Source organism: Myotis daubentonii, chromosome 12 (assembly GCF_963259705.1).
Source record: "Myotis daubentonii chromosome 12, mMyoDau2.1, whole genome shotgun sequence".
Taxonomy (NCBI): Eukaryota; Metazoa; Chordata; class Mammalia; order Chiroptera; family Vespertilionidae; genus Myotis; species Myotis daubentonii.
The window spans coordinates 37984493-38103566 of NC_081851.1; the positions used below are offsets into that span (position 1 = coordinate 37984493).

Sequence of the window (119074 nt, forward strand, 5' to 3'; positions counted from 1 at the left end):
ATGATCACAAGTATCTTCTCCCAGTCTCAAGTCTTTCTTTTCATTCCGGTAATGATTGAACAAAAATTCTTAGTTTTAATGTAGTTTTACTTTCATGGCCCACATCACCATCTATACACTGCCAAAATGTCTCCATGCTCCAAACATATTAGCAGCTGCCTAGCAGACTTTCACCTAAGTGTTCTTGATCTCAGCCCCTTGATCTCAACATATCTATCAATGAATTCACAACTTCCTGGTTCCTCTCTAGGGTTTTCTGTCTCAGCAAGTGGCACCATCATCCTCTCGATGTGGCAACCAGATCAGGGGCTCATTCTTGACAACTCTTACTATAACAAGTCCCACCTATATCCTACAAGTCCCTAAACACTCTGGCCCCTTGTCCCCTCTCCAACTTCATCTGCAAAAACTCTCACTCTTCCTCACTCTTCTCCAATAACACTGGCTTCTTGCTGACCCTCAAACAAGTAAAGTATACTTCAGCTTCAGCCACTGTACCTGTGTCTTCACTCAGAATGTTCTTTCCTCATCTATCCATGCAGCCACTTGCTCACTGCCTTTACAACTTAACTCAAGTCACTTTTTTTATTGTTTTAAGAATTGCGTATCTCCTTTTTTCCCTGATTAACCGCCCCCCCACTCCACCCCCGAGGGCAAGCCCCTACCACCCAGTGTCTGGGTCCGTTGGCCATGCTAATATGCATGCATACAAGTCCTTTGGTTGCTCTCTAACCGCCCCTCCCCTTCCTTCTCCCCGAGGTTGGACGGTCTGCACAGTGCCACCTTGTCTCTGGGTCCATTTTTCTTCATCAGTTTATGTTGATTATTATATCCCACATATGAGTGAGGTCATGTGATAGTTATCTTTCTCCAACTGGCTGATTTCGCTTAGCATAATGCTCTCCAGTTTCATCCATGCTGTTGCAAATGGTAAAAGTTCCTTCTTTCTTATAGCAGCGTAGTGTTCCACTAATCCACTCATCTGCTGATGGGCATTTAGGCTATTTTAAAATCTTAGCTATTGTAAATTGTGCTGCTATAAACATAGGGGTGCATATATCCTTTCTGATTGGGGTTTCTGGTCAAGTCACTTTTTTAATACTCCTTCCCTTCCCACTCTAAGATTGCAACGCCCCACACTCATGCACACGTGAATACTTTCAATCCTCCTTCCATGATTTATTTTTCTTCTTAGCATTTATCACTTTCTAACATTCTACTGGTATATATATAAGGTGTCCCAAATTCACGCAAGATTTGCAATTGAATTGAATTGCAAATCTTGTGTGAATTTTGGGACACCCTATATTTCATATATATATATATATATATATGTTATTCTGTCTCCCTTATAGAAGATAAATTCCACAAGGATAGGGGTTTTTTGTCTGTTTTGCTCACTGTTGAATCCCCACTGTTGAACTTGAACAGTGCCTGGCATATAGTAGGTCTCTTTAAAAAAGGACTTGCCCTGCAGTCAACTCCTTATCTCTGCTGCAGAGAGCCACCCATCAAAGGCAACTCACATCCAAAGCCCTACCAAGACAGGAGTAGATTATATTTTTTAAAATTCAACCAAGTAAAAGTGGAGACCTAATTGGCTTTATATCCAGGGAACTGTACAAAATGAAAAACTTTTATAGAAATGAGGGTGAGACAAGGAAGTCATTAGCAAAAAACAAAAAAGTTCATGAAAGGAAAGTAAGAATTCAGGGTAACAACAGTTTTCATTGGCTGAGCTTTGTTGCTTGGCAAGAAGAAAATTGTCCTTCCTCCTGCAGAAGTCATAAAGTAAAAACACTTTTCTGTGGAAGCTGCAAGGTATGTCTCTTCCCGTTTGGGTAATTGATGACCGGTGGTAGGGCATGAGAACTCCTTCTGCAGGCCTTCCCAACTCCAGTGTCAGTTGAGGTTTCCTTTATTAATTTTCACTAAATGCCTGGTCATTTTGTGCTAATGAGGGACATCTGTCAGCCCAAATACACTCCAGAGCTTCCAGTAGGGTTGGCCATGGCTTTGTTGTGGCTGCATTGCAATGTGGTTTTTTCTCTGCCCAATCTTGCTTTCTCTCCTCCCTCCCCCAGGAAGGAATTGTACCCTGCCCACCAAACTCCAACCCAGCATCTGCTCCTGGGAACCCAAACTACAGCAACAAGCAACTACTCTCTCTCACCAGCTTATTCCATTAGTTTTCTAGCTGTTCTCCCCGATATCCTTTTTCCCTTCCTAATCCATCCCCCCACCGCAGCTGCAGACCAAGAGATCTTTTCAAAACCAAACTCAACCCCATGCTTAAAGCTTTCAGTAGTTTTCAGCTGCTCTTAGTACAAAACCCAAAACTTTTCATATAAACCAGAAGTTCTTGCATGATCCAGACCCTGCCTACCTCACCCGCCTCAAGTCCTGCCACTGTCCTGCTGCAGTGGCCCCTTGGCCCTCTACCCAGAAAAGCTGTTTTCTGATAGGTCGTGATCCTTTCTTCCTAGTTCTGGTTTTTACTCACGCTATTTACCCCTGCCTAGATCAGGGGTTCTCAACCCTGGAGGCACATTAAAATTCCATGGGGAGTTTGTTTGTTTTTTTAACCCTAACGCCCAGGACACATCCAGAATCTCTGTAGGTAGCACTCAGTCATCAGTATTTTTCAAACCTCCCAGATGATTTCAATAAGCAGCCAAGTTTAAGGTCATGGCGTAGAGCCTTGACACTCAAAATGAGGTTCCCTGACCAGGAGCTCTGCTTGTTAGAAATGCACTCTTAAGCCCCAAGTGACTGGAATGCACATTAAAGTGCTGGCATACAGCACTGTCCACTGCACCCATCTCACTTCATCTACCTCACTCATGCTCACCCTCTCTCTCTTACTTTCTCAATGAAACCTAACCATCCACCCAGACTCAGTCAAATCCCAGCTACTCTCCTGGCATGTTGTACTTTTCTTCGTGACTTTTATCACCACTGACCTTCAATCATTATGTATTGATTCTATTGATGTCTGAATCCCCTAGTAGAAGGCATTAAGGCTGGAATCAGTTCTGCCTTGTCCAATATTGTGCCTCCAGCACAAAGGGGCCTGACACATAGTAAGTCTTCAGTAAATATTTGTTAAACTTCGAAGTGACCTCTGGGTGGCCTCAAGTTCTCCTCAGTACTGCCCACCCCAGGGGCATCTAGGGCACTGGAGCAGGAGGTGAAAGGTAACGGGAATGAAAGCTTACTTGCTGTGAATAAAACGTTCTGGGAGTGTGTGAGAAGCTGCGTGGCAGCCCCTGGAAACTGAGGATCTCAATGATAAACAGGTTGGTGCCGGAGCCTGAAGGACACAATAGCTGTAAGAGATGTAATGTGCCATCTGGGCAGGGACCACCAGCAGGATAGAATCAGGTAAATGAGAAAAGAGATGAAATCTAGAATGATGAGAGCTCAGATGTGTTCAGTAACCAAAGGGGATGCAGCACAGACAGGTTCCAGGAGATTTTAGGCACGCTGGACACTCCTTCTCAGTAGATGTATTGATCTCTCTCTCTCTCTCTCTCTCTCTCTCTCTCTCTCTCTCTCACACACACACACACACACACACACACACACACACACACACACACTTGCACACATCCTCCTGCACTGATAGTCCAGAGAAAGCTCTGGTTTCAGCAAAACCTCAGTCCAATTGCAGAAACACAGAGCCCTGAGAAAGGGAAGGCACTTGAGTATAGTGGAGAACTGGAATGGGGCATGCTGCTGAGCTCCGGCCTGGATGGAGCACTGAGCTTCTAGCCTGAAGTCCCCAAAGCCCTTGGATGTCAGCAAAGTGGTGGGTGCAAGGGGTGAGCCAAGGGGGTCTCCCAAGTCTCTGGAAAGAGTAGGCTATCAGTGGGGGTCCTGAGCTGATAATAGGACTCCAAATGAATTTTCCTTCTCCAATGAGGATTATTCATTTGGAAAAGCTGAGGGGTTGGAAGAACTGTCTCCCATATCAAACAGGGCTTCCCAAAACTATAGCCACTGACTTGATCAGTTCATCCCACTCAAATTTCTAGGCAAGAGGCTAGAATCCCACAGCACAGGGGCCACTAATCTAGTCTCCTCTCTCCCAATCACCCTCAGCTTAATGAATCACTCATTCTTCATTCACTCATTCAGCAAATATTTGCCCAGTGTCTACTAGGCATCAGGCAGTCTGCTAAACTCTGGTGACACAGAGGTGAGATAAAGAATATTCCCGTGCTCTTGCCAGTGTGGCCCAGTGGGTTAGGTATCTTCCCATACACTGAAAGGTTGCCAGTTCAATTCCCAGTCAGGGAACATGCTGGGGTTTTGGACTCAATTTCCTGTAGGAGATGTGCAGAAGGCAGCGGATTAATGTTTCACTCTTGCTCGCCCTCTTCCTTGCTCTCCCTAAAAATCAATTTTAAAACTAAAAAATAAAGAATAAGGAATTGGGGGGGTAAAAAGAATATTCCCACCATCCCAGAACTGACTCTAGTGGAGATGGATTTTAGACATTACTGAGCCCTGCCAGCCTGGCTCAGTGGTTGAGCATCAACCTATGAACCAGGAGGTCACAGTTCTATTTTCAGGCAGGGCACATGCCAGGTTTGGGGGCTCAATCCCTAGTGTGAAGCATGCAGGAGGCAACGAATCAATGATTCCCTCTCATCATTGATGTTTCTATCTCTCTCCCTCTCCCTTCCTCTCTGAAATCAATAAAAATTATATTTTAAAATAGACATGACTGATAAGAACTGCCAATCACATAGCCAGGGCTCAAGAGGCCCAAGCTGTCCTCTTTCAAATAAAGTTTCTTGGTGTTTTTCCTTTACAAAAGCAATGTGAATTTATTTCATTTAAATACATATAAAATTTTATTTATATGCATAATTTTGGTTTGGTTTTATTTATATAGCTGTCATTATATTACATGAACAGATATAGTCTATTATTAATCTTAGTATTATTATCTATAATAATAAAAGCAGAATATGCTAATTAGACCAGACATCCTTCCGAACAACCTTCCGGACCAAGCTGCGGTGGCAGGGGCCAAGGCAGAGGTGGCCGCTGCAGCAGCAGGGGCTGAGTCCCTTGCATGAATTTTGTGCAGCAGGCCTCTAGTATCTTATAATATGCATTTCCCTTGTTATTTTAATTTTTTGTGAACATCACTTTAATGATACAATAAAATGTTCATGGAATGAATATCTTTGATTTAGCCATCCTTTGAGTACAGAACATTTTATTCATTTCAATTTATCAGTATTATTTATATAACTTGTAGAACATCTTTGTGCGTAAAACTTAGCTTTGAGTTCCAGAATTTGAGTTTGGGGATCAAAGGAGGAGGAAGGAAGAAGGGAACATTTTCTGGGAGCTCATGACAATCTAACTCATGCTAACATACTTTAGAACGCAGCACAATTCCTTGGATTTTAGGAGACCACACCTTTGTAGAAGGCACATTTCATTGCCTAACCTGCCCCTGGAGTTTCTGGGGGAACAGTCACACCCACAGACACGCGAAAGGACAAGCCTGTCTTCCACCTCAGACTAACAAGTTGATTGGATCAGGTTTGAACACATGAGCCAAAACCAGCCAGTCCATTGGCTGGCTTAGAAACCAATCATATTTTTAGCCTCTAAAAAATTGAACTAGGGGAAATAAATGGTGGGTACTTTTGGAGAAAAGACCTTAAATCAAAGTTGAGATGGCCAGTCTGGGCCACACACAAGATATATGAGCGGAAGCAGCTGTTCAGAAGGAAAAGGGAGAAAAGCAGAAGATGTGCCTAGAAGAGCAGAGAGGGAGAGAATGGCCTTTGTCTCTGCCAGCTTTCCAGTTCCTACCCAGCCCTGCTCTATTTTCTGCCCTGTATTCTGGGAGATACTTCCCAGGCTGCTTCCCCCACCTCCAAATAAATCCCACTTATCACTTGATCTAGCTTGAGTAGGTTCTTTTCAAGTAAAAGATCATTGATTAAATAAGCAACATGTCAGTACTTCATACACTCAAAAATATCAGAACTGGAAAGGGTTATTGCACAAAAAAACAAACCCCTTCTCTACTCAGTAGCGGCCATGAGGACTCTGGGATTGACCCTACCCCCTGTCGAGGAGTGGTTTGCAAGGCAGTCATGGGGATGCCTGTCATCTCCCCACAGTGACAGGTTTTCCTACCTCCTAATAGTGGCCAATTAGAGCAAACAACCCTCATCCATGTGCTTGTGTCTGTAACAACAACAACAAGGAAAAGGAGAAAACTTCTTTCAATATTATGAAAGTAGCATGTGTTTCCTGAGGAAACATTTAAATACAGGAAAGGGTGAAGAAAGAAATGAACATAGCCTCACTGGTAATCAGGGAAAAGCCAGAGGAAACCAATGAGATGTCACTTTTCGTTCACCAGACTGAAGTGTTGACAAAGTTGTGGAAAATGGATACTTTAATACTGCAGTGGAAATGTCAATTATTAATTATTACAGCCCCTCTGGAGGGCAGATTGCCAGTACCTATTTAAATTTAAAGTCTTAGAACCCAGTGTTCTATATCTGCCTTGAAGAAATCCCTGTACCTATGCCCAAGAAATTATGTTCAAGGATGTTGACTGAAACATTGTTTGCAATGATGAAAATTAAAAACAACCTAAATGTCCATGAAAAAGGAGTAGCTAAATCATAATAAAGTCATTCTATGGACTAGCATGCTGTAGTTTAATGAGTGAAGCAAGTTAATGTGTCGTAACACCCAACAAAACATGTTGCTGAGTGAAAAAAAATGCAATTTGCAGGAAGAAAGGTACAGGCCAGTGTCATTTATGTTTTTATGTTTTTTATGTCATTTATGTTTTTAAAAATGCCCTTCACACAAAACAATCTGATGTTCATCTGTGTGTTTCAATATGTGTGTGTGTGAATGCACAGAAAAGCCCCCAAAAGGAGCAAGGGCTAAAAGGGACTTAGTTTACTCTTTCCATAAAATAATAATTTTGCTCCAGAAGTATGCAGCAACATATTAATTGTGTGATTTTTACATTCATAAAATTGAGGTCTTAAATATATATATTTGAGAAAATGTGGGAAATACACAAAGAACAAAGATGTAAGTAAAATAATCTCCAGCCCCACCTTAACTGCTAACCCTTTGGAGCCCTTTTGGAACGGGTCAGGGGTCAGCTCAGGGCCGCTCAAAGCACACGCATCAGGTCCTCAGCTGCCCTTTTGCCCACAAGAGAGTTTGGCGCCATTCAATCCAGCAGACCTTCTGATCCAAATAGCACCCTAGACTTTTGCAAAGGTCATGGTGCCCACCCACCATTTGTGACTCAAAATACATAACTCTCAACAAAGTTCTGAATTTTCCCATGATTACTTCAATGCTTTCTTTTGAGCAGTGAATATCAAAATCTTTTCAAGCCAATGCTCCCCCTCCCTTTCTTTGTTTGGATATTTGTTTTGTTTTTGCTTTATTCTGTCAGGAGCTTTTGTATCCCTGCTTCTTGGTGCCTTAAACCCACGCACAGTCTGCCTGTGGACTAACCCTGCACTGCTCCTCTCCCCACCCCCAAGAAGGCCCTGTCTGCAAAGACACACCCAGTGTGCCGGCCCCCACCCCGCCCCACATCTATCCCTCCTGTTTCAGTCTTACCATTGTGTCCTAGGCAAGCTGCAGAGCGATGAATTCTTAGCAGATGATGTTGTTGCCCTGTCTTCACGTTCTGAGCCAGCCCCAGTTATGCCTGGCATCTGGAGTCAGCATTTCATAGGCTTCTGTGACATTTTAGAGTTTACATCCCACTTCTTCCAGCATTTGGAGAAGGGAAGGAAGGACAGAGGGCTGCTCTTCTCACCACCAATGCGTTCATCCTTCTCAGAGAGGCAGTAAGAAAACTAAATTTCAATTCATGAATCAGGAAGCCTGAACTCATGAAAAAACACACATTCCTCAGAGAGCTGACCTTTCTATAAGGAGGATAACTTAGACTGAGGTCTCCTCCCTAGAAATGAGATAACTGATTAAACAAAGAAAGACCTTTGTTAGTGGAACAAACCTTTTGTGCCATCGATCTGAGTCCTTTTATTTCCACATACCTGCCAATGTCACTCCCCCCCCCCCCCCCCCAAGCCTCTTGCAGTTTCTGGGAGCCTTTCCCAATTTCAACACTTGGGGCAGCATAACCATCACTCTGAGCTTCGGTCCTCGGTCTGCAAACTGGGATCACTAGCTCCTGTCTTTCTGCGTTGTTGAAAGGGTTCCCTTTGTGGTCCTAGGGCAAAATGCCCCTCAGCATTACTTCACTGTCTCAAAATAGTGGCTGCTCAATGAATGGCTAGTAAGTGGTGCCATGGGATTTGGTTTGACCCCTCGTCAAGATTCATGTCAGACTGAAGCCACTGAGTTGTCACCCTGTCTTACAGAACGGTGGCCTGGTTCTCCTCCCACGGGCTCCTCAGAAAGGAGAAGGCTCAGTGTTGTTAACCCTCTAGTTTTCTTTCAAAGCCAACTGACCATAGCAAGCTATGGAGCCAGTCTGCCCTGTTCTCTTCCTAAATTGTTGCTTTACATTCATTGTCACGCATATCTCTGATTTCCTTTCCTCGGTGGGAATTTTGAAGACTTTGGCATCGGAGTCTACAGGTTCTTCTTTCTCCCTTGGCCAGTATCCATGGTTCTCTCCTCTCTGAAAGACAGTTATCTTTCTACTCTTCAGTCTTTTGTGAGTTTGCCATAAAGATTATGTACTGATTCAGGGTCTGAGTTTGGTCCAGGCTTGGGGTTTACACCCCTGAGCCCAATAGCCTCTTTGCAGCTTTGTAATAAATGGTGTAAATGGCATTGGTACACATTAGTTCTAAATTAACCTCTAGCCCTTTTATGGGCTGGTGTTCATTATTCTAGATATCTTCTTTTATGGTACTAAAGTCACCAACGTTTAATGACTTTAGAGTAGTCAGGAGTAATAAAAAATGAAAAGAAAGCTTTTAGGTCCTTTCTCTGTGATTGCCTCATCTGTTGACTCAAAACCTCTGAAAGGAAAGATAAAACTATGGCACAATAAAAAGATCAGTGGTGCCCTAACCGGTTTGGCTCAGTGGATAGAGCGTCAGCCTGCGGACTGAAGGGTCCCAGGTTCGATTCCGGTCAAGGGCATGTACCTTGGTTGTGGGCACATCCCAAGTAGGAGGTGTGCAGGAGGCAGGTGATCGATGTTTCTCTCTCATCAATGTTTCTAACTCTCTTTTCTTCTCTGTAAAAAATCAATAAAATATATAAAATAAAATAAAAGATCAGTGGTTACCATGGAGGATGGGGGAGAGATGAGTAGGCAAAATGAGGATTTTCAGGACAGTGAAATTACTCTGTATGGCAATATGATGATGGGGATATGTCATTATACATTTGTCCAAACCCATAGAATGCACAACACCAAGAATAAACCCTAAAATATACTATGGGCTTTGGGTAATTATGATGTGTCAATATAGGCTTATCCTTGGTGGGGAAAAAAAAAAAAAACACGATACCATTCTGGTGAGTGATATTGAATATGGGGGAGGCTATGCATGAGTGAGGTAGAGGGTTTGTGGGAAATCTCCACATTCCTCTCAATTTTATTGTATACGGGTACGTAAAACTCCTCGAAAAAAATTTTTTTAAAAAAAACTCTGGAAGGGATATCTGTTGTCCTTCTTATTTGGCTAATGAGGTTTTAGGAGGCTGCTCAGAGCAGAAATTCCAAACTTCTAGGAGCCTGACCCCAGAGGCATTCTGTTTCATTCTCTATAAGGTATTCATCTTGTTTCTTCTTATCCTCCTTTCTCCCCACCGCCACCTCCACCACCCCTCCCCTTTTCTTCATCTGAGACCCAGTTTTCTCCTTTCTCTTTTTCCTTTTTCTGTCCTTGCTTGTCATGATCATTTTTGTCCTCAAAGAGGCTTAAGTCGTATCCTGACCTGAATACTAGGTTGGGGCAGACCCTAAGTCCAATGACTGGTGTCCTTATGAGAAGAGGAGAGGACACACAGACACGCCGAGGGAGGCCATGTGAACAGGGAGGAGATGCCACCACAAGCCTAGGAATGCCATGAACTGTTGGCAGCCACCAGAGGCTGGAGAGAGGTGTGAAACAGATTCTTCCTCGGGGCTTCCAGAAGCCACCGACCCTATCATCACCTTGATTTCTGAATTCTAACCTCTCTGTAAGAGAAAAAATTTCTGTTCTTTTAAGCTTTAAAAAAGAAAGTCTACAGGGATTGATTATGGTTACACTTGCACAACTCTGTGAATATACTAAAAACATTAAGTTATTTACTTCAAATGGATGAATTATATCATATGTGAATTATAGCCCAATAAAGCTATTCTTTTAAAACATTGTGTCCTGGCCTGCCAGTGGCCTCGTTTCATCCCATTTTCATGGCGCGCTTCGGAGGCTTTTGTAATGTTCCTCACAGAGCGTTGCCTTAAATGAGCTTCTTGTGCTTCCTGCCTATGTGGATCGCTGTCCTGGAGCCCGTTCGCCCCAGCCTTTATTTCTACGGTGTTATGATGTCTTAGTAACTTGAGGGCAAATAGCCTCATCATAGTCTTCTTCAAAATTCTTAGTACTTTTTTTAAAATATGTTTTTATTGATTTCAGAGAGAGGAATGAAGAAATAGAAATATCAATGATGAGAGTTTATAGGTCCATGCTCAACCACGGAGCCACGCCAGCTGGACTTGCCCAAGATTTTTAAAAAGCAACCTTTAAACTTGTCCCCCTCTCAAATCTCTACCCTTTACTTTTCTGTCCCATCACTACTGAACTCCTACAGTACCCTACCCACCTGGCTTCCTGCAAATGTCATCATAAAAGTCACCAAGGACCTCTTCGATGCCAAATCTAGTGGTCTATTTCTAGTCTCCATTTTGCTGCCACACTTGACCCTCAGGACCAACCCCCTGTTCCTGGAAACTCTGTCTGAGCCTGAGCTCCATTCTCCCCAGGTTCTCCTCCTGCACCCCGACCACCTCTCACCTTCTTAGTCTCCTTTGCCACTCTTCTTCTTCTCTTTAGATGCCGACGGCCCCCAGTTTTCTCTCCTTGGCCCCTTTTTCTTCTCACTTTACACACTCTTCCTGGAAAAGCTCATCCACTAACAGATCTTCAATATTCTTCCAAATCATCCTTTCCAACCCCTGAGCACTGGAGGCATGGAGCCAGCCACCCTTTATTGGGAACTGTGGGTTCTATGAGGGCACCAGGGGTGCCACTATCCCACCCAAAGTTTGGACTTCCGCCTGGTGACTCCCAAACACTTGATGCTTAGCTGTCAAGTGGATCCATGTGCAAGGCTTTCTGGGGGGGATGGGGCGGGAGACGGTATGGGTGTGGGGAATTCACATAGACTTAAAACCCTGCAAGTTGGTCACAGGCCCTCCTCCTCCTAGTGCCCTACGTGGGGCAAAGGTGGACTGGTAAACGTAATGAAAAAGTATCTTCAGGCCAAAAGGAAAAGCAGGCAATTCCATAGAATATAACAGAATTTATTATATGGCAATTCATTTGCAGGAAGATTTGGGCCTGAGTTGACAGATGGCCCAGCAGTTTTGTGCAAATTATTCTCCACTAACCGACCCCTGTTACTTTTTTAATAGGATAACAGGATACTAATGATTGGCCAGACAAAGGGACAAAGTATGCAGTAGCACCAGGGGCCATACCTCCTGGTGGTCTTGTGATGGATGATTGCTTATATGCAATAGTATTACCTGTTTGATTTTTTCTTGGCTGATGTGCCATTCTGGTTATTTCTAACAAAAATATTTATGGCTACATTTTAAGACACACAAATAAACACCAACTAGAAAGCTCTGATATGCTTGCCAAGGACGGCAGGGTTGGTCAAATGTCACAGCATAAAACTTAAAAAATGAAATGAAATCCAGAACACAGAGATGGAGTCAGTTTTGTTCACATCTACATCTATCCAGCGAGGCTACCCACTTGCCCACACACACCCACCCCTGCCATCACATGTCTATGCAACAGAAAGAATAATTCAAAACAGATGCGCTGCTCCACCTTTGCCAACACCAGATTCCTTTGTCTCTCTTCCCAACACCATGCCGGTCACCATCCCCTAAGCGCAAATGGATCTGATCTCACATGACAGCAGTGCCATCTAGAGGAGTATTTTTCAAATTGCAATGGTGCCCTTCGGGGCGTGTCAGATTGCATTCTCCAAAGATGACAAGGGAAATTATCTCCCATCCCCCCTGCTTTTGTTACAACGTGACTTTGTCACAGGGTACATCGAAAGGTGGAGTTTATGTTTTCTCTCCTCCGATGGGGCAAGCTTGGGATTATGAAGAAAGTGATGCTGTGTGACTTCCAAGGCTAGGCTACCTTCGCCCTGGTTCTCGGGGTTGGAGCCCTGGGCCACTTGTATGTAATCAGTTCAGCTGCCCTGAGACTGCCGTGCTGTAAGGAAACCAAACTAGCCCGTGCAGAGAGAACACATGGAGAAACTATTTGAGAGACCGCTGAAGCAGCCCCACACTACTCCAGCCCCGGCCATTAACTGACTATAACCACTTAGAGACTTAAGTCAAAACAGCCCTGCTGAGCCCTTCCCAGATTCCTGCACCACAGAAAACAAGGGAGATAATAAAATAATTAGTGCTGTTTCAAGACACTGAGTTTTGGGTTGATTTGTTATGCAACAATAGATAACTAGAATAGTGAATCATGAATTCAGTCTAGTATACCATGACCAGTATGTTTTTTTAAAACTAAGTAAAACAGCCTTAGCCGGATGGCTCGCTTGGTTGGAGTATCGTCGCATACACCAAAAGGTTGCAGATTTGATTCCCAGTCAGAATACTTTCCTAGGCTTCAGGTTTGATCCCTGTTCAGGGTGCTTACGTGAGGCAACCGATCGATGTTTCCGTCTCACATCAATGCTTCTCTCTCTCCCTTCCTTTCTCTCTAAAATCAATAAACATATCCTTAGCTGAAGATCAAGAAAAAAGGTAAACAGAACAGAACAGACTGAAAAACTTATGTTTGTATATGTTATGTGGATTAAGAAGTAAAATGCATTTGTTTCTGTGAATCATATGCCAATTTTAAAGTTTAGGGAGGCTAGATTATTACTGGGATCCCGGAAGTTATACAAAGCCCACTGAGGCTAATATCATTGCAGTGAGTCAAGGAGGCTGGGGATTCTAGTACCTTGCAAGCAGGTTACAGGTGGGCCCATTTAGCTTTATCATCTGAACCAAAGAAAGCAGAAATGCCTTCTGCTTGTGAGAGCAAGAAAAGAGGGTGATTCCTAGGAAAGGGGTGTGCTAGGTGGTTCTTGTATATTTTTACTGTAATACTTAGGACCTTGAGTCTCTCAGTAAATACCCTGTTGCATTGATGGGCTTTCTGAGACAGTTCGATGGCATGTTTCTCCATGAAACTCCTGCATCAGAAGCACTTGGGGGCTTATAAAATGCAGGCTCCTGAGTCTCTCCTTGGACCTACAGTATCAGAGGCATGGGGCCCAAGCCCCAGCTCCCTGGTCATGGCATACTAACGTTTGAGATCTACTGAGTCACAGCGAGGACTGTCAGCATGTTTTAAATTCTAATTTCCCTAGAAAAATAAAGGTTAACTCTATTGTTCAAAGGCCAGAATTCTGAGCGTTCTCACTGCACCATGAAGGTAACTGAAAATAGCCCTGATTTTTCAGGACTCCTTTAAAAGGAGAGTTTACTTAAGCATTTTCCACGAAAAAGCTTTGTGTTTATATAAAAACACAAGACCAGTATATGTCTGTGTCTGCATGTGTCTCTCTGTGTTGTCTGAGTGTGTCTGAGTATGTTCTATAATATATAATGTATTATAATGTAGTACTTTAATATATATAATATGTATTACAGAACACACTCAGATATATTATTATATTATTTCTGTATTTGATGATGTTTGACATCTTAAGTAACCTTTCTGTCTGAGGAAAGACTGCCCCTCCCTGGGCTAGCCAATTCTTAGAGATAGCAAAAGACCCAGCTAGTAGCACTCCCATGATGTGAAGCGAAGCAATTCAGAGCTAAGCCATACCTCCTCTATCTGGCCCCAAAGCACTATTCCTGTGCCTTAATCATCCCAGGGCCATGTAGCAAAAAAAAGAAAAATTAGGCCCCTTCCCACCTGATTAAGAGCAGATTTGGATTAATAAACAATATAGGAATCACTAAGGCAGCGCTTCTCAACCTTGGCTGCACATTAGAATCACCTGAGAATCTTTTTAAAATCCTGATTTCTGGGCCTCATCCTCCAGAAATTCTGTTTCTTTGTTATGGGGTGGGGCTGCAACATTAGTAACAAAGAAACAGAATTTCCGGAGGATGGGGCTCAGAAATCAGGATTTTAAAAAGATTCCCAGGTGATTCTAATGTGCAGCCAAGGTTGAGAACCACTGACCTAAGGCCTCACCTCTGGGCCTTGTAACAACTGGGCCTTGTGAGTTTTACCGGACTGCCCAGCCTGCTCCAGCAACTAGGGACCACCGCATAGCTAAGGGCCCCCTAAAACTATTCAAACTAGCCAATCCTAAATTGTTCCCTCTGCCCTGCCTTGCCTTTGCCAGGGAAACTCCAATAAAGGCTCTGGACTGAGCACTCCTCTCGTTCCTGCCTCCTGACCACCTGGTGCCTTTCCCGTGTGGCCCTGTGCGGTGTGCCTCAGGGGTGTCCCTGTGCGGTGTGCCTCAGGGGTGTCCCTGTGCGGTGTGCCTCAGGGGTGTCCCTGTGCGGTGTGCCTCAGGGGTGTCCCTGTGCGGTGTGCCTCAGGGGTGTCCCTGTGCGGTGTGCCTCAGGGGTGTCCCTGTGCGGTGTGCCTCAGGGGTGTCCCTGTGCGGTGTGCCTCAGGGGTGTCCCTGTGCGGTGTGCCTCAGGAGTGTCCCTAGGTCCTGTGAGTATAATGAAGTTTGTTTTCCTGAGCCCCTCTTCTGTTTCCTCTTGTGGCTGCACCTGACTGACCTTCTCATAAAAGAATACAAAACTGTGTCTCTGTGTCTGAGTGTGTCTGTGTTTGTGTGTGTCTGTCTAAGTGTCTCTGCCTTGTGTGTGTCTGGGTGTGTAGGTGGCCATAGAAGGAGTCCTGGGAAGGCCTTTAAATAAAATTCTTCCCAATAAGCTCCAGGAGCAGACCCTCGCTATTCATTTGAACACTCCTTGTACTTCAGTGTTTTATACATACACAAACACACACACACACACACACACACACACACAAACTACACACACACACACACTTTGCCTTGATTGGTAGACCCCTAAGTTCCTACTTGTTGGGGCCTCCTACCTTTGTTTCTTCTTTCAGTCCCAAAATGCCATTCATATTAATATAGTTTTCCCTTGAGCCCTGATTTCCCTTGAGCTCACACCCAGCTCCTAACCTCCATGGCCTAAGAGGAAATTTAGAGATCCTACAATCCAGTGCTTTCTTAGGAAATTTCACAGTTAAAAAATTTTTAATCATTATCCATGGATGGAATGTGAGTAGGATCGCTTAGATTCAACTAAGCAGCCAAAATTCACCAAAGGGTCCGCAGTTTATTCATGTTATTTTATCTCATCGTGGGCTGGAAAAAATTAGAGCAATTAAATCAGTAGTGTTGTACAAAGAACAAAAAGCACAAACTATGACAAAAGTGCATGATGAATACAAAACATGGGGTCTACTATAATGCAATGGTCATCAAGCTGACGATGGGCCTCAACCCCACCGTGGTTAGTAACCCCTGCCTGTCCATGCAGCACACCCTCTATCTCTTGTGCCTCGGCTTGGGCCATCATCACCCCTTAAAGACAGTTTATGACATAATAATCCCAATTTCTATCACATATTGGTGTGGGTTTCTATTTTATTACATGTTTTTAAATGCATTTAAGAAAAAATATTATCTGAACTATGTTGGGAGTTTGGTTTTGGTTGGTTTTAGGATTTTTAGGATCACCTCACAAAACAGAAATTTAGAAACGTTGATTTAACCTCACTTTCAGCTGGGAAAACTGAGTCCAAGAAGAGGAAAAATCAGCCCAAAAATGTAGGTTCTTTTTTGTTTCAGATTTTTCAGGAGGAAAAAAATATTTGGAGAAGATTCACATGCATCTAAGAACCTCCTGGTCTCAATCCTGAGGGAGCCCATGAGCCACGGATGGGCTGTTGGGAGTCATGGGGGAATGTAGGGAGCTGATATAGGGTTAAGCCTCGGACTGACCTGTGGGCAGTCACAAACAATTCCCAGCTTAGAGGGCACAGTCCTCTTAGCATAATTAGGCTTGACCTTGTAACACTCCCTAGATCTTATCTGGGAAGCTAATGGGCTGAGGAAGTGCAGGAAGTATAACCATGGTCAAAACAAGTGAAACTCACAAGAACTGTGTAACTAATGGAAACCACTACCTTGTTTACCTCTCACTATAAAATAAAGGCTCAGCTTGCCTTGGGATCTTTCTCTCTGGCCTCAGCCAGGCACAGGGAAGATCCACGGAGACTAAGGAAAGCTAGAGAGTTCTGAACGCTGTCTCCGTGTAAAACATTCTTCGCCGACTCCGTCCACACCTTTGGGAACCCCTGGACCTGCTGGGGCTGGACCCCAGCATATGGCGCTCGAACAGGATTCCCCTAGGTAAGCCCCCCGCACTCGGGACGGATAGGACTCCACCATAGGGTGCTGCAGACCCCCCCTATAGAGAATAAGTAGGGTAAGAAGGTGGATAGTACAGAACTTAGATTGAGAAGATTTGCCATACTTAGTCTAAAGGAAAAAGACTCTGTATTGATCTTTTAACACATATGCTTGCTAGCAGAGGAGTTAAGGTTACGCCCAGTCAGACGGAATGTTTTATACAAGTGTGTCCATGCTTTTCTGAGGAAGGAAAGGTGCCGGAAAGGTAAATGTAGAGGCATGGGAGAAGGCAGGCCCAAGGAGCCTTATCCTTAACCCCACTGCAGCCTTTCCACCCCGGGAAAGTGCAGGACTGGCAAGCTCTCCCTGGGGTGATAGATCAGGACTCAGGTAATAACGGAAAGTGCCAATCCTACTCTTAAAATGGATACAAGAGAGCATTTGGGGTTTTTCTTTTTAATGCCTGTTTTGGATTGAGTAAATGCATTTTACTTAGTTTTAAGATATCAAAGTTAGCTCTTGACACAAAAGGAAAAACTAACAGTTTGGCTCAAAATTGGGGTTTTGTTTTGAGGTGCTGAGGCTTGGGGGTGGAGTCAATTCACGGTAGAAATGTGAAGCTACAGCTTTTGGGGTTGAAGTGGGAAGTTGTGAATACAGAGGAGTATGTATGTTTATATATGGTCAGAATTCCATCAATGTAAACCTTTTCTATAAAAACAAAAAAGGGGGAGAATAATGTTATATGTTAGATTTTTTGGAAATACAATGCAGAGGGTTGTACAGCAGCCAAAAGGCATTGGGCCTCCTGTACAATAGCCTCTGCCGACTTAGCCCAGTGGAAGGATGCAAACCAGACAAGAGTTTTACAAGATCTAGTAATGATGTGGGGAAGAGGTTGTGTTTTGTATCTTTCCAGAAGGAGCAGCCTCTGCCTCCCTCCTGAGGACCGTCACACCTGGGAGGCTGAGTTAGCACACCTGACCAGTGCCCATCTGCAGCAGATATGCAGCCCTGAGCTGGAACCACCTGTCCATTGGAAGGATCACATGTGCCTCCTATTTGTCTGTCCTTATGTCCCAGCTTTGCCCCACATCTCCTTTCCTTTTTCCTTTTTTAAAAATCTGACTACTTGTTTGCTGGTTCTTTGGCCTTTCTCCTGCTCTCCTGAACACAGCCTTTTCTAGAATCTCCCTACCCTACTGTTCCAGGAAGGGCACCTCCCTTTTCTGCCGTGACTGGGAGTGTTTGGTATATGCCCCATACGTGGAGTTGTCTTGTACCAAGAGCCTGACATCCTGGGCTGAGAAAGCCCTGTCCCAGGCCCACAGCTGTTGCCTGAGTTCTCTGTTCTTGCTGAGGTCATGGTGGCTGGTACCATGGATCTGTCTCTCACCCAATGGTGTGAGCTGGGCCCTCCCTGGAGAAGAAACCTGGGTTCCCCAAGATATGTGACCAGAGCTGGGGCTCCACCAGCAGGCGAGGGGAACCCAAGGCAGGTGCTGGGCATGGAGGCTACAGGGGCATACTGAACCTCACATCACACTGCTTGGCCCCGGAGGATGGCTGGTTAGCCAAAGACGGGTAAGATTCCTCAGGGTGGAACAACCTAAGACAGGCACAGTCGCAGAGGGGCCAGCAGGAGAGAACTTGGGGGTCAACAGAGGTGGGGCACAGATCCTCACCCCCCCAATTGTGCAGGGACTTGAACACTCACCCCTTCTGAGGAAGGTCTCCTGCCCCCATGGCTGCTTCTCGTTTCCCATGTCCAGCCCAGATCAGGACCCAGATAACAGAAAGAGACTTGGCCCAGCTCAGATCGGGAACAGAAGGAGACTTGGCCCAGCTCAGATCGGGACCCAGGTAAAGACAGAGACTTGGCTGACAGCAGCTGCCCTCTCACTCCAACAGGACTTGTTTCCCATTTCTACCTTGGACCACAGGGAAAGGGGCAGCTGAAGGAAAGGGCTGTGTCAGGATGCTGCCTTCTTCCCTTTCTTCTTCCTCTTTTTTCTAAACACTTCCATGCCTTGTAGTTCTTTTGCTTTCTCTTCTTTTTCTCTCTACTACCTTCCATCTCCGCCTCCTCCTCCTCCTCCCCAGTATCATTAATTTCAGCTGACCCAGAGGTCACAGTTGACTCCTCCCCGGACACCAACACCACCACCAAACACGGCCCTGATGGACCCTTTGATCCAGCCATACAATGCACTGACACTTCAGGAAGCCCGTCGCCAGCGAAACCGCCTGCTAGCCAGATCAACAAGGACAACCCATCCACCGACTTGGAGTCAGCTGAAGAAGTTAATAACTGAGGCCCAGCAGATGGTAGAAAAGCAAGAAGTGGAAGCTACTCTCTCAACCAAGTCAGAGGACTCTGGAGTAAATCGGCAAAAGGAACTTTCATTTGGTAGAAAAATGTTACTGTGGTTTGATTTCTCACTTATTGCTGTTTTGCATTGCCATTGTTTTATTACTATTACTATTTTAAAAACGTTATGTTCAAGTTTTAAAATGTTTTGGGTTTTGCATTGGCATTATTTTGTTATTGCTTTAATAGCCAGAGTTTTGTTCTTGATGCTTAAGTTTTACTGTCATTATGGTATCTTAAAAACTCTCATTATAGTAGCTTAAAAAATAAAAGAAGGGTGAGATGTAGGGAGCTGATATAGGGTTAAGCCTCGGACTGACCTGTGGGCAGTCACAAACAATTCCCAGCTTAGAGGGCACAGTCCTCTTAGCATAATTAGGCTTGACCTTGTAACACTCCCTAGATCTTATCTGGGAAGCTAATGGGCTGAGGAAGTGCAGGAAGTATAACCATGGTCAAAACAAGTGAAACTCACAAGAACTGTGTAACTAATGGAAACCACTACCTTGTTTACCTCTCACTATAAAATAAAGGCTCAGCTTGCCTTGGGATCTTTCTCTCTGGCCTCAGCCAGGCACAGGGAAGATCCACGGAGACTAAGGAAAGCTAGAGAGTTCTGAACGCTGTCTCCGTGTAAAACATTCTTCGCCGACTCCGTCCACACCTTTGGGAACCCCTGGACCTGCTGGGGCTGGACCCCAGCAGGGGAAATCGGAAGAGCTAGAGCTATTGCTAGAATGTTCACAATGTTAAGTATTTAAGACACAGGTCTGGTCCTTGAGCCTTGTTTAGATATTTTATTACTTTATTAATATGTATAACCATCCAGAGAGTGTATACATAACTTACAGTCTAATTGGGTGGGTCTAATTTGTCTGTTCTTCCTCCCAGCAAGACTCTGGGAGAGGGCACACTCCCACTCACTGTGATAATAGAGGCAGAAGCCACTATAAAGTCAGGTCCATTCAGCTCTGCTATGCACACTGGCACAGATACGCAGACCTCATGGGATAAACAACTGGCTCCAAGCTGCCCTGATTTCCCTTGAGCTCACACCCAGAAGCTGGTGAAATGCTGCCACCTGGTTATAACCTTTGTTCAGTGTTTTGCTCAACTCTGTTCATCTATTTGGTGTCTTTTGTTAAAAGCCTTTCTGTCTCATCTGCTCCGTCCTAACTTGCTCCCAGGCCAATCAGCTCCTAACCTCATGGTTCACATTCAATTCATGGCCTGTCGTTGCACCTCTCCATCATGCCTTCAGCCATGATCTCTTCTTTTCTTTTTCAATATGTTTTTACTGATTTTTAGAGAGAGGGGAAGGGAGAGGAAGAGAGAGATACAAATATTGATTAGAGAGGAACATCATGCCCCCAACTGGAGATCAAGCCCACAACCCGTGCATGTGCCGTGACCAGGAATCGAATCATGACCTCTTGGTTCCTGGAACCACACTCAACCACTGTGCCACACTGGCCGGGCTGATCTCTACTTCTTTCCTCTACTAAGAGGCTGTCTCCATTCTGCTATTCTGCTATGACATCAAGCTTAAGCCATAAGGTTCCAGAGGCACCTTTGAGCTGTCTGGAGAAGCAGAAAGTAACTTTACACTGGTGTCTGGACATCAGAATGCAGAAGAGGGCTCCACCCTGAGCCTCACAAATTGAGCACTAGAGGCCAAGGCAGGGCCTGCCCCCAAGACCTACACTTCAGCCTCTTGGAAAACTAATGCCTTACATGAGATGTTCTCTAGGTGCCCAGCTCACCACTCAAATCGTCTTGGGACCTTATGAAGGTTCCTAGGCAGAGGTCTACTATCTTGGATAAGGCAAAGTACAATCACTTTGTTATTCGCAGAGTTATGTTCTGTCAATTTGCCGCTAACACTGAATTAGCAAATACTAATATTTCAATGCCTGTCCTTGATCTTTTTGTCCTCCACTTCATTCATGTGCTCAGAAGAATCAAATTGAAAAGTCTGCCAAAAACACCCCTAATAATAAAATAACTAACAGTTGTAGAGCATTTTATAGGTCTTAACATATTGGTGTGGGTGTGTACACGCGCATATATACGTGGAAAGGTTAACAGCAGATCCTCGTGATTAACTACTGTAAACAAGTTAGCAGGTGTCTCTCCTATCAGAAGTACTTTACATACTCTGGCAACCCATCAGAACAGCGGTCCAAGCTCCAGTGAGCCCCTATCTGCCCTGTAGACTCCTGCCAGCTCACCTGCTTTCCCAAAGTCAGAGAGGAAAAATAATCCTGTTAAATCTTAGAGTGATTTACCTGGGCAAGCCAGCAGAAGTGAGTAGGAGGTGTTTTCTTGAAGTTGAAGGAGGTAAGAAAAAAATCCCATTGTAGCAACCAGATTGCCAGTCCCAAAGAATGAGTGACTCCGGACAGGTCCTTGGTAAGCAGGCACTGAGCTAGGATAGGCCCACCCTCTGGAGAATCAGAATAGTACAGCGGGGCCTTGACTTACGAGTGTCCCGACTAAGAAGTTCTTTGAGATACCAGTTGTGTCTGGGAGGATTTTTTGCAATGAGTTGACAGAGTAATTTGAGTTAACGAGCTCCTTAACGAGCTCCGTCTCAGAACGAATTAAACTCGTAAGTCAGGGCCCCGCTGTATGATGTGACCCAATTGGGAAGGAATGCATCTGCTCAGGAAACCAGGCAAGGCAAGGCAGTCATTAAGGCAATCTGGGCAGAGCTATGATTAGAGATGGACCAACCTGTCAGGATGAAAACCAAATCCACACAGCCAGCTCCCCGACACGTGGCCGAGACTTTCCCATGCACCCCATGCTACCCCAACTAGTATATCTGGGTAGTGACATGGCCTAAGGCTTTGTGGGAAAAACACCTGACAGTAACAATAATAATAATTTAAAAGCGTTGTTGTTGAGTGAGCTGCAATCTTACATGAGCTGATCCATCCTCACTCTCTTGCTCATCAATTATGATAGTATGTTCCAACATGAGAGAGGTTTTATATAACCAAGAGAGACATATTTATTGGAGAAAATTAGAAATTCCATATAAACATTCAGAAGAAAATCATAATCATTTATAATCCCATCACCCATATGTAACAAACTTTAACATTTTATCCTGTAACTCTCTAAACTTCTATGCATATATACTTTTATTTCCTATGAAAAATAAAAAATCATGATGTATAGAACTCTTTTGTTGCCTGATTTCTTCACTCACTCAAATGTGACATACATCTTTCCATGTCAATAAAAAAATACTCCTATACAGTGTACCATCACTCTTTATGTACTCCATTATATGGTATCTGTAGTAGTTATTTAATCCGCTTCCTATTACACATTTCCATTGTTTCCAAATATGTACTATATATTCTTGTTCGCGGATTTTGCCAAACATGTTTGATTATCCCTTTAGGCTCCTCCTTTAAAATAAAAGGTTAAGCTAAGGAGTTTTCATGTATTTATGGCTTTTGATATATATTGCTAAATGGTCTTGCCCTACTGATAAGTCATACCATTTATATCTCCACCACCATTGTATAAATGTTCCAGTCTCCTCTCGTTTTCACATGCAATTTGTTTTATCTTGCTATCTAACAAGTTGAACAGTGACATAAGGGACAGTGATTTTATTTCTTAAATTTTTAGTGAAGCTGGATATTATTTCACACAAAGTGTGACAAACTGGGTAACTTAAAACAACAGAAATGTATTGTCTCAGTTCTGGAGGCCAGAAGTTCAACGTCAAGGTTTCGGGGGGCCTGGGCTGTGCGTGCCCCCTAAGGTTCTAGGGAATGCATTAGCTACTCTGGCCATCTATCTCCTCTTGTATTTTCATCACCAAATCACTCAGGGTTTTCACACCTTGACTCGACTTCTTTCTATTCCTCTTTCCCAAGCTTTTCCACTGTGCCCACCAGAACTTGTTCTGGGTATAAATCCCCCTATACTGTCAACCTCTCTGCTAAATGTTTCCTTCATTTCCTTGCCTTAACTGATATCTAGATTTCGCCCCTTGGGTCTCCTCTTCTAAAATATTTTTAAATTCTATGACACCACCACCCCCATTTCATTTCAAAGTACTTTTTTCTTGTTTCTTCTGCTTGCCTTTTTATTTATGTATTCATCAGTGAGCTTCATTTTTATTTGTCTAGGATCCCATTGTCTTATCTTTTTTTCCATTTTCTGGAAACCACATTTTATTAACTTTATCTAAAGAATCATGCAGATGTTATCTGAAACCTTCTTTTGTTTCCTGCTATAAATCATTTTTAAAGGCATTTTTTCCACCCCTTATTCTGTGTTATAGTCTCTTTCTTGCAGGGCACTGAATTTTTTATATGTCTCCTGAGTTGGGGGAGGGAGGATCCATCCATTTACTCATTTCTAAACTGTAAGGATTTTATCCAAGTCTGGTATTTCTCCTAGAAACTGGGTGCATGGGTTCTTTTTAGATCCTCTCACTCTCCATTAATAGGCATGATCTCTCGTACCTCAGGTCGAAGGATGCAATGCCCTTTCAGCGATGCAGGTATCCAAAGGAACCAAGGCCATGGGGAATCATGAAAAAGGAATTCTTTCTTTGCAACTGTTTGCGACATTCTTAATGAGGTTGTTGTACTATGTGACACCTGGTAGCTCTCACCCCTACTTAACATCTATAACAAATGTTGCAAATTCCACTGTGGCTGCTGCTACAGCCAGACTATGGACAGACAGCTCCCTGGCAACCCACCAGGTCTTCCCTTCCCCTCTGCCTCTCACGTGTAGCCCAATTTTACCAGGCCAACACCCTGTGTATCTATAAAGAACTTTGCTGACACTCTAAATGACTCACTCCTCAAAAACCACCAAAGGCTTGCTGCCTTATTACAGCCTCCTGAGTCTCAATGCCCAATTGCCACCACTGCCTTGAACCCCACTGATCCACAGGGACCACAGGACCCCTGTCAAGAGTCATGAAAGGCTGGTGGTTAAGTGCGTGGCCTTCGGAGCCAGTTAACCTGGATGTAAATCCTGGCTTTGCTACTTGCAAACACATGACCTTCCACAAGGTTCTTAAGTTCCTATTTCCTTGTCTGCTAAGGCGGGAAAAATAGTACTTACCCCCTAGGATTAGAATAAGGATTAAATGAACAGATATTTGCAATGTACCTAGAATAATGTCTGGCATGTAGTAGGTGATTGTGAATAAATAAATCAAACTTTCCCCCACCACCACACCTATTTCCTCTAGGCCCCAGGTTGATCATGGGGCCCATAGTTTTTTGCCGTTTATTTTTCTCTTCTTTTTGTTTTGTTTTTTTGTTTTTTTTTTTACTTGAACTATTACAAGAATACAGGAAAGGGCTGGAGGAAAGAGTAGCCAAACCTCACAACAGGTGGGAATGTTCTACTTCTCCAGAGAAGACAGGAATGGCTGAAGAATTATGTACCACACTATCCTATGTTCAAGTTCAAGTTGTTTGCTGCATGGTGATGCAGTATAACTTCTCCTGTGGCTTCAGACTTTTGGTCAACAACTGCCACCCACACATGCTCCACTGTGTCCATTGTACTGAGGGGGGTGTACAGGAATCAGGGCAGATTCTAGTGATGACAGGGTTCAGCACGCACAGGAGATGAGATGTGGCAGAAGGCGAGAACTCCACAGAGCAGGGAATCCCAACCAGGATTAAGTGAAAGAAATGGAAGCCCCTTACAATTCTCAGATAAACTAGGGGGATGCTCAGTCTCCCAGCAGATGTGGATGAGGGTTCAAGACAATCTTATTTAAATCTTAAAGGACAAGTGACCCCAGTATGGAGGATTTTGCCGACATTCAGCGGCCAATAGTAGCATTAGACATGTCAATGTACCAATGCCAAAGTGGTAAGAAATTACACCATGAGCCCCAATACATAGTCCTTCATCAGAAAATGAAAGATACCTTCATTTTTCCTCCTCAGTCTCTGCCTAGTTACTCTGACCATCTTAGTTCAGGCAACAGAGTCTGGCGATTGCCAGTGCAATATACTTAGTATACTCCGAATCCTTCACACACTAACTTGAGCCATCCTTTTCTTACCACAAGACTACCACTTCCTCATGCAGTTAGGCAAACCTACTAAGTGCAGGCCATTCCTGGGCTCTAAAGGAATTTAGAGCAAAAGTAAGATGTGATTTCTGCTCCCTGGTTCACAGTCAGGTGGCCACATAAAGCTTGGTGGGAGGAAGAGCTGGAAAAAATTATTCCCACACGTTACAGAAATTCAGAGAAGTAGGACAGTCATTGTGAGTGGGGCTGTTCCAGGAATTCTCTCTGGAGGGGTGGGTCTGAGCCTGGGCCTTGGGGGACAGGTAGGACCGAGTAGGAGGAAGGATGCTCCATGTTAACTTGTGCCACTGTCTCCTTGGCACAGTCATCTGTTAGCCTCACTTCCAGGAGCAAGAGTTTAGGAGTCTCATTTGAGATCGCCAAATGTTTAGCAGAACAAGAAAGTTCTTACCATTGTAGATCTTCAAAGCATAGATAACATTCCTTGTCCTCTAAAAAGTTTGAATAGGGCCCTGGCCAGTGCTGCTAAGTGGTTAGAGTTCAGCCCTACCACCACCACCACCAAAGGGTTGTGGGTTTGATTTCCAGTTGAGGACATGTACCTGGGTTGCAGGTTCATCCCCAGCCCAGGGTGCATGCAGGAGACAACCAATCAATGTGTCTCTCTCACATCAATGTTTCTCTCTCTTTTTCCTCTCTCTCTCTTTCTCCCCTCTCCCCCCTCCTACCCTTTCACTTTCTAAAAATCAATGAAAAAAATATCCTTAGGTGAGGATTAACAACAACAAAAGTTTGAATAGGGCCAACTAGGTTCTATTTTGCCATGCTCTTTTCTTCCAAGCAACCTTCCCAGGCTTCTTGACACCACACAAGCTGAGAAAAGGAGACTGTTGTCACCGTCCCAGAAAATCCAGCCACTTAGTTCTCCAAAGGGAAAAACTGACTGGAGGAAAAGCCCAGCCCTGCAGCTCCTTCTATCAGAACAGTTCTGAGACTGAACATACAAATGGACAATGGCCAGACTATACGTGAAAACAGAACTCCGACCCACAACCTGCAGCAACCTGTCCAGAAAACCAACCCACTCATCTACAATAAACCCAGGAAACCAGCCTGCTATACGTCAGGCTTGCAGGAGGCCAAATTGCTGTCTCTAATGACAATCCAGGAAGCTAAACAATAACTTTTGTAACAATTAGCCCCAAATGGCCAGGATTTGATCAATAACTGACAGCTTCCCTCATTTTATTCCTCAGAACCAATCAGAGAAAGCCAAATATGCACCCTTAATCAATCACATAGGGTGCCCCATTTTTATTTATTACTATTTTATTTTTTTAAATATATTTTATTGATTTTTTACAGAGAGGAAGGGAGAAAGATAGAGTGTTAGAAACATCAATGAGAGAGAAATATCAATCAGCTGCCTCCTGCACATCTCCTACTGGGGCTGTGCCCGCAACCCATGTACATGCCCTCGACCAGAATCAAACCCGGAACCCTTCAGTCCGCAGGCCGACGCTCTACCCACCGAGCCAAACCGGTTTTGGCTTATTACTATTTTAATCCTCACCCAAGGATATGTTTTTTTATTGATTTTAGAGAGGAAAAGAGTAGGGGGGCGGGGAGAGAGAGAGAGAAATAGTAATTGGTTGCCTCCTGTATGAGCCCCAACTGGCAACCTTTTTGGTGTATGGGACAATGCTCCAACCATCTGAGCCACCCAGCCAGGGCAAGATACCCACTTTCAGTTAGCCTATAGCTTCCCGATGCCAACAGCCTCCAATCAGGACAGACCTGAAGCCTTCCCTTTTTTCCACTATAAATCTTCCTCACTCCTCCCCCTGTCTTTAAGTCTCTGCCCAAATGCAAGTGATGGTGGCTGACTCCTTACTATATCAAGTTCAGAAAAAAATAGCCTTACTTTCTCATTCACTTGGTCTTCATTTCTTTCCAACTGGATGACCACTCCATATGATATCCACACCCCAAGTTATAGGGAACCCAAACAGCCATCAGGATATGGCAGCTCCAGTGGAGTAGTAATGGGGGCCAAAGAGGTATGGAAAATCCGTGCTGAAAGACACTCAAGGCTCCTGTACACACACGTCTGTACTCCAGGCAACTCTTTGGATACCTACTGGCTAATTCCTTCCCTTTCTCTTACCCACCACACATCTCCCATACACAGCCCACCCTTTTGTGATTGTGCTTTTATGTAATACCTTGCCTCCTTCACGTCTGCCTGTCGAACACATGTTAGCTTTATTATTCCTGCGTACAAATATTGGAGAAACTTAGCCTTGGCCACACCCTGTGCCTCACTCCTGTTAGGGATGCACAGTCTACTCTGGGTAGCTTGAGGTCCTCTCAGGCTAGCAGAGTGAGCCAAGGGCATTTGCTCTCCATTTCTTGCCCCTTCATTAAGATTGTGCTCACCAGGCCCCTGCTAAGTAACTCTCCATGCTTCCGTCCGGGAGGAGAGAAAGTCACGCGAATGATCTTTCCCATTATTGCCAGCATTGCTTCCAGTCAAGAGAGGAAATGCGTCCCTCTCCCTGTGCTGTTCAGATGGAGCCACGCTGCAAGTCTGCTAGGAGGGGTCCTGCCTCCTGACCTTGGGTTCTTGGCCAGGAGCCATCGGCTGCAGCTGGAGGCCTCACCTCAGCATTGATCTCCTAAATCACAACTTCCCCTCCGCTCCCCCTACTGCTCACTATATTAGGTTAATTTCATGACACAAGACAGCATGCAAATCTTGTTTTTTAAAGTTGAAGGCAACCTTTTCATTTCCCTAGGATTAAGTGGCTCACAGTGATGAGAGTCAGATGAGGAAAGAGCTGCTTGTCCTTGCCCTGTCAGATCTGCGATGTCTAGACTTTGTGTGAAGTGCCATGGACATTCTACTATCACCAAGAGAAACCACGTTGAGCCAACTAGCATCGCTCTTCCTGTTGACCTGTGATAAACTCAGGTATATTTATAATACTTGCACTGCATGGCGTTTACAATCTATAAAGTATTTGGTGTTTGTAGTAGAAGTCAGTCTTTGTGACTCCTTGGGACCCCTCTTAAAACTTCTCTCTAATCCCTGGTTTTCTCAGGAGCCCAGCATCCTCATTCTGTCCTCTAACTGCCCACTATTTGCACCACTTATACTGTCATCCCTGCCACACCTCTACCCAGCCTCCAGAAAACCTCAGGATGGATCTCTCCTCCACTCTTATCCTTCAAAATTTGGTGGTCAGGTGTTTTCTAGTTACTAAGAGACTCCCAGTCTCTTTGGTAAATGGTGTCATAAGGGGAAAAGTTAATGCGAACCATAGAGATGGTCTGATCAAATCCTGCTAATTTTACAGATAAATTAACTGAGTCCTAGAGAAAGAAAGGCCTAAAGTGAGCACAGACCCAGAATTCCCCAAATGTATGAGAAACAGCCCTCTGGGTTAAGAACATGTATGAGAGGCCTCTCTTCCTCACACCACCCCACAAAAGGTCTTCCTTTTGGGGGATGTTCAGCACTGCTCCCAAAGCCTGGTTCACAGCAGGCTTCACAAATTATTATTATTATTATTATTAGTAGTAGTAGTAGTAGTAGTATTATCATCATCATCATCATTATTATTACTATTGCTATCACTGTTGTTTTCACTATAACAACCAAAATAATAAGAGAGGGAGAGAGGTAAAGACAGGATTCCCAACAACAATAATAACTATTTACCTCAAACCTCAGAGACACTAACTCATTGCCCGTCACCACACCCGAGAGTTAACAGCAATTATATAAGGGAGAAGGAGGAAGAGGAAGGGGATGAGGCTCTGTCAATGGTTGCCATAGGTAGGCTAAAAACAAGAAGAGTTTGATGCTCAGCCCAAGATGACTCTGTAGACCTGTGTTAACAGAACCTAGATCTGTGGCCTATATAATACTTCAGCCCAGGGCTTTCTAAACTTGTGACCATTATCAACAGCAAGAAATGTGATTGTACATATGTCTGTATAGAGAGAGTATGGGGGAAAGGCTTTTACAAAACATCCTCAACCCTTACCAGGTGCCATCCGTTCTGATATTTTCTCTTTCATTCTATTCTATTCTGTTTTGTTCTTCAAAGTGCTGGTTGCAATCCCCGGAATGTATTTCACTGCACACTAATGACAATGGCCCACATTTGGAAAACCATCTTCGGAGGGAACATGAATGAATGAGCAGTCCTAAGGGAGAAGGGCCGCATAAGATTCTCTAAAAAGGCAGGAAGAAATTTGGTTACAGATAAAAGTAGAAGAAAATTTGTGACATTAAGATATAGTAGCAGAAGTACACCTGCAATAGCATCTCACTATAAAGAATATTTGCTCAAAATGTTTAACCCAAATCTAAGCATGCAGACACAATCGGACAAATCCTGATTGTGAAACATTTTATAAGACATGAAACCTGGAAGTCTTCAAAAATTTTATTGTCATAAAATACAAGAAAAGGCAAGAGATTGTTCTAGATTAAGAGAGACCAAAGAGATATGACAACTAAATATAATATGTGGTCTTTAATTGCATCTGGCTGGAGAAAAATAAAAACACCACAGAGTACCTTGGAAGGACAATAAGGGAAATTGAAGGTGATCTCATATTAAATGATACTACTGGGTCATGTTAAGGATCTTGGTGTGATGATGCTATTGTGTTACGTAAGACAAGACCCTTGATCTTGGAGGTACATATTGAAGTATTTAGGGGGGAAGAGTCATAACGTTTGAAATTTACTTCAAGTGGATCAGAAAAGAGAATATGTATATAGAAAGAGAAAGAAAATGTAAAGGAATATTAACAATTAGTAAATCTAGGAGAAAACTATATTGGTAGATGTTCATAATAAGTTTGAAATTTTTCAAAATACAATGTTAGGGGAAGTGAAAAATATAGATTTTAATAAAAGAATTCGTTCTATTTAAAATGTAACATTGCAATGAACATTAAAATGGTGTTTTGTAAATATTTCTTAAAAGATATAATAACAGGAAATCCACCCACTTACACACACACACACACACATACACACACACACACCCTCACCACCCGTGGCAAATGGGACAATTCAATTCAATACGTGTTTACCAGGTACACCTGACCAGCAGACCACCAGGTGCTGTGAGAAATGCTTCTGTTGACAAAAGCCATTTCTATAATGTTAGACTAGTGAGACCAGTAACAGTAGGGTAGAATGTGTGGGTTTTGGAGTTTAAAATCTCATTTGAGTACCATTCCCACTGTGTTTTAGCTGTGTCACCTTTGGACAATTTACTTGACCTCTAAAACTGCTTCCTGGACAAGGTAGAATTTAACCTGAGCCCAGTGATCCTGGAAAACAGTGAAGATTAAGAAGTCCCCCCACCCTTTGTGTTCCAGAAGGCCTACTGCAAGGAACCACCCTTCCCCTAAGACTTTTATAAGATTCATACATGCCTTCCTTATTCACTTCTGACAAGGCCGGACACAGAACTTCCAAATTCGCATTCTTCCCCTTATAAATGATCGACTGAACTGCTTGTCCCTATTAATCAATCAATTGAACAAGATGTTATTGACCAAACTTTCTTGTGAAGCTTTTTTCCTTTCTCCAGGTCCCTGAACTTTGGCCCACCTTTAGCCTCAGCCAGCACACAGTTCCCCCGAAGTGTCCCTCCCAGAAAAGAGGCTGGCCTCAAGGTAAAACAATCTGATCTACACCTGATTCACCACCATTTCATCCCTCTTCCCTACACCTGGTCTTTATTAGCTTTGTTTACTGCTCTATAAAAAAAAATTTATTCTTGTCCTAGTTGGTTTGGCTCAGTGGCTAGAGCATTGGCCCATGCACTGAAGGATCCCAGGTTCAATTCCAGTCAAGGGAACTGACCTTGGTTGCAGGCTCAGTCCTGGTCGCCCTGGTCAGGCACGTGCATGAGATAAGTAATAGATGTGTCTCTCTCACATCGATGTTTCTCTCTCTGTGTTTCTCCCCCTACCTTCCACTCTCTCTAGAAATCAATGGAAAAAATATCCTCGGGTGAGGATTAACTAAAAAAAAAATCTTCTTGCCTAACTCTACAGAGGTTTGCAGATTTTTTGGTTGCAGTAATCCCCTCCACCTTTAAAGTAGTCCTCCTTCCCCTATTGAAATAATCATTTTTAATTAAAGTTTCTTCTTACTAAGTCTGGATTTGATTTTTATTGTTTACTGCTCTATATAAACATAAAATCCTCCTGCCTTGAGCATCTGTACCCTGGTGGTCAGTGCACGTCATAGCTACCAGTCAGTCAGCTGGTCACTTAGGCTTTTATATATATAGATCTCTTGAATCTAATCACATCTTGCCAGCCTACTGTTAAAACCTAGATAAGATCACCAATGAGCTTCCTAAAATTATATTAAACTCTGATTCGACCTAATTCCCAGTTGGTTTCCAAAGCCAACTGCTATTGGAATCATTTTTCATTAATACTACGAACCATAGCCTTGGCCATTGTGGCTTCATTGGTTGAGTGTTACCCCATGCACCAAAAGGTCATCCATTTGATTCCTGGTCAGGGCACATGGGCTGCGGGATCAATCCCCTGTAGGGGCATGCAGGAGGCCGATGATCAATGTTTCTCTCTCTCCCTCTCCCTCTCCCTCTAAAAAATCAATAAAAACATATATTTGAAAAAAGAACCATTCATTTCACATACACAAACTAGCAAGGCTGCATTATTCATGGAATTTTAAGTTCATTTTAGTGTGGTTAACTGGGCCCCTACAATTAGGACTTGGAGACATTCAGTGTGACATTAGGAATAAGGGAGGGAAGTGGAGAATTTCAGATTGTGCTATAAAGAAGAAAGAAAAACTTCTCCGTGGAATATGGAGACATAAGTATAAACATTAAATAAGTCATGACAGAGGTTTCTACTTCTAAAGTCTGGATTCAGTTTATTCAGGTTGGAAGTCTAGCTCCACAAATTCATGCTTTTAAATGTACAACCGTTGGCAGGTGGCTTCCGTTCCCAGGGCCTGAGTTTCTTTCTGAGTGAGAAAAAAGGGATAACAAAGCACTCACCTTATAGGATTGTTGTGGGAATTAAATGAGATAATGCATGTAAAGCACTTAAAACAGTGCCTGGCACATTGCCGTAAATGCTGGCATGACCCTGATTCCAGTGGCTGCGGGAGACAGCTCTAGTTTGGTTTGAAATGGAAAGGATGCCTCAAACACTGTGTCACCTTTAGATAATTTTTTTATTTCTTTTATTTTTTAATATCTATACAAAAAATAGCGAGCCATTTAAAGATCTCTTTCTCAAATCAGAACCTCAGGTGTACATATAAAGGTACTGTACAATATATAAACATTTACAAACAGTACATCCATATTTGCTTAGCTTTCCAAAGTCACATTGCTAAATCAGAATATAATCAATACAGTGACAGGTTACTTACGAAAAAGCCACAACAGACTGACTTGAAAAATGGGATGAAGAAGCAAAATACAAGCCCAAATTTTTATTTATTTTTGCATAATACAAATTTATTGTTACACAAATGTAGATTGTTTGAACAGAAAGAGAAAGCCCCACTGTTGCCTAGAAAGAAGAGTTGAAGCAGCACGTGGGAAGCAGGGTGGGTCCGGGATGTCAGGTGTGCGGTGAGCTGACATGGATGTATGTGGACATGTCCATTTCTTCAGGAAGCTCGGCCACATTGACTTCAAACCGACCCTGAACCTCATTGAGGATTTTGGCATCATTGTGATGAGACACAAAAGTGATAGCCAGGCCTTTGGTGCCAAAGCGACCGGCTCGGGCCACCCGGTGGAGGTAGGTGTCCGAGTCCCCAGGCGTGTCATAATTGAAGACGACGTTGACTCTCTCAATGTCCATCCCTCGGCCAAACAGATCGGTGGCCACCAGGATCCGCAGCCGAAAGTCCTTGAAGTGCTGATAGCGTGCTAGGCGCTCCTCCTGCGCCATGGCCCTGTGGATGGCGATGGCCGGGAAGTTCTGCTGCACGAGTAGCTGGGCCAGGGCCATGCAGCGCTGCACGGACCTCACGAAGATCACCACCTGGTTAAATTCCAGCACGTCCAGGAGGTCGACGAGTTTCCGGTTCTTTTCGCTCTCTTTGAGCTTGACGTAGTACTGCTGCAGCCCATGCAGCGTGAGCTTGGTGTCGTCGTCCACCGTCAGGTCCAGGGGATCGTGCATGAACTTCCGGCAGACGGGCCGGATGTCCTTGCTCAGCGTGGCGCTGAACATCATGCACTGCTTCTCGCGTGGCGTCAGGCGAAAGATGTCCTGTACATCGCGCCGCATGTCCAGCTGCTCCAGCATCTTGTCGCACTCGTCCAGCACGAAGTGCTTCACGTGTCTCAGGTTGAGGCTGCTGTTGCGCACGAGTGCCAAGAGGCGGCCTGGAGTGCCCACCACGACGTGGGGACAGCTCTTCTTCAGCACCTCTTGGTCCTTCTTGATGGAGAGACCCCCGAAGAACACGGACACCTTGACACCGGGCATGTACTTGGAGAAGCGCTCATACTCCTTCCTGATCTGAAAGGCCAGCTCCCGCGTGTGGCACATGACCAGGACGGCCACCTGTCCATTGACGGGCTCGATCTGCTGTAGGGTGGCCAGCACGAAGACTGCAGTCTTGCCCATTCCAGACTGGGCCTGGCACAGGACATCCATGCCCAGGATGGCTTGGGGAATACACTGGTGCTGAACCTCAGATGGATGCTCAAAGCCACAGTCCCCGATGGCCCTCAGAAGCTCAGGCTTCAGCAGAAAATCCCGGAAGCCAGAGCTGTGGATGGAAACGTGGGCCCCCTTGACATCTTTCTTGCGGGGTCCCGGGGTGCTCTCTGTAGGAGCCTGGGGCTCTTCATCTTCCTCATAATCCAGAAGCTCGTTCTCCACATCCTGTTCCGCCATCATACTGGCTCCCCGTTCGCCTCCGCGCGCGCTCCGAGAGTCCACACGGGCTAGAGCGCTCGCTTCCTGCCTCCTAGCCGAAGCCCTCAGGCACCTGCGAAACAAACAGTGCAGTGTCGTGTGCCACGCAGCAATTTTGTGACACCAGCCAACTGCCCTCTTCCAATTGCAGACTTCTGACCTCTTGTATTCTCTCTTGGGGAGTGTGGCAGGCAGCTCGCTCAGGCCTCCTTTATCAGGACACAAATCTCATCGTGAGGGCTCCACCCCCGAAACCTAATCCAATCCCAAAGCTCCAGCTCCTAATCCCATTAGCTGGGCCAATAGGATTTCAATTTATCAATTTGGGGGTGGGGCGGGGGGAGGAGTCACAAGCATTCAGACCATAGCACTCATCTTCACTTCACTGTGCTATATTGTAGGAAATGATTTACATCTGTTCGAAAAATGGGCTCTAGCCAGTTTGGCTCAGTGGATAGAGCATCAGCCTTCGGACCAAAGCGTCCCGAGTTGGATTCCGGTCAAGGGCGTGTTCCTTGGTTGCAGGCCCAGACCTGGTCACCACCTCTCCTGCAGAAGGCAACCAATCCACGTGTTTCTCACAAATCGATGTCTCTCTCTGTATTTTCCTCTCTCTTCCACTCTTTCTAAAAGTCAATGGAAAAGGACACATATGTAATACCCTTTGTAATACTTTAAGCAATAAAAAAAAAAATCGAATAAAGATAGAATTTGAAAACTTTCCTAGAATTAGCCATTTGGAAAAAAAATAATTGTGATAAAGCAATGGTTACTTAAGAAATTAAATCCTGTCATATCCCCTAAAACCTTGCCACATAATAATTTCCCACCCCCGAAAGATCAATGTTTATAGGCGTAATTAAAATAAATACATTTATTTATTACTCAGAATAAATCCTTCCTAGGAACTGCAGGTAGCTCTGTGCTGTGACTTTAAAACTGCTTCCCGCCATTCCCAAGAATCACCTGAGTTTTCTGGGCTGATGCTCAAGGTGGAAAGGGAAGAGACGTCGGTCCGAGACTCAGAGATGAGTCTTCCTCAAAGGAATGGACGTACATGAGTCAGTTCAGTGCACCGAACCTTTCCTGTAGAATCTGTAAAATTATGATTCCCAAACTATTAATCATTTTTCTAAATCTAATGATAGGAATTGGGTGTCACAATTTGCATTTTAAGGCTTTGAGACTGCTCCTATATGTAATCCTTAAAAGGCCAGGCCCTACTGAATTTTCAGCACTGTCAGACAGGCTGCCGTGATGAGAAGGCTACATCGTCGTTTGGAGGTTGTTTTTTCTTTGAATCTGTTTTTGTTGCTTTTGAGAGAGAGAGGAAGGGAGAGGGCTAGAGGGATAGAAACATGGGAAAGAGAGGAACATCCTCTCTCGGCCCACTGCCTCTCGCATGGCCCCTCCTGGGGATCTTCAGAACCCAGACACGTGCCCTGACCGGGCTGGCAATGGAACCGGCAACCTCTTGGTTTCTGGCTTGATGCTCAACCGCTCAGCCACACCAGCCCAGCCCGCGAGGCTAAAGAGTTTCAACCAACACATCCACGAGTCTCCAGGCCTCTCTGTGCCTGTGCCTTTTGCCGTGTGACTCTGCTGATCCTCCCGACAAGCCCTTGATTCTGAGTGTGGCCATCTGATTTGTTTTAGCCGATGGGATAAGAATGGATGCGATGCAGGAGGAGGCTTGACAATCTGGACTTGCTCTGTTGTGCTTCTGCCGTCACAACGAGGATGGGTCCAGCTAGCCCACTGTCCCGGGAGGAGGAGGAGGGTCACCCAGAGCAGAGCCCGGTCACCCGGCCAGCCCAGCCTAAACCAGCTGCCTCAAAGCCTAATCCCCAGGCATGTGAGTAAGCCCAGGCAAGATCACATGTTGGCCAGCCTAGCCGAAGCCTTCAGGCACCTGAGAACTAAATGTGCAGTGTTGTGTGCCACACAGCAGTTTTGTGACACTAGCCAACTGCCACAGTTCAGTAAAAATTTCTGAAGAACTGACATCCTGGGCTGAGGAGGCCCTGTCCTGGGACTGCATGCTGGTCCTCCTCCTCCTCCCCGGTATCATCCATATCAGCCGACCCAGAGGGCACAGCTGACTCCTCCCCTCACACCAACACCACCATCAAGCACGGGCCTGATGGACCCTTTGATGCAGCCCTTCAACTCGCTGATGCTTTGGGAAGCCCATCGCCAATGACGCTCCCCGCCAGCCAGATCAACAAGGACAACCAGGCCTGCCTCCCTCGTGGCCGACCCGCAGACATGGCGCACTAGAACTTCAAGAAGATCACGGTGGTGCCGTCCGCCAAGGACTTTATTGACCTGACATCATTCCTAAATATTACCAAATTCATCGCATTAGACATTTTTACATGAGAAAAGTCAAATTTACTCAACAGAATTACCATGACAGACTGTCACAGATTTTAATGGACTTCCCCAAATTGGATGATATCCATCCATTTTATGCTGATTTGATGAACATTCTCTATGATAAAGATCATTACACATTGGCTCTGGGACAAATAAATATTGCCAAGAATTTAGAGGACAATGTTGCTAAAGATTATGTGCGGCTTATGAAATATGGAGACTCCCTCTACCGTTGCAAGCAGCTGAAGCGTGCCGCCCTGGGGCGAATGTGCACTATTATCAAAAGACAGAAACAGAGTTTGGAGTATTTGGAACAAGTGTGTCAGCACCTGTCTCGTCTGCCAACTATTGATCCGAACACAAGGACCCTGCTTCTATGTGGGTACCCGAATGTCGGCAAGTCCAGCTTCATCAATAAGGTGACAAGAGCAGATGTGGATGTTCAGCCTTACGCATTTACCACCAAATCTCTGTTTGTTGGACACATGGATTATAAGTATCTGCGCTGGCAGGTTGTACATACCCCGGGGATTTTGGACCACCCTTTGGAGGATCGGAACACAATTGAAATGCAGGCCATCACGGCCCTGGCCCATCTGCGTGCTGCGGTGCTGTATGTGATGGACTTGTCTGAGCAGTGTGGGCACGGGCTGCAGGCGCAGCTGGAGCTCTTCCAGAACATCAGACCTCTCTTTGTCAACAAGCCTCTTATAGTTGTAGCAAACAAATGCGATGTGAAGAGAATAGCTGAGCTTCCAGAAGAGGACCAGAAAATATTGACAGATTGGCAGGCTGAAGGATTTCCTGTGACAGAGACCAGCACCTTGACGGAGGAAGGGGTTACAAAGTGAAAACAGAGGCTTGTGACAGGCTCTTGGCTCATCGAGTTGAAACCAAAATGAAAGGAAATAAAGTCAATGAGGTGCTGAACAGATTGCATTTGGCTATGCCAAACAAAAGAGAGGATAAGAAGAGACCCCCTTTCATCCCAGAAGGAGTGGTGGCGCGCCGGAAGAGAATGGAGATTGGGGAGGCTCAAAGGAAGAGGGAACGAGATATTGAACTGGAACTGGGAGATGATTATATTTTGGATCTTCAAAAGTATTGGGACATAATGAATTCATCTGAAAAGTATGAAAAGATACCTGAGATCTGGGAAGGCCATAATGTAGCTGATTACATTGATCCTGACATCATGCAGAAACTGGAAGAATTAGAAAAAGAAGAAGAGCTAAGAACAGCTGCTGGAGAGTATGACAGTGAATCAGAAAGTGAAGATGAAGAAATGGTGGAAATCCGACAGCTGGCAAAAGAAATCAGAGAAAAAAGGAAGTTGAAAATTCTGCAATCCAAAGAGAAGGACACACAGGGACCCAGAATGCCACGAACTGCTAAGAAGATTCAGCGGAAAGTCTTGGAGAATGAGATGCGCAGCCTTGGTGTTGACATGGATGATAATGACAATGCCCATTATGCAGCCCAAGCCAGAAGGTCTCGGAGTGTCACTAGGAAAAGGAAGCGGGAAGACTCTGTGCCGCCCACATCTCTTGCCTGGAGTCGCAGTTGCTCTCGAACTCCACGTGATGTGTCTGGTCGTCGGGATGTCAAGATGGTGAAGAAAGCCAAGACTATGATGAAAAATGCTCAGAAGAAGATGAATCGCTTGCGGAAGAAAGGGGAGGCAGACAGGCATGTGTTTGATATGAAGCCCAAGCATTTACTCTCTGGGAAGAGGAAAGCTGGTAAAAAGGACAGGAGACAGTGTCCTTCTCAGCTGAGCAGTTTGGCGGGACTGTTGTTTGTTTCTGGTTTGATACGGTATGGTCTCACAGAATTGGAGTCATGATCTGTAAACTGGAAATAACAATGAAATAACTAAAGCACCTGTTTTCCTCAAAATTATGGTTAACCCTTAACAATACAGGTGTGAGAAATTTTTATCACTGCCTAATATTGCGAATACTTTGAGTAGACTGGTTTCTGCTTTTAATGGACTTTTGATTGCATCAGATTTGCAGAACTGGGAAGATTTATTGGTGTGACTGTTGTTTTTGATGAAGAAAAGTCTTATTCTCTTCAGCAAGATGGAACTTTGGTTTGGTTCCCTGCATATAAATAGTCCTTCCTTGCTAAGGAAACCTCTCCACTTGTGGCAATGGGCAGAAGGCTGCCAGTCCTGCTTTGCAGATACAGGTTGAGGGTTTGTCAGATGCCAGCACTAAATTATTTTCTAGTCTTTTTGTACAATGTACCATTGTAATCTGTCTTCATTATTTTATCCAAAATAAACTTCTTTTAGTTTTGAAAAAAAAAAAAAAAAACAAGGACAACCAAACCCCCAACTTGAGGACAGCTGAAATCCCTTGACTGAAGAGGCCAGCAACCTTCTACAGGAACAAAGCCCCTTGTGCACTCTATCCACTATGTTTATAGCTATGGTCACTATCATTGCTTGTCAGTCTTCTTCCAAGTCTTAAACAACCCAATCCAAGAGGTGGCCACTGATTTACATGCGCTACATTTAAAAAATAAAAAAGGGGGAAATTTGCCAGAAGGTGGTCCATCCTTGCTGCTTGACACAGTCGCTGCAGGGAAGAAACATCTGCACAGCATATGTTTCAAGGGACCTGGTGTATATGGCATACGGTTCTTAATATGTTTGCTAACCTTCTTGGTGCTATGTGTTTTAACCAAGGTCAACTCTCCGAGAAAGGTTATTTCCCCAGGTAGGGATTTTTCCCTGAAGTTAGGGAGGGAATAAAACCCCTTAACTAAGTGCCAGGCGGGTAGTTAATCACTTTAACTACGAACAATCACGCTTAAGCTACATAATCTTTACTCCCTGGAATGGAGATAAGAAACGCCCTAACCTTTGGAATAGAAATTGACAGGATTAAAATCAACTGGTATAAATACAGATGTAACAAGACAATAAAAGTCAGAACCTGGCTGAAGAACCTGGCTAGAGATCCTGGCTAGGCTGCTGATCAACTGAACGCTGTCTCCGTGTCATTCCTTCTTCACTGACTCCATCCACACCTATGGGAACCCCTGGACCTGCTGGGGCTGGACGCCAACAGATGGCACCCAAACAGGGACCCTTAGACGAAGTCATACGGAAGCGCCTCCTAATTGATGGAAATGATGCTGGAGATGATCGCAGAATTAATCTACTAGTGAAAAGTTTCATTAAATGGTGCAACTCTGGATCCCAGGAAGAGGGTTACAGCCAGTACCAACGTATGCTGAGTACACTGTCCCAGTGTGAATTTTCCATGGGAAAAACTTTGCTCATATATGACATGAATATAAGAGAAATAGAAAATTATGAAAAAATTTACAAAGAAATAGAATACAGCATTGCTGGAGCACATGAAAAAATTGCTGAGTGCAAAAAGCAGATTCTTCAAGCAAAACGAATACAAAAAAATCACGAAGAATATGGTGTTTTGGCAAAAGTGATTCAGCAGCATCCAGACAGGCATGAGACATTAAAGAAACTAGAAGCTATGGGCAAAGAATTGGAGCATCTTTCACATATTAAAGAAAGTATTGAATATAAGCTGGAATTGAGACAGAAACAGTTTCATGTTCTTCTTAGTACCATCCACGAACTTCAGCAAATACTGGAAAATGATAAGAAGCTCTCAGAGTTGGAGGAGGCTCAGGAAACAAGCATGGACACAGATCCTAAGCCATAGGCCAGCGCTCGCCACTCCCCAGCTATTGAAGTAGCAACACGATCTTAGCGTGTTTAGCATTTGCTGTGCTCTTGAGACATTTAAAGTTTTGACAGTGAACTAATTTGCTTTTAAATGTTTATGTACAGTTCATTCATATTTCTTCACACAAAGAAAAAAAATATTTTAAAAAAATTAATAAAATAAAATAAAAAATTTTTTGAAGAAAAGAGTGAATTTGGCTTCTTGGAAAATGTTAATTCTCCTAGATATTAAGAGAGTTATTTATTGAACCAATAAATAATGGAAAGCTGCCTTACCCCCAATATAGAAGCTACATATCCATGGGGGCTCATTTTTTAACATGATAAAAGTGATATTGGTGAAATGGAATACTCCTAAAATGAATGAAAATCTGTTTTCACTACAGTGCTGCGTATCTGTTTGAAAGTATACATTTGTGCAACAAGAGGCAGGCAGAGAATAATTAGCATCTGGCAGTGCTTCATCTGTGGGTTCCACACTGCATCAAAACTAGTCTTGCTTTATTCATGTATTTAACTCGTAGCTCAAAGGAGCACTCTGCATATTACACACAGTTCCAGTGATGATACAGACATCAAACTTACTCACCTTTTTATCCACAGATCCTAATCACATCTTCTTTTGCTTATTTTAAGGGAAGCCTCGCTAACCATCTATTGTAGTTATCTAAGCATAGTTAGAAGCATAAAAAAAACAAACTGGTTAAATTACTACAAATGGGAAGTAAATTTGGTAGTAAATTGTGTAAGAAATGGTCTGATTGGTTCTCCAGTTTGAAACTTGAAAGAAAGTAATAGGACAGGAGAACCAAGATGGCTGCATAGGTTAACGCCGGAGTTTGCTGCTTTGAACAACTACTTCAAAAGTGAAACCAAAAAACGGAAGGGACATCACCCAGAACCACAGGAACGCTGGCTGAGTGGAAGTCCTACAACTAGGAGGAAAGAGAAACGCATACGGACACTCAGAGGAGGCGCAGTGCTGAAGTCAAATTCTGAGGTGCGGAGTGCGCGGAGCGGGCTGGCGGCGGAGGGCGCGGTTGTTGTTTTCAATCGGGAGGGAGTCGCAGACTCTGAGCACCAGATCCGGGCGAGTCTTTAGGGACCCAGACTCAAACGGGAGAAGCGGGACTGTCTGGCTTCGGTCAGAGCGAGTGCAGCTTTCTCTCCGAGCTTTGCAGCGGGTGCTGGGACTCAGAGAGGCAGAGCCCCTTGGGACAGGACTGAGAGCCGCCATAACTGCTCTCTCCGGCCCACCCTGTTGATCCTGTGTGACCCGCCCCGCCCAAGCCCTGCACAGAGGCACTTGCCGGATAGCCTCAGGCAAAGGCATTTGCCAGATAGCCTCAGGCAAAGGCTAGATTAGCACCTCCCTAGAGGACAGAAGTTCTCTCACTGCTGACCCAGCTGGTTCTCATAGCCACTTGGCCTGGAGGTCAAACCCTCCCTGGAATTAGCTACAACAATCAAGATTTATCTATAAGACTGCGAACAAAGACCACTAGGGGGTGCACCAAGGAAGCATAACAAAATGCGGAGACAAAGAAACAGGACAAAATTGTCAATGGAAGAAATAGAGTTCAGAACCACACTTTTAAGGTCTCTCAAGAACTGTTTAGAAGCTGCCGATAAACTTAATGAGATCTACACGAAAACTAATAAGACCCTCGATCTTATATTGGGGAACCAACTAGAAATTAAGCACACACAGACTGAAATAACGAATATTATACAGACACCCGACAGCAGACCAGAGGAGCGCAAGAATCAAGTCAATGATTTGAAATGCGAGGAAGCAAAAAACATCCAACCGGAAAAGCAAAATGAAAAAAGAATCCAAAAATGCGAGGATAGTGTAAGGAGCCTCTGGGATAGCTTCAAGCGTACCAACATCAGAATTATAGGGGTGCCAGAAGATGAGAGAGAGCAAGATATTGAAAACCTATTTGAAGAAATAATGACAGAAAACTTCCCCCACCTGGTGAAAGAAATGGACTTACAGGTCCAAGAAGCGCGGAGAACCCCAAACAAAAGGAATCCAAAGAGGACCACACCAAGACACATCACCATTAAAATGCCAAGAGCAAAAGATAAAGAGAGAATCTTAAAAACAGCAAGAGAAAGAAACTCAGTTACCTACAAGGGAATACCCATACGACTGTCAGCTGATTTCTCAACAGAAACTTTGCAGGCCAGAAGGGAGTGGCAAGAAATATTCAAAGTGATGAATACCAAGAACCTACAACCAAGATTACTTTATCCAGCAAAGCTATCATTCAGAATTGAAGGTCAGATAAAGAGCTTCACAGATAAGGAAAAGCTAAAGGAGTTCATCACCACCAAACCAGGATTATATGAAATGCTGAAAGGTATCCTTTAAGAAGAGGAAGAGGAAGAAAAAGGTAAAGATACAAATTATGAACAACAAATATGCATCTATCAACAAGTGAATCTAAGAATCAAGTGAATAAATAATCTGATGAACAGAATGAACTGTTGATTATAATAGAATCAGGGACATAGAAAGGGAATGGATTGACTATTCTTGGGGGGGAAAGGGGTGTGGGAGATGTGGGAAGAGACTGGACAAAAATCGTGCACCTATGGATGAGGACAGTGGGTGGGGAGTGAGGGCGGAGGGTGGGGTGGGAACTGGGAGGAGGGGAGTTATGGGGGGAAAAAAAAAGGAACAAATGTAATAATCTGAACAATAAAGATTTAATTTAAAAAAAAAAAAAAAAAAAAAGAAAGAAAGTAATAGGATTAAAATTTTACTTTATCAAAATTAACATAATTCTGATTATAACTGCAGCACACTAATTCTTAGAATGAATCCGAACAGAATCCAGTTTTGGTTGGGATTTTTGTTGAACTATATTTTCTGACAAAATTCCTAGATGTTAAATGCAGTGTGGTATCCTAAATTGGATCCAGGAACATCAAAGTGCGTTATAACAAAAAATTGGTGAAATCTGAATAAAATTTGCAGCTAAGTTAATAATAATACGCAGATGTCTTAGTTTTAACAAATGTTCCATGCTAATGGAACATTAGGGAAAACTGGCGAGGGGTAGACCAGAATTCTCGGTATAATAGTTGGAATGTTTCTATAAATCTAGTATTATATACATTATATATACAAGAAAAATTAACAACAAAATGTATTTAAAAACAGACTTCTCCAGTTGGTATTTTCAATGAAATAGCTACCAATTAACTCCAACCCTTTATATGTGTTTCTTTTGCTCCTGGAGTCCTGTTGCAGCTTTAATTCTGGAAACTTGGGTGGCAGCACCAGACATTAAATCCCCAAAGGGAGAGGTATTATTAAACCTTTTGCTGGTCATTCTTTTCTGAAAAAAAATGGACAAATTCCTAAGCCTTCTTATTCATTTCATGACGATCATTTGAAGAAAAAAATTAAACCCAACTTGCATCAACACTAATAAAAGAGAAAAATGGTAATTGGCGTACGAGCTACCCTTTTCATTGGCTAATCAGGGCTATATGCAAATTAACTGCCAACTAAGATTGGCAGTTAACTGCCAACAAGATGGCGGTTAATTTGCATATGTAGGCACAATGCAGGGAGGCGAAAGGGAAAGCAGGAAGAAGCCCCCTGCCACTGACAGTGATCGGAAACCCAGGGGGGAGCTAAGAGCTGGGGGGCAGGGCAAAGGCGGCCCTGGGGCCGCCTTTGCCCTGCCCCCCAGCCATGATGGGAGAATCAGGTGCCTTTTCCGCCCTGGCCAGTGATAGCAGGAAGTAGGGGTGGAGCCAGCAATGGGAGCTGGGCACGGTCGAAGCTGGCAGTCCCAGGAGCTAGGGGTCCCTTGCCTGGGCCTAAAGCGAAGCCCACGATCGCGGGGCCGCTGCAGCTGCGGGTCCCCGCTGCCCAAGCCGGACGCCTAGGCCAGAGGCGTCAGGCCTGGGCAAGGGGCCGATCCTGCGATTGGAGGGTGATGGGGGTCAACGCCTGTGAGAGGGGGCAGGCTGGGCTGAGGGACACTCCCCGAAACACACACACCCAGTGCACGAATTTCGTGCACCGGGCCCCTAGTATTGAAAATAAAAACAAAACAAACTCAAAAAAATCTCGCAGATAATAAGTATATATATATATATATATATATATATATATATATATATATATATATATATATATATATATAATGAGCAGCTGTGACCAGGGCGTTTTACCAGCACTTAGGGCTAGAGAGAGCCTGTGCTTGAAGGAAGCAGCTTTCTTTCTTTACCTATTTTTTCAATCAATTTGCATTCCATGTTGTTTTGTATTAGTCTTAGGTGTACAGCATGATGGTTAGTGTTCCCCTGATATATCCAGTGCCCACCTGGCACCATACATAGTTCTTAGAATATTATTGACTATATTGTCTACGCTGTACTTTAGGACCCTATGACTACTAGTATTTTGAAACCGGCAATCTGTACTTCTCAATCCCTTTACCTTTTTCAACCAGTCTCCCAACCCCCACCCCCTGGAAACCATCAATCTGTTCTCTTGTATCTATGAGTCGTTTTCTGTTTCCTTTGTTCATTTATACTATTCGTTAGACTTCACAAATAAGTGAAATTATATGATATGTGTCTTTCTCTGACTGATTTATTTCACTTACCATAATACCCTCTAGGTCCGTGGTCCACAAACTGTGGCTCTCGAGCCACATGCGGCTTTTTGGCCCCTTGAGTGTGGCTCTTCCTAAGCCTTAGAAGTACCCTAATTAAGTTAATAACAATGTACCTACATATATAGTTTAAGTTTAAAAAAATTGGCTCTCAAGAAATTTCATCATTGTACTGTTGATATTTGGCTCTGTTGACTAATGAGTTTGCCGACCACCTCCTAGACGCAGGGGTGGGCAAACTTTTTGACTCGAGGGCCACAATGGGTTCTTAAACTGGACCGGAGGGTCGGAACAAAAGCATGGATGGAGTGTTTGTGTGAACTAATATAAATTCAAAGTAAACATCATTACATAAAAGGGTACGGTCTTTTTTTTTGTTTGTTTTATTCATTTCAAACGGGCCGGATCCAGCCAGCGGGCCATAGTTTGCCCACGGCTGTCCTAGAGTCTAGGTCTACCCAGAAAGCAGCTTTCTTTCTTTTTTTTTTTTTTAATATGGAACGCTACACGAATTTGCGTATCATCCTTGCACAGGGGCCATGCTAATCTTCTCTGTATCGCTCCAATTTTAGCATATGTGCTGCCGAAGCGAACACTGGAAAGCAGCTTTCTTGAAAGGACATAGGTTGACCCAAGCCTCCCCCTACCCTCACACCAGAGTTCTCCTGCCATCTAGTGCCCAATAGCAACAAATGCCTAAATTCCAATGTCAGGGCCCCTTTCCTTGTGTCCCCCCACTCATCAGTTTCCTTTTCTACTCCAAGATCCAAGTCAGCAGAATCACTTGGTGTCCCCAAAGCTTCAAGCTATTTCACATTCTGTTTTGTTCACAGCAGTCCCCTGTGCCTGGCATGGCATTCTCTTCACCTCTTGTGTGCCAGGCAAACAGCTCTAAGAAAACTTTCCTGAGGCACCTGAACCCCTCACCTCCTTCTTGCCAGCCTGGACCATCCCCTAGAGCACATCTCTTCCATTGCCTTTGTCTGCCCCCTTCGCCTTCACTGATGCTCCCCTGTGGACCCTTACCCCTACCTAGCACGGTGCCTGGCATCTAGCAAGGACCCAATATGTGTTGAATAAGTGAATGCATAGGATAAGGAAGCTGGAGGTGGAAGGTGGGGCATTCCAGATAGAACTGTTCCAGGAGCTCAGAAACGGCTTGCTGTTGCTGGCATGTAAATGTTCCATCATCAATTGAATATCTGTAGCCTCTGCATTGGCTTTGAAGCTAATATAGATTCTATATACATAAAAGGCTAATATGCTAAGTGTCCCTCCTACCGTCCAACCAGTCGCTATGACGCACACTGACCACCGGGAACTGCTGAGCTGCAGTGACTTGGCAGCAGCAGTTCTCACATGATGCACCCCAAAACCAGAGAGGAGGGAGCCCAATTCCTTGCAAGGCCACGCGATTCCACCTTGGGCCGTGGGTTATGTTGTTGCTGGGGCACTGTCCACCCCAAATCTGGTTTACTGCAGATTGCGTTCCACACCCTGTACAACAGCAACATTGCAGAGTGCCCTCTCGTACTCTGGGACCCCTCGGAGGATGTCAGAGAGCCAGTTTCGGCCCGATCCCCACGGGCCAGGTGGAGGGACCCTGCTCACTCCACAGATACCAAGGAGGGACTATGGGAGGTTGGCTCCAGGGTGTGTCGGGCCCTTCTCACCCAGTCCTACCCCACCGGCACCCTCTAATTAATTTCCTTTCAATGTGCACGAATCCGTGCACCAAGTCACTAGTGTTTTTTTTATTATTATTTCTTTATTGGTTAAGGTATTACAAATGTGTCCTCATCCCCCCCCCCATTAACCCCCAACCTCCCCACCACTCATGCTGTCATCCCCCACTAGTATTTTATAAATGCATAAACATATATCTACCAACAATCTAACAAATCCACTTCCAGATATTTACCCAGCAGTAATGGAAATCTATGTCTACAAAAGACTTACTCAAGCATGTTCAGTCACCGCTCTATTCATAACAGCTAATAACTGGAAAAGACCCAAATGTCAACAGGGGAATGGAAAAATAAATTGTGCTATGTCTGTTTAATGGGCTACCGTTCGGCAAGGAACAGGAGTCAATGCCAGCGCTGGATCTCAAAAGCTTATGCTAGGTGAAGAAGTCAGACAGAAAAAAGAGTAATATGGGGTGGGCAAAAGTAGGTTTACAGTTATGAGAGTTTATTCTTATATTATGTATTCACTATTGTGTTATTTTCCATACCAAACAACTATAATCCTACTCTTGCCCACCCTATATATATAAAATTTCAGAAAGGGAAAATGTAACCTTGTAGCGACGGAAAGCAGATCAATTGTTACCTGGGGTAAGGGAGTGAGGGAACAGGGGAGAAAGGGCAGAGACTGGGAAAGAGCAGGTTTGTTAAAATTCATCAAGCTGTACACCTAAGATCTGAGCATATTTCTGTACGTTAATTGTACGTATTGAATATGTGCTAAGAGTTGGAAGAGACGGAAGGAAGAGGAGAAGGGAAGGGAGTAAGGCAGTTGCGGTGCCCCGTGCAGGATCAAGCGAATAAGCCGTCGGTTCCCGGAGGCGGCTAGGGCGGGGTGCCCACGCCGGGAGCCGGCGGGGAAGGAGGGAGCAGGCGGGGCGGGGGAGCGGGCGGGGCAGGAGGGAGCGCGCGGGGCAGGAGGGAGCGCGCGGGGGCGGGGGAGCGGGCGGGGCAGGAGGGAGCGCGCGGGGGCGGGGGAGCGCGCGGGGCAGGAGGGAGCGCGCGGGGCAGGGGAGAGCGCGGGAAAGAAGGAATGGGCGGGGCAGGAGGGAGCGCGCGGGGGCGGGGGAGCGGGCGGGGCAGGAGGGAGCGCGCGGGGGCGGGGGAGCGGGCGGGGCAGGAGGGAGCGCGCGGGGGCGGGGGAGCGGGCGGGGCAGGAGGGAGCGCGCGGGGCGGGGGAGCGGGCGGGGCAGGAGGGAGCGGGTGGGGCAGGAGGGAGCGCGCGGGGCAGGGGAGAGCGCGGGAAAGAAGGAATGGGCGGGGCAGGAGGGAGCGCGCGGGGGCGGGGGAGCGGGCGGGGCAGGAGGGAGCGCGCGGGGCGGGGGAGCGGGCGGGGCAGGAGGGAGCGCGCGGGGGCGGGGGAGCGGGCGGGGCAGGAGGGAGCGCGCGGGGCGGGGGAGCGCGCGCGGCGTGCAGTTGCTCCTCTCGGCCGCCAGGCGGCGGCGTGGGCAGGGAAGGACGGCCGCGGTGACCCGGGAAGCGGCGGCGAGGGGGCGGGTCCGGGCGCGGAGTCCATGTGGGCGCCGTCGCGGCGCGGTGCAGCGCGGGGTCGCCATGGCGGACGTGCAGCAGCTTCGGGTGCAGGAGGCGGTGGACACCATGGTGAAGAGTCTGGAGAGAGAGAATATCCGCAAGATGCAGGTAGCGGGCGGGAGCCGATTCGAGGGAAACCCGCCGGTGCGGTCCGGCATGCTCGGCCCCTGCCCGCGACGCCCGGCCCCTTCCCGCAGCCGCCCCCTCCGCAGAGCCCAGTCGGGGCCCCTGGGGTGGCTGTGGCGCCCCCGGAAGCAGGCCTGGCCCTGGGGCAGAAACTCTAGCGCTTCGGCCGAGCCGATGAAATGTGTGCGTCCTCGCCAGGCTCAAGGCCGTTTATCGCCCCGGCCTGCACGGGGGTGAAGGGGGCCGGACCAGGGTTAGCGAGCCCCGCGGTGAGGTGTTGCCCCGCCACCTTCCCCTCTGGCCCGGCCCCTGTGCACGGGCGCTGCCCGCGGGGAAAGCCCAGCCCAGGTGAGAGACGGGAAGGCGAGAGCGCTCCGCCCCGCAGTGGCCAGGTCATGCCCAGGTCTCGGGGCACCGAGCGCTGGTTTATGTGTTGTTCCGCCTTGATCCCCTGATGTTTCGTGGTGTTGGTCCTGCCTTCCTGAAAGGATTGTGAGGTTCCCTTGCCATGAATTAATGGATGGGTTACCCCCTGGTGCAACTTAGATGACTAGGTTGCTGGCCTCTGAACTCTGTGGTATGGGCACCTGGTTCTCAGAATTTGGCTTCCTCTGACCCACCGCCACCTCCGTGTCCACCCAGCCCTGGAGGCAACAGTTGCCACTGAGATAGAAGCAAGAAGGCTATGAAACACTCTGCGAGGGACTGAGGATAGTTTTCCCGGTTGTGGTCTTAACGCCCCGATGGCTAGTCTGAGGAGAGGTGCAAATATATAGACCCCCCCCCCCCAGCCCCTGTTGCACTTCATTGGTCATCTCTGTCCCTACCTGACCGCTCTCTGCCCTCTCTTCCCAGGGCCTCATGTTCCGGTGCAGCGCTGACTGTTGTGAGGACAGCCAGGCGTCCATGCAGCAGGTGCACCAGTGCATTGAGCGCTGCCACGCACCTCTGGCTCAAGCCCAGGCCCTGGTTACCAGCGAGTTGGAGAAGTTCCAGGTGAGCAATGTCCCAGTGCTGTGGTCAACCAGCCTTCACCGAGTTTGAAATTTTGGACACAATACTGGAGATCGAGCGCTATATTTCCCATAGAAACCATGAGTTACGGAGGGAGTTCATAACCAAGAGCCCTATGCTTTTTTTTTCTGTAGTTACCAAATATAATATGTATGTGTACTGTATAGTACAGATCTATCTAAAACATATATTCATTCATTCATATAATAGCAGAATCCCCAGGAAAGTGGAATAGACTAGTCTTAAAGCGTACAGATTAGAGGAAGATCCTACCATCATCTTATGGATTTACACACTCTGGGTGTAGCCCCTACTTGCTACACACAGAAGGTAGCCCCCATGTTACTAAAGAGCAGTCATTTATATGAAGCGTTATTATTGCTGACTCCCTGCCTCACAAGCCCCTCTGAGGTCACTAGGAGTCCCCCAAATCCCTGTCTGGAGCAAAGGGTAGCCACAACTTCATTTTACTTCCTTCCTCTGAGTGTATTTTTCTGGAACTTGGGGGAAGCAGGGCCCATTTCTATTCAGTTCTTCATAGTCTGAGATTCTGTTCACATGGATAAATTATATCTAATGTGATACATTTTTATCTCTGCTACATGAAATTATTTAAAATTGCTGATAAGAATAATGTCTCCAAAATCATGAAACTCCAAAAGATTTTTGTGTTTATTTTGACACCTCATTTTATAAATAGGCTCTTTGAAATTTTGACTCCTGAACTGCTGTATAACATTTCAGCCCTCTCCACTCAGACTTACTCTTCTCCTGTGCCAGAACTGCTCTTGCCACTCCTCTCCATTGAGCTAAATCCAGTGGTCATTTCTCATTCCTCATCTCACTCAACCGATCTGCGTCATTTACACAGTGCATCACTTTTGCCCTCCTTGAAACACTTTAGTTGGCTACCAGGACACCTCACTTTCCTGGTTTTCTGCCTCTCTCCTTAGCCATACTTTTACGACCTCCTTTGCCGGCTTTTCCCCTTTCCAGCCTCTGAACATGGGAATCCCCAGGGCTGTTCTTGAACCTTTTTTCTGTCTAGTTCTCTGGTCTCATGGTTATAATTATCATTTATTTGCTGACAACTACATGTCTTTAGACCAACTCTAGTCCTGATCTCCAAATTCATATATCCAGCGGTTTCCTCAACATCTCCACTTATTTATTTTGTTGGTCTATCTACCCTTAGTGGAATATAAGTTCTATAAGGGCAAGGACTTTATCTGTTTTATTCATTGCTGTATCCCCCATTAGGAGAGTATCTGACACATAGAAGATAGTCAATAAGTAATTTTTGAGTGTTTTTCTATAGCAAGGACAGACATTAAATACTCAAGATGTTTATAAGTCTTTCTGTAATTGAGTAACTGGTCTCTAGTTACTTCTCACTTCCTGGAAAGAGCTTCTGTACAATTTATTCTGTCATTTACCTGCTTTGTAGTAATGCTTTGTCTGGGTCCTTCTGGTGCTACCCTTTGTTTCAGTCAGGATAATCCTGGTTAATTTCACCATAAGGTCTCTTTAATTCATCAGGATAATACATGTCAAGCCAAAACACAGCAGGTCTTCAAACAACGTCATCTGTTATAACATGGATAAGAAACCAGAGGAACTTGACTCCTGTATACAAATTAGCCTATGGTAAACTTGGCATCGTTATACATCGTTTCACTGAAGTTCCATGACAACCTTAAGAGAGGACTTACCTGTATGTAGCACAAGGCCTGGCATGTGATAAGCACTCGGTAAATAGAGGCCAACTTCTCAGCCTTCTCTGTTCTCTTCCTTCTTGCCGCAGGACCGCCTGGCCCGGTGCACCATGCATTGCAACGACAAAGCCAAAGACTCCATAGATGCAGGGAGTAAAGAGCGTCAGGTGAAGCGGCAGCTGGAGAGTTGTGTGACCAAGTGCGTGGATGACCATATGAACCTCATTCCCACCATGACCAAGAAGATGAAGGAGTCTCTCTCATCCATTCAGAAATAGCAGTCTTTGCCGTTGGCCATGGAGGCTGAGGGCAGGAACCTGTTTAAAATGAAGAGTGCGAATGTTGGTCTTTTAAGCAGTTTAGGGATGAAGAAATTAAGGATGGCAGCAAGTTTAAGGCATGTGTCACTTGCCTCTGGACTGGGTTCTTTTATGTTTATTCCTAGAAAGTGAAATGGGGGGAAAAACTGGTGCTAAAGTTTGGGTCAGAGAGTTTTTGAGGGCCTAAATTTTATGTGGCAAATGCTTATCCTGGCAGCAAGCATTTCCCTCAAATGAAGCCAGAGCCCTCTGAGGTACCGACAAGCTGACAGTGTCCTCTGACCTGCCAGTGGTCTGGTGGGAGGGGAAGGGAGGTGTTTCTGTTTGTTGCCAACCTCCTGTTTACCAGAAGCATTACCACACCATTGTCCATAAGCTGTGAAACAAAAGCCATGAGGTTACTAATTGAGAAGCGGAAAAACGGTTTCTGAGTATTGGTTTGGTTTGGTTTGGTTTGGTTTTAGGTACAAGGGCATAAAGTTCATTTAAGATGTGGAGTTGAGGGAGGTAGTTTGGATAAGAACTTGAAAAGGTTCCTTTGGATAGATATCGTTTCTGTCCCAGAGGCGGACATGCATTTAAATGCTCACACATTACACCTTTCAGCTCGGAAACCCTACAGAAACATGAGAGGCAATGTCACCCTGGACATGGAAGCAGACCTTCCTTCTCACTGGCTGCCGTGATGGGTCCTAAGCCTGTCTACAGCAAAGTGACGGGACCATCTTGCCGTGGTACTCCACCTTGAAGGGCAAGAGGGTTTTGATTGTGCTGTATACCAATATCCAGGAATAAACAGTGAGAGAGGAACTGTTGCTGCTTCATGAAGAGTTACGAACTACTGGATTTGGGGGAAAAACCTGGTTTTCAGGAATGAAACCTGAATCCAGTATCGCTTACGTAGCCCCCTCAAATAACAGAGCCCTACTGAGACAATCTTTTGGCAATAGGAAGATCAAGGGAGAAAAAAGAGGGGCAGCCCCCCATTACCAAATACCACTTTTGCCAGGCCCTTTGCAACATATAGTGTTCCTTCCCCAGCTCTGGCACCTTACTGTTTTGATAAGGAGCTGCTGTCTTTTTACCAACTTATTACTTGAAATGATAAAATAGCTTGTCTGTTTGCTGTTTCAAGACTGTGATATATTTTCCTAATGGTCTGGTTTTAAAAAATAAATAAGGTTTAATTTTCCTCTACTATTGTGTTTTTTATATCTGGGCAGTGAATATATAACTTTCTAAGAATGCTTTTCATTGTAATGTGTGAAATAAGTTTCTTATGAGGTCCAGAAGAGTGAAAATTATGTGTTATGTTTTGGATGCAGGACCTGGTTGTTGTAAATGGGAAAAATTTCAAGGGCAGACTAGGGCACTTTTACTTGAAGTCCATTAATGTACTAGTAAAAAGATAGAAACTACAAATAAAACTAAAAAAAAGATTCATTATCTACTAATATGTCAGGTTTCTAGTTTCAACTAAACACTAACAGTAGGAGGTAGAAAAGATACTGTTATGGCCCCTCGAGAGAAGATGCAGTGTCTAGGATTTTGAATAGCAAGAGAATACAAAATATATTTGTTTAACTAAGTCTTTACTATCATTGGCATTTCAGTACAGGGGTGGGCAAAATTAGGTTTACAGTTCATATGGAAAATACAATAATAAATAATAATATAAGAATAAAGACTGTTTCGTGTACTCACAACTATAAGTCTTTTTGCCCACCCCTGTAGAGCCATTCCTGAATATTAGGAATGAATTCAATTTTAAGAGAACCAGCCGGTACTTAGAATCACCAAGGCTTTTCTATTTTGGTCCAAGTCTTCTCTAATCCCTATTGTATTTCATTCATTAATGTGGATTCCCCTATTTTGGGTAACTTAACTGAGAACAAGTCAGAGACTACTTTTTACACTTAACACTTTTGACTTGAAAATCAATACCTCGGAGAGTTTGTGTGCTGTGCTTCATGTTTTATGTATGGGATCAAGGTACATCTCACATTTAAGTAGGGATCCGTAGGCAGTGTTGCAAGAATAGCAAGACCATCCCATCGGGAATCTACTTCCAGGCTCTGGATTCAAATTATTGGGAACCGAGGCATGTCATCCTATCCTGGTGCAGAGGTCACTAATTGCGATGTTAAACCCTAAGCTTAGCAAGCAATATGCTGTGGGAATACATTCCAAAAAATTATCAGGGGCCCACCTATCTAGAGCTTATTTTCATTTGCTAGACGTTAATAAAATAAACGACGCGATCCACTAAAATTAGGGATTAACGAGTGTTATTTAAAAGAGTTGGGACCTGCCCTAGCCGGTTTGTCTCAGTGGATAGAGCATCGGCCTGCTGCCTGAAGGGTCCCAGGTTCGATTCTGGTCAGGGGCATGTGCCTTGGTTGCGGGCGCATCTCCAGTGGGGGGTGTGCAGGAGGCAGCTGGTCGCTGTTTCTCTCTCATCGATGTTTCTAACTCTCTGCCCCTCTCCCTTCCTCTCTGTAAAAAAATCAATAAAATATAGTTTTAAAAAAAAAGAGTCGGGACCTGTATCTCAATCTTATGGACGAGAAAACGAAATCAAGGACTTCGCGAGGCCACACCCCTCTGCCCTGGCCAATCGCTGGCGACGCAACCGGAAGCTCGGGACTAGTCTACACGCTCAGGCTTCCCCTTAGTATCGCGAGGTGAAATGTGAAAGTTGCCGGCAACCGATTGGCTAACGGATCGGTGACGTCAGACGCAAAACGCCGGGCCTACCGCGGGAGCGCCAGAGCGGCCCCGAATTCCGTTTGGAAGTATCTTTCAGCTCGCTTGGCCACCATGAGCAAAGCTCACCCTCCCGAGTTAAAAAAGTAAGTACCTGCGGGGGCCGCGGGTGATTGGCGGCTTCTTTGTATGCCCCTCCATTTCCCGTCAGTGCGCCTGGCGTGCGCATTCGGGTCCTCGGCCGCGCGGGTCCCAGCCGGGGTCCCACGCTTCCGGGCCTGGACCCGCGCAGAAATCGCATTTTTGCTAGGTCGGCATGGTTACCCAAGGCAGCTTAGGCCCCTGGCTTTCCCCGATTTGGCCTAGGCCCTGGCCGAGGTCCCGGCCCCACGGCTCCCCCACGCTCTCCCCCGTGGCTTGAAGATCTCGAACCCTTTGTTAACCATCCTGTACTAGATCCGGTATAGTACTCTGCTGAGATGGGATTTTCGTGTTTAAATTGTTTAAATGTTCAGAATATGCAATTATTTTGCTAAACTATCATTATGTATTGAAGAATAAAACCTTAATATTAAAACACCACTTATTGTCTCAAATATAGCTATTGGGTTGGATGTGGTTTGATTACAACTTCTAATTTCTTCAAAATTTTGTTTGGTTTTCGAAGTAATCAAAATAAAATAAAATATTTGTTATTCTATTACGGCTATAAAATCCAGCCATAGGAAATTAGGTGAATATTGAACAACGAGAATGTTTTTGTAATTCACGTCAGTATAAAGACTCAATTTAATGTACATTAACTTATTTATTATCTTGCTTCTTCCCAAAATACATTGCTTTGTATAAGTACTAAATTTCGTTATTTCTATTGTGTAAATATAATTTTAGCAGTTATATAATCTTTATCTCCTTGCTGTTTCAGGTTTATGGACAAGAAGTTGTCATGTAAGTTTTCTTTTTTTGTTTTTAATTATTAAGTTGCTCTTTACAAATGTCTTGGCAGTATACAGTGTTTGGAGCAACTTTATAAAGATTCAAAGCACACAGGGCCTCTGATGAATGAAGCAGGTCTAGCAAAATCCTAACTAGACAGTTTTATTTGCCCAATTTTTGCAATTTAATAAATTGCACAGAACTTCAGGCTTTTCAAAAGTTTATATAAGCCCTCCCTCACTGTCACAAAATTAAAAGGATTTTTCTATTTTGTGATATTTGAAATTTTATCTTTTTTTAAAAAAAAAACAAAGGACATAGACAAGAACTAAAAATCTGACCTGCATAGTATTTGAAGTTTGTAAGGGTTAAGATCATGGCTTTAGAGATAGGTAAGCAACTTTCCGTTTGAATCCAAGCCCTTCCACACAATAGCTGTATAACCTTGAATCAGTTACTTTTAAAAGCCTTATACTTCAGTTCCCTCGTAAAAAGTTGGGATAATTCTACAGGATTCTTGTAAGTTTAAATGTGGAAGTAAATGTGAAGTGTTTAGCCCAGTGCTTAGCATATAGTAAGGATAGTGGATTGCACATCTCATGTACCTGGTTTTTACTCCACCTAATTTATTTTTATTTTTTTTAGGAGAGGGAGAGAGATAGAAACATTAATGATGAGAGAGAATTATTGGTCTGCTGCCTCCTGCACAGTGGGGAAGCAAGCTGGAAACTGGGCACACACCCTGACCCGGAATCAAACCGGGACCTCCTGGTTCATTAGTGGACGCTCAGTCATTGCGCTCCACCTAATTTTTAATGAATACTTGATAGTTAATGGACAGTTTTATTAAAACTTCACTTTCCTTTTTTTATAGTGAAATTAAATGGTGGCAGACATGTCCAAGGAATATTACGGGGATTTGATCCCTTTATGAATCTTGTGATAGATGAATGTGTGGAAATGGCAACTGGTGGGCAACAGAACAATATTGGGATGGTGGTAAGTAAAGATGTGACATTTCTCTTAAGAGATTTATTTTTCATTTGGAATTAGCATCAATTTCCCTCTATCAAAGTCTTGAACTAAACTGAAGTTAGGCAAATTACAGGCAACATTAGACTTTCCATCTTCCTTTGAGTTTAACACTTGGCAGTCATTCAACTGTGGTTAATATCCCAGTTACCTTTAAGTTAGATCTGCACTTAACTGGCAAGTTAGATTTGCATCTTACATAGAACCCTCAGAGGTCCTTGGACTTGAAATTGCTGTTGGAAGTCTTTTTTTTTTTTTTTTTTTTTTTTTTTTTTTTTTTTTAGCTTTATTCTATAATAGAAGCCCATAGTCAATCTTTATTAGAGAGCAGTAGGTCTGCATCTTAATTGCATCTTAGAATCATATTAGTTTGGGATGTAGCTTAGAGGGGTTTGTTTTTTGTTTGTTTGTTTTTTAAGTTCCGCAGATGATTGGAATGTAAAGTGAAGATTAACCACTGGTACAGAGCATTTACAATCACCTGAGTTTTCCCAAAAAAACAAAAACTAGATTCTACCCCAAAACAATTGAAGCTATCCCTAGTGGTGCTTTTTGTTTTGTTTTGTTATATTAAAATAGTAATGTGTAGTAAAGGTTAAGAACATGCTTATGACCTGGCCTGCATGTTTCAGTGGTTGAGCATCGATCAAGGAACCAAAGATCACCATTTGGATTCCTGGTTAGGGTACATGCCTGGGTTGCAGGCTTTATCCCCAGTAGGGAGCATGCAGGAGGCAGCCGATTGATGATTTTTCTCTCTGATTGGTGTTCTATCTCTCTATGCCTCTCCCTTCCTCTCTCTAAAAAATAAATAAATAAATATAGAAATAAAATATCTAAAAAAAAATCTTTATGAATTCTCAGATAATCTTGTAAAAATACAGATCCTAACTCATAAGATGGGGGGTGGAACCTGAGATTTTACATTTTTAACAAGTGCCCATTTGATGCATATCTGCCAGTCCGCCGATCATAATTTTATTTTTAATTATGTATATAATTAACCTGGATTTCTAGTTTATCACACCCAAATTTAAAAATAGTCAAGGTAAGCCCTGGCTGGGTAGCTCAGTTAGAGTATCGACCCAATATGTCAAGGTTGTGGGTTCATTTTTTTTTTTTTTTTAAATATATCTTATTGATTTTTTACAGAGAGGAAGGGAGAGAGAGAGAGAGTTAGAATCATCGATGAGAGAGCAACATCGATTAGCTGCCTCCTGCACATCTCCTACTGGGGATGTGCCCGCAACCCAGGTACATGCCCTTGACCGGAATCGAACCTGGTACCTTTCAGTCCGCAGGCCGACGCTCTATCCACTGAGCCAAACCGGCTTCGGCAATTTTTGATGTTTCTCAGCAAAACCCAGACTTTGAATCCCTCTCTTTGCCCAGCACAGGACAATATACACACTAAGTGGTAAGTCCAAGTTTCTTGGGAAAGTTGAATCAAAAAGGACAACTTAGCTTTAGCAAATCATAGAGCGTAGAGACCTCTATGAGGTGGTAAGAGTTTCTAGTTGTTAGACTTGATTTTTTTCCCTTTACCCCCTTTTTTAGTTTGAGCAATAGAGGGGTGTAATTTTTTTTTAATGACTTGTTCCAATATTTGTTACCGTTTGTTTCAAATATATTTTCATTACTGCATTTTGAAAAGTCCATCATCAGGGCTGGAAAAACAGCTTAGAGTCTGTAGGTATAAGACTTTCCCCCAGCCCTAACCGGTTTGGCTCAGTGGATAGAGCGTCGGCCTGCAGACTGAAAGGTCCCAGGTTCGATTCCAGTCAAGGGCATGTACCTTGGTTGCAGGCATATCCCCAGTGGGAGTTGTGCAGAAGGCAGCTGATCGATGTTTCTCTCTGATAGATGTTTCTAGCTCTCTATCCCTCTCCCTTCCTCTCTGTGAAAATCAATAAAATATATTTTTAAAAAAAAAAAGACTTTCCCCCAAGTTTCCTGTAATTCGACCTTCTCGGGTACATTCTCCTTGAGCTTCTATTTGACCTGATCTGGGTGTGACCTGATCTAGGTTATACAAGAATAAACTCTGTTTTGCATGCTCACAACTGTAAACCTACTTTTGCCAAACTCTTCACAGAAGCCTTGCGCTGGAGTTTGACTTATTTTTCTATCGCTCTTGAACTCAGTTACTAGCCATTTCATCTGAGCTCTCATAAGTGTTTGGCTATGTCAGGCACTAGGCTAGTCCTAGGGCCTTTTCTGTATAACTTCTCTTCTTGCCTCTAAACTATCTCCCATTCTCTTATACAGTTAACACTTGAACAACATGGGTTTAAACTATGCAGGCCCACCTATACGCTGATTTTTTTCAGTAGCTACAGTGTCCCTGGGTTTCACATCCACTGATTCAACCAACTATGGATTGAAAATACTGTTTTCGTGGTTGGGAATCCATGGATGTGGAGAGCCTTCTGTATGCTTTATTATATAAGGGACATGAGCATCTGTCGATTTTGGTATCTGCAGAGGGTCCTGGAAACGATCCCCTTTGAGGTATGACTGGGGAGTCAAAAGCTGTACACAGATTTTCAACTGTGAGAGCATTTGGCCCCCTAAGTCCGATGGTGTTCAAAGGTTGTCTGTCTATGCTGTTGCCAGAACTGGTCATTCCAACTGTGAAATTTTCAGTAGCACATTGTTGGTTTCTTGGTCCACTCCAAACACTTTTAAGATTGGCGTTTGAGGCCTTCTAAGATTGGGTGCAAACTATCTTTGTTTCCACTTCTTCATAATCTTTTACTGCCATTTAGATTCTTTCCTTATCCCCCAGATAAGATACAGAATTTCCTATTTTCTTATGAAAAATCTACCCAATTTTCAAAACTCAGCTAAAATGCCATTTCTTAGAGAGTCTGCTTTGCACAACTTTCATTCTGGTTTGTTTCCTAATTGATCTTCACCCAAAACTAATAACATGCATATTCTATTGCACTTATTTTCCCATTAATTTATGGATCCCTTAGGGCAGTGGTCAGCAAACCGCAGCTCGAGAGCCACATGCGGCTCTTTGGCCCCTTGAGTGTGGCTCTTCCACAAAATACCATGTGCGGGCCCACACGTACAGTGCAATTGAAACTTCGTGGCCCATGCACAGAAGTCGATTTTCAGACTGGGCGAGTCTTTTGAAAAAGTGGCATTAGAAGAATTGGGGGGTGTCGGTCGGTCAGGCGATGGGATACACAGCGTTGGGGAGGTATATTGTTTTGAGGTACGTTCGCTGAGGTCGACTCCTTCCAACTCTCCCATCCACACTCGTCTATCTGAAACAAGTATACAAGACAAGTGTGATGGGAAAGTTGGAAGGGGTTGACCTCAGCGAATGTACCTCAATCAGATTGAGGACGTTTTTAGCAAAGGCCAGCTTAGGAGTACCCTAGTTAACAATGTACCTACCTATATAGTTTAAGTTTAAAAAATATGGCTCTCAAATTTCAATCGTTGTACTGTTGATATTTGGCTCTGTTGACTAATGAGTTTGCCGACTACTGCCTTAGGGGCAGTGATGGGTATATTATTTGCATCCTGCTTATTTGTTAACTGTTTATTTCAAATGTATTTTCTTTTTTTTTTTTCTTTTTTTTTTCAAATGTATTTTCATTATTGCATTTTGAAAAGCAAATCCATCAGGAGGTGAAATGAGTCACTGGAGACTTGATATCTCAAAGGGGTAGTTGTTAGCCTTTGATCTAGATAACGTGCATCTCATTAAAAAGGGCTTATATGACTTCACGAGTGATTAAAAGACAAGTTATTTGGTATTCCTGTGGCTTGAAAAAAGCCTCAAACTGATATTTAATACTGCAAAACCATTAATGATTTGGTGAAAATTCTTTAATCATGGTATGTCTGTTAAATGACTGTGGCCTTTTTAAATTTACTTTTCTCTTAGGTAATACGAGGAAATAGTATCATCATGTTAGAAGCCTTGGAACGAGTATGAAGAATGGATGTAGTTACCAGAGAAATCAACTGCTCCCACATGTCCCCTCTCCACAGCACCTGTTTTACTACAATATGAAAATAGAGTCCAGTCCATTTTCACATTGAACTTTTGTTAAATAAACTTTTGTATTGGTCAAAAAATGCTTTCTCAGATGTTCTGAACTTAAAAATTAGATTAGCTCTTTCTTATATGAACTATACCTAGTTAACACTGATGTTTTTTTCCCCAAAGGTTTTTTTTTTTTATTAGTTAAGGTATTACAAATGTGTCCTCATCCTCCCCATTAACCCCCAACCTCCCCCCCCTTTCCCAAAGGTTTTTATGCATTAATATAAAAGGATGCCTTTTTTCCCATCTTTTAACATTGAATAGAGATAAAAGAACCTGCAAACTGAGTAGGTTTTTCTGAAACATTAATTGTAATTTTCAAAATTATTGTAACTTTTTCCAAGCACATCTACATTCCGAGTAGAGGACAATAGAAAACAGGAAGTAATTATGTTGCTGTTTATTTTGGACATAAATGGGAAAATATTTTGAATATAACAGCTGAAATAGAACCCAGAGAAAAATATTCCAGTGTATTGTTCTTTGTGGAATAGTGATAATACTGCCCATAATACATTCATCTAGTTCAAGTAGAGAGTGCACAAACCGATGAAGGCTATATTACACGTAGCTGTATATCATAAACCTAACCTTAAGAAGCCTAATGCTTAGGCCTGCTCTTTTTGTGATTTGGTAAAAAGCCTACAAATCTTGAGTCACTTTAAAACTGTAGAGAATGGAGTACATACAAGTGAGTACATAAGGTATTTGGAAAACAACACAGTGGATGGCTTATATGTATCTAAAATGGTATTCCTACTTATAGGAAATGTGTTTTGCCAAAAAACAGCTAGAGGGATCAAACCAACTTGAGAGTTGGTGTGATGTCCAATTTTTTCCATTTTTATTCCAATACATTTTAAATCTTCACTGAAGTTGATAGGTTTGATTTTTTACAACCACATAGAGCTGAATTTTAGACTCGGTTCTCAGTGGGGTTCCTAGACCAGCAACATCACCTTGTAACTTAGAAATGCAAATTTTTATATGCCACTCCAAACCTATTGAAAAATTCAGGTGAGTCCGATGCGTACTCAAGTTGCAGAACTGTCTCATCCTGCCTCTGCATCATTTTTACCAGTCTCTTCCGTAAAAAGATGAGTAAATGAGCTGATATTTTTCAACCAATTGAAAAATTCTTTAATGCTGTAACTATTAAAACTAATATGCTTGATATACAGATAATTTGTTTTGCTCTTTGAGGAAGCAATTTCCAACAGATTTCCTGTTGGAAAAAATTATAAGTAAAAATATATCCCATTGCAAAATAAGTCTACAGATGATAAATTAGTATGTACCAGTGTAGCATATACATTCTCTACATATTGTCTTCATTAAAACAATGTGGAAAAAAATTAACATTTTAAAAATAAAATTAGAAAACTGACCCTTTGACAAACTAAATATTTTTTTAACAGTATATGTTAACTTTTTTGCAGTTACTTTGAATTCACAAGCTTTTACTTGTTCTGTCTCTACCTTGACAGTCATTCGTGATCTTTGTATTATACAGTAGATGTAGAACTGGTTCTCAAGTTTGGCTGCATGTTAGAACCCCTTGGGAAGCTTTCAAGTCCTACAGGTGATTTCAAAGTGCAGTCAAGGTTGAGACTACCATCTTAAGGTTTCAGCAACCAGTTTCTCAAAATGGTACAGTAGCTTAAGAAGTTGAAACAAGCTGGATTTGATCAAGTATGGTGTCATTCTGAATGTCCTACTCTTGTCAATTGCTCTAGAATAATTAATCTCGGTTGTCTGCTGTTAAACTGTCAATGCTTTCTCATTGAGAATTCATTCTTCACAAAATGAATCTGCTTTGATTATGGATTGAATTTCTTGTGACAATTTTAAGGCACTACAAACCCTTTGGAGACATTTCAGTTGCCCAAATCAGTGATTCTCAACACAGGTTGCACATTAGAAACTTTAAAAAGCTACAATGGTGAGGTCCTATCCTCAATCTATTAAATTAGAATCTCTAATTGGGCGGGGTGGGGGGGGGGAGATCTATCTGTATTTTTTTTAAGTTCCATAGGTGAGCCCTGGCCTGTATGGCTCAGTTCGTTGAGTGTTGTTCCTGCACCAGGTCACTGCTTTGATTCCTGGTCAGGGCATGTGCCCCAGTTGAGTCCAATCCCCAGTAGGGGGCATGCTGGAGGCAGCCAATCAATGTTTCTCTTTCACATCAATATTTCTCCCCCTCTCCCTCCCTCTCTATAAAATCAAAAACATTTTTAAAAGGTAAAAATATATAAAAGCTCCATTGGTGAGGTTTTGATAATAGAATGCCAATTTCTTCACATCAATAGCCTATATTTGCTTTTCATTTTACTGGAGTTTTTGTATGACATCTTAAAGTTATACTACTCAGACTTCTAAATTTCATTCCAAAAAAAAAAAAAAAGGCAGAAGCAATCAAAAAAGCATCATTCTAAAAGTCAAGGCTTCAGTAATGGGCACATTTACTTTGAAAAAGGTATAAATTACTAAAACCAGGCATAAGATACCAGCTCCCATAGCAGATTTCACTGTGACTAAACATCACATCAGCTGTAAGCACAAATGAACTAGTCCCCAACTAAAAGATATGTCTTTAAGTTCTTCCTCAAGTGTTCAGCTTAAAATGCTCTAAAGTTTTGTTCAAAATCCAAGGCCTCACCTCTAGACCTATGGAATCAGACTCTCCAGAGGAACTAGGGAATTCCATATGTTTAACAAATTCCAGATGGTTCTTATGATCAGACAAGTTTGGAAAACACTGTTGATAGACCTTAAGAGTTACAAAATTTTGGAGCAGGCTTGCTCTGGAACACGCCCATGCCTTTTTTCCCGTCTCAGGCGTGCATCTTTACTTTTCTCTCCTAAACTCTAAGGGTCCCCACAAGACTTGCAACCAGGGGAGCAATGGGCAGCAGCAGTTCATCCAGGACTAACACCCTGAACCCGTCTCCCAGGCCCCTTTTTTCTGACTTTTCGATTAGCTAACAGCAGCTCTGCCTTGGCTCACTCCTATAACGTTTCTAGGGAACCAAAGCAGAGTACCACCTAGGCTCTCTCCTTTTGCTTCTTCTACCCTAAGTCCTTTTGCTTCTACCCTAAGTCCCTCCTTTGTTTCACAGTCGCCAGCTTTAATAAATGTACTCTGAAAATTGCACACACATTTTGGAGATGGCATAAATACAATAGTTACACCTTCACACTTAGACCTTTGTATTTTCCCATGACTCACTGGGATTACTCTTGTTAAACAATGATAATGGCAAAATATCTGATTCAAAATCATCTCTGCTCAGATTGTGTTCTTTTTTGCCAGTGATATTCCATTTGGAACCGGGGGGGGGGGGGGGGGGAATGAAAGTGTTATAGTTCAGTTTTCAGTTTCTCATACAAATCCTCTTGGTCAATCATATCTGTGTGCCCGTTCCAGCGATGATAGGCAAGGAGGGCAGCATTGTGGGCTGCAATAGCACTCATTTCCATGGCACTTGCTGCACACTCTATGCCATTGAGGTAATAAAGTCGGTCATGGAGTATGATGGGGGGGCATTTATCTGGAGGCTTATAGTAAGGATATGCATGCCACTGCTGCTTCACAGCATATTCATAGGACAAAAAGAGCTTTAGAAGTTGCTCGTTAGTGAGTGTTTCCGGGGAAAAGGTCTTCCAAACAAAAGCTCCATCTGTAGATGGTTGAGGATTATTATTTTCTTTTACAGAGGACACAATCCCAATGCTATTAATAAACAAATGTGAATTATCAGTGGTTAAGATTGTACTGAGACCAAATTCATCTAAGGCTCTGGAGCTAAAAGAAGTTGAATTCAACTTCCCCTTAATAAAAGTTGCCACTATTTGTTTGTAGTATTGATGGAATTCTTCAATTGGAGGATCAAAGTTTAGAAAAGTTATATTGGACATTTTTCGATTCAATGGAGTGGCCACCAAAACGATGTCATAAAAGCCTGAACGGGTCTCAGATCCAGTTTGGTAGACCACTTCATACATCTTTGTGGGGTTTCCTAGAAGAAATAAGGAAGCATACATTTCTTTAGTGTTTCTAACATACTATACTTTATGCCTCCTAAAAATAATTCTATAAAAAAAAATTCTATATCTTCTTAATCATTTATAGTCCTAAGGAATTAAAAACTTTATCCAATGAATGCATAAATAAGAACAACAAATTGATGTTTCTATCTCTCTCTCTCTAAAAAAAAAAAAAAAAAAAAAGACTTCACCTATTAGGATAACTGTCCCAAACTGAGGCCAATTTCCTACTCAGAATAAAAATAATACAAGTACAAAATAAGGAAAATTTACTTTTGAGAATAAAATTTTTTAAATCCAAGGAATCATGCCACTATACTTGAGTACATTTAAGAATATTTCCACATGGCCGAAACCGGTTTGGCTCAGTGGATAGAGCATCGGCCTGCGGACTGAAAGGTCCCAGGTTTGATTCCGGTCAAGGGCATGTACCTGGGGTGCGGGCACATCCCCAGTGGGAGATGTGCAGGAGGCAGCTGATCGATGTTTCTCCCTCATCGATGTTTCTAACTATCTCTCTCCCTTCCTCTCTGTAAAAAATCAATAAAATATGTTTAAAAAAAGAAAAAAGAATATTTCCACATGGTACAACACATACAATTTAAAATTCCATCATTTGGAACTGAGTGAGAAATGGAGGAAGAGAGTTTTTTCTCCCTGAACAATTATTTTCTACAGGGGAAATCAGGAACAATAAAATAGAAATTCAAGCTCACCTGTCTGCTTGGTTCTTGTTTTCTCCTCTATGTACATTACTGAGCCAGATATAAGGTTGCTTTTGGAAGCCTGAAGGAGCTTTGAACAAACAAGTTTATTGCCACCTTCTACTGCCCAAAGGCCAGAATCAGCACCAGCTAGTGACACTGCCCCTGTCAGCAGTAGGAAAAAAAAAGTGTTTTAATTCTAGCTCAGTAAGGAGCCCTCCACCCACTCTCCCTTCCCAATTAGGTGAGTTCTACTCCCAATGTCTCCACACATTGCCAAATGGCCCCTGGGGGCAAAATCTCCTCCAGGTGAGAACCATTCAACTAATGAAAACTAAGGACACTCTCCCCATAAAAATGCACATCTACATTTACACAATTTTGCCAATAATGTCTGAGGTTTCACAGAGAAAGGTAGTCTTCTCCAACTCACTGCTTAGGTCAGAAGTAACCATAACATCAGGTACGCCCCTCTGTGAACCAATTCTATAACCTTTCCAAGCCTTGGCTTACCTACAAAGCCATTGATGTCCATGCTTTGGCCGTAATTGAGCCTGTTGACAGGAGCAATCATTTCATCAAGGAATTTCTTAGAGAAACCTGCTTTCTGTAAGGTTTCAAGAAATGTCCGGTTAAGCATTCCAAGGAAGTCGTCCCCTCCTAGAGAATGTAGTAAGTTTTCTACACTACTGAAGGCATAGTCATGAGACTGGTAGCGGTAGATCCTTTAAAAAGAGAGAGAGAAATGGCCATTAAACATCAAACAAGATGTGCATAAATAAGGGAAATAGCACCATAAGAATCACTGACTTGCATGTTTCTCTTTGATGGGTTCCTACTTATCATGTGAGACGCACCTCAGCCACCGTCTTCTCCAGGTATTCCAGAAGCTCTCAGCCCTCCCTCTGCCTCCTCTGAAAGTCCACTGTCCTTTGTATAGACTCTTCTGCATTAATATAGTCACCGGGAGCACCTTTAAAGAAGTGGGTATGGGCCCTAACCGGTTTGGCTCAGTGGATGGAGCGTCAGCCTGCGGACTGAAGGATCCCAGGTTCGATTCCGGTCAAGGACCTGTACCTTGGTTGCAGGCTCCTGGCCTTGGTCAGGGGCATGTGGGAGGTAGCCAATCGATGTGTCTCTCTCACATCAGTTTTCTCTCTGTCTCTCCCTCTCCCTTCCACTCTCCCTAAAAATCAATGGAAAAAATATCCTCGGGTGAGGATTTAAAAATAAAAAAGTGGGTACATCTTATTCTCATTCATCATTGTATCCTCCAGTAAGATTTAGACATGTCTAAAATTATAATTTATCACCGAAACCGGTTTGGCTCGGTGGATAGAGCGTCGGCCTGCGGACTGAAGGGTCCCGGGTTCGATTCCAGTCAAGGGCATGTGCCTGGGTTGCAGGCACATCCCCGGTGGGGGGTGTACAGGGGACGGCTGATCGATGTTTCTCTCTCATCGATGTTTCTGGCTCTCTATCTCTCTCCCTTCCTCTCTGTGGAAAATCAATAAAATATATTTTTAAAAAATAATAAAAAATAAAATAAAATTATAATTTATCTTTCCACCAGGCTTAATCCTTTCCACCCAATCCCTATCCCAAACAAAAATAACAGGACACACCTAACATCCTACATGTTATCCTCAATTCATTTAGTTTTAAACTTAAACATTTTTACTTCTCCCTTCTGCTTCTCCCACCCATGAAGGAAACCTTATCAATCTCATTTTCCTGTTCTTGAGTCAGGATTTATATTCAAACTACTAAAATTAGTAACTGATCCACCTGCTTCTAGTTTCTTCCAATAATCTCTCAGAAGCCCTAAAATACCTCTTTTATTTTATAATCTACCCACTTAAATTCAAAAACATCTTGCTTAAAGCTGCTTACTAACTAAAAGTCCTGACTTTTTTTTTTTAAGTCACAGATTTTAAAGCCAAACTCAAGTCTAATTCCTTTGCTCTAATTACAGGTAAAGAAACAAAGAAGTTTTAAAAGAACTTGTGAGCCCTGGCCAGTATGGTCAGTTGGTTGGGCGTCTTCCTGTGTACTGAAAGGTTGCCGGTTCGATTTCCAGTCAGGGCACTTGCCTGGGTTGGGGGCTCTATCCCTAGTAGGGGGCTTGCAGGAGGCAGCCAATAGATATTTTGCTCTCACATCAATGTTTTTCTCTCCCCCTCTCCCTTCCTCTCTCTCTGAAAGTCAATTTTTAAAAAAATTTTTTTTAAATAAAATAAAAATCACATGTCAAGTAGAAGGCTCAAGCACAACCTGCCCCCTTTGCCCTCAACTCCCCCCCACCACATATACACACATACTCATCCCCTCAACTTGAGCATACCTGACCCATTCACCAGTCTCTAAATATCTCTCTATATAAAAACCTAATATGCAAATAGACCGAACGGCAGAACAACCAAACAACCGGTTGCTACGACGTGCACTGACCACCAGGGGGCGCGTGCAGAACATGGCGGGTGTGGGCCTCAGCAGGATGGTGTAGCAGGTGAGCAGGGGCGCCAGACTAAGGTGAGGCGCCAGTTGTTGTCATCGGGGCAAGCCTCTGGTGGTCACTGAAAATTCTTTGCTCCCGTGCACCGCGGTCCCGCCCAGCGCTCACACCTGTTGCTGGCGCCGGCGCCGGCACCAGCCCCGCTCGCACCCGCTGCCAGTGCCAGAACCACCACTCACACCCACTGCCAGCACCGGCCCCGATTGCTCGGTGCCGTCAGTAGGTGCAAGCAGCAGCTGCCAGCCCCGATCACTCCTCAGGGTTTCTCCACCTCCCCCTGCTCCTGAGGGGTGATCAGGGCTGGCAGCTGCCTCTCGAAACTGCTGCTGGCGTTCACACCCGCTGCCAGCGCCAGAGCCGCCGCTGGTCCTGATTGCTCGGTGCCATCAGCGAGTGGCGGCTGCCAGCCCTGATCGCCTCTGAGGGCTTCTCCACCTCCCCCTGCTCCTGAGGGGTGATCGGGGCAGCAACCACCCTTTGCACCGCTGACAGCCCCGGCCCTGCTCACACCCGCTTCTGGCGCCGGCCCCAATCGCTCCACACCATCAGCAGGTGCGAGCGGGGCCAGCGCAGTCAGCGTGTGGGAGCAGCGGCAGGAGCGAGGGCTGCCGGCAGAGAGGGGACCAGGGGCCGCAGTGGGAGGGGCCGGGCGGGGGTGCAGAGGATGGGCCAAGACCTGTCCCTGTGCCCACTGCAGCCTCGCAGCCCATACGTCCTTTCAAGGTGCATGAATTCGTGCACTGGGCCCCTAGTGCTCTACATATTACTCCCTAATATTGTACTACCTCTTTCCTCCAACTGAAATACAGTTCTCATTCCTAAACAGAGAACAGCTACACTTCCTTCAGAGCTTGAATCACACCTCCTCTGCAAAATCTTGCCCAACCTCTCAGTCCACAGTGATATCATCTCCCAAAATCCCATAAAATTTAGCACCTATTAGGGTAGCCAAAGGAGGTACACACAAAGCCAAAAGTGGTACAGAATTATAAATTTATTAGGTCCTCTGGAAAACCAGGTGGGCTGAGCCCCAAAATGGCACCAGCGCCCAAGGATGGGGAGTCAGAGGTTTGAAGGGACTCGAGGAGGGCTTTTTCGGCAGGGAACTCTCTGGGCGGGTCTGGGTCTGGGAAAGATAATGGTCTTAGCAAATGGAATGTGATCTAAGTGAAAGGGAAGGTCGGTTGTGAAGTGATCTAAAGGTCAGTTCCCAGGGGAGGGGTACTGATTCAATTATCTGATCAGTCCTAACAGCACCCCTGCCACTCATGCCTCTCAATCAGCACTTCGACACTACAGTGTATGATTTAATTTTTAGAAAATAGCACCTGACATATCTCTGTACTTTATGGACTTAAAAGAATGTCCACATAAATTAGTTCATACAGTAATTTAATACATAAGTTTTCAAATTCCCAGTGATACAAAAATGAGAAAGATATGGTCCCTTTCCCTCAAGGAACTTACAGTTAGGAACAGGTAATAAGGTACATGCACAAGTATATGAAAAAAAGGAAGAAATAAGTGCCAAAGAAATATCTTTATCAGTGATCAAGAGAAGAGAGTTTTACATCAACTTTCTTCTCCAAAATAAACTGTACATATTTAGAGAGCAGGGGACAATGTCATACCCATTTTAATATTACCTACTGTCTACCAGTGTACTGAAAAAAATGTTGAATACATTTTTGGGGGGAAAAATAATATAAGTGCCAAAACTGAGCACCTAAATAACTCCTTCCCGACGTATCATTTGGCCTCTAGGACCTAAGAACTTGGAAAAAGTAGGATGAACGGAGTTCTTTTAGAAAAATAATACACTGAATATCTCGTAAAATGAAGAGTGGCTAATGTAAAGTGACCAGTGGCTAATGGTCAGCATGACAAAAATAACATATGTTATAAAAAATTATCCCCCATCCAGCGGCATGGCTAAGTGGTTGAGTGCTGACCTATGAACCAGGAGGTCATAATTTGATTCCGGGTCGGGCACATGCCCAGATTGCAGTCTCAATCCCTAGTGTAGGGCATGCAAGAAGGCAGCTGGTCAGTGATTCTCTCTCATCACTGATGTTTCTATCTCTCTGTCCCTCTCCCTTCCTCTCTCTCTAAAAATCAATAAAAACGAATTTTTTAAAAAGTTAGACATGTAACTGGCAGTTTCTGCTAATCAGATTGCTTATACAGCTCTTTTTCTTTTCAAACTACATTTGTATAACTCTTAACATTTATTCATTCATTTATTCACTCAACTATTTATGGAGGATCAACTTTGATTCAGGCAATGTTCTAAGTGTCAAAGATGCAGAGGTCAGTCAACATAACAGAGAAAGAAAAAAAAAAAAAACTGCCCTAATTGGACCTTGTGTTCTAGTTAGGGAAACAGGTAATAAAAACATAAATAAGTGTGAGGAAATTACATAATTTAGAGGCTGATAAATATTGAGGAAAGTAAATCAAAAAGGAAAATTAGGCCCTTGCCCAATGTGGCTCAGTTCACTAGGCACTGTCCTGTGCACCAAAAGGTTGCCAGTTCGATTCCCAGTTAGGGAATCAACCAATGAATAATACATAAAAGAATTGAACAACAATGCAATGTTTTTCTCTCTATCTATCTATCTACCTATCTTCTCTCTCTCTCTCTCTCTCTCTCTCTCTCTCAAATCCATAAATAAAATTTTTTTAAAAAATCAACTAGTGAGCCCTAGCTGGTTTGGCTCAGTGGATAGAGTGTCAGCATGCGGACTGAAGGATCCCAGGTTAGAGTCCAGTCAAGGGCACATGCCCTGGTTTCAGGCTCAATCCCAAGGGCGAGCAGGAGGCAGCCAATCAATGATTCTCTCTCATCATTGATGTTTCTATATATCTCTCTCTCCCTCTCCCTTCCTCTCTGAAATCAATAAAAATATATATATATATTTTTAAAAATCAACTAGTGAATGCATGAATGGGTGGAGCAACAAATCAATGTTTCTTTTTCTCTCTCCCACTCTTCCTCCCTCTAAAATCAATAAATTTTAAAAAGGAAAAAATTATACATACAAGGTGGCACCACATCTGATGCCATTGGAACTGGATTTTCCTGCTAAGTGTGTAGCACCTTCTTTAAAAAGTGACTGCCTATCTCTACATAAATTCTACTTATTTTCTTTTTTTTTAAGTGTCAGAAATTTTATTAAAGTTAACACTCCACAAGGTCATACAAATCAAACTGATAAAAATTCCAGGCATACAAACTATCATCTCTGTTAACATGCCATCTTTCATCTTCAAATGTCAAAAATGAACTTGTTTTAATGATACAAAAAGTCTTTAGAAAGTCAAATCCACTGTCCATTTGTGTTGGGTAAGAAACCTATTGTCTTCCTTCATTCATTTCATGAAATCCATGTGAAAAGAACCCTGTCTTGTATATTATCACAGCACTCTTGTATCTCCCACTGTGGACTGCCAAGTTGAGTTCTCAGTGGTAGGACTCGGCTGATGGGACCTCGAGGTCACCCAGAGGAGTCCCCGGTTGAGCAGCAGGCCTGGCGGCTCATGGTGCCTCTGCCATGGGACCCAGACCCTCCCGGCACAGCTCTCCACTGGTGGCCCTGCAACCAACTGCAGCGAAATGCTCATCCCCTACTCTACCCTCCCTCCTTCCCCTTGACCACCCCAAGCCCCAGGTCCCCATGCCTCTATATATTTTCTTAGTTATGGATTTATTGCTTGTCGCTCTACTAAAATGTATATTCTTTGAGGGCAGGGACATGTTCTAGGTTATACATCCTCGGGACCTAGAATAGTGCCAGGCACTTAGCAGGCACATATGACATGTAATTTTCACCTCTTTAATAATTATTTTATTATATTGGAATAGTCATAGTAATCAAATGTTAATATAGCATTTATAAGTTCAATATCTCTAGCATCTAGTAAACCAACCTGGGGTGGGAGGTGGGGGTGGGCTAGAAGGGGTCAATGGGGGTGGGGGGCATATGTAATACTTTCAACAATAAAGATTTAATAAATAAATAAATAAATAAATAAATAGATAGATAAGATAAAATAAAATAAAAATAGTAAACCAGCCCTGGCGGGTAGCTCAGTTGGTTAGAGCATCATTCCCATTGCCAAGGTTGTGGTTCCATCCCTGGTTAGGGCATATACAAGAGTCAACCAATGAATGTATTAGTAAGTGCAACAACAAACTGATCTCTCTCTCTCTTTCTCTCTCTCTCTCTCAAATCAATAAGTAAATAAAAATGTTAAGTAAACCAGCATAAAAATTAGCACATGCCAACAGCCTTAAAAGAAATAGGTTACATTTTTCAAAATTACACTGGTTAGTTTATGTTATTTTTTCCCAATTACCAAAGTAATGTGCGTTCATACACACAGACAATTCTGAAAATACAGAATATTAAAAAAAAAAAAAAAAGAAAGAAAAAGAGGCACTCCCAGGACAGTGCTGGAATTTATTATCTTAATTTAAATTCTTAGGGCACAGAACTGATACCCTACCTCAGGTTGCTGGCTCACTAAAACATCATGTCACAATTAAAGTCCACTTTTCTGATCCTTTCTACAAGCTCTTGCACAGATGACCGCATTCATCTGATACGTAACACCAGCACAGTGAAGTGAACAAGAGTGAGGACTAGAGTCAGCCTGCCCGGGTAGAATCTCTGGCTCTACCACTCATAGGGGGGTATACTTCCACACTTGAAACTTCTCCATGCTCCACCTTCCATAGCTGCAAAAAGAAGCTAATAAATAGTACCTACCTCGAGAGCTGTTATGAGAATTCTGGTTAACATTTGTAGAGCGTTTAAGAGTGTCTAGCAATAATAAACAAGCATTTGCAAAGTACATGTACAGAAGCAAAAATAAGCTGCCCTTTTAATTTCCAAGTGGATCGTAGTTTATACAAAACATTTTGCCTAACAAATAAGCCTTCCAGTTAGGTAGAGAACTGTTCCAAGAAACCATAATTCCTAATGATCATCTTACCAAAAGGTCTTAGGGTTAAATGGAAAGGGAAAACATTACCTCATAAACTTGTCTAATACATCCTCTACCCACATGTGCATTCGAAGGGGCTGAAATCCATACTGCCAAATTAGCTTAATTATGTTAATTATAAACCAGCTGCTCTCCTCAAACACCAGAGTGTCTCCGTTAGAGACCCCTATGAGGCCACCAGAACTCTGAATAGTAGAAAGACCTGCAAAAACAGAGAAAGGGTAGCCAAGTCAGTAGCGTCTATGCTGATCACATGAAAGGTAATCTGACCTTACTGGGGACACTCTGAAATGAATTCCGGGTTTCCCCTTGTTCTCAGGAGATATACCAAAGGAGCACTATCTTTAGAATAAGTGATATGATACACTCACTACACTGTCCAAAAGCAAATTCTCTTAAAGATGGGTCATGCAGATATATCAAAATTAGGCTGGCTATCTTTAGTCTGAAGAGATGAAAAAGTCAAAGGAAAAAGCCAGAGTATCAACTGAATTCAACTTAAAAACAGAAATAGCAGGCATGAATCTTTGCAGCATAAATTGCTCCTGGCATAAATTTCTCCAAATCGCCCTCATGGAGAAAAGAGGCTCAGGAAGCATCCACAGGAGATACGGAAGGTAGCTAAGGGAAAGGAGGAACCCTAGAACTGTGAAAATAGTGCTTTGCATAACTGGCTATTTCAGATAACTGGGAGGAGGCCGGTATTACCCAATATTCCTTGAGAAAAGAGCCTGCAGAGGCTTGCCAGATTTCCCTCACAACCTGTCCAGCTTCTATGCTGGTAGGAAAGTAGTCAAATTTCTGGTTTCTAAGCACATGTCTGTACCCATAGCTGTGTGAGTGATGTTAAGCCAGACACAAGCCTCTGAGTCTCATTTCCCACTATGAGCTCACTAGGTTTCTGCTAACCCAAACCATTCTTTGATTCAACAGAAACCTGCAGGTTGAAGAACTGACAACAGCAACCATCCCCACCCCACCCCCCAACACCATGGCTGTAATTCCAGATAACTTAAGATACTGATAACTAGCATCCCATTACAGGGGAGTGCCTCCTCACCAAGGCAGTACCAACTGCTACGAGGAAAGTGAGGGAATAGTTTCACCAACTTGTCTGTAAAAGACAATGAACAAGGTGGAAAAGTTTCAGTTCCCTATCTGACCAAAATATCCGTGGATGGTCACACAGAAAGCTCTAAGACCAAATTACATACCCAGGTCCTTGACAAAACGCTTCATGTGCAGATTTAGAGGATGGATGACAGAACCTCCTGCTTCATATTCTTGCCCCTGTAAAGTAACGGTGGCCAGGCGGCCCCCCACCTCTCCTCTTTCAAACAGGTCAATCTTCACATCTTTCCCAAATTTCTGCCGCAGATAATACGCTGCTGAGGTGCCACCAATTCCGGCTCCAATGACGGCTATGGAGGGAAAAAAAGGAACAGTGTATTTCACTCTTAACAGCTTTGTGGGTTTTGTTGTTTTTGAAAGACCATTAAGCAATAACAGATGTTACTTAAGGCTATTACGAACAATTTAGGGAAGCCTGGATAGGGGAAGGCCAGTAGGAGCTGCAGTGAGGATAGAATTCTGAATCTGGACACAAACACTGACCTCGGACAACACTGCAGGAAATTAGCTTGCCAGCTGACATTCATTTGCCAGATGCCCAAAGATTCTCACAGTTCTTTGTGGAGGCACCAAGGGGCCTGCACAACCTTTTTTGTGCCCAACTCATGGGAACAGAGGAGATGGGTCTGTCCAGCATACATTTTTAAATAAAGGGGCAGCCATTTTTGCCTAGATTTGTTGTTTCCTTAGTGTAGACAGGACAATGATCCCAAAGAGCAGTTTTAAAGGGAGTAAGAAAAACGAACAGGAAGCAAACGCACATAAAGACTGAAAGTAGAGAGAGTGCAATATTTCAGCTGTGCAGCAACCCTCGGCAGGGCAATTGTGCAAGCCAGGGGCCTGAGCGCAGGCCTACTGCCACAAAGCCGAGCGGGGACGGGGGTGTCGCCCCGGTGAGGGAAGCAGACGGGGTCAGCTAGTTCACGGCTCCATGTGCTGAGTCGGCGGGCGCCTGTCATCTGCAGAGCGAAAGCGGCCTGTGGCTCTAAGACAAACCGGGGGACCGGCCCCCCAAAGGAGCAGCAGGGAAGGCGGCGAGAGGGCGCTCGGGCTCCTCTACCACCAGGCTTCCGAGACAGGGGCTGCAGGGACGCTTGGAAGGTGCTTGGCGGCGCGCGTGGGTCCCCCTTCCACGGCCCATTCCTCAAGTGGGCCCATCTCCGGGGCACCGAAAGCGACACTGAGACGCGAACCGGCCAGATCACAACAAGCGCAGAGGGCTCGGCGTGCGCGACCCAGTGCGGGGCCTGGTGCGCCGGGCAGCCGCCGCCGGGCGCAGGGCGCACTCCCGCACCCCCCACGGTCGCCTACCGATCTTGTCCGGCGGGGCCTGCAGCTCGGTGCTCCCGGGACACACCCAGCTGCACAGCAGCAGCCACAGCCCCAGAAGCGAAGAGACGAGTTTCCCCGCTGCACGACTCATGTCTCCCGGATCGCTGCACTCGGGAGACCCGGAGCACCACACTGAGCTTCAGCCCGCCGCTGCGCGGCTGCGTGCTCCGCCCGCCCCGCCCTCCCCCCGCCGGCCCCGCCCCTCCTCACCGCCCCGCCCCCCCTCCACCACCACCACCACCCCCCACCCAGGTTCCCCCCGCTTTGCCAGCACCCTGACACCTCCGTTCCACCCATCCCTCCAGGAGCTCCAAAAAGTCTACCCTACTTCAAGGAGACACCAAAGGCACCGGAGGAAGCCCGCCCAGCTCTCCTTCCTTCCCATCTGTTTGGATGAAACACCTTATTTCTTCACTAAGGTCCTCTTTTGTCCCTTTAATCACTCCCTCTCAAACAACGCACACAGCTAATCCCTGTCTAAAACAGACCAGTGGAGCTCCAAATAACTTACTGAGTGATCGCTACTAGGATGTTCCGGGGATTGCTGGGTAAGAGATGAATGGGCACATGATGTTATGTGAAAGGGAAAATGAGGGCGACCTGGGATGGGCTCCAAGGTGAAGGAAGTGAAAAGAGTGTAACCCATATATATGGTGGAACATTATGCAAAGCATTAGAAAGAATGTAGGACCTGTAACTATTGTCCTGGTATTGTTAGGCGAGAAAATTGGTGGCTGAGTGAAGGTTACTATACGATCCCATTTCCGTAATTAAAATACCCCACCCATCCAGCCCCCCAAAAAGAAAATAAAAATCAGTATATGAATATGAAGAACAGTACAGGTAGAAGGAAAACAAGTATAAAAGAAAGGTTGAAGCTTTTTCGCAATGGGTTTGCCACCAGAACACAGATGTGGTGAAGACCATCACTAAATCCAAGCCAAAATGGGAAAGGAAAAGACTTATTTCAACTTCGTCATGAGTGAACAGGTAGATTCTGGTAGGTCTACCACTACTGGCCATCTGATCTACAAATGTGGTGGGAATGACAAAAGAACGATTGAAAATTTTGAGAAGGAGGTGGTTGAGATAGAAAAGGGCTCCTTCAAGTACGCCTGGGTCTTGGATAAACTGAAAACTGAACATGAGGGTGGTATCACCATTGACATCTCCCTGTGGAAATTTGAGACCAGCAACTATTATGTGACCATCATGGATGCCCCAGGACACAGAGACTTCATCAAAAACATGATTATCAGCACATCTCAGGTTGACTGTGCTGTCCTGATTGTTGCTATTGGTGTTGGTGAATTTGAAGCAGGTATCTCCAAGAATGGGCAGACCGGTGAGCGTGCCCTTCTGACTTACACACTGGGTACGAAACAACTGATTGTTGCTGTTAGCAAAATGGATTCCACTGAGCTGCCCTACAGCCTGAAAGATATGAGGAAATTGTTAAAGAAGTCAGCATCTACATTAAGAAAATTGGCTACCACCCTGACACAGTAGCATTTGTGCCAATTTCTAGTTGGAATGTTGACAACATGCTGGAGCCAAGTACTAATGTGCCTTGGTTGAAGGGATGAAAAATCACCCGTAAACATGGCAATGCCAGTGGAACCACAATGCTTGAAGCTGTGGATTGCATCCTACCACCAGCTCATCCAACTGACAAGCCCCTGTGTCTGCCCGCCTAGGATGTCTATAAAATCGGTGGCATTGGTACTGTCCCTGTGGGCCTATTGGAGAATGGTGTTCTTAAATCCAGCATAGTGGTCATCTTTGCTCCAGTCAACGTTACACTGAAATAAAGCCTGTTGAAATGCACCATGAAACTTTTAGTAAAGCTCTTTTTGGGGACAATGTGGGCTTCAATGTCAAGAACGTGTCTATCAAAGAACTTGGTTGTGGCACTCACCATTGGAAGCCGCTGGCTGCTCAGTTCAGGTGATTATCCTGAACCATCCAGGCCAGATTAGTGCTGGATATGCACCTGTGCTGGATTGTCACAGCTCACATTGCTTGCAGATTTGCTGAGCTGAAGGAGATCAACTGTCATTCTGGAAAAGAGCTGGAGTATGTCCCAACATTTTTTCATTCTCGTGATGCTGCCATCACCGATATGGTTCCTAGCAAGCCCAGAGGGCTTCTCTGACTATCTTTCTCTGGGCCGTTTTGCTGTGGGTGTCATCAAAGCAGTGGATGAGAAGGCAACTGGAGGTGGCAAAGACAGCAAGTCTCCCCAGAAAGCTCAGAAGGCTAAATGAGTATTATCCCTAATATCTGCCACCCCAGTCTTAGTGGTGGAAGAGCGGTCTCAGAACTGTTTATTTCAATTGGCCATTTAAGTGTAATAGTAAAAGACTGGTTACTGATTATAATGCATCATAAAACCTTCAGAAGGAAAGGAGAATGTTTTGTGGACCATTTGGGGTGTGTATGAGGGGGCAGTTTTAAAGTTATTAGTTTTTTTAATTAGTACTTTTTAATGGAAACAACTTGAGTAAAAATCTGTTGCAGATTTTTTTGAGAGAGAGAGAGAGAGAGAGAGAAGCATCAATGTGAGAGCGAAACACCTGATTGGCTGCCTCCTTCTGCTTGCCCCCTACCAGGGATGGAACCCACAACTGGGGTATGTACCTTGCCCAGGAATCCAACAGGCCAATTTTCTGTGCACAGGATGGTGCTCAACCAACTGAGCCAGCACACGGGCCAGGTCTGTCACAGAATTTTGAGACCCATTAAAACAATGAGAAACGTGTGTATGTGTGTGTGTGTGTGTGTGTGTGTGTGTGTGTGTGTGTTTGTGTATGTGTGTATTTAATTTATTGATTTGAGAGTGAGAGAGGAAGGGAGGGAGAAAAACATTGATTGGTTGTTCCACTTATTTATGCATTCATTGGTTGATCAAACCCACAATGTTGAAACTGGGTGGGATTTTTTTTTTTTTTTTTTTGGTCAACACTGTAACTTTCTATGTACTACTTAAGTAAAAGACTTAAGAGTTGCCCATAATCTATTTCTGATGTTATATCTGCTGATACTTTAGAATTGGATAATTCTGTTAATGTTTTTTTTCTGTTAATGTTTTTTCTGGGTGGGAACTTTGCTTCTTTTCCACTTTGTCTTAAGGGGCGGAATCTGGTTACATAGCAAAAGCTATAGAAGGGGTTCTGTTGGTGCAACACTAAATAAGGTTAGGACAAATAAGCAAAGAGTAACTAGTTTATAAAGGTCAAATTCTGTTATATTAAAGTCTACAGGTTGCATATAAAATGTTGTAGTTACATCAATATTGAATAAATTTGTTGGTATGTAAAATTTTAGTTAATTGTGAATTCGTATTTACAAATACTGAGGTAGTTTAAAGAACCTAAAATGAGGTTTAAATAGTATTGAGCGCTGTCTTGCTACAGTTAATTGTATCCAGATTCTAAGGAAAATCAATTATACTGAAAAAAAAAAAGAAAGAAAAGTTGAACTTGGAGAAAGGAAATAGAAAATTCAGTGCAAAAAAACATTCATTTACTGGACAAATATTTATTGAGCTCCTTCTAAGTGGCAGGAAATATTCTAGGTGAATGAGAAAAATCAATGAATAAAACCGATTTTAAAAAATATTTATTCTAATGAAGCTGACATTCTAGTGAAGGGAGACAGATGATAATTAGAGTATATAAGCAAATTATGTAATATATAGAATGGGGTATGAGAAATGGGAATGGGTTGCAATTTTAAATATGATGGTCAGGGTAGTAGGCCTTATTAAGTCAGATGCCATTTGAACAAAGCTTAGATCAAGTGAGGGGAGTGGACCAGGCAAATATCTGGGGAAAGTACTTTCCAGGCAAGAACATCTGGTGTGTTTAAGGAACAACAAGGAGGCCAGTGGAGCAGAGTAAGGAAGAGAAAGTGGAAGTGTTAATGGAACAAGATGCAAGTCATACAAGAAAGAAACACTTCTACTTAAGAACATGAACATACAAAGATGAAGTCCTCTTTTGCACTACATCTAGAATTACAAAGAAAGAACTATGTGTGTCTTTTACTTTCCTATTTTCAAATTACATTATGTCCACAACATCTCAATGCATTAAGCCTACTAGGCCCTCAATTTCTGTTGGTTGATTAGAATTAGCCATGTAAATCACCTTAACAAGTATCATATTTGGAAAATTTCATTTCTGCTACTGAAACCTTGGAAAAGAATTTACTGAAAGGACACAGTGAAGAAATAATGTAAAAGACTTGTAAAGTGAGAGAAGTGGGAGGTGGATCAAAAAGGCTGTTGTATTCTGCACTCTTGGCCTTTTAAAATAATACTGCCACTGAAATTCAAAAAGATGTTTTTATACGTATTTATTTATTTATTTATTTATTTATTTTTGGTATAGCAAAGGTGGAGATTTATTGAAGAATAAATACAGACTCCCACATGGGGAGAGGGAAAGAGTACCACAGAATGGACTCCCATGTAGGGAGGGGGAAAAGGGTCTATACGTATTTATTTATTTATTTTTATTGTTCAAAGTATTACATATGCCTCCTTTTTAAAAAGATTTTTTTTAATCATGGGGAAAATATTACCTCATATCTGACGGGTAATAACCAGGTAATATAACAAACATTTATTTAAGAGCGTTGCTTAAAAAAGCAGTCTCCCTAGGAAGCAAAACACTAAGATTCTCTCCTTCGGCAAACTCTAGCTCAGCTTCTCTCCCAGTCCTCCTCTGGACTAGGCCTCAACTTTGGCCTATAAAGATGAAAAAAACACTGACAGTTTCTAACAGCTCAAAGCGGCCTCCTTGGGATAGCCTTAGCACCCCTTAAAGTGCCTGTCTGAGAAAACTCAAGGTTCCCCAAATTATTGACTTTTTGTCCCACCTGACACATGAAGATAGAGCCCTGTGCTACAATCCCCAACACCCCACCCCCTCCCTTCTTGATTTTTGTGATCTTTCACTTCCCTGACTTTACTGGCCCCTGCTCATCCCCGTCCCTATTTCTTCATTCTCCCTTTAAAGGACCCAGTCACTTCTGTGCAAATCAAAGTTTAGTTCATACTGTATGTACTCTTTTCCCCATTGTAATAGTATATTATGATTAAAATTTAAATTTTAGTGTCTGCCTTTGTTTATCTTTGACAACACTCAAATCTATAATTCTGTCTCTGCTCCGTGTCTTTTTTCTTCTTTGAAACTGTCTTGAAGAAATTCATTTTTATAGCATCTTATTTCTTCACATCTCATTTCTTTCGTATTCTAAATAGTCTCCATATTAATTCTGTCTTAGACAAGACAGGAAATTCAAAAGTGATATAAGAAAATGTAAACATATTTGACTACATAAAAAACATTTTAAGATGGCTAAAGAGAGAATTTTAATTATACAGAAATAGAATAATCAGTTATAAAAATATACATACCAGCCCTAACTGGTTTGGCTCCGTGCAGAGAGCATCGGCCTGCGGATTGAAGGGTCCTGGGTTCGATTCTGATCAGGGGCACATGCCCGGGTTGTGGACTCGATCCCCTTGGGGGTACGCAGAAGGCAGCAGATCAGTGATTCTCTCTCATCATTGATGTTTCTATCTCTCTCTCCCTCTCCCCTCCTTTCTGAAATCAATAAAAATAAAAAATTAAAAATATATATATATATACGTACCAGAATGATTATTGCAACATTGTTTGTAGTATTAAAAAAAGGAATAACCTGAATGTTCATCAATACTATTTATGATTATTTACACAATTTAGCATTGAATAAACTGTGGCACATTCATTCTATGGAATATTTTGCAATTATTTAAAAATTAATTAGATCTGTATAAGTTGAATTGAAAACATCTATAATGTACGTTTAAGTTAAAAAAGAAACTTGCAAAGTAATACCCATAGCATAACCACATTCTTTTAAATAACAAAAAATAAACAAGTACTTATATACATGTGCATCTAAAGTAAGATGCATATAAAGTAAGATGTGGAAGCTTATAGACTAATCTGTTAACATTAATTACCTCAAGAGAGGGAAAATGAGGAAATAATTAACCTTTTCTTGTTTGCCTATTTTGTTTCACTTGTCACAGTGAGCATGCATTACTTTGGCAACTTTAAAACTTAATCAAGTTTTCAGCCCTGACTGGTTTGGCTCAGTGGATAGAGCATCAGCCTGCGGACTCAAGGGTCCTAGGTTTGATTCTGGTCAAGGGCATGTACCTTGGTTGCGGGCACATCCCCAGTGGGGGTGTGCAGGAGGCAGCTGATTGATGTTTCTCTCTCATCAATGTTTCTAACTCTCTGTCCCTCTCCCTTCCTCTCTGTAAAAAATCAATAAAATATATATTTAAAAATAAATAAATAAATAAAACTTTAATCAAGTTTTCAACAAAACATTATTAATAAATATAATATCCTATATAATAAAAGGCTAATATGCAATTGACCAAACGGTGGAATGACCAGTCACTATGATGTACACTGACCACGACGGGACAGACGATCAATGCAGGAGCTGCCACCTGGTGGTCAGTGCGTTCCCACAGGGGGAGTGCTGCTCAGTTAGAAGCTGGGCTTGCCAGTGGGCTCACAGCTGGTGAGCACAGCAGCGGTGGCAGGAACCTCTCCCACCTCTGCTACAGGCAAATGGTAAGGAGCAAGGGCTCCCGGCCTGCAAGAGCCTCGGACTGGGAAAGGGATGTCTGACTGCCAGCTCAGGCCCGATCCCCTGGGGGAATTGGGCCTGAGCCGGCAGATGGACATCACCGGAGGAGTCCCGGACTGCAAGAGAGCGCAGGCCGGGGTGAGGGACCCCCCCCCCTCCCAGTGCACAAATTTCATGCACCAGGCCTCTAGTATAATAAATAAAACAATATTTAATAGAGTTTTTAAAGCTCTATTAAATACTTCTGCTATATCCATACAATGGAATTTTATTTTACTTGGCTAAAAAAAAGGAATGAAGTATTGATGCATGCTCCAACATGGATGAACAAAAAAGCATAATGCTAAGTTAAAGAAACTAGTACCAAGAAACCAAGTAACAAATGACTACATACATTACTGTATGATTCCATTTACTTCAAATGTCTAAAATAGGCAAATCTATACAGTCAGAAGATTAGTGGGCTGGAGAGTGGGGTGGGATGGGGAATAGGGAGTGACTGCTAATTGATAAGGGTTTCCTGTTTGGGGTGATGAAAATATTCTAAAATTGATTATAATGATGGTTGCAAATCTCTGTGAATACACTAAAACCACTAAACTGTACTTTAAATGGACAAATTGTAAATTATGTGAATTGTATAAAAAAGCTGTTAGCTTGGCTGGTGTGGCTCAGTGGGTGAGCGAGACCCATGAACCAGGATGTCCCTGTTGGATTCCCAGTCAGGGCACATGCCCAGGGTAGCAGGCTCACTCCCTAGTAGAGTCGTGCAGGAGGCAGCCAATCAATGATTCTCTCTCATCATTGATGTTTCTATCCCTTTCTCCCTTTCCCTTCCTATCTTTGAAATCAATAAAAACATATATATTTTTAAAAAGCTGTTAGAAAATACTATCCACCATTAACATTTGTTTTATTCATCCTCAAAAAACTATTTTATATCTTTAAATAAAATCTAAAAGATGTGCCACAGATTCCAAAGACAAATTCAAAAATGGAGATACAAAAGTATCATAGTCTAAAGGAACTACTTCAAAGATGACATCACATTTTTGGATGTGCACAATTGCCTATGTTTAATAAATATTTCACATAGCTTATTAAATGCAGTACGAAAATGCCTAATTAGTCACTAAACCACATTTCAGAGCCCTTATTTTTCTGCCTCCCCTCAAAAAGGACTGAAATTTATGTATCTTCTGACTCATTTGGTTTTAGAGTTCTTATGATTAATTTGTATTAAATAATTATTGGAAAATATTTTCCAATGTACATTGAGTATGCCACAAAAATGCAAATAAAAAGAAAAATTCAGCAATGATCTACAAATAATTTCCTGACTCTCAAAAATCTAGTTAACACAAGACAAATTTTTCTAATGAAATTCTTACTTTTAAAAAAATAGGTATACATTATAGCTTTTTATTTTTTTAATTAAAATTATTGGAGTGACACTGGTTAGTAAAATTGTGTCCACCACCCAAAGTCAAATATTCTCTCACCATATATTTGACCCCCTTTACTCTTCACCTCCTCCCCCTTCCCTTTAGTAACCACCATATTACTGTCTATGAGTTTTTGTTTGGAAACTCTTACTTTTTTATTTATTTATTTTTAAAAAATATTTTTATTGATTTTTTACAGAGAGGAAGGGAGAGGGATAGAGAGTTAGAAACATCGATGAGAGAGAAACATCAGCTGCCTCCTGCACTCCCCTGGCACAACCAAGGTACATGCCCTTGACCGGAATCGAATCTGGGACCTTTCAGTCCGCAGGCCGACGCTCTATCCAATGAGCCAAACCGGTTAGGGCACTCTTACTTTTATAAATAAAAAAATATTTTTAATTGAATCTGTAATACTATTAACAATAAAAAAATACTTAAAAATATGAGACTTTTCTATACAGAAAAAAATAGAAACAGCCATTCAATTTTATTTGGGAAGATAAATTTCTTATATCAACGAAAAATAGCAGGTTATAAACGCTTAGACTTTTGTTTTTAAATAAATAAATCATCCTTTGGGATCGAATGTTTACTTTCATTTAGTCCTAAGACATTTCAGCAAGCTTAGCTTCCAGTGGCGCCGCTGGTGTAGTGGTATCATGCAAGATTCCCATTCTTGCGACCCGGGTTCGATTCCCGGGCGGCGCAGCCTTTTTTAGTCTCGCTATGAGATAACTTGAGTCTATTAAACCTTTCTTTTTCCCGAACCATTTTTAATTTCTAGGAAAATTTTTATGTCATAATTCACTGTTGAAACATTCGAAACTGGAGAGGGAAGACAAAAAAGTTTCAAAAGGCAAAAAGCAAGTCCTGAAATAGTTAAGCCTTACGCCTGCGCAGTCGGAGAAACTCCTAAGGTCGGGTGGAGGGGCGTCTGCGCAACAAGTGAACCTATGGGTTGAGGTGCCGCTTGGCGGCCGGAAGGTTGAAAGTGCAAGATTGTTCTGCGCATGCGCAGCCCGGGTCACTTCGCTGGCTGCTCTGAGGCTCCCGGCTCGCCGCCATCTTGTATTGGGGCTTCATTGTTCGTGCTGGGCCGGGCGGTTTAGTGTAATTGCCGCCGGAGAAGGAGGCGGGATAACCTCCGGTCCGCCGAGAAATCCCGCTATTCTGCAGCCAGAGCCACTCAAACGTTTTGGGAGGTAGTAAAGGGTAGGGAGCTGGACCCAGAGGCGCCGCCGCGACAGCAGCAGCCATGGAGGACGAGATGCCCAAGACTCTGTGAGTCTGAGGCAACCATGAGGGGGGGCGGGATGGTGGTCGCCCCGGAGGGAGGCCTCGGCCCTTCGCTGCCCCCTCGCCTATGGCCCTCGGTGGCCGCCGCGATCCCACGATTCCCTCCCCTTAGCGCACACCTGAAGGCTTAGGGACCGACGCCCGGGCTGTGAGAGGACGAGGCGGAGGCAGCGGGGGGCTCGACCCTCGGCACGAAGCCCTTCCCTGGACGCCGCAGGGTGGCCTTTGGCCTCGCCGCGGCCCGCGGCGCGCTCGGGCCCGCAGACGGGAGTTTTCATTCAAACCTCTCGGTAGTCTCGGCGAGCCTGCCTTTTGTCCCAGGCCTGCCTCCTCCTCTTTCCCGCCCCCGCCGCTTCAGTAACCCGTTTTGATCTTTCACAGCCAAATCCCTTTCATTTGCCTTTGATTTCCTCCTGAAACTCTTCCACCCCCCCCCCCCCAATTAATTTTCTCGAGGCTGCTTGTACTCGTTTTCTGCGAGTTAAACTTTATTCTCGCAGTTGCCTACGGGGGGCAGGGGGCGGGGGGGGAAGAAAAGCCAAATGCTTTTTCTTTGACCTCTCTTTGGATTCGCTTCGATAACACTTCCTCCCCCAACCAAAGAGCCGAAACCCGGACACCCCAAGGATTTGGAAACTGCTTTTGAAAATTGGAAATCTCACCCGGAGGTGTATGCTGCCCGAGGGGAAGTGGCTCTGATGCGTTTTTGATCATCGTTCGCTGCTGTTAGGATTGACGTGTTGCAGAAGGAGCAGGCAGCCCTTTATGAAACAACGGTTGATAAATACCTTTAGCGTCTATTCGGTCCCCTCGGAATTTTTACAGTTAGTGTTCAGTGGTCTCAGCGTGGGTATTTTCTTTGTTGGGTGGTTCCCGCCCCCCACAGCATCCTCCTTTGTTTTTCAAAGTATGTTGGGAGAGTTGGTTCTGTCATTGTTACTTTTCTGGAAAAGAAGAAAAAGTCTTGACGAGTATTTTTTTTACAGACCTTTTTGTTTGAATTCTTGAAATACCGACAGTTTGAGAGCTCTATGCGTTAAAGACACAATTTTAGGTTTCTTTCTGCAACTCTATGGACATTGGAGTTGTTATGAAGTACAGTGCAGTTATTGTTTTCGCCACCAAAAGTTTCTGTTTTGTTATCTGTATGAGAAAGAATAGTCACACTTGTTTTAATAGATTAAACTTTTTCATAGTTTACCTGATAATGTTAGTTACCTTAAGAATCTTTTTAGTAGGTTGCAGCAATTAGTGCGTGACCTTTGTTTGTTGTTGTTTTTGTTTTGTTTTTTGAAAGATTGTATCTGTAGGTGAATACTCGCTAGAAAACTATTGGCCCATAGAGTTTATGGAAATCTTTTTTTCCTCTGGCCTCTTTGCCAGAAGTTTGATATAGCCAACAGCACACACAATGCTCATCTTTTATAATGTCTTCAAATTTAAGATTCTTAGATTATTTCAGATTTTTCAATTTCAGAAACTGCCAGAAATATCTGGGATCTTAACCTTTTTAGCATGTTGATTTGGGAATGTCAGATAATGAAGACAACTTCACCTTTTTCAGGCCATTCTACAAAAGCAGTGCAGGAAACCAACCATTGCAGGAGGAATAATGAAGGAAGCTTTATTCAAACAAATACTTAGAGTGCTTATGATTTGCTAGGTTCTGTGTAAAGTGTTTTACCTGTTTGTTTAATCCCCATCAGAACTCTGCAGTAAATGGGTCCATTTTGCAGCTGGGGAAAAGCTAAAGTCACCCAAGGTCATAAACTTTTAGTTCATTTTTCTGCAACTCTTACATCCTCAGCTCTTTTTTAAAAAATATATATTTTATTGATTTTCCACAGAGGAAGGGAGAGGGACAGAGAGCCAGAAACATCGATGAGAGAGAAATACCGATCAGCGGCCCCCCACCCGCACGCCCCCCGCTGGGGACGCGCCAGCAACCAAGGCACATGCCCTTGACCGGAACCGAACCGGGACCCTCGAGTCTGCAGGCCAAGGCTCTATCCACTGAGCCAAACCGGTTCTGGCACATCCTCAGCTCTTAACTCTTACATGTATGACTTATTTTGCCATGTATACTTCGCTAGGAACACCCCATCTAAGAATCTTTTCCCCAGAGTAGTCCAAGCTCTAACGTGTCCTACTATTATTTCCTCTGCTTCTACAACCTTCAAGCAAAGCTCCCATTCTTCCAGTGAGCCCAATCTAATTAAATATGAGTAGCTGCTAACCCTAAAATTTTCCCAGCAGTGTTTTTACTTTTAATATAAAATGTTTGTTTTAATGACCCTGGAAGTCAAGGACTTTTAATGTGTTTATAGCACAGTATCTGATTTGTGGTAAGTGGTCAATAAGTTTGTTTTAAAAACTGATACAATTCCAAGCAGTGAACCCAGATATTACTCATTCTTGGAGGTAAGATATCGTCTGAATTTCAGTATCATCCATGGCACCTAAATGGCTCAAAGCAAGCATGTCAAACTCAAAGGCTAACACGGGCCAAATAAACAAGGTTTAAGTTTATGTGGGCCACAAAAAAACAAAAGCTTCAATTTTCATAGAAACATAGGTTTATTTTGATAGAGACATGCTGAATACTTGTACAAAGGGCTGAAATAAATGAGTAATCATTAACATAAAATAATAGAACATTTTAATAAAAATTATATTTTTCTTGAACATTAACTTACTAGACAGCGAGTAACTGCACAAATAAGTGTAATGCAAATAAACCTATTTTTCTTGTTCTCCAAAAGTGAAATATTTCTGTTGTGCACACCAAACAAGTCAGTACGAGACTAATGACGTGGCAATTGGCTGCTAAAATATTCACTGTTAGTATTAGTGGAGAGAAGTGTAGTAATCAGTCATTATCAACGTTGTAGTTCGTTATTAATGTATAACAGGATATTGTAAAAATTAAGTTACGAAATTTTTATTAAAACGTTTCTTACATACCATTATATTGGCTGGGCTGCAAAAATACTCCTTGTGGGCCATATGTGGCCCACGGGTTGCGAGTTTGACATGCTTGGCTCAGAGAATATGCCTTCATTTCCAACAAATGAGTGTTCAGCATTACCTTAAGTTAGAAATTGCCAATATTCAATTTCTTGTCAGCAATACTTTGGAAATATATTGTGAGAAGTGGGTGGATTCTGGAGATAGTTTGAAAGTAGAGCAACAGCAATTACCAGTGGTTTGGATGTGGGATGTGAGAATGAAGTCAACAATAAGTAGATTTACCAATGTGTAATTACAGTCATTTAAAATGATAGCTTGTTGCAAAATATAAGTAAAAATGAGAACAGTTTTGAGATGAATATGTAGGATGTCTTCAGGCATACTATTAGATACATTTGTTCAAGCTGGTTTATATATAGTCTGATCTCCAAGTGAAGGTAGTCATAGCTGATAACATAAAAGGGTTTCAGCTATCATACAGACGATCCTTTGTGAAGAGTAGACAGTTGTTTAATAGTAAAGTTAGGATGCTGGTGTAGAATATGTGTGTGTGTGTGTGTAGGCAAAGGTAGGTTTACAATCCATGTGGGAATAATACAATAATTAATAAGTATTAGCATACTCACAACTGAACACCTACTTTTGCCTATATAAATGCTTATATATAGATATAAGCATTTACTCTTCTACATAATTTCATAATTAGTAAAAGATGCACCTTTTCCCCCAAACTAAAGTAATTCAGGCAAAATGGGATAATTTCCTAGCAAACTGCAAATATCCAAAAGTAATTCTGTGAGTACAGTTATCTCTTTAAAGATATTTATAGAGCGTTTACAGTGTTCCAGGCAGGGTTCTAGACTGTAGATATATAGTATAAATAAAAATTTCTTTATCAGATTTATCATTAGCTAAAAACCTATTTATGTTTTTTATTAAAATTTTCACAGAGGCTTCGTATCGAATTCTGCACTTCTTAATAAATTTATCTTTATTGTTTAAAGTGTTACAGATGTCCCCTTATTTTCCCCCATTGACCTTTTCCACCTACATTTTTATCCAATAACTAGAGGCCCGATGCACGAAATTTGTGCAAGAGTTAGGCCTTCCTTCCCCCGGCTGCCAGCACTGGCTTCCCTCTGGCACCCGGGACCTGGGCTTCCCTTGCAGGCCCAGCTTCGTCCAGAAGGTCGTCTGGAAGGACGTCCGGTCTAATTAGTATATGACGCTTTTATTATTATAGATTGTGGCTCAAAACAGCCCATCACAGCTTTCTGTTTTGTAAATGTTTTCTTCAGGTTAAATTTTCTAGAGCTGTAGTAATATAAACTAATATATGTTTTAGAATCCAGTTTTATAACCCTCTGAACTTAATTATCAGCTTCAAAAATATATGTTAAATTGATATAAAATTCTATCTCTGGCAGAATGGCAAGTTTTCATTAATAACTTTTTATTCTGAAAAATTTAAAACAGAAAAGTAACAAAAAAATAGTACATTGAAGAGTTAAGTAACTTTTGTGTGGATTTACCCATTGCTAATAGCCAAATATTCAAAAGTAATTATGTGAGAATGCAGTTACCTTTTTTTCTGAACCACTTGAGAAAACATCATTACACTTTAGGCCTACTTTACCATATATTTTCTAAGAACAAGGGCATTCTCTTACATAGCCATGATATAATTTTTATATTAAGATGACTACATTGATACAAATTTTGTTGTTGTTAATCCTCACCTGAGGATATTTTTTCCATTGAGTTTTTTTGGGGGGTTTTGTTTGTTTGTTTTTTGTTGTTTTTTAGAGAGTAGAAGGGAGGGAGAGAGAGGGAAGTATTGATGTGAGAGAGACACATCTACTGGTTGCCTCCTGCAAGCACCTAGACCTGGGGCTGAGGATTGAACCTGCAACCCAGGTATGTTTCCTTGACCCTGGAATCGAACTTGAGGCCCTTTGGTGCTGATGCTCCAACCACTGAGCCACAGGGGCACGGTGATACAATATTTTTAACTGATATACAGTTCATATTCATTTATCCAGTTGTCCAAGGAAGACATTTTTTATTTTATCTTTAAAATTTTTATTGATTTTAGAGAGAGGGAGAAAAAGAAACATCAATTTGTCACTCATTCACACATTCATTGGTTGATTCCTGTATGTGCTCTGACCAGGGATCTAATCTGAAACCTTTACCTGTCTGGGATGATGCTCTAACCAACTAAGCTATCCAGCCAGGGAGGAAGGCATTTCTTAGTTCATTAAAGTCTATATGCCTTAAAGTTAATTCTCTTGTCTTTACTTTCCATTCTGCACAAGGTTAGTATATGATCTCTCAGAGGTGATATAATGTGGGATACTTCAATCCATGCTGCTAACAAGAATTCCACATAACAGCTAAAAGGGACATTTTAATGTTATTCCCCCCAAAATATTTTGAAAAATAAAAACTAACAAATGTAAGAAAATTACAATTTTGTTTAGTAGTCCAGTAGACATAATAGGGAACCTTGGCTTGCAATGTTTGTATCAGTCAGGATTTTCTTAAATGCAAGCAGCAAAAAATTTTAACCATAAAAGGAATTTATTAAAAAGATAAAGGACACCCCCTGGCCAGTGTTTCTCAGTGGTTTGAGTGTCAGCTGAAGACCAATTTCTTGTTAAGGGCACATACCTGGGTTGCATGGTCAACCCCCAGTCCCAGTGTGAAAGAGGCAACCAGTCAATGTTTCTCTCACTTTGATGTTTCTCTTTCTCTCTCTCTCTTCCCACCACCTCCCCCACCCTGCCTCCCACTCTCTAAAATTCAGTGGAAAAAATATCCTTGGGTGAAGATTAAAAAAACAAAAACAAAGATAAAGGACACTACCAAAATTTGTAGGAAGGTTATGGAACCTGTCTTGGAAAATGTTCAGGAAAGGAAACTGCCAGGCCATAGTCCTAATCAAGCCACAGGCCATCCCAGAAAAGATACTAGTACTGAATCCACTGAGGATCAAATTCACTGACATGGGACTCCATTGCTATTTGCCACCAAAATGGATTCTCTTCATGCTCTGCTTCTTTAAGCCCTATAGGTTGAGGACTGGTATCTCTAATTGACTTAGTCTAGATCAAATACAAAAAAAAGATTATAAAACCATATCTAGGCTTTTCAGCTTCTATAGAGAAGTCAGGCTCTGCCTTAGGATGAGGATTTTTCTAAAAATAGGAAGATGTTTGGTGGTCAAAAAATGAATCCTCTAAACATGGTAACTTAAATTCATACCGTTTATGGGAAATCTTTTGGTAAGTTGTTTAGTATGAAACAACTAAATATTTATATATGAAATTGAGAATTGCTGGGCCAGAGTGCCTCAGTGGTTGAGCGTCGACCAACCTATATACCAGGAAGTCAGGGTTTGATTCCCAGGCAGGGCACATGCCCAAGTTATGGGCTTGATCCCCAGTAAAGGGGGATGCAGGAGGCAGTAGAACAATGATTCTCTCTTATCATTGATGTTTCTATCTCTCTCCCTTCTCTGAAATCAATAAAAATATATTTAAAAATAAATAAAATTGAGAATTAACTTTGTAAAATATAGAGCATTCTACAAACTAAAAAACTTGTGTATTTTCTGTTGAAAGTATCCTATATAATAAAAGGCTAATATGCAAATCGACCGAACGGCAGAACGACCAGTTGCTATGACACGCACTGACCACCAGGGGGCAGATGCTCAACGCAGGAGCTGCTCCCTAGTGGTCAGTGCACTCCCATGGAAGCTGGGTTCACTGCTGGTGAGCGCAGCGGCGGTGGCAGGAGCCTCTCCCGCCTCCGAAGCAGCACTAAGGGCACTAAGGATGTCTGACTGACAGCTTAGGCCCGCTCCCTAAGCCATCAGTTGGACATCCCCCGAGGACTCCTGGACTGCAAGAGAGCACAGGCCTGGCTGAGGGACACACACACACACACACACACACACACACTCATGCACTGGGTCTCTAGTTTTGTCTATAAAAAGGATCTGCAGATTTCAAATTTGGGCTTTCTGTCTCAAACTCCTATTTAGCAAATAGACATAGAAAGTTATAACATCATTAAGTTTTTAAAATTTTGAGATAGGTATTAGTGATTAACTTATTTGTAAAAGGAAAAAAGTAATGTAATGCAGTATTTTTATTAGTACAAGAAAAAAAGATTTTGTCCTTTGATTTCTTTGATATGAAAATGTTATATATGTTACTTGTACTTATTGTAATGGTGCCTAACGCTGAGAGCAAGTTGTTTCTGTAACTTCCTCCTAAGAACATTTCTCTAAACGGCTGTGCGTAGAGTTAATTCATAGAAGCTCCTGGAGCTTACATCAAATAAACAAATGAAAGGCAATACAAACCACAGTGATTGATTGATTATCACTTTGTTGTTCCACTTATTTATTGGTTGACTTTTTTTTTTAATATATTTTATTGATTTTTTTACAGAGAGGAAGGGAGAGAGATAGAGAGTTAGAAACATTGATGAGAGAGAAACATCAATCAGCTGCCTCCTGCACATCCCCCACTGGGGAAGTGCCCGCTATTGGTTATTGGTTGACTTTTGTATGTGCCCTGACTGGGGTTCGAACCAGAAACCTTGGCATATCGGGGTGACACTCTAACCAACTGATATACCCAGGCAAGGCCCCATAGTGCTTTTTAGAGTAGCTTAATCGTTTGTTTGTTTTTCTTCACATCTTCAGATTAGTTAATGTCACTCAGAAAATGTTTCTCAGATGTTAAAATCCAGGTTCTCTAAATATTATGGACTTGTCACTAGGTTATCTAGCTTTTTAAAAATACGTAGATGTGCCCTAACCGGTTTGGCTCAGTGGATAGAGCGTCGGCCTGCAGACTGAAGGGTCCCAGGTTCGATTCTGGTCAAGGGCATGTACCTTGGTTGCAGGCACATCCCCAGTAGGAGATGTGCAGGAGGCAGCTGATCGATGTTTCTCTCTCATCGATGTTTCTAACTCTCTATCTCTCTCCCTTCCTCTCTGTAAAAAATCAATAAAATATATATTTTTTAAAAATACGTAGATGTTAGAATTAAATTTTCAGAAGAGCCATTTTAAAAATATATATATATTTTTTATTGTTGACAGCATTACAGATGTTCCTGTTCCCCACACACACTTTACCCCGCTCCACCTATTTCCTACCACACCCTGGAAGAGCCTTTTTTTTTTTTCATTTAGTCATTGCAATCCTGAGAATTTCTTATGGGTACAGAAGAGTTACAGAGAAAGTACAGTTCTCATATAATCTTCACCCATACTCCCTCAATGTTAACAACTTACATAACCATGGTATACTTATCAAAACTAAGAAGTGAGCATGGTACAATGCAAGGTTTATTCTAGTTTCCCCAGTATTTCCATTAATGTCTTTTTTCTATTCCAGGATACCACTGTATTTAGTTTTGTCTCTTTATTCTCCTTTAATATGAGAAGATAGCTTTAATGATCATGGCACTTTTGAAGGGTACTGTTTCTTCACTGTACAGTGACTACTTTTCTCAATATACTCTGTTAATTCGAATTGAGTCACTAAGACTAACCCAGATTGAAGGAGAGAGAAAATAAGCTCCACTTCATAGAGGAAGGCATATCAAAGAATTTGTGAATACACGTTAAAACAATCATTTCATTGGTTGAAACCAGTAATTAGTAAGTATTTTATGGGAGATAATTTAAGGCTCTACACACCCTATTTCTCCTTAAAATTACATCAACTATAAAATATCCATGGGTGGATTTTGCTATTCGCAGTTACTACTGTGGTTTTTTAATGATCATTTTCCTCATTCCTTCTACATTTATTAGAGTTCTGCAAGAAAAAGCTATCTCCTCCCCCATCCAGGATTCAGTTGAGTATTATTTATTATATTTAGTTGTAGGTGTCTTTTTAAGTCATTTAAATGAAGAACAGTCCTCCCCCCCCCCTTTTTTTTCAATATATTATTGATTTCAGAGAGGAAGGGAGAGGAAGAGAGAGAGAAACATCAATAATGAGAATCATTTATCGGCTGCCTCCTGCATGGCCCACACTAGGGATCAAGCCCACAACCCAGGCATGTTCCCTGACTGGGAATTGAACCGTGACCTCCTGGTTCATATGTCCATGCTCAACCTTTGAGCCATGCTAGCCGGGCTTCTCTTTTATTACTTTGTTTTAGAACAATAATGTTTTGAAGAGATCAAGTAACTTGCCTTATACAGTATCCCATATCTAAATATATGTAATTGTTTTTATATGTCCAATATTTGGTAAGCTTTAGTCTAAATTTAAGCTTGACTAGATTCAAATTAGACCTTTTTGAGTTGACTACTTCACAGATGATGTATAATTCTTATTGAACACACAATGTCTCATCTATAAAGTGATTTGAAGTTTGATCACTGGGTCAAAATGGTAAAACAGCCAAAGCTCTCACTATTTTTTTTTTTCAATCCTCACTTGAGGATATTTTTCCATTGATTTTTAGAGAGAATGGAAGAGAGAAGGAGAGACAGAAAGAAACATTGATGTGAACACATCAGTTGATTGCCTCCTGCAGGAGCCCTGACCAGGGCCCCAGGCCAGGGAAGAGCCTGCAACCTAGGTACATGCCCTTGACTAGAATCGAATTTGGACCCTTTGGTCCGCAGGCTGATGGTCTATCCACTGAGCCAAACTGGCTAGGGATCTCACTTTTTTTTTTTTTTTAATGTTTTTATTGAGTTGAGAGAGGAATGAAAAATATACCCTTGGGTGAGGATTAATAACAAAAAAAGATATGGACTCTTTTCCCAGAAAAATATACATTTATACATGTCAGAAACATGGATTCATTTCCTTCCATTTACCCATTCAACAAACATATTGAGTGGTGAAGGCACTGGAATAGGTTAAAATGGTAAAGGGAGAAGTACTGAATCTATCAGATAGAATAATGATACTGAAAAAAGCAAAGCCAACATCTACCCAGTAACAGTTTTTCCAGGATCAAAGGTTAGTATTATACCAAGTCCTTGTTCTGAAACTCAGTAATTAGAGGGAAAGAAGCATTATCTCCTATAAGCATTTACCTTGCCTTTTGATTAGAAACTCCAGTGTAGTGTAATCTAATAGCTCTAGTTGATGAGGGAAAAGTTCTTCACAGAAAAATGCTAATCAATAAATTTAGGCAAACCACATTAAATTAACTATGTGTAAGTCCTATGGGTATTATACCATGAGTATTTTCAGGCTGCCAAAGTTATCACATAGATCACTTAACAACTGGGAAGGGAAAACCCTATTTTAAAAGTGAGAACTTTGGTCCCAGCTGGTGTTGCTCAGTGGTTGAGCATTGGCCTATGAGCCAGGAGTTGATGGTTCTATTCCCAGTGAGGGCACATGCACGGGCTGCGGGCTTGATCCCTAGTAGGGCATGTGCAGGAGGCAGCCTCTCTCACATTGATACTTCTCTCTCTCTCTCACTTTAAATAATTTTTTTTTAATTGATTTCAGAGAGGAGAGGGAGAGAGGTAGAAACATCAATGATGAGAGAGAATTATCAATTGGCTGCCTCCTACACACCTTGAAATGGAGGTCGAGCCCACAACCAGGGCATATGCCCTGACCTGGAATCAAACCCTGATTTCCTGGTTCATAGGTTGATACTCAACCACTGAGCAACACTGGCCAGGCTCCATTGATTTTTAGAGAGTGGAAGGGAGGGAAGGGGGAAGAGAGAGAGAGAAACATCAATTGGTTGCCTCCCGGATCAAGCCTGAAACCCTCTAACCACTGAGCCAAACCAGTCAGGGCAAGTCTGGATCTTTCAACCCGTTTTCCTTTTCTAAAGGATTCTTGGCAGAAGAATAAGAAATACAGTTGTTGAGAGTCTACATTCTCTATTTCAGAAGTGATAACCCTCTAACTCTAACATGTCTAGAGGTAATCTGGTTTCAAAGTCCTGTTTTGAAAATTTACTTATAAACTCTTTAAATAAAGATTATCCCAGTCATGTGGTCTTCTAATACACTATACTAGCTAAGTTTGCTAGTCACAAATGCATATTATCTGTCCATATCCACTGATCAGTGATATCCACTGGAAGGTTTTTCCATCCCTTTGTGAGCATTTACAACAACTGATAAATTATTTACCTGTGATTTTTCAAAAAATACGTTTATTGTGTAAACCAAAGTAAACCTAAATTGGAAAGTGTTAGGAGAATTGTGAATTAAAAATTGAGGAAATTTTATTGTTCTTAGGAATACTGTAGTAGAAAGAATTGCAAAGGTTTCCACTATTGTTTGTATAAAATGTTCTGTATATCTAATGATTCATTTGAGAGATTTTTAAAGCAGTATCTTTCTAAGGTAAGCCTAGGAAGTTGGAAATAACAGGTTTAATTTGCAACACCTTGACTAAAAACACACATTAGCTTTCCCTCTACTAGCAGTGTCTAATATACTTGCAGGTTGCACATGTTACATCCATTTTGAAAAAGATTAATTTAAAGTTTCAGCAAACTTTTATAAGCTATTCCCAAATAGTGTAGTTTAGGGTAAAGATCTACCTACTCCTAAACTCATTTTTCAATAAGCAACTGTAGAAACTGATCAAAAGAAGCAAATTTAAATGGTAAATATTTTTCTTTGTGTTTCAGATATGTCGGTAACCTTTCCAGAGATGTGACAGAAGCTCTAATTCTTCAGCTCTTTAGCCAGATTGGACCTTGTAAAAACTGCAAAATGATTATGGATGTAAGGGTATTTTACTTTAGTTAACTTTTTTCTTTTTTATGTATATTATTTAAATCCATTATTTCCAGGAACTCTCATATTAGTTTATATAGTCTGAATGCATAGGGATTTTAGTCAACTTGTAGTGAATTAGTTTTGGACACTGAGTTTAATTTGTTTTATTAAATAAAGGAAGAGCAGAACTAATCATTTCTAGAGTAGATGAGAAATATACACCTTTTTAAGGTGCATTGACATATCAGAATTATTTTATATGTGGTATTAGTTGATAGCCTAATTAAGAAATTCATTTATTACAATTAGATTAGGACATTGGGTCAAAAAATAGACATGTGATACTGTGAAATGTTTGTAACTTTATTTTTAAAGGCTGTGATTCAAGTTTTTCTTGCATTATGGCAATCACCATCCCTCAGACCTTAATGTATAGAAAAAATTAATTCACCTAATTGGTGTTAACCCTGAATCATAACATGCATAAAAAGACATTTAAAAATTTTTTGATGGGAAAGACAGTGCTAATGAGAATCCATTTATCCACAGTCTTTCCTTTTAGTTTTTTTTTCTATTGTTTTCCAGTTTATCTCTCTTTTTACTTCGTATTTAGAAAGTAATTGTTTAGCCTGACAGGTATGGCTCAGTTGGTTGGGCATCATCCAGTGCATTTAAAGTTTGCCTGTTTGATTCCAAGTCAGGGCACATGCCTGGACTTCAGGCTCAGTCCCCAGTAGGGGGTGTGCGGGATGCAGCTGATCAATGTTTCCCACTCTCTCAAAAAATGAATAAAAATATATTTTTAAAAGTAATTGTTTAGCCAATTGGCTTTTTTTTTGTTGTCTAAGATTTTAAAAGGTCAAACCTTCTAAGTAGCAGGGTCTTCTGCATTTAACATAGATGGCTTCAATTAATGTTTTTGTTCTTTATTTTCTTAAGTGTTTTCTTTATATTTAATATCTGTATGCCCTTGGATAAAGAAGAAAAGATCCTTGTATCCATAAAGAAAGATAGAGACTGGAAAATGATGGAAAACTTAAAACCAATTTTCCTTGATGTGGGTCTGCTTCCTTGTCCCAGTAATAGCATTTTTTAAATGCTTACCTGTTATTTTAACCCTGATGCATATCACAAATGTTAAACAGAAACTTGGTAAAGCACATTATTCCCATTTAATATATGCAGAATTAAGGCAAAGTACCCCTGGCTGGTGGGCTCAGTGCTCAGTGGTTAGAGTTCACAGAATGGTCTCAGGTTTGATTCCCATTCAAGAGCATGTATCTGTGTTGCAGTTTGATCCCCTGCTCCAGTCAAGAGTGTGTGGGAGGCAACCAATCGATGTGTCTCTTTCACATCAATATTTCTCTACCCTCCCCCCACCCTTCCACACTCTCTCTCTCAAAAAAAAATCAATGGGAATAAATATCCTCGGTGAGGATTTACAACAATCCCCCCCGCCCCCCCCAAAAAAGACACACAAAACAACCAAACAAAAAAAACAGAAATAAGGCAAAGCAAGCATGTATATTCAGATTGAACTATCTGAATATAAAGCCTCTTCATTGGTTTATAAGCTGCCATTCTCTCCTTGTCTGGTTCATTCTTGATATTTGTCTGGTAAAGATCACTAGGCAAAATATTAATGACTGCTTGACCTTCAGAAAGACTAGCTGTGTTAGCCTTTGCCACTTTGTATAAATTTTGGTTTTTTATCACTCAAAGGCTTAGATTAACATTTTGTTTTTATTATTATTAAAGTCTGTATTTCAGTCTCTTCATATTGTAGGACTGGTGTTCATATTTCTGCATTTTACACTTCCTGGAGTATTGAGACTGATAATGTGTATGCTTACATTCTTCTTATCTAAAAATAGTTTTTTGGGAGTACAAATCAACTAACTAAAGTGATATTCTTTTTCAGTTTATTGCTCTACTCTTAAATATATTACTTTTTCTATGCCTATCAACATTGATCTTTGTAGTAGAATTCTCATTAAGTGTAGTGTTAGTTATACAATTTTTAAAACATTTTTATATTCCCTAATGTTTTTTAAATAAAATAATGGGTAATGTCAATATCAATTTGTGATTACCTCTAAAATTCTTTTTTTTCAATCTGCATCCGAGGATATTTTTTCCATTGATTTTTAGAGAGACTGGAAGGGAAGGAGGGAGAGGGAAAGAAAGACATTGATTGGTTGCCTCTCGCACGAACTCTGACTGGGGCTGGGAATCAAACCTATAACCTTCTGTGCATGGGCCAACACTCTAACCATCGGGCAGCACTGGCCAGAGCCTCTAAATTTCTTAAAGATCATTACCAATGAATTTTTTAAACTATTGTGCTTGAAACAAAATGCTACTTTTATTTTGGTATCATTCTAGTCTTTTCTAAAATACATTTTTATTTTAAAGAGAGGAAGGGGGAGGGAGAGACGACATCATCAGCTGCCTTCTGCACACCCCTACGTAGGATCCAGCCAGCAACCCAGGCATGTGCCCTGACTGAGAATCAAACCAGACACCTCTTGGTGCATGGGACACGCTCAATCCACTGACGACACTGGCCGGGCTCATTCTAGTCGTTTACTTATTTTAGGAGAGTATAGAAAGAATTTTTAAATACTCTATGAAGTCATTTGATATTTTGCACTGATAGGTATAAGATATTGGGTATTTTTTCTGCCTTAATTTACAATAAAACATCCATGCTTCACATATTATCAAATGTCAACTACCTGGAACACCAGCAAAAAAGAGAATTTTTAAAAGACTACTAAGCAGCTGAAAAATGATGTCAGAAAGTCCATTCTAAAACCTACTCTAAAACTTTACTTAGCAAAGGACCTCTTCAGTTTTCAGAGTCTATTTATATTTTATAAACAAGCTTGAGATAGTTGGTTGATATTTTCTGCTACTCACTAAGTTAGAGGTAGCAAGTCTTTATGTACATTTAGGTAACATCACAGGGAAGAGGCAGAAAAACCAATACCAACACTTGAGAATATAGGATTCTAGTCAAACTTAACCTCTGTAGCTTAAAAAAAGATTGTATTGTATGATGATGGGGAGAATGTAGCTATATATTCATCTGTTCATAATTAGGACATTTAATTAATAAAAGATTAAATTATATATAGTAGAATAGTATAACTTGTTAGTAAAGATAGCTTTCTATAAAAATAGGTTATTTTTTAAAAATAATATATTTTTATTGATTTCAGGGAGGAAGGAGAGGGAGAGAGAGAGAGAGAAACATCAATGATGAGAGAGAATCATTTACTGGCTGCCTTCTGTATGCTCCACACTGGGAATTGAGCCCACAACACGGGCCCCTATCGGGAATCAAACCACCGGGAATTGAATCGTGACCTCTTGGTTTATAGGTCAGTGCTCAACCACTGAGTGACACCGTCCTGGCAAAAATAGCTCATTTTTTAAGTGTTTATTTCCTTATCTAAAGATTTACTTGTGGAATGGACCCTCTATTTTCCATTGGCCTGGTAAATGAGATGTTATAATTTTAAGGTAATGAGAATATACAACTTAAAATTGGCTATTGTGTTTTTTTCTTCAACAGACAGCTGGAAATGATCCATATTGTTTTGTGGAGTTTTATGAGCATCGTCATGCAGCTGCAGCACTGGCTGCTATGAATGGGCGGAAGATAATGGGTAAGGTAAGCTGTCATAATTAAAGGTGACTTGAACTAGAAATTTATTGTTGTTGTTGTTAATCCTCAACTTGAGGATATTTTTGTTCATTGATTTTTTTTTTTTGGAGAGAGTGGAAGGGAGGGAGGCAGAAGGGAGGGAAGGAGGGAGGGAGACACACACACCACATATATGTGAGACACATCAATTGGTTGCCTCCCGCCTGCACCCTAACTGGGGTGGGGGTCAAATCTGAAACTGGCCAAAACTGGTTTGGCTCAGTGGATAGAGCGTCGGCCTGCGGACTGAAGGGTCCCGGGTTCGATTCTGGTCGGGGACATGTACCTGGGTTGCGGGCACGTCCCCAGTGGGGGATGTGCGGGAGGCAGCTGATCGATGTTTCTCTCTCATGGAAGTTTCTAACTTTCTATCTCTCTCCCTTCCTCTCTGTAAAAAATCAATAAAATATATTTTAAAAAAAAAAAATCTGAAACTGGTCACTTAGCTACACTGGCCAGGCCAAACTAGAAATTTCAGTTGCACAGCTTTGTTTACGTTTTAGAAACATTGTATTTACTTTATCGCAAAAAATCACATTATTAAAAAGGTGGGCTAAAGCTTTTAGAGGACATGTTTATTGCACATGATAAATCTACACTAATAAAAGAGAAAAATGGTAATTGGCGTACCACGATACCCTTTTCATTGGCTAATCAGGGCTATATGCAAATTAACTGCCAACTAAGATTGGCAGTTAACTGCTAACAAGATGGCGGTTAATTTGCATATGTCGGCCCAATGCAGGGAGGCAAAAGGGAAAGCAGGAAGAAGCCCCCTGCCACTGACAGTGATCGGAAACCCAGGGGGGAGCTAAGAGCTGGGGGGCAGGGCAAAGGTGGCCCTGGGGCTGCCTTTGCCCTGCCCCCCAGCCATGATCGGAGAATCAGGTGCCTTTGCCACCCTGGCCAGTGATAGCAGGAAGTAGGGGTGGAGCCAGCGATGGGAGCTGAGCACGGTGGAGCTGGCAGTCTCAGGAGCTAGGGGTCCCTTGCCTGGGCCTAAAGCGAAGCCCACGATCGCGGAGCCGCTGCAGCTGTGGGACCCCGCTGCCCGGGTCGGACGCCTAGGCCAGAGGCCTCAGGCCTGGGCAAGGGGCCGATCTTGCGATTGGAGGGTGATGGGGGTCAACGCCTGAGGGCTCCCAGTATGTGAGAGGGGGCAGGCTGGGCTGAGGGACACTCCCCCCGACACACACACCCAGTGCATGAATTTCGTGCACCAGGCCCCTAGTACTAAAATATTTATTGAATTACTCAAGCTTGGATGAAACATCTAGGAACATTGGATACTAATCGGAAAGACTAGAAGGCAAAAGTTTATTGGTACTTTAGATAAAAAAGGTTGATTCAACATTAACAGATAAGTATATAAGATTAGGATTTGACAACATTATTTGCATAGGTGTAGGTTAAATGATAAGAAACTTTGACCAGAACTGATACCTATTTCATCTCAAAGATACACATTCCTATGTGTATACAGATGCAAATCTTATAATATCTGATTTTGAGCTTTATTTTTATGGAATATAAATGTAGAAAAAAATTTTTTTAGGAAGTCAAAGTGAATTGGGCAACAACCCCCAGCAGTCAAAAGAAAGATACAAGCAGTAAGTATATATTATACTCTTTGAACATTTGTTTTTATTGTACATAGTAGTTTTATTGTAAAGCATAAAAACATCATACGTGTTTGCAGTAATGTTTTGATCTTTATCCTAAGATATGATTGAATGTGTTTGTGTTAATAAATTTAAGAACAAATCTAATCTTTGTCATCAGGTAGTACCGTTGTCAGCACACAGCGTTCACAAGGTAATTGTATCTTCTTAAACATAAAATGAAATCTCTTGAAAGGGTATTCACTAACCACCTGAAGTTGTGTTTTTTTTGTTTGTTTGTTTGATATTGGGGGGAGTGGGGAGGGAGGTGGTTGTATTTCTATTTGTCTCTGGCAATATTTTTCCCCCTTCTTCCCAGTGTTGACCAAGTGTGGCTTGTCCACTACTTTGGTGCTATTTCAAGCTCTCTGACCCTCTTGGAGGCAGCTGATGCCTTAGAAATACTTTCACCAACTAAAGGGCAAGATACCCTGCTTCCTTGAGGTCACGATCTGTGCTCCATATCCAGATCTTCTGATTGCTTGAGTTGCTCCTGAAACTGTTTCCCAAATGGCAACACAATATGTTGCTTAAGGCCTGCCAAGTAGGGGTAACTTTTCTTTCCAAATATATTTTGTCAAAATTAATATATATGTCTATTTAAAAATGTTGATACAACTATTTTGTATTTTTTAAGTGTTTCTTTTCTTGAGCATTGTCTTTTTTTTTTAAACTTCACATGAGATCGTTATTTCTCTCCAATGCTTTTTTAATGGCTCTAATATAAAATGAAGGGATTACTGTTTTCATTTTGTTGCCTTCAGTCTTAGTTCACATGCACATGGATTCACATAAACTGAATGGTGTAATGTCTGGGCAACCAAAACTGTTGGCTTTTGAGAAAACTGTCAAATACTTTAACATCAAACTGTTGCAATGCAAGGTATTTCTTTGCTTGTTCTTCACAAAATATGGTTAAACCAAGTATATCATGTCTAGCTTCAGTGAATTGTCTTAACTGAGGCAAATCTAGTCTGCATAACTCACAATACCACTATTTTATTTTAAATTGTAAAGCTTTATTATAGTGGTAAACTGATTAAATGTAAATAATTGCTATTAAAACAGTAATGAAGTCATTAATTTTTTTATGCAAAACTTATATATTATTAGTTTATTTTCTTAGGCCAGAATAACAATTGGCTGTAAGCAGAATATCTGTCAGATATATCAGTCTTTAGGAGGTATTGTCACCTTGATTCATTATGTTTAAAATTGATAGAATTTGTATAGATATAGAGTAGTGTTTTATTTGTATGTTACTATAATCCATAAATTATTTTAAGAATAATTTATTGAATAAATTTTAGTATTTTTAAATTCTAAAATTTTATTTTTCTTTTCACTTCCCCTTACCTTCCCCTTATAAGATCATTTCCATGTCTTTGTTGGTGATCTCAGTCCAGAAATAACAACTGAAGATATAAAAGCTGCATTTGCGCCATTTGGAAGAATATCGTAAGTAACAGAAGATACTTTTAATTAGAAATAATCTTATTTAGAAGTACTTTGAAAATATACTGTGAATTTTGTTTATTAATTTTCACACTTGAATATAAGGGATTACATTGTTTAGAGGCTATTTAAGCAGTTAAGAGCCAAAGATTTTTTTATCCATTAAATAAATCTTTGGTCTTCAATTACCTTAAAGTCTTTTTTTCAATTAGCATTAGCTTTTGAGACAAATTTACTATTCTACATATTGCTTCATGTATAAGTGTCTTGCTAGCTTGGTCATAGTCTTTAGTAAACTTGTGCTGTGACTAAGGAATTTAGACCTTTTGGGCACTTCTATGATACCATGCATTTTGTGTTAAAATATATTTTAACAAAAAGAAACCTCATTTTAACCCCCAAAATAGTTACTAAGTGTTAATTTCAAGGCAACCAAACCTTTTGTTGTTGTTACTAACAACAGTAATAATGCCTTTTAGTTTTTTGTGAAGCTCTGTCCTGCTCGCATTTGTTATTAAATATACAGTTTAAGCTCTTTGTAAATAACTCACTCAAGGTAGTATTCATCAGAAAAAAAATCTAATGTTTTGAAAAACATGCCATAATAGAGTAAGAATAATAATAATTTGATAATAGTACTTTTTTGCATATAATCACTGAATTTAGAAAACAGAATTTTTTTAGGGTTTCTGGTTACTTTATTGTTGTTCCAGCTAGAAGAGTAGTACATTATCTTAACTGAAGCACAAAGGAAACACTAGCTTTGGTTTGGTTTCATGAGCAGACCAACAGCAAAGATGAGGTGAGGAGAAAGTTAAGTGCCAATAGAATAGGTGATGAATTTTGGGAGTTTTCGTTTGAAGGGTTGTAGTTCGTTGGTAGGATGATGAACATGCATAGTTAGAGGCAATTGCAAAATTACGGTTTACAAACAGACTCTTTTGTTAGGTGACATTTTCCTTTATGAGAACTGATGGGGAAAATAAGTTCTAATTTATTGTTCCCTTTAATCTGTCATAGGGTTTTGATGATGGTTAACTTGCTTTCAAGTATCTATACTGGAAGGTATTAACCCTTGGCCTCTCAAAGGCTCTATAAATCTCTGTATGCAAAAGTGTTGTGTTTGTTTTCCTTTTGGTGTGGAGTATCTTTTGTAAGTTTTATTCTATTTTCAGAGTAGTCATAGGACCATAAAAGGATTAAAGAAGGATTAAAGAACCCTGGTCTAGATATTTGTTGCTTCTTCCTTAGAGAATCCTTTCAGAAATAAGTAAGAATTAAATGTATTTCAAGGCTAACATTTCCTGAAACTTAACTCTAGAAAGAAAATTTTCTAACATTTTAACAGGTTATATAGCTATTTTATTAAATGCTTTAATTTTGATTGAAGTAAATTCTGAAAACATGGGAATTTTAGTTTGGGATTAGATAAAGATTATTTAACAGTTAGTGAGCTCAAGTTAAATGACATTCAAATTTTCGTAATTTCATGACTTTTTAATCATGGATCAATAATTTCTTTTTGTTAAATATGTTGGTATCATAATTATAGTCTAGATTTTATTAAGGCCAACCATGGTTAATATATATATATTAGTTTTTCTTGGGTAAGGCCGTCCCTTACATTTTATAATTTTCAGTTGAGGTAATATATAAATAATATTTAAACTTTATGCTACTCAAGCAATGTGTTCCTAAATTCAAAAGAACCATTTTCAGTAGGGTAGCATCATTTTCTGATTTTTTTTTTTGTTAAAGGAGATAAGTTGATAACTATATATATTGAAAGGTTCTTATGATAGTCTGAGTAGAGATCCTACAACAGTGAGTTATAGAAGACATGCAGTAAATGGTGACCTATTAAAATATTAGTATAAAAAATATAGTACTTTCTTTCTCTAATTAATATAGTAAACTTTCTATTCCTTGAGTTTTGGGTAATCTAACAAATTTTGATATAGAAGTGAATCAGCTACCAAATTAATGCATGTGTACCTTACAGATAATAAGTATTTTTACATATTAAGAAGTGACTTGCATTAGTTTTCCTTTTTTACCACAACCTCTTTGTCATTTTGACCTTAAAAATTTCATAAATCACTTTGAAGTTGATCAAAATATGCTTATGTGTACTTTAATATAAAATTATATTGCATGGCTTTCTGACTTGGGTTTTTGTTGTGAAAGTGCCTGTTTTGTTCATGTGTCCTGAGAGAACAAGCATTGTAACATACCTGGCTAACTTAAAAGCAGATTTGCCTGTGAAGCACAATTTGAGTCCAATTTTTTGAGGTATGGAGTTTTAGCTATCATGGTTGGGTTTTTTACTCAATCTCAAATAATAGGGGTCTGGTTATTTTGCAGAGTATCTCTGAAGAATGGACAGAATTGCCCTGGCTAACTACAAGCTACGGTTCACAGTGGATAAATGTTGGCGTGCTTTTTTACTTTCTGACTTTTTAAGATTTTGCTCTTATATCTTATAGTTTCCAATCAATCTTACATGATTGCTATTTTAAAATTCAGTATAAAATCCTTTCATATATAATTTAAAACTAAAATGTGTGTCTAGTTTTTTCCTTCAATTATTTAGCATTTCTGAAAATGTCAAGTTTTCAAAGTTTACCAATAGTCCAAAAGGGGGCGGGGGTATGAATTGATCTGAGAAAATAATGTACTTAATTTAGGGAATATACAAGTTTTTTATTCTCTTAGTTTCCAGTTTTCTATTTTAATGATTAGGTAGTGTGTGGTATCAAATAGCAAGTTATAAATTGCATGGTTAAAGAAAGCCATTCATCTAATGTGCCTGTGAACCCTGTAAGTGGTTAAATAATTCATCTGAATAGCTGTCTTCACCATGCTTAATATTTAAAAGTTTAAAACTTTTTGAAATGGGAAGCAGTTTTTGTACAATGTATATATACATATTTAAGACGTTATTGATTTGCATGTTTATAAAATTAAGCCTCATTTGCTAATACATGATAAATTTTATAGAATAAAAGGTGAATTTGCATTAAAGGTTCATTTTAATGAAGATGAAACATGAAAATAAGTTGTGTGTGAAATTCTCACTTGATATACACAGGAGAGTTTGCAAACCTAAACTTCTGATTGTTCTAATTTCAGAGATGCCCGAGTGGTAAAAGACATGGCAACAGGAAAATCTAAGGGCTATGGCTTTGTCTCCTTTTTCAACAAATGGGTGAGCTCAATAAAAAGTGCATGTGCAAAAAAAGAGAAAAAGTGCATGTACAGTGCTTCAAGAGTAAAGAATTAAAATACTCATTTTGTTTTAATAGTGTTTTCTTTCACCGGACATTTGTTCATCTCACTGATAATTAACCACCCTCACTGAAGGATATGTTCATTATCTCCCTGTTTTATAGTCCTGTGATAATTTAAGAGTAGCTAATAAAATGCTCCAGGAGGGGACTTTTTTTGTTGTTAATAAGTTTTCATTGATTTTCAGAAAGAGAGGAAGGGAAAGAATATAATAGTGCCCCCCCCCCCCCCCACACACACACCTTATCTGTAGTTTCACTTTCCTTGGCTTCAATTACCCATGGTCAACCACTGCCTAAAATATTAAATGGAAAATTCATGAAAATATTAAAGGGAAAATTCCAGAAATAAACAATTCATTAATTTTAAATTGCACACCATTCTGAGTAGCATAATGAAATCTCACTCCATCCCAGCTAGGACATGAATCATCCCTTTGTCCAGTGTATCCACACTGTATACACTTAACCTGCCCACTAGTCATTTAGCTGTCTCAGTTATCAACAATAGCAGTATCACAGTGCTTGTGCTCAAGTATCCCTATTTTACTCAGTTATGGCCCCACAAGAGTAGTGATGCTAGTAATTCAGCTATATTAAAGAGAAGCCATACAGTGCTTTTTTTTTTTTTTTTTTGACTTTTTAAAGTATTTTTATTGATTTCAGAAAGAAAGGGAGAGAGAGAGAGAGAAACATCAGTGATTTGTGAGAATCATTGATTGGCTGCCTCCTGCGTGCTACCTACTGGAGATTGAGCCTGCAGTCCAGGCATATGCCCTGATCGGGAATTCAACTGTGACCTCCTAGTATTATTTGCATTTTTAGGCATAAACTGGGGGTCCTGGAATATATTTCCCACAGATAAGGGGAGGCTACAGTATGTATTTACTGTTTGTGTGTCTCAAAAATGACATTTAGCCTTGAATTTGCCTATTCTTTTTCTAGTTGAAGCCCACATTTGACACACGCAGACCAAAGCTACATCCCATTTACTTATTTTCTTAAATTGATTTTTAGAGAGAGGAAAAGAGAGGGATAGAGAGGGAAACATCGATAAGAGAGAAACATCATTCATTGGCTGCCTCAGGCATGCCCCCTACTGGGGATTGAGCCTGCACCTGCGCATGTGCCCTGCATGCGAATCAAACCGGTGATCTCTTGGTTCATGGGTTGGAGCTCAACCACTGAGCAACATTGGCCAGGTTACCCCATTTACTTTTCAGTTCATTCTAAGCTGGCTTTCATTCTCTACCACTCTCTACCAACACTAGTTTTCTGCTTTACCTTTGACTTTTGCTTCCTTGGCTCTGTGACAATACAATTTTTTTTTTAAAAAATATATATATTTTATTGATTTTTTACAGAGAGGAAGGGAGAGAGATAGAGAGTTAGAAACATTGATGAGAGAGAAACATCGATCAGCCGCCTCCTGCACATCTCCTACTGGGGATGTGCCCGCAACCCAGGTACATGCCCTTGACCGGAATCGAACCTAGGACCTTTCAGTCCGCAGGCCGACGCTCAATCCACTGAGCCAAACCGGTTTTGGCACAATTTTGTAGATTTCTTCATCACTAGCTACTCCTCCTCTGTCACCTTAGCTGGCAACTTTTTCTTTACTCAATTTTCAGATTTTGCTGTTTTTCAGGGCTTTATCCCAGGATGCTTTTTTTTTTTCTTTCCCTAGTCTTTCTTCATGACTCTAATTTTATATTCCCAGTTAGGTTTACTTAATGTGTCTTCAGTGGAGCTCTTTTTTTCTTCCTCAAACTTGTTCTGCTCCTCCCTCCCAGGCTTCTTATTTCAGTAAATGTTAACACTGTCCTTCCTACTGCCCAAGCAGGAATATAGTAGTTATCTTTGATTCCTCTCCTTTTATTCATTGTGCACCCCCATCCCAGTTCTATTGACTTCCTTTAGGTTACATTCACTACTAGTGTACTAGTCCTGACCACCAACATTTTAAAAATCTGGATATTAGCCCTAGCTGGTTTGGCTCAGTGGATAGAGCGTCGGCCTACGGATTGAAGGGTCCTGGGTTTGATTCTGGCCAAGGGTACATGCCCAGGTCCAGGCTCAATCCCCAGTAGAGGGTGTGTAGGAGGCAGCCAATCAGTGAGTCTCTCTCATCATTGATGATTTTATCTCTCCCTCTCCCTTCTTCTCTAAAATTAAAGAAATATTTTAAAAATAATAAAATAAAATCTGGATATTATATTAGTCTTATAAAATGTTTTTCTTCTTCTAGCACTAAGAATGGCCTTTGTAAAAAATATATATTTTTATTGATATAGAGGGAGAAGGAGGGAAAGATAAAAACATCAATGAGAGAGAAACATCAACCAGCTGCCCTCCTGCATGCCCCATACTGGGGAACAAGCCCGCAACCCAGGTATGTGCCCTGACTGGGAATCGAACTGGCAACCTCTTGGCGCATGGGTCAACACTCAACCACTGAGCCACACCAGCTAGGCATGTCCCAGGTTTGATTCTGGTCAAGGACATGTATCTTGGTTGCATGCTCCATCCCCAGTAGGGGGCGTACAGGAAGCAGCTGATTGATGTTTCTCTCTCATCGATATTTCTAACTCTATCCCTCTCCGCTCTGTAAAATCAATAAGATATATTTAAAACATAAATCAGATCATGCTCATCTCTTAAAATCTTTCAGTTTTTTCTTCTGGCACCCTTTTTGTTCACTAGATTCCACTGAAATTAGGCATCTTTCACATTCTTTCAGATGCAGTCCAGTCTCTTTGCTGCCTTTACCCAGTTTACAATGCTTTCCCCTTTTCCAGGACTTTCTTCCCAGGTGTTTTGCCTTGGCTAGCTCCTTTCTTTTCCTCTCAATTTCAGCTCAAATACCATTTCAAAGAGACCTTCCCTAATCATGCTGCCTAAAGTAGATCCCCAGGTCCATAATCTCTATCTCTGCGTTTTGTTTCTTTCATAGCATATACAATTTGTAATTACTTTGTCACCTCCATGGCAGTAGAGACTACACCTGCCTTATTCACCAACATATCTCTAGCATTTAACCTGCTGTCCAGAACATGATATCTGTTCAATATTTATTTACTTGTTGGATTGTATAAAATAGTCTTAAGTTGTTACATGAACTTTATAATAGCGACCTCAGATGGGCTTTGGGCTTTGGACTTTTTCGGGTGATTAACATAACCAAAGTCAGATATCCAAATGAGAAAAAGATAATTTAAAAGCGCCATTGCATTTTAGGTGAGCTATCACATATTGTGTATCTCGTAAAGCATTTTCACTCAAAAAACATTTGTGAAAAGCAAACTTGAGTTTTCTCTACTGCTAACAGTTTAACATCAACTGATAATGTCTTCTTTGTCATTTCTAATGTGTGGAACAGGATGCGGAAAACGCCATTCAACAGATGGGTGGCCAGTGGCTCGGAGGAAGACAAATCAGAACTAACTGGGCAACCCGAAAGCCTCCAGCTCCAAAGAGTACATATGAGTGTAGGTGTATTGGAGAAGAAAAGGAAATGTGGAATTTTGGAGGAAAATACATTAGATTTTAAATGTTAGAGCTGTTCCTGGAGACTTATTGCAGAAATAGATGAGAAGCAAATCAAGACTACTGTTCTAAAATGTACTTAGTTTTCATTTTTGTAATTACAAATAGTAAATATTATCTCTAATGTGAAGTCTCCTATTAAATAGAGAATATTGAGTAATTTTAAAGACATTCTTGGGGGAGGTTTAATCATCAATCAAATATAATGTGTATTATATAAGTATTTTGTTCAAGGTAAGATAACTACTGTTACAGTAGTGAGTTACTAGTAATACTGCATTTCTCTTTCTGAACATTTTATTTAATTAAAAATATAAATCTTTCCATCCCCAGCAAACACCAAACAGCTGTCATATGATGAGGTCGTAAATCAGTCTAGTCCAAGCAACTGTACTGTATACTGTGGAGGTGTCACTTCTGGGCTAACAGGTATGGGGGCTTTACCTGTATGGCATCTTGAGGTTAATTTTTAAACCAAAAAGCTTAATATTTGTGGATTTTAATATCATTTAATGGGTGTGTTTTTGTGTTTTGTTTTTGTCTAACAGAACAATTAATGCGCCAGACTTTTTCGCCATTTGGACAAATAATGGAAATTCGAGTCTTTCCAGATAAAGGATATTCATTTGTTCGGTAGGGGTGGCTTTATAAAAAATTTCTCCAAAATTATTTTTATATATTTAACTTAGTGTTTTTCTTAAAAATTTACTTCGGTTGTAAAGAAATAAAATTTCTCTAGCATTTAGCATATCTGCCACTGTTTTTTAATAGTTCCCATCTTTCAACACAAAGCCAGTAAAACATCCTCTGTTAAAAGAAGTTTCTCCAGAATTACAGGATCTGAGGGGGGGTGTGGGGAAGAATATGCCATTTTATTGATTCTTTTATGTAAATTGCCTGGCTCAACTTGATTTTTTTAAAATATGTTTTTATTAATTTTAGAGAGTAAGGGACAGGGATAGAGAAACTTTGATCAGCTGCCTCCTGTATATCCCCTACTAGGGATCAAACCTGCAACCTGGCATGTGCCTGACCAGGAATTGAACTGGTGACCTCTTGGTTCATGGGTCGCTACTCAACCACTGAGCCCCACCAGCTGGGCTCAACTTGATTTTAAAAAATACGTTTTATTCTTAAGTTTTTAAACAATTTATATTGGTGATTCTTAATATTGTTTTCAATAGATTCAACTCACATGAAAGTGCAGCACATGCAATTGTTTCTGTTAATGGAACTACTATTGAAGGTCATGTTGTGAAATGCTATTGGGGCAAAGAAACTCTTGATATGATAAATCCCGTGCAACAGGTGAGAGGGTTCTTGACTTTGCAAAGTAATTACTGGGCTAATACTAATATTGTTTTAAAAAATATATATATTGTTTTAGAATGAAATTGTTTATAATCCATGTTAATAAGTTTCTAGTGCATATTAAAATGATAGTATATAAGGGCTCATCCTACGTGTATTATAGTTCCAGAGTGGTGGCTCATGGATTGCAGTGGTGACATGATGAATGTGACCGCCTCAATTGACTCATACACAGTGGATTTTAAAATGCTCCGACAAACCTAACAGGGTATTAAATTTTTTCTTAATACTTGGTAGATTTATTCACATATTATATGGAGAATTCACAAGCATTGTTGACTTGATTGAAATAAAAATGTAGTTATATTTATGTTTAGGGCCTTGGCATTTTGCTGCTTTTGTTTTTCCAGGCAGCTTTAGTGGTTAACTTGATCCCACAACGATTTCTATGAGGGAATTGTAAATGGAGCATTAAGATAGGAGTAAGAAAACTGAATGTAGAAATAATCTTTGTATCTTCCTTATCTAAAGGAAACAGTCATGTGAATAGTTCATAAAGCACTAAACATTATACTTAATTTAATATTTATTACCAGAACATTATCCACTGCCTTACAAAGAATATGCTATTCAGAGTATTGTGTCAAGTTATAGTAATATAACCTCACTTTTTTTTTTTTAGCAGTCACTTTCTAAACTCTTGTTTATCCTTTCATTTTAATTGTAATGATGGCCCTATTTGGTATGGCTATGTATATTAGTTATTTGTAGTATATTAGGACATATAACTTCAAATAATACTAAATTATCTGTTATAATTTTACTTAATAGCAGAATCAAATTGGATATCCACAACCTTATGGCCAGTGGGGCCAGTGGTATGGAAATGCGCAACAAATTGGCCAGTATATGCCTAATGGTTGGCAAGTACCTGCATATGGAATGTATGGCCAGCCATGGAACCAGCCAGGATTTAAGTAAGAATATTAGCTCTTTTATTTATTATTAGCCTTTGAAAATGTCAAGAACTTTAAGAGATTTTAAGTAATTAGTAGGAAGCATGGCCCTCTTTCCAAAGCATAGCTTTAACCTTTGAAGGACTTAGTTTAGAATAGTTTTTAATTTATAGTTTTAGGTATATCTCTTTAAATTTTTGCCTAGAAATATGTTGCCTTGAGGTATAACCAACATTATAAGTAATGTGACTAATGATTTCTTGGCCATTCTTGAATTCAGTTATTTTGTTGCTAGTTGTTTTATTCGTTCTTCATTTTTTCTGTGTAAAAGGGTTTATTATTACATGGAAGCTTCTTTATACACCCTGAATTATGCAATTTTACTTAAATTTCTAAAACACAATCTGAGAAAGTAAAGATTAAAATACTTTACAGTTTTTCTTTCTTTTTTTTAAATTTTAATTAATTAAATCTTTATTGCTCAGATTATTACATTTGTTCCTCTTTTTCCCCCCCATAACTCCCCTCCACCCAGTTCCCACCCCACCCTCCTCCCTCACTCCCCATCCACTGTCCTCATCCATAGGTGCACGATTTCTGTCCAGTCTCTTCCCGCATCCCCCTCACCCCTCACCCCTTTCCCCCCCTACAGTTTTTTTTTAAAAAAAGAAACTTGTATTTATAATATTGAAAAAATTTATGTGCTTACATATGCTAATAATTGTTTTACTTTTTTCTTTGAGTAATTAAGTGCTAGTCTTATCATATCAAATGGTCAGGTTTATTTCAGGAAGTGACTTGTTCACCATATGTCCAACCCAGTTGTATGGTATTTCTTCCTGAGATGAAAGATGGATTTTTTCCTGAGGTCAAAGGGGATAAATGTTTACAGGTTAAAGGTATTTTCTTAGCTGTAATTAAACTAACAAGATTAAGCTATACAAATTAAACCTGTGAGGATGCTTGTACCTTTGCTTTCCTTGGTATAATAATTCTTTTTTTGAGAAAAAGTATATTTCCTCTCTATATGTTACTTGTTCTTGGTGTTACCTTTCATTTTAATCAGTAGATTTCCCTCCCCTCTGCTTCTTTCACATGCTCTCCCAGTCAGACACAGACTTCTGCGCCATGGATGGGACCAAATTTTGGAATGCAGCCACCTCCAGGACAGAACGGCAGCATGTTACCTAATCAGCCTGCAGGGTATCGAGTGGCAGGGTATGAAACCCAGTGAAAAAGGACTCCAGAATCTAAAGCCAGTGGCTTGAGGCTACAGAGAGTGTAGTAAAGCCGTTGTTTACTTAAAGATTTAATCAAATCAGTCAGTGCAAATGTCAGATACAATGTATTTATTTAAAACATTCATTTTTTAATCATGAAATTACTTAACCATCCATATTGTTTTAAAAAGAAACAAGATGCTGGATGTCTGCCAATTTTTGCCTTCATTACCTTTTTAATAAAGTTTCTCAGATCCTTGTTTCAAACACAAATGCAGGGATTGCTGCCACTTTTTAAAAATTAGGAGGCAGAAAATTGCACAACGTTGAACTTTTTTCCACTAAAGTAGTGTGCAGTTCTAGTTTGCATTCCTGATATGATTTAAAACATGTAATATAAAGATATAAAAACAAAACACGAAAAACCAAAACTGTGCAGAGTCTAGAAGTTCTTTATAATCTTCAGCTTGTGCACAATTCTGTTTTAGGTCTTTTTACAAAGGTTTGTTTGAACTATCCCATCTCCACTGTTTTCCCTTTGGGGTTTTTTAATATAAATTATTAGTTTACATCATTTTTGTATCTACATTTTTTTCACAAATTTGTCTTGCCTTATTAAAGTTCTGTATAATATACTTAAATGGAAAAACAAATGTTCACTTAGATTGAAAACTTTTCTCAGATGGATTGTTAATTGCATTCATCTTGTGTTTTATATGAGAAGGTGCCTCAAGAACTCCCTGTTGACTTTGTTTAAAAGAATTTTTATCTTCTGTGATAAATTTTGTTGTGTACCAGAAAATATAAAAACAAAAAACTTGTTACTAAAAAAATCTCTGAAATGTGATAAGTTCTTATGAACTGTGCTAATTTCATGTGTCAACTTTTACATTTACGTGTATTATTTCATTATGTACAATGTTTTAGCAGTTTAATATTTTGCACAGTTAGCAAACTTTGTATGTCATTTCCTTCTTAAAGGTATCATGCAGAGTTGACAGGAGATTTGTAAGGTTTTAAGTTGTTTGCATGTGATTATCAAATACACACTTTGGTAGTCTTTGAATACAAAGTCATCTGCTCTTGTTTTTCGAGAATTTTTAGACAAAGTTGTATGTAAAGGAATATATTAATTTGCCATTTTCTAGTTTGTATTTACTCAAAAAGAGTAAATCAACTTAATTTTAATATGTACAGATAATAGCTGTGAAACTGTAGAATATCCTTAGGTCAGGCGTGGGGTTCGTTGTGAACACCAAAATTAGCCTGAAGGACCAGCCGGGCAAAGCATTTTTTAAATATTCAGAGGCCAAAAGATAAACAAAAAAACCTTTAAAATCCTACCTCCTTAAACAGCCTTCAAAGAGGAGAATCCTCAGTGCAATCATTATTTTGATTCTTTTGGTACCTGTTTTCCTGGAGTTCCCAATTTTATTATATTTTGGGGTGGCTCCGAGCATTAAGAGATTTAATCTTTGATAGCATTGTTCTAGTTTTTGAAATTTCTAGTACATTTCAGAGTTTCTTAGAATAGTTTTGTTTTGTTTTCAGTGCAAGTCACAAACTCCCTTCCTTGACTCACAAAGGGAAAGGGCCCCAGTATACATATTTGGATGGTCAGTTGTTTTTAAGAGCTTCAGATAGCTCCTAGTACGTTATTTAGGAACAGAAAAGGCCTGTTTCTTCTAAAGGGGAACAAGTGACTCTAAGCTGGTCTCCAAGCCAATACTCTTGTAAACCAGAGCCCAGGAAAGACAACTCACTAGTATATTATTCTCTGGAGCTCAATTCTATGCAGTTGTACTAATGTTTCATTAAGTCACTGTGTATTTTTAAGTGTTGCTACATTAAAAGTTGCTTTATGAAAGATGAGTAAATTTTTTAAATACTTGGAAATTTTATTTCCTTGTTAACTTCTACAGATCAGGACATGCAACCAAAAGCAGTGTAAGTGAAATAACTCAAAAAATAAAATATCAGGAAGCTATTTTTAAATTATTCTGGCTTATGTTTCTATTTTAGGACCTTTATTTTTCACTGTTTCAGAAATATTTACTACACATCTGTGGAGTTCAGGGTAAATTATTTGGGCATAAATAAGCAAAAGTATAGTTTTTCTTTTCATTTTGACGATCTCAAGTAGTAACACTTTTTATTAGCCAGTATATTTTTTTATTGCACAAATCTTAAAATGTACATTGACTACTTTCTGGAAAAAAAAAGTGGTATTATTCATGATGAAAAGGTTACTACTGAACAAATTCGTATTTAGGAACGTTGCTATTTTTGGTTTAAATCTTACTCTGAATGTTAAATCACTTAAAGGTGTTTTTTTTTAGTCTAAACTTACTGGCATTAGTATCAGGAAAAGAAATTAAAAGTTTAAAAAATGGCTTTAATCTTTACAATATGCACTCAAATTTTATTTTTAAATACATCTGGTACTGTAAAGAACCTGATGTGACTCACACTTAATGGGTCATTAATCCAGTATTTTTTGCCCTGACTGTTTGGATATTAAAGTTCCTTTATGTTTTCTATAACTTGTGGGATCTTCAGTGATTATTGTGTGATAGATTTTTTTTCTTTTTGGTCTAGCCATATTGTTATATTCATTCAGATTTTTGTTAGATTTTTAAAAATCTTATTGCAGAATCTATGGTTTGCATTGTGTTTCTGTTTAATACAACAAAGAACTGGAATTATTTAGATTCAACTCATTATAAATCAAGATCTCATTTTCCTTGTTGATATTCTCTTTGTTGAAAATGAAATTCACATTATAGTTTTATTCTCCTGTTTTCTCCCTGTGTTTTCTCCCCTCCTTTTGTATTCTTCTTCCTTTTGTGTTAGAGTTCTATTACATTTGAGAAGGCAGTTGTTAGGATTAGATTGCATATACAAATGAGTTAGGTTTACTAAGTGCTATAGGTGCTCTTGAGGTGACAGTCAGTTTGAAAAATAAAATGTGTTTATAGGAAATAAAAAGCACACCCTTTCATTGAAAGAGTGATTTCTAAAAATCATTTTTTGGAGGGGGTTATTACATTTTTTTCAGTCACTGCATTTTGTTGTGTTTAGAACTTGAAGAATAATCCTCTAAAACAAGAAATTTTAATTTAAGGGCCTTAATAAAATTTATGTGAGTGTGTCTCAATTGAATAGGATTTTACATTACAGCCTCTCAAATTGGAGGCTGAAGTTATTCTGATAGTAATTTAACTATAAAAGGAAAAAGTAGACGTCTGACTCAAGGTTACTAGACTAGGATGAAATACCTTACAGAAAATAGGGATTAAGTACAATTTTACATAATGGATAAATGAGATCCCTACCTCCTCCTTGTTCAGCTAACACATGAACGGCCACATTTGCACACACAAAGAAGGATTTGGAGGATCCTTCTGTGGAAAAACTAAACTTTTAAATATATATATTTTTACTGATTTTGGATAAGGGAGAGAAACATCAATGATGAGAATCATTGATTGGCTGCCTCCTGCACCCCCCACACTGGGGATTGAGCCCGAAACCCAGACACATGCCCTGATCAGGAATTGAACTGTGACCTGATTCATAGGTCGACACTCAACCACTGTGCCATGCTGACCATGCTAAACTCTTGATAGGAAAAAAGCCAAATGGCCACCAATCCCCCTATAGTGAGTACGAGTATGCCAGTCATTAAGCCCTTCCATGTACACAGATCTTCCAAACAGGTTTTTAGCTCTTCACTTTTCTATAAGGACAGCCAAAGATAACCAGAAGTTGAAGGAAGCTTGGATTGTGAAAAGTATATCTAAACAAAAAGCAACTATCCATCAGAAAACTTCAAAGAACTGTAATATCCTGAGAGGAAAGAAGGATGTATTCAAGAAATTAGAACAGTGATAATAGTAAAATTTCAGAACAAATTAAAATAGGAATAAATTCACTGACAATATTAAAAGACTCCTCTCCTCTCTCTTTCTCTCTCTTTCTCTCCAGTCCACTGTCTCTCTCATCATTGGTGTTTCTATCGCTCTCTCCCTCTCCCTTCTCTGAAATCAATAAAAATATATTAAAAATGAATGAACGAATAAATAAATACTTGAGTTCCATAAAGACAGAAAACAATTTGGGATGGTCAATATTCAAAAAGATAATGATTGAGAATTTTCCAGAATTGTTGAAAGGCAGGAATTCTCAGATTCAAGATGCACTTTGAATTCCAAAAAGGATAAAGTGAAATCCATGTTCACATACATAGTCAAATCACAAATTATCAAAAACAAAGAGATCTTAGCCCTAGCCAGTTTGGCTCAGTGGATAGAGCATTGGTCTGCAGACTGAAGGGTCCCAGGTTCAATTCTGGTCAAGGGCACATGCCAGCATTGTGAGCTTGACCCCCAGTGGAGGGTGTGCAGGAGGCAGCCGATCAATGATTCTCTCTCATCATTAATGTTTCCATCTCTCCCTCTCCCTTCCTCTCTGAAATCAATAAAAATATGTTTTAAAAAAACAGAGATCTTAAAAGCAGCAGAGGGAGGGAAAAAAGAATACTAGAATGATATGACAATTAGATTGACATCAAATGTGTCAACAGCAAGTTGATAACCAGAATTCAGAGGGATAATATCTTCAATGTGTTAAAAGAAAAAAACCAACCTAAAACAACCATACAAGAGGATGAAATCCTATATAATAAAGGGTAATATGCAAATAGACTGAACGGCAGAACAACCAATCAAAGCATAATATGCTAATGATATGCTAAGGATGCGCAACTGCTTGCTCTGACATGCACTGACCACCAAGGGGCAGTCAACTGGTCAACCAGTCGTTATGATGTGCACTGACCACCAGGGCGCAGATGCTCTAAGCGGTAGGTTAGGTTGCTGCTGGGGTCTGGCAGATCAGGACTGAGTGAGATGGGCTGGACATGCCCTGGGCCCCTCCCACGAACCTTCTCCAGCCCAATCGATCCTGTACTGGTGGGGTCCCTCAGCCTGGCCTGCGCCCTCTCGCAATCTGGGACCTCTCTGGGGATGTTGGAGAACCGGTTTCAGCCCAATCCCACAGGCAACTCCCCTTGGGAGGGCACCAGAGGCAGGGCTCACGGCTGGTGAGCATTGCTGTGGCAGTGCAAGCCTCTCCCAAAGGGGACTGATTGGGCACAAGACCATGGCAGGCACAGTGGGCCTGGAATGAGCGGGAGCTGCAGACGGCATTGGACTGCGGGTTTTGGCCCGATCCCTGCAAGCCACCCAGAGGGACCCCACCTGTGCACGAATTTGTGCACCAGGCCTCTAAGAAAAAAAATAAAGCCAAGAGAATTTACCAATGATTAATCAAATACTAAATAAACTTTAAAAGCATCTATTTCAGGAACCTCGCAGGGTGGCTCAGTTGGTTGAAGTGTCATCCCATACACCAAAAGGTTGTGGGTTTGATCCCTGATCAGGGTGCATACAGGAGGCAACTGATTGATGGTTCTCTCTCACATCAATGTTTCTCATTCTCTCCCTCCCTTCTTTCTGAAAAAAAAAAAAAAAAAAAAAAAACCAATGAATGCATGAATACTAATAAATGGAACAAAAAAATCAATGTTTCTTTATTTCTAAAATCAATTTTTAAATTCAATAACAAACATTTGTAGAAATTCCAAAACACATGTATAAACTTATGAGCCAAAAAAGATCACAGTAAAAATGTTTAAATATTTAAAACTTAATGAATGAAAATAATACATATCAAAATTTGTGGTAAAATGGCACTTTGAGAATAATGCATAACCTTAATGCTAATAGAAAAGAAGGGATAAAATTAATGAGCGATGTTTCCTGCTTAGGAAGTTAGAAAAAGAATAATGAAGGAAAGACTAATGAAATGGGAGCAAATATTAATGTAATTGAAAACAAATATATAATAAACTAGCTCAAACAAGCCAAAAAGTTTGTTCTTTTGAAAAGATTAATAAAATATATAACATCATGATGAAACTGATCAGGAAAAAGAAAGCACACATAAAATTAGGAACAAAAAGAGGGTTTTCACTATAGATACAGCCAAGATTTAAAAAGAAGTTGGGAATTTAAATGCA

General features: G+C 41.5%; 7 protein-coding genes, 2 non-coding genes and 1 pseudogene across 28 annotated transcripts; 7 read left to right on the top strand and 3 right to left on the bottom strand.

Annotated features, from left to right (window-relative positions):
• Positions 1 to 32688: 32688 nt before the first annotated feature.
• LOC132213808 (ATP-dependent RNA helicase DDX39A-like) lies at positions 32689 to 34191 on the bottom strand. Its single transcript, XM_059660735.1, has one exon. The coding sequence runs from the start codon at positions 34011 to 34013 to the stop codon at positions 32718 to 32720; it is 1296 nt and encodes a 431-aa protein (XP_059516718.1). The 5' UTR covers positions 34014 to 34191; the 3' UTR covers positions 32689 to 32717.
• A 2108-nt stretch (positions 34192 to 36299) lies between these two features.
• LOC132213240 (GTP-binding protein 4-like) lies at positions 36300 to 38728 on the top strand. Its single transcript, XM_059659506.1, is given in 3 exon segments — positions 36300 to 36363; positions 36366 to 37250; positions 37253 to 38728. Coding segments are annotated over 3 exon segments (1953 nt in total). The 3' UTR covers positions 38257 to 38728.
• A 762-nt stretch (positions 38729 to 39490) lies between these two features.
• On the top strand, positions 39491 to 40263 carry LOC132213961 (THO complex subunit 7 homolog). The gene has a single exon (XM_059660821.1). The coding sequence runs from the start codon at positions 39491 to 39493 to the stop codon at positions 40109 to 40111; it is 621 nt and encodes a 206-aa protein (XP_059516804.1). The 3' UTR covers positions 40112 to 40263.
• A 5006-nt stretch (positions 40264 to 45269) lies between these two features.
• Positions 45270 to 45376, bottom strand: LOC132214149 (U6 spliceosomal RNA). The gene has a single exon (XR_009448226.1). It is a non-coding gene; the product is annotated as a U6 spliceosomal RNA (small nuclear RNA).
• A 2606-nt stretch (positions 45377 to 47982) lies between these two features.
• FAM136A (family with sequence similarity 136 member A) lies at positions 47983 to 52433 on the top strand. The gene is made up of 3 exons (XM_059659508.1): positions 47983 to 48169; positions 49043 to 49183; positions 51006 to 52433. The coding sequence occupies exons 1-3, from the start codon at positions 48083 to 48085 to the stop codon at positions 51192 to 51194; spliced, it is 417 nt and encodes a 138-aa protein (XP_059515491.1). The 5' UTR covers positions 47983 to 48082; the 3' UTR covers positions 51195 to 52433.
• A 1453-nt stretch (positions 52434 to 53886) lies between these two features.
• On the top strand, positions 53887 to 59993 carry SNRPG (small nuclear ribonucleoprotein polypeptide G). 5 transcript variants are annotated; one of them, XM_059659512.1, is made up of 5 exons: positions 53892 to 54088; positions 54868 to 54890; positions 55193 to 55270; positions 55753 to 55877; positions 59818 to 59993. In XM_059659512.1, exons 3-5 carry the CDS (start codon positions 55255 to 55257, stop codon positions 59866 to 59868), a joined length of 192 nt encoding a protein of 63 aa, XP_059515495.1. In that variant the 5' UTR covers positions 53892 to 54088; positions 54868 to 54890; positions 55193 to 55254; the 3' UTR covers positions 59869 to 59993. The 5 variants fall into 5 exon arrangements, with proteins under 5 accessions (XP_059515492.1, XP_059515495.1, XP_059515497.1 ...); XM_059659509.1 differs by lacking the exon at positions 55193 to 55270 and having other exon boundaries at positions 53887 to 54088; XM_059659510.1 differs by lacking the exons at positions 53892 to 54088; positions 55193 to 55270 and adding an exon at positions 54118 to 54403.
• A 370-nt stretch (positions 59994 to 60363) lies between these two features.
• On the bottom strand, positions 60364 to 74876 carry PCYOX1 (prenylcysteine oxidase 1). Its single transcript, XM_059659507.1, has 6 exons — positions 74698 to 74876; positions 73470 to 73676; positions 72283 to 72457; positions 65244 to 65455; positions 64743 to 64895; positions 60364 to 63998 (listed from the first exon to the last, which is right to left on the bottom strand). The coding sequence occupies exons 1-6, from the start codon at positions 74807 to 74809 to the stop codon at positions 63340 to 63342; spliced, it is 1518 nt and encodes a 505-aa protein (XP_059515490.1). The 5' UTR covers positions 74810 to 74876; the 3' UTR covers positions 60364 to 63339.
• A 156-nt stretch (positions 74877 to 75032) lies between these two features.
• LOC132213242 (elongation factor 1-alpha 1-like) lies at positions 75033 to 77375 on the top strand (annotated as a pseudogene).
• Positions 77376 to 83466: 6091 nt separating this feature from the next.
• TRNAG-CCC (transfer RNA glycine (anticodon CCC)) lies at positions 83467 to 83537 on the top strand. Its single transcript has one exon. It is a non-coding gene; the product is annotated as a tRNA-Gly (tRNA).
• Positions 83538 to 83838: 301 nt separating this feature from the next.
• On the top strand, positions 83839 to 114990 carry TIA1 (TIA1 cytotoxic granule associated RNA binding protein). 16 transcript variants are annotated; one of them, XR_009447923.1, is made up of 13 exons: positions 83849 to 84110; positions 95754 to 95856; positions 99425 to 99523; positions 101112 to 101166; positions 101339 to 101371; positions 102588 to 102675; positions 105805 to 105880; positions 109339 to 109447; positions 109839 to 109934; positions 110054 to 110138; positions 110690 to 110813; positions 110980 to 111084; positions 111651 to 111790. XR_009447923.1 is itself a non-coding variant. In XM_059659516.1 (13 exons), exons 1-13 carry the CDS (start codon positions 84085 to 84087, stop codon positions 113004 to 113006), a joined length of 1164 nt encoding a protein of 387 aa, XP_059515499.1. In that variant the 5' UTR covers positions 83852 to 84084; the 3' UTR covers positions 113007 to 114990. The 16 variants fall into 16 exon arrangements, 11 of the variants coding, with proteins under 11 accessions (XP_059515499.1, XP_059515505.1, XP_059515501.1 ...); XR_009447922.1 differs by having other exon boundaries at positions 111648 to 111786; XM_059659516.1 differs by lacking the exon at positions 110980 to 111084 and adding an exon at positions 112880 to 114990 and having other exon boundaries at positions 83852 to 84110; positions 111651 to 111793.
• The last annotated feature ends 4084 nt before the right edge of the window (positions 114991 to 119074 follow it).

Bases quoted from the DNA above. Each gene is read 5' to 3' on its own strand.
- LOC132213961 (XM_059660821.1), top strand. From the start codon at position 39,491: ATGGCACCCAAACAGGGACCCTTAGACGAAGTCATACGGAAGCGCCTC.
- TIA1 (XM_059659515.1), top strand. From the start codon at position 84,085: ATGGAGGACGAGATGCCCAAGACTCT. The intron at 84,111-95,753 runs GTGAGTCTGAGG...TTTGTGTTTCAG, and splicing joins GACGAGATGCCCAAGACTCT to ATATGTCGGTAACCTTTCCA. The intron at 109,935-110,053 runs GTATGGGGGCTT...TTTGTCTAACAG, and splicing joins TGTCACTTCTGGGCTAACAG to AACAATTAATGCGCCAGACT.
- LOC132213808 (XM_059660735.1), bottom strand. From the start codon at position 34,013: ATGATGGCGGAACAGGATGTGGAGAACGAGCTTCTGGATTATGAGGAA.
- FAM136A (XM_059659508.1), top strand. From the start codon at position 48,083: ATGGCGGACGTGCAGCAGCTTCGGGTGCAGGAGGCGGTGGACACCATG. The intron at 48,170-49,042 runs GTAGCGGGCGGG...CTCTCTTCCCAG, and splicing joins AGAATATCCGCAAGATGCAG to GGCCTCATGTTCCGGTGCAG. The intron at 49,184-51,005 runs GTGAGCAATGTC...TTCTTGCCGCAG, and splicing joins GCGAGTTGGAGAAGTTCCAG to GACCGCCTGGCCCGGTGCAC.
- SNRPG (XM_059659509.1), top strand. From the start codon at position 54,057: ATGAGCAAAGCTCACCCTCCCGAGTTAAAAAA. The intron at 54,089-54,867 runs GTAAGTACCTGC...TTGCTGTTTCAG, and splicing joins CACCCTCCCGAGTTAAAAAA to GTTTATGGACAAGAAGTTGT. The intron at 55,878-59,817 runs GTAAGTAAAGAT...CTTTTCTCTTAG, and splicing joins AGAACAATATTGGGATGGTG to GTAATACGAGGAAATAGTAT.
- PCYOX1 (XM_059659507.1), bottom strand. From the start codon at position 74,809: ATGAGTCGTGCAGCGGGGAAACTCGTCTCTTCGCTTCTGGGGCTGTGG. The intron at 72,458-73,469 runs GTATGTAATTTG...CTGTTTTTGCAG, and splicing joins GCGTTTTGTCAAGGACCTGG to GTCTTTCTACTATTCAGAGT. The intron at 65,456-72,282 runs GTAATGTTTTCC...CTCTTTTTAAAG, and splicing joins GTATTAGACAAGTTTATGAG to GATCTACCGCTACCAGTCTC.